This window comes from Mauremys mutica, chromosome 1 (assembly GCF_020497125.1).
Source record: "Mauremys mutica isolate MM-2020 ecotype Southern chromosome 1, ASM2049712v1, whole genome shotgun sequence".
In the NCBI taxonomy this organism is placed as follows: Eukaryota; Metazoa; Chordata; order Testudines; family Geoemydidae; genus Mauremys; species Mauremys mutica.
Window position 1 is genome coordinate 125,423,728 of NC_059072.1, and position 115,322 is coordinate 125,539,049.

Here is a 115,322-nt window from a genome sequence, read left to right on the forward strand (position 1 = left end):
GAAGCAATAGAATAAATTCATGCACCAGGTTAATAATAAAGAATTGTTAAACTTTGATCATTCATTTAAACTGAGCACCTTTGGACCAAGAAATGGCAGCTGCCCAGGCCAAATCAGTTTTTCAAGTCTAAACTCTAGGGTGGTAGTAACTTATTAAGCAATGAATCACCTGGCAAGGGATTTTCACCACCTGATGAGGCTGATAATGGAATCTCCTGATATCAGGTGTTGAAGATTATAAAAGAAAGGGGTTCAACCCTTTCCCCCACATGGGGGGGGGGGAAGGAGGATGGGATGTTTTGGATGAGAAGTCACGTACAGGAAAGTAGGAGAGGAAGGATACCATCCTCTATAGAAGACTCTGCCTATGCCTGAAAAATGCTCCAGAACAGTGAGGAAACTGAGGCAAGGAAATACACATACCCATTTGCTTTGTATTGAACTGTGTCTCTCTCTCATGATATCTAAGTGTTGTAGGAACACCAGGATTCTGTATGCTATGTATAACCTGTATGCCAAAAAGGTCTGTTACATTCCCCCTCTTTTGTCTCCTCTCCCTCTCTGAATACCTGTGGAGTGGCTTCCCCCCCAGAATTCTTGTGGAATGGATGGGCTGCTTGAACAGCTGGAAGATCGGAGGAGCTCCCAGGTAGATAAGGTCTGGGACTCTAATTAGGCAGCACTCACACACCCAATGCATGGACACTGTCCGAGGTGGAGTGTGATCAACCAGATGTGGCCAAGTCACCTCTAGTTGCAGGCCATGAGGAGCAAGTCCTTGAAAGGGAAAGGGGCCATGTGCTCAGGAGGGAACTCACAAGCTTGTACCTCCCGTAAAGGCCCTTTGCCGGGACTGCCTGCCTTGGGAAGACTTACCTTCATCGCACCATCCATCGCTGCGCTGTGGAACACTTACCCTGAAGGATCCTGACATCTCCAATGCTGCCTGTCCTGGGAGCATAAGTATGCGAGTGTGACACCCCCCTGCCCTTCTTTTGATCTTAGTTATCAGTATAATAAATGTGCTGCTTTCTGCCAAACTCTGGTAGGTCATTAGTCCTCCCTAAGCTTACTAGCTGGCCCAATTTGGGGTAACACTAAGTAAAGAGTAACTGTATTTAGAATCCTGTGCAAAGTCTGTCTGTTGGCTTTACCATCCTGTGTCGATGATAGGGGATCTGTGAACTCAGGGGTTGGAACTCTGGGAAAAGCTGTGCTTAAGCTACTAGGCCACTAGGGAGTCTGAGGAGGGGTCAGCATTGGTCCTGGGGGCCAAGGGCAGCTGGGTTGTATGGTGCCTTTATAACAAAGTGGTAACAGAGAGAGAGAGTCTGTACCTAGGAAATATGCCAGACAGGCCTAGGGGAGAAACCGTGTTAGAGCCTACTTAAGCCAAGGGAAACTTAAAACATATTAGTCCAATTTACCTGGTCCCAGCATCACAGCATGGGGCACGTCCAGCAGAGGCTATAATCATAGAATAGAATATCAGGGGTGGAAGGGACCTCAGGAGGTCATCGTATGTGTGTTTATAAGGTTGGGGGTTAGAGGGTGACTGCTATCACAACATGAAGAGCTTGAAATGTCTTTTGGTTTTTTAAATGAGATGGCTTTTCCCCCCTTAAGAATAAACTGGCAAAAGTCTACTGAGAATTCCCAAACTTCTTAAATGTGGATACTGTTGCTCTGAAAAACTCAAGTGGCTCATTTCATTTGTCCAGATAGGGACCTATTTTCCCCACAAACACCATGGGCTATTATACCTTGAATGATTTATCATATATTACTGGACTGAGCCATCAAGATTACACTGTACTCCCCCAGCATCCACTTAAGTAGCTTCCTACAAAATGGCAGTCTTTAAAAGCCATTATCTGAGACCACTTTGTTTGTTAATGTTTTGTTTTTCACTTGGATCAGTAATGTCTACCTTTGCACCTTAGGTCAGCAGATGACTGATCCTTTGCTATGTGGATCTGTATTTCATTTTATTTAACTTAAGTGTGCACTCCTCTAAAGTCCAAAGGGTATATGCCAAAACAAAATGCCCAACAAATTAAGATAAATGTGCAAAAAGGAAACCTATCCACCTGGATTATATTACTCCCTATCAACCCAGACAAAGAACTCACCCAGACAAAAATTTGTTGACTGTAGCCCATGTTTAAAGCCCACGGGAAGCAATGAAGCACTGAAAATGCCCTGCCTCCAGCCCCCTGCCAATTAAACCAGAGGGCTGTAAGTTTGAGCAGTGAGCACCACAAGCCTAATGAACAAAGCACTAAGTGGCTTAAAAGCAACACTTTAAATTGCACCTCAGTACAAATTGGGAGCCAGAGCAGGTCATGGAGCAGAGGTTGAAAATGTGCTTTCTGTGAGATGTTCCTCTGTACAAGCAAGCAGATGCATACTGCATTAGTTGTAGTTTCTGGGTGTGGATCTAGATAGAGTGTATTTCAACCCGTAGGCTCCAAAGGTATTGCATTACTATGTCAAGGTCTGCATCCAGGAGAAACCTTTATTTAGTGAGGTTGTGAAGCTGAGTTAAAACACTCCTAGCTACTGCTGCTCTGTGAGCTCCAGAAGCAGCTGACCTTCTAGATTAGTATTCTCACCTTTTATTACTCAGGTGCTCAGAAGGAGCCACACTCATCTCTGCCATTTCTGCTAGCTGATTGTGGTATATGGAAAATGGTCTTAAAATGGTGTCTTGTTGTTTTAAGTTGTAAGAGGCTTCCTGGTCATGCTTGCAGGCTAGTGGGCTCTGTAAGGAAATATGCAATCTGGGTCTTCAGCAGACAGTTTGTAACACTAGGTAGTGTTGTTGTAGTGTTGGCCCAGGATTTTAGAGAGACAAGGTGGGTGTGGTAATATTTTTTATAGGACCAGCTTCTGTTGGTGAGAGACATCCTTTTGAGCTTACACAGAGCTCTTCTTCAGGTCTGGGAAACTAACTCAAAGTGTCACTGCTAATTACAATATTTGAACAGATTGTTTAGCATAAAGAGGTTGATCCCTTGAAATCTGTTACACAAGATGAAGTGGCTCATTAACACTCCTCCAGTCATAGGGGGAAAGGAAGGTGTGGAGCAGCTGGGGAACATTGTTTGTAATAAGCCATAAATCCAGTGTCTGTATTCAGTTCATGATTTTTAGTGTTTACTAAAGTTATTAATTTAAGCTCCCAGCTCTTCTTTTGAAAGTGCTGTGCAGGTTTGGTTTGAGGATGGGAACTGAGAGGTCAGATGTAGAGTGACTGCTTTGTGAAAAGTGTTCACCCACAGGTAATTTATTTTTTTCATCATTTTCCTGTGTGAGCTCATTTAAGAGTGTTGTGATTGTCTGGTTTCACCCAACTAGTTGTTGGGGCATATAGTGCACTGGATGAGACATCACATGTTGTGAGAGGCATGCATAGGATCCATGATCTTGAAAGGTGTGTTGGCGGGGGTGGGGTGTGTGTCAATTACTGTAGCAGTGGAAATGTATCTGCGAGTTTTGCGTCTAGTTTAGACTTGACACTGCCAAAGGTCTGCTTTAGACTTAACTACTTTGAGGAATTTTGTTTGTCGGCAAACATCACTGTTTACACCCCCTTTCCCAGATCATTCATGAATATATTGAATAGCATAGGTCCTGGTAGAAATTCTTGGGGAGGAGGGGAGGCCTGCTATTTACCTCTCTAGTCTGAAAACTGACCATTTATTCCTACCCTTTGTTTCTTATGTTTTAACCAGTTACTGATGTATGAGATACCTTTTCTTCTTACCTCATAACTGCTTTCTTTGCTTAGGACCCTTTGGTGAGGGACCTTAGTTAGTCTTTCAGAAAGTCCAAGTATACTATATACGCTGGATAACCCTTGTCCATGTGTTTGTTGACCCCCTCAAAGAATTCTAATAGATGGGTGAGACATGCCTCACCACTTACAAAAGCTGTGACTTTTCCCCAACATTGTGTTCATCATTGCCCTCTGCTGGACTTTCTCCAATTTGTCTACAGAATGGACGTGGACAAATTGGAGAGAGTCCAGAGGAGGGCAACAAAAATGATGAGGGGGCTGGGGCACATGACTTATGAGGAGAGGTTGAGGGAACTGGGCTTATTTAGTCTGCAGAAGAGTGAGGGAGGATTTGATAGCAGCCTTCAACTACCTGAAAGGGGGTTCCAAAGAGGATGGAGCTAGGCTGTTCTCAGTGGTGGCAGATGATTAGAACAGTGGCTCTCAAACTTCAGTACTGGTGACCCCTTTCACATAGCAAGCCTCTGAGTGTGACCCCCTCTTATAAATTAAAACTACTTTTTAATATATTTACCATTATAAATACTAGAGGCAAAGTAGGGTTTGGGGTGGAGGTTGACACCTTGCAACCCACCATGTAATAACCTTGCAATCCCCTGAGGGGTCCTGACCCTCAGTTTGAGAACCCCTGTGATAGAACAAGAAGCAATGGTCTCAAGTTGCAGTGGGCGAGGTCTGGGTTGGATATTAGGAAACACTATTTCAGCAGGAGGGTGGTGAAGCACTGGAATGGGTTACTTAGAGAGGTGGTGGAATTTCCATCCTTAGAAGTTTTTAAGGCCCGGGTTGACAAAGCCCTGGCTGGGATGATTTGGTTGGTGTTGGTCCTGCTTTGATCAGGGGATTGGACTAGCTGACCTCCTGTGGTCTCTTTCAACCCTATGATTCTGTATCTGATAATTCTGTTCTTTACTATAGTTGCAACCAATTTGCCTGGTACTGAAGTTAGGCTTACAGGCCTGTAATTGCCAAGATCACCTCTTGAGCCTTTTAAAAAACAAACAAACCAGCACTACATTATCTATCCTCCAGTCATCTCATATACAGGCTAATTTAACCAATTACATATCACAGTTGGTAGTTCTGAAATTTCCTATCTGAGTTCCTTCAGAACCGCTGGGTTAAATACCATCTGGTCCTGATGACTTCTTATTTTATCAATTTGTTCCAAAACCTATTGTCATCTCAATCAGAGACAGTTCCTCATATTTGTCATCTATAAAGAATGACTCAGGTGTGGGATTTTCCCTCACATCCTCTGCAGTGGAGACCAACACAATTCATTTAGCTTCTCTGCAATGGTCTTATTTTCCCTGAGTGCTCCTTTAGCATCTGTCATCCATGGCCCCACTGACTGTTTGGTAGGCTTTGGATGCACATACAGTTTTTTGCTGTTTAGTTTGTTTTTTGCTAGTTGGTCTTCAAATTATTTTTGGCCTGCCTGCCAGCTGTATGGAAACTACTTAAAAACACCATAATAGAGGCTCAAACTAAATGTATACCCCCAAATAAAAAGTCAGCATGGCTAAACATTAAAGTAAAAGGGATGGCTAGAAGCAAAAAGGCATTTCCAGCTCTGCCACTAGCTTGCTGGGTGACCTTTGGTAAGTTACTTAACCTCTTTGTGCCTGTTTCCCTATCTGTAAAATGGGTAGAATGATCCTTAACTCCTTTTGTCAAGTGCTTTATGCAAGACTCTATATAAGAGCTATGGGTTATAATTATTCTCAAATCAAAGGTATTACAGACCAGGTGCTGATTTTCACAATGTTTCCAAGCAGGGACTATCACTACTTTGAGAGGATGGTATCCTTCCCTCTCAACATGAGGTAGATGAGCAGGATCCTGGCTAAGCTCTCACCCCACCCTTTTTGCCTGCTATCCATACCTACCTGTCCTTCCATCTCTGAGTGCAAAGGAGAACAGTCATATAACTCACTATACCAATCCATTCCTTCCCATTTAAATCATTATCTTTACCCTCAAAGCTCTTATATTGCACTTTCCTTTAGAGGATCTCAAAGCACTTCACAAATCATGCACTGCAGGTTTTCCTCTTAGCAGACTTTATAAGAATGTGAAAAACCCAGACCCCTGACTGATGTAGCTACACCCACAAATCCCCTATTGTAGATGCAGCTATGCTGATGGAAGAGAGCTTCTATTGACCTGGCTAACTTTGTTTGGGGAGGTTGTCCTACAGAGAGTAAAAACCCTTTCTGTCAGTGTATGTTGTTGGGGGTTATGCCAGTATAGTCTCCATAGTACAGACATACCATGTCTCCTAGTTTTAGGCTCCACTGCAATTCACAAAACTCCCACTCAGCTGCTGCGCAGCCCTGCAGGCTCTTAAACTCACTTGGCATTTACATTTTAGAACCTAATTTTTTTGCCTCTCTGGGTATATGTCCTGCTGCCTCACTGTAAGCATCTGGATGCTATCTCCTTCCTAAGCCCCAGTGAAATCCAGGTACTGAGAGAAGGTAGGTGGAGGAGCAGCTAGTTTCCCTGTGGTGCCTGATCTAGTAGGCTTACTGGATCAGATCCCATTATAATCTGGCTGCTGGAGGAGGTGGTAGTACCACCCACCTTCTAACTTTTAGCTCAGTGATTAGACCATTCACCCAGGACATGGGACCCAGGTTCAATTCCCCCCACTGCTTATTGGGGAGACATGAGACTGCTGTTAAGATTCTTTTCCAGGAGGGAGCCCTAACCACTGGGCTATGGGATATTCTGATGTGGGGCTCCCTCAGTCTCTCCTCTTGAATCTGTTCCATTGCAGATAAATAATGAAAGAATGATTGATTGGAGCACAGGAACTAGACCCTGGGTATCCCATCTCCCTGCTGAGTGCCCCAATCACTGGACTGTGGAATCATTCTCACCTTTTCTCTGGACCATTCACTTTCATTATGTATCCAAAGTGGAACAGCTTCTTCAGGAGAGACTGAGGGACCCCCTACATCATAATATCCCATAGCTCAGTGGGAACTCTCCGGAGAGGTGGGAGACCCAGTTCAAATCCTTTCTCACCATCAGGCAGATGAGGGAAACTGAACCTGGGTCTCCCATGTCCTGGATGAGTGCACTAAAAGTTATAGGATGGGTAGCCCCTCCCTCCCACTTAGCATGTAAGCCCTCTGACTCCAGGAGAGGGGTTCCCAGCTATGGATCACTGTCAGAGATAGGAACCTCCATGCAGTTCAGAGTTAGGTGCCCAACCCTGAGAGAGAGGTGGGGCTTAGGACACACTTCTCTCATCATCTCCCATTGGCTAGCTTAGACAGATTCCTGCCTAGAGTGCTGGCTTTTATGGATCACATTAAGCTCCCTATACAACGAGAGAGACACCTAATTCATGCTTTGTGGATCCCAGTGTTCTTCCTGTGATTTTTTTTTCTAGATACCTTAAAGTTACATGTTGCAACTCCTATGTCCTTTCATGGATCCAGGCCAAAATCATAGGCCCTGACTCCGTGGGTGCTCCAGGGGAAAAAAGAATAGTGGGTGTTGAGCACCCACTGGCAGCCAGCTCCTCCTTCTGCCCACTGATAGTCCCGCCAATCAGTGCCTCCCTCCCAGGGCCTCCCACTCGCCATGGATCAGCTGTTCTGTGATGTGCAGGAAGCACTGGGGGAGGGGGAGAAGCAATGGTGAGGCGCCCTTGGGAGGGGGCGGAACATGGCAGGAAGAGGTGGAGTGGGGGTGGGAAGAGGCAGGGTGGGTTTTTTTTTGGGGGGGGGGAGGTGGACTAGGGGCAGGAAGAGGCAGAGTGGGGGCAGGGCCTGGGGCAGAATTGGGCGGGTTGAGTACCCCCTGGCACATTAGAAAGTTGGTGCTTCTGGCCAAAATAATGGACAAATAGTATGACTTACTGACTTATGTGGCTGGACTAGTATTGTGTCAATGTTTGTTTGCAAAAGTTTATAGGGATGCACTAAGGTTTGCTAGCATACCAGTGTTTAGGAGTTAGAGCAAGAGACTAGAAGTCAGGATTCTTGGGTCACTGAGTTTTTATTAAATGACTTTGGGCCAGGTTTTCAAAGGTATTTATGTGCTTAAAGATGCAGATATGAATCTAGTGATGAAAATCTGGCCTTTACTCTTTCTATATTTTTCTCCATCTGTCAAATGTGGATAATACATGCCTGAGTGGACATTGTAAAAAGCAAATACTCACCAGCAACCGCACACCATACAACATAAACACTAACCCAGGAACCTATCCTTGCAACAAAGCCTGATGCCAGCTCTGTTCCCATATCTATTCAAGTGACACCATCATAGGACCTAATCACATCAGCCACGCCATCAGGGGCTCGTTCACCTGACAATCTACCAACGTGATATATGCCATCATGTGCCAGCAATGCCCCTCTGCCATGTACGTTGGCCAAACCGGACAGTCTCTACACAAAAGAATAAATGGACACAAATCTGATATCAGGAATCATAACATTCAAAAACCAGTGGGAGAACACTTCAACCTCTCTATAACCACTCAGTGACAGACTTGAAGATGGCAATTTTGCGCAAAAGAAAAAAAAACCCTTCAAAAACAGACTCCAAAGAGAGACTGCTGAACTCGAATTAATATGCAAATTAGATACAATTAACTTAGATTTAAACAGAGACTGGGAATGGTTGGGTCATTACACTAATTGAATCTATTTCCCTATGTTAAGTTCTCCTCACACCTTCTATGGGTCATCTCAATTATCACTTCAAAGGTTTTTTTTTCTCCTGCTGATGATAGCTCATCTCAATTGATTGGATTCTTCCAGTTGGTATGCATACTTCCACCTTTTCATGTTCTCTGTATGTATAAATATCTCCTGTATGTGTGTTCCATTCTATGCATCCGAAGAAGTGAGCTATAGCCCACGAAAGCTTATGCTGAAATAAATTTGTTAGTCTCTAAGGTGCCACAAGTACTCCTGTTCTTTTTTTAAAGATTCTTTGAGATCCTCAAAAGAAAAACACTATAGCAGTGCAAAGTAGTATGAGTTTCTTACTGTAACTTATTAATAAGTTCTTATGTTTTGTACAATGCCTGTTCTTAAAGCAATTCATGCAATACAAATGAATATATAAAGAACCACAATGTGTTCCTCTGAGCATCTAAGAGCCAGGATAATTGCAAAATCTGCACTTTCTTGTTTTCACAGAATGTATTTGTTAATGGGCTCTGCTGTAATATAGCAAGGTTTGTCTTCCATATCCACCTTTTCCTAACAATCTTTAAAAATATCTAAACATTTGCCTCTTTCTTTTGGCTTAACAGTAACAGTGTACAAAATTATCCTACTGTCTTATGTTGCCAAAATGTTAGACCATATCAAATTCTTATTAGATTTACACTTCCCTCCTTATTACTAATTGATACCAAATTTCCATTTATTGATTATATTATCTGTAGGACCATAGTGCTTAGGAGATCCAGTCATGTACCGGGACTCCACTTCCATTCTAAATTTTATCATATGTGGTCTGTGGCTACATGACCTTGGATTATGATCTCCTGAGATATTATAAACAAAACAGATTCAGAACAAGTCAGTAACACCCCAAATGCTGCAGGAAGTTGTGATGAGGGGACAGGCAACACTTTTCCCGCAATCTATAGCAAACCAGGACACTATTCCTACATGTTGCTGGGAGCCTTTGATGAAATGTAGAACTGTGGTTTCCAAGCCCTGACCTCTCTTTTTGGGTCACTAAAACCCATATGATGCTTTTTGTAAAAAGGAGTTAGTTTGGTTTCCTGGATAAAATCCAGTTTGAGTAATTACATTCTGTTCTGTCTACTTGGCAGGATACACTCTGACCACTAAAATACTGCAAAATAATTCAGACTGGAATATTAACATGACAGAAGACAGACTAAAGCTGAGATCTTATGCAACCCTTATGCAGGCAAACTCCCATTGAATTTCATGAGTACAACATAGGTAAGGGTCTCTGGTTTTGACTCAATATAAATAGTACATACTTATTCAGCCGAGACTGTGCATTGATTAGTATCATGAAGTAATTGGATCACAGCTTCATCAGGCTTAAGTTTCCAACTCCTCATAGATAATGAAGATTAGTGATTACTTTAGTCAAAAAGAGTAAGCCTGGATTCAGCCAGGTTCTACCAGAGTCTTAAGACTGTTCATTTTAAGTCTTTGTTACATAAAGGACCTGATTCAGTAATGTTAAAAAATCTTCCTTTTCATATTTCTTGTCTTTAAAATATTTTAATCTGGACCCAAACATATGAAACAATGACTCCCATTGAACTCTTTCTATACTCTGAATGGAAAACATTCAGGCTGGCTGGCTGCTGCAGTTTTGTTTCCACGATGAAGAGTGCACAGTGTCCTGTGTCCTCATTTGACATATGAGCCCAAATTTGCAAAGATGCCCACTTTCATACCCTGGGAAGATGTATTTGGGAAAAGTATGAGATCCCCTGGGATTGACTGAGGTTTGGGGAAATATTTTCTGGGATAACTCTTGTTTTCTGCCTTTGCCTCAATGTTGGAATAATTACTAAATTATACAATGTAAGCATGCAAGTCAAGTATACAGTTCTTGCCTTAACTTACAGTCTAAGGCCCTGTTCCTACAATCCATACTCATGTGATCAATCCCATTGATTTCCCCCCTGTGAATGGGTTGCAGGCCTGATCCCCAAATATACACATGAATGCTGACAACAAAGGAAGGGCATGTGCTTGTGAGACTAGAAGACCAGGATTTACAGTGGTTGATCCATCTCTCACTGGTTCATGTCAAACATATATTTTTGTGAGTTTATAAACTAAAGGCTTCATCTACTTATACCCTACCAAATTCAATTTTGATCAATTTCATGTTCGTGGGATTTTGAAAATAGTAAATTTCATGATTTCAGCTATTTAAATATGAAATTTCATGGTGTGGTAATTTTAGAGGTCCTGATCCAAAAAAGGAGTTGTGGGAGGGTCTCAAGGTTATTTTAGTGGGGGTTGCAGTACAGTTACCTTTTACTTCTGTGCTGCTGCTGGTGGTGGCCCTGCCTTCAGAACTGGACAGCTGGAGAACAGCAGCTGCTGGCTGGGAGCTACCACCAGCAGCAGCAGCGCAGAAGTAAGGATGGTATAGTATTGCCACCGTTACTTCTGTGCTACTGCTGGCAGGGCATTGCCTTCAGAGCTAGGTGCTCAGCTAAGAGCCACTGCTCTCCAGCCGCCCAGATCTGAAGACAGCACAGAAGGGTGACAGTACTCTGATCCTCAACCCTCTTTTGGGTCAGGACTCCCAATTTGAGAAACACTAGTCTCCCCCTCTGAAATCTGTATAGTATAGGGTAAAAGCACACAAAATACCAGATTTCATGGACTGAAATCTAGTCTTCCCCCATGACTTATTTTTCATGGCTGTGAATTTGGTAGGGCCCTACTCATGGTTATAGGAACTATGCTTGGTAGTAACTACCACCCCCCTCAAGCATCATCCAATCCAGAGCTCCTCCTGGGTTGGGGGTGGCACTGTACTCAGGACTATCCTTAGAGGCACAAACTAGCCCTAACCTCTGAGGAAAATGAGCAGGCAGATGGGAAAACTGAAATGATTCTCCTCTAGAGTTTGACCCAAGACCTGTCTAGTCACTTTCTTTCCCTGAAATATAACAAAAAAGACCCCAAGTATTAAACACCCTTTTCTGATATAAATACCATTGATAAACTCTCCATGCATATTGCCTTTTCTCCCTGCCTGTCTGAATTAATTTGTGGTGAAGTCTGTCATTCTTCAGTAATATTTGTAAAAGGTTTTCTTATTGTTTTAGTGATGATATAAAAAGGAATATATCCAGTACAAAGGCATGTACTGGATTCCTAGAGAGACTTCACAAAATATTGTTCACATAAAATTGCTAGAAAACTGCTCTTAAAAACTAGCCATTTGTGCACTTAAAATGGTTGAGCACTAATCTGCACTGTACAAAGGTAGGAATGGTCAGGGCTGAGGGGTCTGTCTGGGTGGAAGGTAGGGAGTTTTCAATGCAGGAGGGCAGCGGTGGGAGGGTGGTCTCAAAAGGAAGAGGGAGATAAGGAGTGAATAAATGGGAGCACTGCTGTGAGCAGGGAGTGAGTGGATGGGAGTGCTGCAGTGGGGTAGGGGTAATAAGTGGCAGGGGGTGGGCTTGGAAAGAGTGAGGGGGAGTTAGGAGGGGGTCCTTGGGGTCAGGGAGCAGATAGACCAGTCTCTGGGTGTGTGGGGATGGGTCAGGGTGAGAGGAAGGCACGGAGTTTGGTAGGGTAACCAGCTGTCCCAATTTTATAGGATATTCAGAGCTTTTTCTTACATAGATGCCTATTAGCCCCCCCCCATCCTGGTTTTTCACATTTTCCATCTGGTCCCCCTAGAGTGAGGGGCTGGGCGGGGGTTGGCGGCGGGGAACAGGTGCAGCGGTAGCTGGGGGTAGAGAGGAGGCGGATGGTCTCTTGAGGTGTGGGGGGAGGGGAGGTCACAGGGGGCGGGTAGCTGCAGCGGGGGCAGGGCGGAAAGAGGGGGGAGCCCCGGCACCAGCAGGGGCAGGCGGCGGCGGGGGGAGCCGGGTGAAGCGGCAGGACAGACGCCTGCGCGAGGCGGGCACGTCGGAACGGGAGCGGAGCGCGCACAGGGTCACCGCGCGGCAGCCACCTCGCCCCGCCCTAGAGCCCGGCCGGGGGCAGCGCAGGACAGCGAGCGCGCGCTCGGGACCTTGCTGTTACCTCCGGAGGGCTGGCCGGGGGAGGGGGGGGGCTGCTATTTGCATATCCCCGCTGATTGGCTGGGGCTCCTGGTGCCATCCCGGCCGCTCCCCGCGGATGTCGCTAGGGCCCTTTAAGTAACCGGCCGGCGAGCGCTGCCGGCTCCAGCGGTTCTGTCGCCTCAGCCGCCGCCAAGCGGCCGCTCATTGTGACCCGGCCGCTGTCGAGTCCGCGCGCCAACCCCCCCCGCCCTTCCTCGCGCGCAGGGATGTTTGACCGCGAGCGCGGCTGGAGCGTCTCCTTCGCCGGCTGCGGCTTCCTGGGCGTCTATCACATCGGGGCGGCCACCTGCCTGCAGGAGCGCGCCCCGCACCTCGTCCGCGACGCCCGCAAGATCTTCGGCGCCTCGGCCGGGGCCCTCGCCGGCGCCGTCCTGGTCGGAGGCGGCTCTCTGGGTGCGTCACCCCCGCCCCTCACCGGCCCGGGATGCGGGGGGGGGGGGCGGATGCATCCGGGACTCGGCGGCGGGGGGGTCCGTGGCACTGTCGGGGTGAGGGTCCCCAGGGAGGTCTGAGCAGAGTCTGTTTGTGTCACTGACAGAACCACCCCATCGTGTCAAAAGCGCGCGGGGGTCGGGGGGGGGCGGGGGATGGAAACTCTTGTGCCCAATTCAGCTGGTCAGCAAATTGTTTCCGAAAAAGTGGCCGGTCTGGACTAGCTCTAGGACCTGTGTAAGGACCTGTCTGCGCCGGGAAAACTCCCCGGCGGCATCCTTCTCCATAGATTTTAAGACTCCGGGAGTGTTGCTCTGAGTTGTCTGTAGCATCGGTTGGAAGGGATGGAAATAGCCACACGAGCTGCTGCTGCTGCTGCTGTTCTTGTTCAGACTGTGGCCAGGCTCGGTCATTGCTGAGGTTCCCGCTCTGTTATTGCTTTTCTCTGCCATTCTGAATTTACGAATGACAGCCCGGGCAGCTACAGCACAGCTTGTATCTGTGTTATGCTGGGAGTCCGAGGCAAATCAGCCAATCACCACCTTTCCTCCACAGCACTTGCATCCAAAAATTTCACAGGTTGTATGCGGGAGACTGCACAGATGATAGATTACTTGATCTATCGGTAATCTACCGGTACAAATAAACTGCCGCCGGTACAAATAAACACAAATCTCCCAGCATAATGCTCCAGAAACAGATCAACAATACAAGACACAGTAACCACAAACACATACACACCCTCACTGCAGCACACATCCCTTATTCACAATCTTCACAAATCTAGGCAGATCTCCCAGTTTAACGCCACCCAGGCGCAATAACCCCCAAATTACATACATTTCAGCTTCAGTGTGAAGCGGTGGAAACAGCTACAGGCATGGTTGAGAGTTGGTTTTGTTTAGAATATCACCATGTTCAATCATCACTGGGGTTTGTGATCTGTCACCGTTCAGTTTTAAAGTTTTCAGACATTTTTGCTTTTTTAAAATTGTTTTATTTATGATGTTACAAATTACACCCTTGTGGGACAGCACTTGTTCTGAAGTAAGAGTGGCATTTTTACAGTTTGTCACTTCGGAAGCAGTGTAAGATAACTAAACTTGGAAAAGACACTCTTATTCCAGAATAAAAGCATCTATATGTTGAGTCATACTAGTATAACTAGATGTATAGTTATATCAGTATAATTATGCTGGTAAAATTTCCCATGTAGTTACCTTCTAAATATGTGTGTGTATGAATATAATACACACATATATATCTCCATTGGGAGACACTTCTAAAAACTTGCTTTAAAATTAATCCTAAAGGAGAGGACTCTCCTTCTTGAATGAATGAGACCTTCAAGGATTTTAAAGTCTTCTAATATTCTTTTTTCTCTTTAGGGGTTAGAGGAATTTAAAAGATTTGAGTCCATATATGGTGCAGAGAGGAAAAAGTCAGCTGAAAAATAGAATATTTGTCAGAACCTCAAAGCCTCAGGGAATGTGCTCATCAGCTACTCTATATACACCATTCTGCAGCTGGTATTTTCAATTGCTAAATATATTGTGACACAATAAGAGGTGCTGTGAGTAGCACCTAAATACTGCAGTGGCTGGTACCAAAAAAAGAGGGGTGTGTGTGAGTGACTTTCATGCATATTTCCTTTCTAAGAGTTACACTCTTGTTTCTCCTTGTGGCTTAATCCTATAGTTGTCATTGGCTTCAATGACAAGACTTTCCTAGGCCTGGTCTACACTACGCGTTTAAACCGAATTTAGCAGCGTTAAACCGATTTAACCCTGCACCCGTCCACACAATGAGGCCCTTTATATCGATATAAAGGGCTCTTTAAACCGGTTCTGTACTCCTCCCCGACGAGAGGAGTAGCGCTGAAATCGGTATTGCCATGTTGGATTAGGGTTAGTGTGGCCGCAAATCGATGGTATTGGCCTCTGGGCGGTATCCCACAGTGCACCACTGTGACCACTCTGGAAAGCAATCTGAACTCGGATGCACTGGCCAGGTAGACAGGAAAAGCCCCGCGAACTTTTGAATTTCATTTCCTGTTTGCCCAGCGTGGAGCTCTGATCAGCACCAGGGCCAGCTTTAGGAAGTCACTGCGGGGCCCAATTCGAACAGTTTCGACGGAGTCCTAGCAGGGATGACTTTAAAAAAAAATGTAAAAAAACACGTGGGGCTTGTACTCACCGGGCGGTGCTCTGAGTCTTCGGCAGCGGGTCCTTCACTCGCTCCAGGTCTTCAGCAGCACTGAAGGACCCGCTGCCGAAGTGCCGCTGAAGACCCAAAGCGCTGCCAGGTGAGTAAAAATTAAAAAGGCGCCTCTAGCCAGGGAAGGGATTCTCACTGGGCGCGGGGCCCTCTTAGGCACGGGGCCCGATTCGGGGGAATTGGTGGAATAGGCCTAAAGCCGGCCCTGATCAGCACAGGTGGCGATGCAGTCCCAAATCCAAAAAGAGCTCCAGCATGGACCGTACGGGAGATACTGGATACTGGATACTAGATCTGATCGCTGTATGGGGAGACAAATCTGTTCTATCAGAGCTCCGTTACAGAAGACGAAATGACAAAGCATTTGAAAAAATCTCCAGGCTATGATAGACAGAGGCCACAGCAGGGATTCAGCACAGTGCTGCGTGAGAAGCATAACGGAAAGCCAAAGAATCAAATGGATGCTCATGGAGGGAGGGATGGGGTACTGAGGACTCCAGCTATCCCACAGTCCCTGCAGTCTCCGAAAAGCATTTGCATTCTTGGCTGGGCTCCAAATGCCTGAAGGGTCAAAAACATTTTCCTGGGTGTTTCAGGGTGTATGTCATCAATTTACACCCTTCCCCCCCCAAAAAGAAAAGGGAAAAAAATCGTTTCTCACCTTTTTTTCAGTGTCACCCTATGTCTACTGCATGCTGCTGATAGATGGGGTATTGCAGCGCTAAACAGCAGCATCCTCTACCCTCCCCGGTGGCAGACAGTATGGTACAAAAGGACTGGTATCCGTCCTCGTCATCATCCTGTGAGTGCTCCTGGCTGGCCTCAGTGAGGTCTGCCGGGGGCGCCTGGGTAAAAATAGGAATGACTCCTGGTCATTCCCAGCAGATGGTGCAGAACGGCTGGTCCTCATCATAGCAACTGGGGGATGAGCTCCATCAGCCCCCCCCCATTATGTCTAAAGAAAAGATTCTGTACTGCCTGGACTATCATAGCAGCGGAAGGCTGGTCTCCTCTCCCCCCCCTTAATGTCCTGCCTGGACTATCATAGCAGCTGGAGGCTTCCTCCCCCTCATTTTATCTCACTAAAAAGTCTGTGTTTCTTATTCCTGCATTCTTTATTACTTCATCACACAAATGGGGGGACACTGCCACGGTAGCCCAGGAGGGTTGGGGGAGGAGGGAAGCAACGGGTGGGGTTGTTGCAGGGGCACCCCCTAGAATGGCATGCAGCTCATCATTTCTGCAGGATCTCTGGGGCTCTGACACGGAGCAGCTGTGCTCTCAGGTTCTCTAGTACACTTGCCCCATATTCTAGGCTGGACTGACTCTATTTTTAGACAAAACATAGGAAGGGAATGACCCGGGGACTCATTCCATTTTTGCCTATGCGCCCCCGGCCGACCTCAGCGAGGCCAGCCAGGAGCACCCATGATAGCAGCAGACAGTACAGAACGACTGATAACCGTCATCTCATTGCCAATTAACAATGGGAGACGGTGCAATATGACTGGTAACCATCTCTGCTATCTTGCAAAGGCAAATGAATGCTGCTGTGTAGCAGTGCAGTACCGCATCTGTCAGCAGCATCCAGTACACATACAGTGACAAAAGGCAAAACGGGCTCCATGATTGCCATGCTATGGCGTCTGCCAGGGCAATCCAGGGAAAAAGGGCGCGAAATGATTGTCTGCTGTTGCTTTCCCGGAGGAAGGATTGAGTGACGACATTTACCCATTATCACCCGCGACACTGTTTTTCCATTGGAATCTCAACCCAGAATTCCAATGGGCAGGGGAAACTGCGTGAACTATGGGATAGCTACGGGATAGCTACCCACAGTGCAACGCTCTGGAAATCGACGCTAGCCTCGGTACATGGACTCACACCACCGAATTAATGTGCTTAGTGTGGCTGCGTGCACTCGACTTTATACAATCTGTTTTACAAAACCAGTTTATGTAAAATCGGAATAATCCCGTAGTGTAGACATACCCCTAGTGACTTCAGGGAGAACATATCTGGGCCAAAGTCTTTTACTCCTTAACCCCAAAATAATAATAATAATAAAAACATAGAAAAACTGAATACTGTAGGAAGAGCAGGAGGTAGCTGAAACTCTAGTTCTGTTCCCTCCACCTTCCTCCTACTCACCTGTCAACCAAAGCAGAAATATTGAGCGTTTGAATTAATTCTCATTTGCTCCTTCTGTCTTAGGTAGAGGTGACTCACTTTTTCTATAATTCTCTTTGACTGACTCTATCTAAGGGTTTCAGTTAGCTTTAATGTGCTTTCTCTAAAGCTTCTCCATTCTTGGGGTAGGGTTTAGAGAGTTAAGGTCAGAGCTTAGGCTAGCTTTAACGTGCTTTTCTGCCTTAGTCAGCTCTCAGTGCTCAAATAGCGTTAGGAGCACGTGATTAGAAATACTTTTTTTTGTTGTTGTTTTTGATGTTTTAGTACACCTCTACCCCAATATAATGCTGTCCTTGGGAGCCAAAAAATCTTACCGTGTTATAGGTGAAACCGCGCTATATTGAACTTGCTTTGATCCACCAGAGTGCGCAGCCCTGCCCCCCCCCCCCCGCACCCTCCTGGAGCACTGTTTTACTGTGTTATATCCGAATTCGTGTTATAGTGGGTCGCGTTATATCGGGGTAGAGGTGTATATGTCCAGTTCTAGGTTGAACATATACTTAAAGCTGGGATGGATAACAATCAATAATTTTCTGAAAAAAATAAAGAATAAATTGATTTTTTAAATTTAAATTAAATACAGATTTGTTTTTAAGAACAAACTTATTTAAAGTTAAATTTGAAATTACAGCCTATGTTAAGGCCTTAACTTAATATAATCTATTTAAATCATTTACTTTAAATAAACAATATTAAGCAATGCATGTTTTCTGAAATTTTTAAGAAAGTCTGGGCACTGCACTGATGGAAGTCACAGTCTAAGTGCATGGAACCAGGGCTTGTTGAATGAAGTGCTAAATCAGCTTTTGGAGATTAGTAGCCTGTTCTGCAGTTGCAGAGAGACATTCTTCATTTCATTTTATTCAACAACTTCAGTTCAGTGATTAGCTCATTCAAAGTTGAGAACCAAATGGGAGTTGAAAAACAGGAATGTTTGTTTTCCTCTTGTGGTCGGTGTATAAAAGCTATGCCTGAGATGAGATCTGTTACTCCTAACAATCTTGAAGGGGACTAGAAACAATCAATCCAATTAACTAATTAATAAATTTAGTTTTATATGCAAAACATACTTTGATAAACTTTTTATACCATTTATGTATCCAGCACATTTAAGATAGTTTTAACTAATAAAAAAATTTAAATGCTGGTTTTGTTCATTTTTAATTGACTTCAAATTTCCATCCAAATATAGCTTGACACAAACCACAAGTGGGGAAAAAAAGAATAAAAAAAAATCTTATAGTGTATAAGAAAGGCATCAGTTGCCATTTTCCAATGTAATAAAATATGTAAAAATTAAGAATTGAATAAATGTAAGTTAAGCTATATAATTATTTAAATAAATATGTTCTCCTGGGTAGCAAAAAGAAGCACTAAATTTAGTGTAAAGACTATATTTAGTTGCAAAGCAGCATTTTAATGGTTACCAACCAATGAGAATCATCCTTTTTTTAGGACAATAACTAAAAGTACAAATGCAAAACAAGATTAAAATTGACTTGAATAATTGTGATTTAAATTGTTTGATTTAAATCAATCCATCCTGCTTAAAGCAGTCTAGGAAAATGGGCTGACTTTAGAAAAGGCTGTTGGTGTAGTTTTATATAAAAAAGAAACTTGTACATTTTTTTACCCCATGTCAAAATTCTGTCTTCCCCTGTGAAATAGAGTGCCAATTTCAGAATCCATTAGCTTTAACATGGTATATGCTATGATCATTTGCTAAAATATTAATTCTTGTATACAAATGCTTTTGGTTATTCTGTTTGAAAAGTATGTTCTATAACTAGAAATGTTACTCATCATGAGTAGGTGACAGATTTTTAGTCCCTTGTAGAACAATTCATAATTACTAGTCATTAAGCTGAGGAGACACTTCTCTTATAAGCCCATATATTCAGGTGTCTCTTACTTTTTTGAAGCAGGAGGAAAACTATATTTCTCTGTGATTCTTCTTATTTTATTTTGCATTGTGTGGCCTTGTAAGAGAAATGGTGTAATAATGGGATATCAGTCTTTTTGAAAAGAGAAAATAAGGGTCTTTAAAAATTGTACAGTTCATGGGCAATACTTGATTTCACACATTTAGTACAGTGAGGTTCTCCAAGTAAGTGCGTGCACAATTGTATATCAGTAGTACCACATAGATGCATTTCACTAAGTGGGGATTTACCTCATTAGTACTTTTTATGCCCACCATTTGGGAACCTTCCCATCTAGTTTCTCCCTTAATGGCAAAATATTTATTTATAGGTTTCCCAATGTTTACTACTTATATTATGTTTAAGTAATGTGAACGTCTTGTATATAAGTTGAGTAAACTTTTATTGATTTAAATTCCTAGGTTAACTTGCATTCTAATGAGTAGTTTAACTTCCTTTATGGAAGTGAAGCCAGGGAGAAGGGCAAATGTCAATCTGATATTGATGAATAGCAGCCCTAATAAACAGTTGGTTTTCAGCCCTGTGAGTGGACAAGAAGGATGAGTTGAGCCTCAGGTGACTTGTGGTATGACTGATTACTTGACACTAGAGATAAGGTTACTGCAGGCCATTGACCTGCTCAAATTTCTGCTCTACAGGGGCAAGGTGGGAGAGGAAACCCAGACCAAAGATGTTTGCAAAATATTTCAGAAGTGTGAGAATTTAAACAAAAAATTGAATGATGCTTTGGATTTAGAATACTCCAGTAAGAGCAGAAATCCAAGTTTATATGTCTGTTTAGAAACTTTTAGTTTGCAAAGAAGTGTTTGTTTTTCAGATGTTGTTTCTCTCACTGAAAGTGGAACTCTTTTGACAGCTATTTTTTGTGTGTGTTGTGGGTTGTTTGTTTTTTGTACAACAGACTACAATGTTTCATTAATACTAAGACTAATATTACTGGCAAACTGGTAATTAATTTGAGTCACTCTACACTTAGGACAAGATTTTCAAAAGTGAGTAATGATTTTGGATCCCAGATTGATATCTTAAATGGGCCAGATTTTCAAAAAGTGCAAAAGACTCAACTTCAGTAAATCAGACTTCAGGAAAACTAAGAGATCTAATATTGATACACACAAATTGAGTTGCTTAAAATCACTAATTGCTTCTGATCATCGTGGCCACAGTGTGAATCTTATAGCTTGTCACTTTAAACAATTTGTGTGGAGTAATGTACATCTGCCCTTGAGTACAAGGCTGAAAGTCTGAAGATTTATGTTCTGCCATTTCTGTTGTGGGTTAGGCAGGGTGGATTTGATCAGGAAGACTCGATTTTAATCATGGATTTCTACATGAGTGCATTCTTGTTGGTTGTTATAACCTTAATACATATTCTTCACAACTCTGAGATAGATGTAGCCCAAACTGGTCTCTTTTACGGCCTGCTACCATTACAGGTTTTTCCCTTCTAGTGAGAGAATGGTATGGTAGATCTCAAATCAATGAAGGCTACACTCAAAGACCTCAAAACTTCTGGAATATGCTGCTCAGTTTCACTTCTGTTTCTACTGCCTGTCCCTCCCTTCTCACATTTATCTCCAGACTTCTCCTTGTCCAGATCTGTTCCACCCCCAACAATTTCTATACATTGAACTTTCTGAAACTTTGCACTTTTAGAGAGAGGTAAGGGACTGACTGTGTGTACACAAATTTGCAGAGGGAAAATAGGGTTGAGGTCTGTTATTTCTCACCTCTATATATTATTCATTTATTTAAAAACATTTTTGCTGTTAACAAGCATGTTATCTCTGGAGACACAAATCCACAGTTTGAGAACTGCAAAACTAAGCATCTCTGACTGAGCACTGAATGCCATTGAGTAGATAGAAAGATTAACCTAAATACTGGTAATCTATACAAAAGCCTCTGGAACCCCATAAGATTGGGTCCCTGATCCATGAACTATTGGAACATTTACAAAACTTTTCTTAAACATTGCATTAATATATTGTCTCATACTATAGAATTTATAATCCGTATTCCATGATGAGATATCTTTGAGCTATAATGTATATCAGGGGTCGGCAACCTTTCGGAAGTGGTGTGCCGAGTCTTCATTTATTCACTCTAATTTAAGGTTTTGCATGCCAGTAATACATTTTAACATTTTTAAAAGGTCTCTTTCTATAAGTCTATAATATATAACTAAACTATTGTTGTATGTAAAGTAAATAAGGCTTTTAAAATGTTTAAGAAGCTTCATTTAAAATTAAATTAAAATGCAGAGCCCCCTGGACTGGCAGCCAGGACCTGGGAAGCATGAGTGCCACTGAAAATCAGTTCGCGTGCTGCCTTCGGCACCCGTGCCATAGGTTGCCTACCCCTGATGTATATAATTAAAACTATCTTTTAGATATGCTTTTTGAGGAAAAAACTTTTTATAAATAAAATCAGATTTTTTTTATTTAAATCTGATTTTATTTATAAAAAGTTTTTTTCCTCAAAAAGCATATCTAAAAGATAGTTTTAATTATTGATTTTTATCACCCTGGGGCTAGGTCACTTAGGACCTAATTTTCAGAGGTAGTGGACACCACAAACTTCACAATAAAAGTTTGATTGCTCAGGACCTGTGGAAAATCAGACCTCAACCTTATTCTGTCTGCTGCCACACTTGCAAAATAGTGTTTGCTTAGGTTGGATCCTGCAACTATATCTCTGTAGTTGGATCCCTGTGCACATAGGAAGCCCTGTTACCTGCAGCACTTCTGAACACACACAATAAGATGTGTGTCCACCTATTCAAGATGAGTAGTCTGCCATCAATGTGTTTTGAATTGACTGTGGTTTTGCTGTCTTTGTGATATGAAACTTCAGTCAAATATTTCATTACATTTTAGTATGAAATCCTCATGTCTTTAATGGACGAAACTGAGATTTATTTTATTGGCCGGGTTGTGAAATTTGTGTGCAGTGTAACAAGGAATATTTTTGTTCAATACATTAGAAAATTTCCTGGCTGCTTATTTGTTTAGAAGCCTGCAGTCTACAATTCTGAAGTAGCACACTATTTGACACATTATATACTTTCCACACTGGATAAAATAATTGTATGCATGCGATATTTTAAAACTAAGCCACTGAGCTATGTAGTTGCAACAAAAAATAGCATATCCTTCCTTAAAGCATGAAAAAGCACTTGGTTTTTTCCTCTTGCTTAGACAACGTCATAATTTTTACCATTTTAAGAATAAATACATAAAGATGGAAGCTCTAACTCTTCTGAAAAAGTGTTTTAAAATGAGTTTCTCTGAAACATAGACTGCTACAGTATTGTGTCTAGCATCACTGACATGCTGTAATGATCAAAAAGGAATAATCTCTGTTTTAGAATTTCTTTATGACTGTGTACATGAGAGAGTATTTGCCTCCATAAGCAGTTCCTGAAACAAATATGGAAGCAAGTGCAGTTGTGCTAAAAATCTTGAGTTTAAAAGACCACTGAACCGTGTAGTTCTAGGCATATCCAAGACTTATGTCTAGAGAGAAGAATAAAACAGGCTTAACTCATGAGTAGAAATTTGATGTTCTTGATTAATCCATCTGTATCTATTGGGTTTCCGGGAAACGGGGCGGGCAGAAGCCCGCCCCATGCTAACGAATTCCCCCCCTCAGCCTAAGGGGAGGAACTACAGGACCTCAGAAACCCACTAATTGCGGGGGACAACTAATAAAAGAACAGGGACAGGAGTGCGGTCAAAGGGTCATAAGACACCGAGCAGAGAACCCCGGACAGCACCCACTGCTCCTCGAAGGCGTCAAGGGAGCCAGCGAGGAATGAGTGTTTCCAAAATGACTTGTTAGTATCAGGGTTGGCTTCACTGAGCCAGGAGTAAGTAAATTTCAAACTGGGGCACATCAGGTGCAAGAAGTGTAAGCAAAAAGCAGTTACTTTAGTAAATCAGCCGAGTCATCTGGGTAGAAGAGTAAATCTTGTTGAAAATTGAGGGCAGTCTGCACACACTCTTTCAGTAGGTCAATCCTTATATATTGTTGTTCCATAACTCACTTCTAAGATAGATAAGTCCTGAAAAACATTTTCAGATAACCTTGCAGCATGTCAATTTGGGGATAATAACCTGTTATTTGTGAACTTGTCAGTCCTTTTTTTTTTTTTTTTAAACCAAACAAATCTGCCTGATAAGCACTGGGAAGCTCTTTAAACCATTTGTAAAGTACAGACAAAAGACTCAGTATAAGAATTTAAATAAATATTTACACTGTTCTCTTATTTTGGTATCTGAATGGGCTGCTATCCTGGGTAACTTCTGACCAGTTTTGAAACTGTTGGGATGGTTTAAGTGTTTGTGAATATAGTTGTGACATTGTGCAGTCTATGCAGTTTTATAAAAATTTAATAAGTGAATATAATGTAACTGAGAGATACTTCATGCAAAAGGTCTCTTGTAAGGTATCATTACAAAGCTTATAATCTGAGTGTGATCATCCTATTTGTATAAATGTAACACTCTTGTATCTGAAACTAGAAATATGAAATATAGCTCTGAGGGCCTATTGTAATTATGTAAAGTGTGGGCCATTAATGGTGGTTTGGAATCTTGATGACTCCCATTAACTAGGACCATTGTCTGCAAATGGCTGTTTTTTACCTGTAAGTCTTCCTGTATACCTGTGTGCTGGCAAGTGGGTAATGAAGTCTTGCAGTGACATGTGATCATGTCACCTGAACTAGAATCCATCTTTAACCTGGTGTCTTTCTGTTGAGAAAGAGGGGGTGGGAACTCAGAGAGGGACAAAAGGATTCCCACCTTATGCAAAAGATATATAAAGGGGTGGAAGAGAACAAAGAGAAAAAGTCATCATGAAGAATCCCCTAGCTATCACCTGAGCTGGAACAAGAGCTGTACCAGGGGAAAGAATTGTGCCCAGGCCTGGAAGGTGTCCAGTCTGAGAAAAAACTTACTGAAACATCCCTGAGGGTGAGATTATCTGTATTCAGTTTGATTAGACAGAAATTTGCGTGTTTTATTTTATTTTGCTTGGTGACTTACTTTGTTCTGTCTGTTACTACTTGGAACCACTTAAATCCTGTATTTAATAAAATCACTTTTTACTTATTAACTAAGAGTATGTTTTAATACCTGGGGGAGCAAACAACTGTGCATATCTTTTTATCAGAGTTATAGAGGGCGAACAATTTATGAGTTTACCCTGCATAAGCTTTATACAGGGTAAAACCCAGCCATGGCGGAGGATGCGGGGACCCCCACAGCTGCCCAGGCGGGGGAGGGGGAGACCTGCCTCCCCATTTTGTCTGGGATATTTTTAGTGAAAGTCAGAGACTGGTCACGGGCTTCTGTGAATTTTTGTTGCTCGTGACCTGTCCATGACTTTTGCTAAAAAAAAAATCTGTGACAAAATCTTAGCCTTAGTTATAAGCAATAAAAACACAAGACTGTAGAGCAGGCAATTTCAAATTACATTCAGAGGATCAGAGTATGATACTCAATATCAGTGTCCAAGTTCTTCTACAAGATGACCTATTTGTGATTTTTGAAGGGTGATTTCTGCAGAGATCCAAGATGTTATCTTGAATCACAGATATTAACACATCCCTCTACTCACTAAATGCAATATTCCAGAACTGGTGTGGGATGCAGCAATATGATTGCTTTGTGGTGGTAATTTCAGGGAGCATGTTGCTCTTGTGTTTTGACTTAGTTAATTGTTTCTGGATATTGTTCAAGATACTGACTTGTTTATAAAACCATATGTGATTTAGGGCTTCTTAAGTAGCTACAAAAGGACCTCCTGTCCCATGTCCTCTGGTTACAGTTGGGATCTTGGGAGCCTGAGCTAATAAACTTCTGGTGGCAGGAATTCCCTCAGTGGTGCAGTCCAGACTCAGGCATTAGCTTCCATCATTGAAGATATGTTGACTAAAATAAATGTTTGCTAACATGCCCTAAAACCATAATGCTAGATAAGGCAAGACGTATTTCAGCAGTATTAGCCGGTGGGTGAACCCTAGGTTTTCTGGTATCTTAATTTATGTTGTGGAATAATCACTTTTAAAATTTGTGTGCCATGTACATTATAAACTTTCATTGTCTTTTCCATAAGTATACTACTATGGAAAACTCTATTGTTGTTTTCCTAGCTGCTACATAAAAGTGCAGACTTGTGGAGCATAAACTCTACAATAGACTTGATAATTAAGCACGTATGCTCTTGATATAAATCACATTTTAAAAATTTTCATCTTGTATTACAATAAGCAACATAAGTAATCTAGTGGCAATGTTCAAAATTACAAGTTTAGCAACTTGAAAGTTTAGACTTAAACTAGATGAGTCATAAATAGTAATATCACTGTACTTTATACAAAGCTTTTGTATTAGTGCTCTGAACAGGCATGAAAAATCTAGAATCTTGAGACTCTGTCACTGGGGAAATAATCTTAACATACCTCTACCCCAATATAACGCGACCCAATATAACACAAATTCGGATATAACGCGGTAAAGCAGTGCTCCAGGAAGGCGGGGCGGTGCACTCTGGTTGATCAAAGCAAGTTCGATATAACGTGGTTTCTCCTATAACGCTATAAGATTTTTTTGGCTCCTGAGGACAGCATTATATCGGGGTAGAGGTGTACTTTTATCCTCTGTAGAAATTGCCTCCAGTCTCAAAGGAAACATATTCTGTTTTTCAGCTGAAGCTTGTGCAGATGTTCTGGGGTTAGCCAAAGAAGCCAGAAAGCGAAGTCTTGGTCCACTTCATCCTTCTTTTAATGTGATTAAGATAATAAGAGATGGACTATTCAAAAACCTTCCAGAAAATACTCACCAGTTGTCAGCAGGCAAGCTGTGTATTTCACTGACCAGAGTGTCAGATGGCAAAAATGTGTTGGTATCCAATTTTAACTCTAAAGAAGAAATTGTTCAGGTATGTGTTACTGATCACCATTATGACAACTTTAAAAGTTGCCACAATTTAGCTTTCTAAGTTTTAAGTCCAAGTGTAGATTGATCCTTGGAATTTCATTTTGCTTAATCTTTGAATAATCATGGAATAACCCCCTCAGTAATGGAATGGTCACCTCAGATTTGTCATGATGTTTGTTCTTGAGGCAATGTTTATTGAGGAAACTAAATGTAAAAAATGATGCCATACGTGTTCTATTATGGAAGATTAATATTGTAGAATGAACATTTGCTTGAAAATTCTGCATATCCAATTAAGTTGCAAAGTGTTTTATTTGTAAAAGCTGAAAGGCAATTATTTGATGAGCAAAAATGACTGAGAACTAAGGCCTTGGCTACACTTGCAAATTTGCAGCGCTGCAGCAGGGTGTGAAAACATACCCTCTCCAGCGCTGCAAATTGCGGCGCTGCAAAGCGCCAGTGTGGTCAAAGTCCCAGCCCTGGGAGCGCGGCTCCCAGCGCTGTACGTTATTCCCCACAGGGAGGTGGAGTACGGACAGCGCTGGGAGAGCTCTCTCCCAGCGCTGGTGCTTTGACTACACTTAGCGCTTCAAAGCGCTGCCGCGGCAGCGCTTTGAAGTGCAAGTGTAGCCAAAGCCTAATATACTGCTGTTGACTGTTTTGAGCTCTTTATCTCATCCATAATGAAAGAGCAAGCATGCAATGACTGTAGTCTTTTGGATTTGTATCTAATACTATACCTATTATACTCAGAGTATCTCTGTGGAGATGGAATGGTTAATTTTTTTGGCTTCTGGTTTGTAAAGACACCTTTAGATAAAACCCTTGTACTTCAATATTTATTAAGAGACCTACATTCATTTTACTTAGAGGAACACTGTAAAAAAAACAAAACACTTCTGTCTGGAAACTTCACCTCCTATTGTTAAATTAGAGAGAGAGAAGAATTATTTTCAATTATTTTCTTTTTTTAGTTTACTTTATGCATTTGACACTTCCTCTGTATAATCAGTCATTTCCTCTGGTGGTGTGGGATTTTCACAGAACAATAGGAGAGAAACCGTTTTTAAAAAAGGAAAATTATTGATTGCAAAACTACAAATTGGCATAGGTACTCTGGAGAGTGGGAAGGGGCAGCCATGTATATTTAAACTAATTCAAAAAGTGAGTTTGTCAACTTTATTTTAAATAGATTTCTGTTCCTTTAATATCATAAACTTTAACATTATTCGAGACATGAGTGTATCATCATTATACAATAGTTTTCAGTATTAGAGAAATTGCTGTTTAATTTACCTATGTAATCTCATTTCTCCATAGGCTTTAATTTGTAGCTCGTTTGTCCCTATTTATTGTGGCCTAATTCCACCATCATTCAGAGGTGTGGTAAGTCTGCATTGTTTCCTGCTAAAGTGCTAAATTTAGCTTGATAACCATGTAGGAAATTCTGAAAGATAATATATGAACATATTTTTGGTTACTCTATGCAAAAGTTAAAGCTATAAAAAGTATAGCTTCAGTACCATGAACTCTGAGTAAAGTACTCATTTTTAATAAAGTAACATTACATATGTAAGAAGATACAAAAGGGAAGATAATGGCCTTGTTTACAGCAGTTTTTTCCCCTTAAATTTCCATCTAAGCAGAGTTAGGTTATGCGCTTGCTAAAAGGCTGGTTTATTTAAATGAGCACTTAGCAACTGTAGGAAAGCTTAAGAAAAATGTGTAGTGTAGGCACAGCCAGCGAGACCATCCATATGAGTAAGGGTGCAGGGCTGGTCTCTTAAACGCTTGTCAGGAAATAAGTATCCTAGTAACAGACCACATTGCACTTCTATATGTTTCACAACAGATCCACTTAATATGCAGTAACATAAATGCAAATAAGCTATTTAGTGCAAATTTAAAGTTGCATTTTTAAACAGGATATAACTTAGTAATTAGGAGTAATGGTTAAAAGGCCTCTTTCTTAAAGCAACATATTTCAAAGTCATCCTTAGAATTTTGAAATCTCCCATTAATGACTGTCTACACCAAATCATTGCAAGGAGCCATTGCTTGGAATGGCTCAGGTTTTCTTGCAACACACATGCAACACCTACTCTCTGCTGTCCCTCCACACCCCTCATTTTTAGTAAAAAAGAGAAAAGTTAAAAGCCAATCAAGTTATTGCAACATTATGATTTAACACAAACAAGTCAGAGATGCATGTGCATTGTGCATTTTAACTCTAAAGAAGAAATTGTTCAGGTATGTGTTACTGATCACCATTATGACAACTTTAAAAGTTGCCACAATTTAGCTTTCTAAGTTTTAAGTCCAAGTGTAGATTGATCCTTGGAATTTCATTTTGCTTAATCTTTGAAGTTAATCTTACTACCTTAACTTTTTTTGTGTTAAACCATAATGTTGCATCAACTTAGTTGTTTTGCTTTCATCAGCCTTTTTTAGTAAAAACAGGGAAGAAGGAAGAGAGTAAAGTGTTTAAAGAAAACTGAAGGCATTCCAAATAATGGTTCATTGCAACATTGCAACAGTCTTTATTGGGATATCTCTCATTTCTAAGAATGGCCTTGAAATATGTTGCCTTACAAACATTGTTCCTTGGGACTTGCTGAAAGATAACCATTAAAACATCACCTCCCCTTCATATTTAAGTAACATCAGAGAGCAACAATGTTCAAGTTGACTCAAAAGTATTTTCAAAAGCTGCCTTATGCATGTTTCTAAAGCTTTTCTATATCCTTACCTCTTTAAGCTGGAGTAAAGTGTTATGAAATAGGACATTGGACTGGATCCAAGGTTTAGGTGGATCCAGGCTAATCTGGCTATTCAGTTCTCCTTGGTTGGACAATAACGTTATCTAAAAGGGCTTAGTTCAAACTGCAAAAACATACAAGTGTTGATTCTCTGAATATCCTCCTTGTATAAAAAGGTGACTGCCTTCTTTTGACCTATCCTGCCCAATAAAGATTCTATAACAGGCTCTTGAATTCTTGTTTGCAGGGAAATGGAAGTGAAAAATTAAATGTGTCTGTGTCAAGGTGGAAACTTTCTTGAGGACTCCAAATGTTTTGGAAATTGACTTTCCCATTCCATACATGGAGAAGAGAAATAGGAGCTCTCTTTCTGCCATGAAGAGGAGACTTAGCTTGCTAATTTATAGAGTCAGAGATTTTATAATTAAGGCATCAATTCTGCAACCACTTATGCACATACCTAAGTGTTTCCCAGTGGGGGGCCTGAGGCTGTAAGACTGTTGCTATTATAAGCCTCATTTAACACACAACACAACCACCTTACTGAAATTCCTCTCTGCTTGAAACTTTATGAAGGTGGTCTCTTGTGGGAAGGTGATTGATAATCAAGCAAGACCTCTTTCAGATGTGAGAATTCTGGATAGATGTGGAGAGACTTTTCACATCTTGAAAAGCTGGATTTTTCTGGTAACATCCTATCAAATATGGGATATTGTAGAAATTCCAAAATTATATATTTTAGGAGTTCATGCATAGAAGTCTTTTGAGAAGGCTTGGTGGTGAAATTTGTAGCCATTTGCCTTGAATATTTTAACCTTGGAGTTGGGTGGTCTTGGTAGAGCTTTTAAACTTAATTCTTGTGGGGCTTAAACACAGCAGGTTGCCAGATCTGTAAAGTCCATAGACTTTGTAGTCTGGCTCAGAAGAATTTAGCAGCATCACATACACCTGACATTCCAAACCAATAAACAGCATCTCTTTAAAAAAAATTCTGAATTTTTGTTTAATATTACAAAACTATTCACTAATCTGCAACATTAGTTATGTTTTCTAAAAATGTACGCCAGGAAATATGAAGTTAAGGTTTTTACAGCAGTGTTAGCTTGAATGTGTTTCATCCTTTGTCAGTAATATTAAACTCTAAGATTAGAAAACATTAGATATGTGGAACGGGGCTAAGTTAGAGGTGCAAGACAGTGATTGGTCAAAATGCCAAAATTGGCTGTTGGACTGGGTGGGATGAGGTGTAGAACCTGAAACTACTTCTAAACTCACATTTTTAAAATGACTAGATCTTAAGATAGTATCATTTTTTAAAGGTTTCAAGAGTGTTAAGGTTTACTTGCAATTTTTTCCTTTCTAGTTGCTTGTGGAGCTTTTTTTATAATAATCTGAAATAGTTTCTTCTGAAAGTCTAACATCATTTATAGTTCTTCTTCGAGTGATTGCTCCTATGCATTCCATGTAGGTGTGCGCGTCGCGCGTGCACGGCTCTTCGGAACATTTTTAGCCTAGTAACACCGGCGGGCCGGCTGGGCACTCCCTGGAGTGGCGCCGCTATAGTGCTAGTTATATACCCCAGCCGGCCCGTCCGCTCCTCAGTTCCTTCTTCCCGCCCGTGACGGCCAGTTGGAACTGTGGAGTGCTTGTCGTCCTCCACTTACCTAGCTCACCTTGGTTCTAGTTTTGTGTTTATTGTATATAGTTAGTTGTTAAAATTAGTTAGTTGAGTAGTTATTAGATAGATTAGGGGGAATTAGGGGGGCTTAGCCCCTCTTTTCCCGTCCGGTGCGGGCGTATGCCCAAGACACCGGGATTCAAGCCCTGTGCGGCTTGCCAGCGGCACATGCCCGTTGGGGACCCTCACGAAGCCTGTCTTCGTTGTCTCGGCGAGGGCCATCGACCAGACAAGTGCCTCATTTGCAGGTCGTTCAAGCCGCGAACGAAAAAGGAGCGGGACATTAGATTACGGCAGCTCCTCATGGAGTCGGCGCTTACCCCTGCGGTGCCGACTCCTCCGGCTCCGCCGTCGTCCTCGGTGCGGAGCGCTCCAGCGGTCCCCGGCCGGTCCGGTACCGAGACTCTTAAGAAGCAGCCGGCACCGAAGCCCCGGCACCGTTCCCATTCACCATCTGGGAAACGGAAGCCGAAGCCCAAGACTGTGGAGGCTGCTACATCGAGAACACTGGTGCAGCAGCCAGTAGCGGCGCCTTCGGCACCGACTCAGACAGCGCACGGACCGTGCGCGGTACCGTCGACTCCGGCACCGGCTGGGCCGTCGAGTCCGGTACCCCTGCGCTCCCCGGTGCAAACCGCGGTCGAGCTGCCTCTCCCGTCCACGCCCGAGACGTTCTCGACGGCGAGGGAGCTCATAGAGCTAACAGAGGCACCGAGCCTCCGGCCCCCGGCACCGCCGGTGCGGGCTGTTCCGTCAGTGGGCAAACCGGCCATGGTACGACCTGCCACCCCTGACGAACGGGATAGAAGGCGATCCAGGTCCCGCTCCCGGTCCCGCTCCCGGAGACGGGCACCTTCCCGCCGTTCAAGGTCACGGCACCGGTCTCCATCCCGGTACCGCTCTCCTTCTCGGCGCCGGTCGCAGTCCCGGTACCGCTCCTCATCGCGGTACCGGTCGTACTCCCGGAGGCATTCCAGGTCTCGGTCCCGCTCTCCGGACCGTCGGCACCGAGGAAGGTCCGGATCCCGGCACCGCTCCCGACGCTGTTCTCGAAGCCGCTCCCGTCGACGACGGTCGAGATCGCGGTCGACCTCCCGCTACTCTCGCGGTCGAAGGTCCCGCTCACGCTCCCAGCACCGAGACATTCGGCACCGGTACCCGGCACCGTCCACGGACAGACTGGTGGCATCGACGGCGCAGTCTCTGAGCGCCTCTGCCCCCCCGTGGCCTTCCCGCCAACCGTCGGACGCTTCACACGACGGCAGCGGTGCAGATTACCGCGCGGACCCACAAGGACAAGACCTGGGTCCTCAGCAATGGGGTTTCTGGACCCCCTGGGCTGGTCACGAGGCTCAGGGCGCCCCCTTCCTCCCGCGACAGGGGCCTTCTGAACATGGGGTGCCGGAAGCCACCGTCAGCAGGCCCCCTCCATCGCCTCCGGTTGAGGTTCCACCGCCGCCGGTGCAGACGGAACATCCCGTGGAGACGGCGGCCTCGCACCCCATGGACGAGCCTCAGCCTATTCCTATTGGTCAGGCCCAGTCCTCTTCTTCCTCGGCCGACGAGGCGGTGGCGGGATCCTCGTCATCCGATCCCCCGCCGATTGACTTACGTGTCCATCAGGACCTCCTTCATCGGGTGGCACAAGCTGTTAAACTCCCGGTAGCGGAGGTCATCGAGGACGAGGACCCGATCACTAATGTGGTCGGAACAGAGGCCCCCATGCGAGTGGCCCTGCCTTTTGTTCGGACGATCCAGAGAAATGCCACCACGCTCTGGCAGTCCCCTGCGTCCATCCCTCCCACTGCCCGCGGAGTGGAGCGGAAGTACTCGGTACCCCCGACTGGGTACGAGTACCTGTACACCCACCCGGCCCCGGACTCCCTAGTGGTACAGTCGGTGAATGACCGGGAACGAAATGGGCAAGCTGCGCCTGCACCTAAGTCCAAAGACGCGCGCAGGATGGACCAGTTGGGCCGGAAGGTGTATTCGGCTGGCGGCCTCCAATTACGCATAGCCAATCAGTTGGTTCTCCTGGCCCGCTATGCCTACGATAATTTCGTGGCCCTCTCTAAATTTACGGAGTTGGTTCCATCATCCTCCAGGCAGGAGTAATCAGCTTTGCTGGAGGAGGGCAAGAAAGCTACCAGGTCCTCTATTCAGGGCTCACTGGACTCTGCAGACTCCGGAGCCAGGACCTTGGCATCGGGAGTGACAATGAGACGGATCTCCTGGCTGCAATCGTCCACCTTGCCGCCAGAGGTTCAGTATACTTTGCAGGACTTGCCCTTCGATGCCAAGGGCTTATTCTCGGAGAAAACGGACTCCAGGATACAGACCCTTAAGGATGGGCGCATTGCCATCCGTACACTGGGCATGCATACGCCTGCGACACAGAGGAGGCCCTTCAGGCAGCAGCCCTTTCGCCCGTTCAATCAGTCCAGGTCACGGCCTGATAATACACGCAGGGGCAGACTGAACCGCCGTAGACCATCGGGCAATCGGCGTACCCAGTCCCAGGCGCCTTCCAAGGCCCCCCAAGGGCCGAAGCAGGCGTTTTGATGGGACGCCCGAGGACGGCCCATCAGTCTCTCCTCTGGATCCTTCCCCGTTATTTTTCAATCGTCTTTCCCACTTCCTCCCGGCGTGGTCCCAAATTACATCGGACAACTGGGTGCTACGCACGGTAGAGTCTGGTTACCATCTTCAGTTTGTTTCGCCCCCACCCTCCCACCCACCCACCCCGTCCCTCTTCAGGGACCCCTCTCACGAGCAAGTCCTCCTACAAGAGGTCGAGTCTCTGCTGAGCTTGGGTGCTATAGAGGAGGTGCCGAGCGATCTGCGAGGCAGGGGATTTTATTCCCGATATTTCTTAATCCCCAAGGCGAAGGGAGGCCTACGACCCATACTCGACCTCCGAGAGCTCAACAAATACCTTGTCAAGCTCAAGTTTCGCATGGTAACCCTGGGGACTATCATTCCCTCCCTGGATCCGGGAGACTGGTTTGCCGCCCTCGATATGAAGGACGCGTATTTTCATGTCGCCATTTACCCTCCTCATCGGCGCTACCTGCGTTTCGTTGTCAACAATACGCACTACCAATTCACAGTGCTGCCCTTCGGCCTCTCTACAGCGCCGAGGGTATTCACCAAGTGCATGGCAGTGGTGGCCGCGGCCATCTGCCGTCGTCGGATACATGTTTACCCCTATCTCGACGACTGGCTGGTCCGAGGACCATCCCGCCAACTGGTGGCGTCCCACATGGCCACAGTCCTAGCCCTGTTTCAGCGTCTAGGGCTTATGATAAATGCCGAGAAGTCGATGTTGACCCCTTCGCAAAGAGTGGAGTTCATCGGTGCGGTCCTGGATTCCAATGTGGCCAGGGCCTGCCTGCCCCAAGCTCGGCATCAGTCTCTGGTCTCTCTAGTTCGAGACCTACAAGCTTTCTCACGGACAACAGTGCGTTCCTGCCTCCGCCTTCTAGGCCACATGGCTTCGTGTACGTTCGTCACTCAGTACGCGAGGTTGCACCTTCGCCCGTTTCAAATTTGGCTCGCGTCAGTGTACCGGCCCCACCGCGACTCCATCGATATGGTGGTCACGCCCACGAAGCCAGCCATCGCTTCGCTCACTTGGTGGCTGGACCCAGCAGTCGTGTGTGCCGGAGTCTCTTTCCGCCCTCCTCAACCATCCGCCACTCTGACCACGGATGCGTCAGAGCTGGGGTGGGGGGCGCACCTAGCCGACCTGCACACCCAAGGCCTCTGGTCGCCCCGAGAGCTCTCCCTCCATATCAGTGTCAGAGAGCTCCGGGCGATTCGCCTCGCCTGTCAAGCCTTTTGCCCCAGTCTCCAAGGGCGTTGTATCGCGGTGTTGACGGACAACACAACGGCGATGTTTTATGTCAACAAGCAGGGTGGAGCCCGATCTTCCCCGCTGTGCACGGAGGCGATGCTACTGTGGGACTTCTGCATAGCCCACTCCATTCACCTGGTGGCGTCCTATCTTCCAGGGGTGCAGAACACGCTGGCCGACCATCTCAGCAGGTCGTTCCTGTCCCACGAGTGGTCCCTCCGCCCAGATGTGGTACACACGATTTTCCGGAGGTGGGGGTTTCCCCGGATAGACCTGTTCGCCTCCAGAGAGAACAGGAAGTGCCACGAGTTCTGCTCGTTCCAGGGTCGCGCCCCGGGCTCCCTGTCGGACGCATTCCTCTACCCCTGGACGGGTCACCTGCTGTATGCCTTCCCTCCGTTCCCGCTCGTACATCGGGTGCTTCTCAAGCTTCGGAGGGACAGAGCCCGCCTCATACTCGTCGCTCCGGCCTGGCCGAGACAGCACTGGTACACTCTGCTGCTCGAGCTATCGGTACGAGATCCCATCCCTCTGCCCTTATGGCCGGACCTGATAACGCAGGACTTCGGAAGGCTCCGCCACCCGGACCTGCAGTCCCTCCATCTGACAGCCTGGTGCCTGAGTGGTTGACCCACGCTGAGCGGGCCTGTTCGGCGGCGGTCCAGCGGGTCCTGCTGGAGAGCAGAAAGCCCTCCACTCGCTTGACCTACCTCTCTAAATGGAAGCGATTCGCCATATGGTGCGACCAGAGAGATCTGAATCCATTCGTCGTACCTATCCCAACGATCCTGGACTACCTCTGGTCACTTAAAGAGCAGAGTCTTGTGGTCTCATCATTGAAGGTGCACCTGGCGGCGATATCTGCCTTCAGGCCACCCGTTGGTCACCGATCCATCTTCTCCGATCCTACGGTTTCCCGCTTCCTCAAGGGTCTTGAGCGTTTGTTCCCGCCAGTGCGGCCTCCGACTCCGCCCTGGGACCTGAATCTGGTCTTGGGCAGGCTCGTGGGAACCCCCTTTGAGCCCTTGGCTACGTGTTCACTACTCCACCTGTCGTGGAAAACAGCCTTTCTCGTCGCCATAACCTCGGCGAGGCGAGTTTCCGAGCTCCAGGCCCTGACGGCCGGTCCTCCGTACACCATCTTTCATGCGGACAAGGTCCAGCTTCGGCCTCACCCGGCCTTCCTACCTAAGGTGGTGTCAGCCTTCCATGTAAATCAGGACATTTTCCTTCCCGTTTTTTTCCCGAAGCCTCATGTCTCGAGTCGGGATCAACAGCTACACACCCTGGATGTCCGCAGGGCGCTTGCTTTCTACATACATCGAACAAAATCATTCCGGCATTCGCCACAACTGTTCATAGCAGTTGCAGAACGTATGAAAGGCAAGCCGGTCTCCTCTCAGAGGATTTCCTCATGGGTCACCGCATGCATCAGAACTTGCTACGAGCTGGCTGGGGTGCCAGCTAACCGTCTTACCGCTCACTCTATGAGAGCGCACGCCTCCTCTGCCGCCTTCCTGGCCCATGTCCCCATTCAGGACATCTGTAGAGCGACCACCTGGTCTTCTGTCCACACCTTCGCCTCCCACTACGCGTTGGTGCAGCAATCCAGAGACGATGCAGCCTTCGGCTCCGCAGTCTTGCACTCTGCCACGTCTCACTCCGACCCCACCGCCTAGGTAAGGCTTGGGAGTCACCTACATGGAATGCATAGGAGCAATCACTCGAAGAAGAAAAGACGGTTACTCACCGTTGTAACTGTTGTTCTTCGAGATGTGTTGCTCCTATCCATTCCAGACCCGTCCTCCTTCCCCATTGTCGGAGTAGCCGGCAAGAAGGAACTGAGGAGCGGACGGGCCGGCTGGGGTATATAACTAGCGCTATAGCGGCGCCACTCCAGGGGGCGCCCAGCCGGCCCGCCGGTGTTGCTAGGCTAAAAATGTTCCGAAGAGCCGTGCACGCGCGGCGCGCACACCTACATGGAATGGATAGGAGCAACACATCTCGAAGAACAACAGTTACAACGGTGAGTAACCGTCTTTTATTAAAGCAGTTACTTTATTGCTAAGGAACTCAACTTTAGCTTCCAATACTTAGAACGTCTTTTAAAGAGTTGATTTCATGTTGTGTTTTTCTTTTGTGGGAGAATGCCGTGGGTAATTCTGGGATTGTGTCCCATTCTGGTGAAGCGGAGGCAGCTCTAACCTTGCCTGTTCTATGCAGAGCAGAATTATGACCCAAAGAGTGAAGCAATTTCTTTTCTATTACAGAACTTCAAGCACATTTATTGAGTGTTCTAGTTTTTCAGAGAATTAGGAAATATGTTGGCTTTAAAACTGCAATAAGGAAACATATTTTTATACAAAATCAAACAAATTGGCCTCTGTATATATGCAGAGACGAACTACTTATTTTAATTTCTATTTTAAAATCTTAGGTGCTATTTAATTAATACAGGGAGCTTGGTTTTATAGAAATTGTTTGGCATTAAACTCTCCCTTTTTTATTATTTTTTACAGCGTTATGTTGATGGTGGAATCAGTGACAACTTACCGCAGTATGAATCTAAGAATACCATCACAATTTCTCCTTTCTCTGGGGAGTGTGATATCTGCCCAAAGGGAAACTCTGCAAACTTCCATGAAATGAATGTTACTAATACCAGCATTCAGTTCAGCTTAGGGAACCTTAACCGTCTAACACAAGCACTCTTTCCACCAGAACCCAAGGTAATACATGTCCTCTTACATGGTTCATAATAGAATGTTTTGCATTTAAAGGCCAAAATTGTTGCAGAAGCAATTTGGGCAGCAAAGATCTTAGTTTAACATCTAGCCAAATAAGCTTTTCTGATGACATCTGGTGTTGCTTCTTTTGTTTCATCACTTCCATGAATACTTAATTCTTGTTATGTTTGTTTTGCTTTTCAAGACTAAAATAAAATATTTTTCTCTTGGGTTCCTATGTTTACATTTCTAGCATTGCAAATTACTCTGTATAAGCAGTAGTGTACACATCTAAAGTAGAGTGTGCAAGGTTATAGCCTGTTCATGTCCAGCCGCCAACCAGCCCAGGCTTTGAAACTGGTACAATTAAAGCTGAAGGTCTTCAAAAATCTGATACGTGCATGATGCAGCCAGAACAGCTCAAAAGTGGTTATTGACCACCACAGAACTTGTACTCTTTCTGAATGGGGACTGCTGAAGGTGTCTGGGGATGGGAGGTACAGTACTAAAGGAAAAAGATAATGGTGTTTTAATAATCAAATACCTGATAACTTTGGATGCTTTAAAATCAATTTGTTTTCTTTCTGGCTAGTTGCAAGCGAACCCTCTTGTAGGCAATGAGTTTATCTATACTTTGTTCTTAAACTTTTCTGCTTACATGAGCTTTAAACATTCTGTGTGTTTTTGTTTGTCTAGGACTTTGAAAATGTGCAATACTGGGTGTCCTGATGGTTCAGCTGGTAACACTGGTTATTGGGGAGATCCAAGTTTGGGATTAATCATGAAATTCAGCCTCCCTGGGAGAATTGCACAGTTGGCTCTCTTTAGTTTTCAGAAGTGGCAAGGGGAGAGAGTTGAGGGGGGTGATCTCTTTATCTGTGTTAAAAAAAAAAGCTACTTAAGGAGATAGTAAGAAAAGAAGTTTTGACAAGCTTAATATGTTAGTTTGATGCTTTGGTACGTGACAATCTTAAGGTCATGGGAATTGTCTTCCTCATATGACTAGGGTAAGTGAATAAAGCAGCCATTCGCTCTGTAAACTGGTGTTTTTCACTTTGAATCTTCCTTCTAATGGCTGACGTGCTGTACCCTGTGTTTGCAGGTACTAGGAGAGATCTGTGAACAAGGATATTCAGATGCACTTAGATTTTTGAAAGAAAATGGTACGTTAAATTTGTTTGTCATTATCAATACTTAATGTGACTCTCAACTTATCTTTTGGGGGGGGGGCAAGTTAAAACAAAGCTCCTTTGAGACAAAGTGAATGTCGTCATGAAAAGATAAGTTTAGTTCAGCCATTCAGTAGGCAATAATCTTTTAGTAGTAATAATTTACTTGAGCAATTTTATTAAGTTGGTGAAATTGCTGTCCTCATGCTGTTGTGTGAGGTCCTACCTTCAGTCTGATTTCCTACAGTCTGGTTCTCTACTGTCTTTCATGCCTGTACAAAGTGGGAATGTAAAATGACACCAGTTAAGAGGGATAGACTGTTATACCCACTTTGCACAGATGTAAATGACTATTCAAAGACACAAATATTGTAGAAGTGGAGCAAAGGAATGGGTGTACTATAGAGGAATATGAGAGCATGAAATTGGGAGGCTTTCATAACCAAGAGACTGATTGTCTTATAATTTCCCACTGAAGTTCAGATCTGTCTGCAAAGTCAGAGAAATAGAGCCTATAGTCCTGTTCACGGAACAAGAAAGCATATAGACTGTAGCATTCTTAAACCTGTTTGTTGGGACTTAAATATTAGTCTCTCTCTGAGAAATGTAACCTGGAAAAAAAAATTGGGTGCTAGATAAAATACTGGGGGTTATGGTTGAACAAAAATAAGATACTTGAAAATGAGATTAGAAAATTTAAGATTTTGAGTGGTACTGGTATCTTAATACAGAGTCAATAAGCTTCTGAAGTTTGTATAATTAATATATTTCCAAATGTAGAGGTTGAGTGTTAAGATATGTTGATACAAGCAACACATTCAAAATCTGACATTCTGTGTTCATAAAAAGATGGAAAATCTAGATTCTGGTAGGAGAGTTACAAGATAAGTGGTGAATGAAGAGTTCTGGTCTGCGATGAGCTTTGACAGCATCGTTTCTGTAATATGTCTGATAAGAGAACTTATTAATTCACACTATTGCTCTTATAACTGTCATCTGTAATGGCAAGTGATTGTCTCCTTTCCTTATGTAAGGCCTTCTCTGGACTAGCAAAATAGATGTGCCAACCACTGTTTGGACACCATTGCTTCCCTGTAACATACCATGCATCCACAAACACAGTAGGTCCCAACAGTGCATAGTCAGTCGTGCTACCACTTGGCTTACACTTGCTCTGAGCAGTTGCAAATCACCACCACATCATCTACCGGCATGTCAGTCTCAGTTGGTGCACTGTTGACGTATATATCAAGTGCTAGTACAGCAACTGTATTTATGTATTCCCAGAATGCTTCTGCACACATACAAAAATAGAAGAAATGTGAAATAGGATGCCTCCTATAGATGCATTGCACTATGGCAACTTGCACCAATACAGCTGTGTAATATAGGCGTAGCCAAATACATTCATTCCCTTACTGTAAGTGCTTTGTTGTATGTAACCGTTCAAATTCCATGAAGAATTTTCTGCTTGTGAACTTGGTGTTTTTTGAAGTAAGTTAATTGGATCTTTAAGAAACAAACAAAAAAGGGTTGGTTAACAATGGTCTGATACCATTAACAATTGATAAAAATAACAATAAGTATATATGGAACCAGAAGTCTTCCCATGAATTATCACAATAACTAGCCCCCCCCCAAAATCATTCCTCAATCATTCTCTTCTTCCTGAAAGTCTGCCTATAGTTGAAATTACTGAATATTATCAAAATTGAATACCTTTTAGTAAACACTTTTCTATATCTTTAGTTTCAACTTCAGCTAAGAATTTGCACAAATCTACATTATGTACTTTTGCTTTTGGTTTTCCAGCAATACCTGTAAGTGCAATATGCATTATACTGTCACCTAATTAAGTTTTGCTGCTCTTGAATGCAGATAGAAATACTACATGAACAGTGGCATACTTTTGCTGCTCTTTTAGAAATTGAGAACTTAAAGAACATCTTTGGATACTTAATTTTGCACTCAATAGCTAGCACTATTTTCAGAAAGAACTTTGCTAGAGGTTTTGGCAGTAAGATATGGAAAGTATGCATCTGTATGCATCTTATGTTGGGCACCCATCAGTTTCTCAGGATAAACAGTTGGGCTCAGTCAATACTTGGATACACCTTGAAGGTGTTGTAGACACAATAGGTGGCACTAGTTCTTTGAGGTAATGTCCCAAAATATAGCGTGCAGTGGCATTGACCTTCAGATGAGATATAAAAGTGCTGGGTCATTTAAAAAACTTAAGCACATTTTGCAAGCGTAGACGGAAATAGGTGCGCAGCAGATACCACCGATTTTGTTGACTTAATGTATCCCCTCTACACACATGCACATCATACATCATTTGAAAGCTTATGTCTACCTTAAAATGAGATATGATATGGAGCTGATGTATACTGTGGTTTCTTTTTTGCATGCTCTTAATTCATGGATTATTTCAGCTTAAGCTTCAAGTTGATGCCCTAGTCTAGCGTTGTCTGTCTTTCTCATTGTTCCATTCAGCATGGAAGAGGGACATAGGCACAGGTCCTAGTGGGTGACCTAAGAACACTTTGCCGTTGATATATCATCTCTGCATCTTGCTAAAGAAAGGCCTCTGTAGAAAACAAGTTTCTGTACTGATAGCTGCTGTGATTGTTCCTACCTTGCCAGACTTAAATTTGGTCTTCTTGGCCATGTCAGCAAATATTTTGATGCCAGATTTCTTGACTGGACTGAGGAAGCTATGTGTCCCATTGGAATCAAGTGCACTTCTTACAAATCTCTCCATTTGTTCTTCACCAAGATCTGCTATTTTTGGTAGAGACTCTTGCACAACTGATGTTATATGCAGTCCAGTAAATATGTTGATGATCACCTGTTGATGTGATTCAGGTCAAATGGATTTGTCATATTGTTGATGACATGGTTGGTAAGAGTTGTAACATGGTCTTCATCCCTATGCACTGCAGAGGCAAGGACTTGTTTGCAGACTTTGTCTCCACTACCTCTTGTTAGCCCACTTCTTTCTCTCCTAGCTTTTGCATAATCATAATATGAAACTGTGTATTGTCACCTCTAACGTGAACACTGACCTGTGCATAAGTGTCACAGAATTAAAAAGCTAGTTTCTAGAATATTTCAAAGGGTAATATTGCATGCATAGACAATTATATATTAAACCTTCTACCAGGCAGACTAATGCTACTTTAGGAATTCACATAAATTTATTATCTACCTACTATGCAGTACAAACAGTGGTCACACAATTGATTGCTACTGCTGCACAACTTTCAGTGTGAGACTGTTCTGGTCAGCAAATTTTACTTAAATATAGAGAAGAGAGATCACTTGTGATACTTTGACAGTTAAGAATATGTGATGTGAAAACACACCACACAATGTTGTATTTGCCATTTTTGCACATGCTAAACAGCTCCATCATTTCTGGGGATAGGGGGGAAACTTACCCAGGCAAAACCAATAAATACCCTTTAATACATTGTTTAGTAGCTTTGACCAATAAACACCACATAAAGGTGAACTGAAACAGTAAAAACTGTAGTCATAATCATGTTGCAGTGTTTCTGGATTGCAAAAAATGGCATTTTCTCATTTTGGGTACCATTGTTTCACCTTGCCTGCAGGCTTATACTTGACAGCTCCACATCACGCCTCATTTAAATGGACATAAAATAAACTTGTGTGTGTGTGTGTGTGTGTGTGTGTGTTGCATAGGTACATTAAACTCCAAAAATAAGGCCCCTTTTCTGCAGAATTGCCACATGCCTAAAGTGGTCCCATGCCCTTGCCAGGTTATGGCTTCAGGGATTGACTAATATATATTCCCTATGTAGATTCAGTTGACAGCTTTCATTTTCCCTTCAGCTCCTATCCTAAAATGATACCTGATCCTGCAAAGGGTCTAAGGGTCTCATGTGAGTAAGGATTTGCAAGATCAGGCCCATGCTTGCTATCTTCTTTTAAAGTCCTGCATTTCACCTCTGGTAGATGAAGTGTTGCCCGTTTGTAAAGCAGTGGTTATCAAACAGAGGTCTGAGGCCCCCTGTTGGGCTGTGAGCGGGTTTCAGGGGGTCTGCCAAAATAAACCAGAGAGCAGGGCTGGCGTTAATCAGTGGGTCCCAGGGAAGAAAGCCAAAGCCTGAGCCCCATTGCCCAGGGCTGAAGTTGAAGCCTGAACCCTGCCGCATGGGGATGAAACCAGCTTAGCTTCACGTAGCTCCCCATGGCATGGGGCCTCAGGCAATTGCCCTGCATGCTATCCCCGAACACTGGCCCTGGCTTTTCATCTACTGGATATGCACGAAAAACTTTTTTGTGGCACATGTGGGCCGTGGAGTCTTTATAGCGTGTTGGGGGTGGGGCTCAGAAAGAAAAAGGTTGAGAACACCTGTTGTAAAGGATTCTGGGATCTTTTGGATGATAGCTGTCATAAATGTGAGTTCTTTCTTTCTTATTTCCCCAGATATTCTTAACGATTCAGTTTATGTCGACTTGTCCTTAAAGAAAAACCCTCAGGAACTCATAGAGGACACTGACTTTACAAACAAGAAAACTATTCCACAGAGGAAGGGCACAGAGGATATATTGAAGACAAAAATGCTTAGTAACCAGCTAAAGCTAAACACATGGCCATTGGATGAAAGAATTTTTGAGCATCTACCTCCTAGACTTCGTAAAGGTATGGACTTGAGAATATCTTCCAATAACTTTGAATGTCAATAATGTTTTTATAAATGACTTGAACTAGTTCTCATCTTGACAATATCTTCTGATAATAGAAAATACAAAACTATCTTGCATAAAATAATGTAAAATCTACTGTAGTTTTTAACTGATTGAAGTAACACAGAGCAATTCTTTAAATACAGTTATAAGGTATGATCACATAAGAAAAATAAAGTTGTATTTGGCTTCAGAAACTGGCAAGATGGAAACTAGTTTCACAAGTCACTTAATTGTAGTTTAGTAGAGCATAACTGAGGTGTAGTGCCATAAACTGGATACTGATTAATTTTGTGGATATATTTATAATAACTAGGGCTGTCAAGTGATTAAAAAAATTAATTGCACAATGAAACAATAATAGAATACCATTTATTTTTTATGTTTTCTACATTTTCAAATATTGATTTCATTTATAACACAGAATATAAAGTGTATAGTGCTCAATTTATTTTTGTTTACAAATATTTGCATGTAAAAAACAAAAGAAATAGTATTTTTCAATTAACCTAACACAAGTACTGTAGTGCAATCTCTTTATCATGAAAGTTGAACTTACAAATGTAGAATTATGTACAAAAAAAATTAAAAATGTAAAACTTTAGAGTCGACAAGTCCAATCGGTCTTACTACTTGTTCAGCCAATCGCTAAAAGTTTGTTTACATTTGCAGGAGATAATGCTGCCTACTTCTTGTTTACAGTGTCACATAAAAGTGAGAACAAGCATTCTGATGGCACTGTTGTAGTCAGCGTCACAAGATATTTACGTGCCAAATGCCCTAAAGATACATATGTTCCCTTCATGCTTCAATGACCATTCCAGAGGACATGCATCCATGCTGACGACAAGTTCAGCTCAATAATGATCCAAAGCAGTGCGGACTGATGCATGTTCATTTTCATCACCATGAGTCAGATGCCACCAGCAGAAGGTTGATTTTCTTTTTTGGTGGTTCAGGTTCTGTAGTTTCCACATTGAAGTGTTGCTCTTTTAAGACTTCTGAAAGCATGCTCCACACCTCATCCCTATCAGCTTTTGGAAGGCACCTCATGTTTTTAAACCTTGGATCAAGTGCTGCTAGCTTTAGAAATCTCACATTGATACCTTCTTTGCATTTTGTCAAACCTGCAGTGAAAGTGTTCTTAAAACAAACAACATGTGCTGGGTCATCATCTGAGACTACTAGAACATGAAATATATGGCGGAATGCAGTTAAAACAGAGCAGGAGACATACAATTCTCCTCCGAGGAGTTCAGTCACAAATTTAATAAACACATTATTTTTTAATGAGCGTCATCAGCATGGAAGCATGTCCTCTGGAATGGTGGCTGAAGCATGAAGGGGCATAGGAATGTTTAGCATATCTGGCATGTAAATATCTTGTAGTGCTGACTACAAAAGTGCCATGCGAACACGCCTGTTCTCACTTTCCAGGTGACATTGTAAATAATAAGCAGGCTGCATTATCTCCTGTAAATGCAAACAAACTTGTTTGTCTTTGCGAGTTGCTGAACAAGTAGTAGGACTGAGTGGACTGGTAGGCGCTAAAGTTTTACATTGTTTTGTTTTAGAGTGCAGTTATGTAACAAAAAAAATCTACATTTGCACTTTCATGATAAAGAGATTGCATTACAGTACTTATATGAGGTGAATTTAAAAATGATAAACAAAAGAAACAGTATTTTGAGTGCAAATATTAGTAATCAAAAATAATATAAAGTGAGCACTGTACAGTTTGTATTTGTATTGTAATTGAAATCAATATATTTGAAAATGTAGAAAAAATCAAAAATATTTAATAAATTTCACTTGGTATTCTGTTGCTTAACAGTGCGATTAAAACTGGTTAATCGCTATTAATTTTTTTAAATTGCAATTAATTATTTTGAATTCATCGTATGAGTTAACTGCAATTAATTGACAGCCCTAATAATAACCACAATAAGACGGTATGAACAATCCTGTGTGAGAAGTATTTCAAATGTCTTACAAATTAAATCTTTAATCACTAATATTTAATTATAATTTATTAACTAAAATTGGATAAATAAGAACTTGAAGTCATCATCAAAACTAATGACTAAATAAATTACTTTTCTTATGGCTAAATAAAACCCCTTATGTTTCAGAGAACAAAACTTAACAGGTATACAATAATACAATTTCTGGGTTACTGTCCCTAAATTTACCTTAGGTTAGGTAGGTGCCTATAGACCGTGACCAGCAATTTAAAGCCTGAAATATGTGACTTACGATTTAGGAAAACAAGTAAATTACATGAAGAAACACGAAGATTGTGAAAGCAGAGTTGTTTGATAGACAAAGCACAAAACTGGAATTTGGGGAAACCTGGGTGCTATTGCCAGCTCTGTTATGAACATTAGGTGACATGTCTGTGTTCACATAACCAATATGCTTGATTTTTATTAGTCAGTAAAATAGGGATGCTGACATTTACCCATCTTTGTAATGTTGTCTGAGGTATATAGCTTAAAAGCAAATGGAAGGTCTAAGTAACATTATAACTTTCCTCTGTAGTATGATGCATTTTAAATAGAAAAAGTTTGTTTTAGCACTAATATTTTGTGACATAGGGCTTAGCAACACGTTAGTTCGCAGTAAGCTAAGGTGTAAATGTATCCCGCACTAGTGTGCCGTGCCGCCCGCTAAATGTCTTTGTAGACCTTGTTGCCATGCACTAAAAGCTCCCTAAAACAGGAGTAGATCAAAGCCCATTAGAAAACTTTTAGTGTGTGGCAGCAAGGTCTACATAGACACTTAGTGCGCAGCATGCAAGTGTGGGGTAGATTTACATCCTAGCTTGCTACAAACTAAGTGCTCATTTATTTAATGTTGCTTGTCAATTGTGCTTCAATATTAATCACCCTTATAGAACACTAAAAGACATCACTACACCTAAAATAATTTATTTGAACAGTACATTTAAAAACAAAAGTGTATTCTAAAGGCTGTTTTAAAAAAATCCTTATTTTCCAGCATTAGAAGAAGCTTGTAAAGAGAAGAGTGGGTTCTATGCCCAGGTCTCTAAACTCTTACCAATGCGAGTGATGTCTTATCTGATATTGCCGTATACCCTGCCAGTGGAGTCTGCCTATTCTGTTGCTTTAAGGTGAGGTTCTATTTAAGAACTATTATAGAACCCATGCTTCTGGGTCCATTTAAGACTTCTTTTATTCTTTTTCATTAATTATTTTTATAGTCATGACTAACAAGCTAGCAGTGTATTAAGTGTTCTGAAATGCACTGATGACTCGACTTACATTCTAGAGACAGTTCTAGAACTCTATGTAAATTGTAGCTTATGTTCCTTTCCCCATATTCAGGGCCGGCTCCAGGCACCAGTGGAGGAAGCACGAAGCACGTGCCTGGGGCAGCACATGCTAAGGGGCGGCATTCCATCCATTCTTGGGGCAGCTCAGTCCGAGCGGCTATTTTTTTTTTTTTTTTTTTTTTTTGGCTTGGGGCGGCGGAAATGGTAGAGCCGGCTCTGCCCATATTGGTTCATCTTGCAGATGTTTTCTGTGCACAACTAAAGCCTTTAATAAAAGCTTGCTAAGTGAAAGATGGATAGAAAAATGGAGAAAAGGGGAGATTTCTAGAATTCCATATGTATTTAGTCTTTTTAATATATGAAGTATCTTTTAATTGACTGATTAAAAAAAATTCTAATATCTAAGCAACATCTAAAAAAAGAGTTCTATATCTAAAGTCTGTTTGAAAAATTAAGGATTTCTTTTGCCCCAAAGTGTCTCTTCAACAAGGGAGAAACTGATTATATACAAAATAGATCAGAAAGGGTCAGGTTCCTTTGTTTGTTTTTGTTTCATTCATTTGCTAACTTTTTTCAGTTATAGTAATCAGCTATAGCAGGTACAATGCCTTCAGACAGATTCCCTTTTAATGTGCTACCCATAGCAAAATATAACAATTTCATTTACACTGCTTCATTCTCTGGTGAGAGTCAATCTGTATCCAGGTCTCGCTTATGTTGTAATCACTTAAAAATCACTTAAAAATCACATCAAAAATCTTTACAGTAATGCAGTCAGAGTTGCACTAAGGGTTTGTTTACATGATGCATGCCAGCTGGGTGTAAATTCTAGTGGGCACACTAGCATGTCATGCTCTAAAAGTTCTCTAGTGCACGTGGACGTAGTCCTGTTTCAAAGAGTATTATGTCAACGCTCGCTAGGGAGCTTTCAGTGTGCACCAGCAGGTTCCTCCTTGACAGTTATTGTGCAACACACTGGTGTGCATTAGAATTTACACCCTGATTGGTGCATACTGTGTGGGCAGCCCTTACATTTCATACAAACTTACTTATTGGGGCAGAATTCTGCCTTTGGAGTCGAAATATGTTCTACAACCCATAGCTTGTGTACCTCTGACATAAGACAAAGAAATTAAGTTGTCCTGAGGTCCTAAACTCTGTACTAGGATGGAGGGCATCCCAGTGCATAAACAGCAGAACCTCATCACAATAACTTTACAGAAAATACTGGAAGGATTAGGAAGAAAATATACAGCCAAAAGTAGTTCTTTGAGTAATGGTCCCTATATGTATTCCACACGTGGGTATGCATGCACACCATGTGCCTGAGTCTGGAAATTCTTCAAAGCAGTCTCCATTGGCCTGCACATGCACAGTAGCTCTCCTAGTCCTCCTGGCTGAGGGTACAGGAGGCAGTGCGAGTAGAGTCTTCCCCAGGTCCTTCTTACTGCTGCATAGCCTGAGCCAGAATTGTGTCCTCCTTCATGTCGTTGCGTTACCTATAAAGAAAACATTTCTAAATAGTTATATTCTTAGATTAATAGTTAGTAGTTAAAAAGTTTATACTATAGAGTAGCTTGTTTTCCTCGTTGGGGAACCCCTCCCCAGCTCCAGGACTATTTCAAGAAACATGTCCCCTGCCCTCAATCCTTCTCTATCAGTGATGAACATCAATGCTGCCTGTACTGTCTAGGTGAGGCACATATCTCTGCAAAGCGTAGCATCTGTCACTCCTTCCCACCCAGAACTCAAGAAGCCCAGGAGTTTTGCCTATGGAAGTACTGGATGGAGAAGGCTGAGGCTGCTTTGTGACCCGGGGCAGGGAGATGCCTATGTGTATCAGCCTCCGCTGCCGACCAGTGCCCCTCCAAGCACATGCCTTGCAGCAGAACCATCAACATGTAAGCCCAAGAACTCCTTTTTCAGGGCTCCCCATGAGTAAAGAGTACTGTCATGACAAAGACAGATCACCATTTAGAACTGTCCATAAGAAACATGTTTTTTCCCTGAGCTGGTCCAGATTAGATGAGACATCGTGAATGGTACCTAAGGAGCCAGCTTCAACGAATGAATTCTGTTCAGTCAATCTAAGGGCTAGTCTACACTTACCAGCCGGGTCGACGCGGTGAGTTCGACTTCTCGGAGTTCGAACTATCGCGTCTAATCTGGACGTGATAGTTCGAACTCCGGAAGCGCCGCGGTCGACTCCGGTACTCCACCACTGCAAACGGCGGTGGCGGAGTCGACCTTGGAGCCGCGGACTTCGATTCCGCGGCGTCTGGACGGGTGAGTAGTTCGAACTAGGGTACTTCGAATTCAGCTACGCTATTCACGTAGCTGAATTTGCGTACCCTAGTTCGACCCCGCTTCTTAGTGTGGACCAGCCCTTAGACTTCTACATTAGGGGTCCGCGGACCATAGGTTGAATTTCCAAAGGGGTCTGCATCTCCATTCAAAAATGTTTAGGGGTCCACAAATGAAACCCCCCCCCGCCTCCTGCTCCCTGAACTCCTCATTTCTGGCCCCATCCCAGAGCCCACACCCCCAGCCAGAGCTCTCACCCCCTCCCACATCCCAACCCCCAATTTTGTGAGCATTCATGGCCTGCCATATAATTTCCATGTCCAGATGTGTCCCTTGGGCCAAAAAGTTTACCCACCCCTAGCCCTCAATGGGAGCTTAACCTTGTCCTGTCCAGACTCTGTAGTCTGCCTTTTGAATCCATGGCAACTTGTACCATGGCCCACTTGTCCAGGAAAGTGGTAGTCTTAGTAGCTATTACCTCAGCTCTGAGCTCCATGACCCTCCTAGCTATGATGGTTGACTCTCCTTGTATGTTGTTTCACAAAGAAAAGGTTTCTCTTTGATTATACCCCAAGTTTCTTCTTCGAGTGATTGCTCCTATGCATTCCAGTTAGGTGTGTGCACGCCGCGTGCACATTCGTCGGAAGATTTTTACCCTAGCAACACTCGGTGGGTCGGCTGGGCACCCCCTGGAGTGGCGCCGCTATGGCGCAGGATATATACCCCAGCCGGCCCATCCACCCCTCAGTTCCTTCTTACTGCCCGTGTCGGTCGTTGGAACAGTGGAGCGCGGCTTAGCTGACCTCCGCTTCCCTAGCTACTCGTAGTTTCTCTCGTTAAGTATATAGTTCAGATGTTTATAGTTGTAGTTAACTTTATTTGTCTGTAGTATAGTATAGTGTATTTATTTCACAGGGGTTCGGGGTTTATCCCCTTCCCCTCACCCGGTGCCGGGTCCGATGCCCGGTCCACAGGGTATTATAATGCTCGGCTGGCCACAAGCCGATGCCGACAAGAGATCCTCTCCTAAGTGCCTCGAGGAATCTCACCTCACAGATAAGTGCCGCATTTGTGAGGCCTTTAATCCGAGAACAAAGGGGAGCGGGACTTTTGTCTCAAACAGCTCCTGAGGGAGGCAGCTCTTGCTCCTCCGCTCTTGGCACCGAGCGCTGGTTAGTCTTCAAGGAGCGCTCCCTCCCTCCCTCCCTGGTTCCCACTCAGGGAATAGACTTAAGAGGCCACCCTGGACTTCAGTATCGCACAGCCTGCTTACCTACGCCTTGATTTCACGCGAGGGTAACCATTGTACAAGGTCTACAGACCTTCCCGGCAACTTTGCGTTGAACTTGCCTAGGTTTCCTGGGCCACATGGCTGCCTGCACGTGCGTAACCGAACATGCCAGGCTTCGCCTCCGTACACTTTAATCGGGACTCACATCGGTGTACCACCCGGCCAGAGACAGCATGGTCATGGTCGCCTCGATCCCCCCGAGTGTCCTAGGCTCCCCCGACTGGGAGTCGACGCCCTCCCTGATGTGTGCAGGGGTGCTGTTCCATCCATCTCACCCTCGGTGTCCCTCATGATGGACGCCCCATCTCTTGGCTGGGGTGCTCACTTGGGTCAGTTTCCCACTCCAGACCTTTGGTTGGCTCAACAGCTGCCCTTGCACATCAATGTCCGGGAGTTGGGAGCAGTCCGCCTTGTATGCCAGGCATTTCAGCAGCACCTACAAGGCTGTTGTGTCTCGGTGTTCACAGACAACACAACGGACACCCGTTGCATAAACAAGCACGAAGGAGCATGGTCCTCCTCTCTTTCCAGGGAGCTATCCAGCTCCGGGACTCCTGCACAGCTCAATCGACGGACCTGGTAGCGTCCTTTCTCCTAGGGGTCCGGAACACTCTGGCGAATCGCCTCAGCAGTTCCTTCCTGTCTCTCAAGTGGTTGATTCCTCCGGATGTTATCCATTACGTTTCCGGAACTTCGCTCTCGCGGGAACAGAACGAGAGAGAAGTTCTGCTCATGCCAAGGCCTCTCCCCGGGCTCGATCTTGGCTGCTTTTCTGATGCCGTGGATGAGCCGTCTGCCGTCCGCTTTCCCACCGCTCCCGCTGGTTCGCAAGGTCCTAACACTCCGCAGGGACAGAGCACATCTGATCATGATCGCTCCAGCGTGGTCCAGGCAGCACTGGTACACCATGTTACTAGACCGGTCGGTAGCCAACCGATTCCCCTGCCTCTTTGCCCAGACCTCATAACGCTGGATCACGGCAAACTTTACCACCTAGACCTGCAATCCCTGCACATTGCCGCATGCCTGCTGCGGGCCTAAACCGAGCCGAGTTACGTTGTTCTGCCTCGGTTCTACAGGATTCTCCTGGGTGGTAGGAAGCCTTCCACTCGGTTAACGTATCTGCCCAACTGGCAGTTTTTTCTTTTGCTGCTACGAAACACAAGGTTTCCCCCACAGATGTTCTGATCCATTTCCTCTTGGACTGCCCATGATCTTCTAACAGCAGCGCCTGGCGCAGTTCATCATTAAGGGTGCACTTGGCAGCCGTCTCTACCTCCCTCCCAAGGGAGAGTGGCCGCTTCATATTCTCACACGCTGTGGTTTCTAGGTTCCTCAAGGGCTTGGGGCATTTATGCCCCCAGGTTCGCCGCCCCACCAACTCCTGGGTCTTCAACCTGGTTATAAGCAGACTTATGCCTGCTCCATTCGAGCCATTGACAACATGCTCGTTGAGATACCTGTCCTGAGGGACAGTTTTTTCCTTGTAGCCTTTGCATCGGCTGGACAAGTCTCCGAGCTTCGGGCTCTCACAGTGGACCCACTGTGCACTATGTTGCGTAAGGACAAGGGGCGGTTGGGACCACGTCCGGCCTTCCTCCCTAAGGTGCTGTTGACCTTTCAGATCATCCGGGATATCTTCCTTCCGGTCTTCTTTCCGAAGCCCCATTCATTCCGACGGGAGCACATTTGCCCTCCCTAGACGTCCGTAGGGAGCTCGCTTTTTATGTCGAGCGGACAAGCCTTTTTGTACACCCCCAACTCTTCGTTGTATTGGCAGACCGAATAAAGGGCCTACCTGTCTCCTACCAAGGCTTTTCATCTTGGATGACGTCATGCATTTGCACCTCCTGTGACTTGGCCCATGTTCCGTCGAGCCACCTTACTGCTCGTTTCACCAGGGCTCAGGCTTCTTCTGCTGCCTTTCCGACTCTCATACCCTTCCAGGGGCTATGTCATGCTACTACCTGGTCCTCGATCCGGACCTTTGCTTCTTTGGTCTACTGTCCAGAGATGATGCAGCCTTTGGCTCAGCAGTTTTGCATTCTGCAACATCTAACTCCGACCCCACCGCCTACGTAAGGCTTGGGAATCACCTAACTGGAATGCATAGGAGCAATCACTCAAAGAAGAAAAGACGGTTACTCACCGTTGTAACTGTTGTTCTTCGAGATGTGTTGCTCCTATCCATTCCAGACCCGCCCTCCTTCCCCACTGTCGGAGTAGCCGGCAAGAAGGAACTGAGGGGTGGATGGGTCGGCAGGGATATATATCCTGCACCATAGCGGCGCCACTCCAGGGGGCGCCCAGCCGACCCACCGAGTGTTGCTAGGGTAAAAATCTTCCGACGAACGTGCACGCGGCGAGCACACACCTAACTGGAATGGATAGGAGCAACACATCTCGAAGAACAACAGTTACAACGGTGAGTAACCGTCTTTTCTCCCCAAGATTGTTTCTGAGTTCCACATCTATGAAATGATAGTTACCTGTATTGTTCCTGAAATCCCACGCTTCCTCTCAAGACAAGAGACTCCAATCTCTGGATGTCTGGCCTGCCCTGGCATTTTACCTGCAAAGAACCAAACCATTTAGGAAATCACTGAGACTCTTGATCTCCATACCAGAGAAGTCACGTGGGCAAGCCATATCCTCCCAGAAGATTTTTAAATAGGTCTCGGGATATATCTTAGAATGCTACAAGATAGTAAACATTCCTCCCCATAGAGGTATCACACTTCACTCAAGCACAGTCTGCCTCCATGGTATCCCTATCATACGTTCCATTGCAGGACATCTGCAGAGCAGGCACCTGGGGTTTGAGCCACATATTCACAACACATTATGCCCTAGTTCATGCTTCGGCAGCAGATGCAGCAGTAGGATCAGCAATATTACATGCATCTTTGCTACCGGTTTTCTTGCACCCACCTCCACACTGAACACTGCTTCCCAATTACCCATATGTGGAATACACATGGGGGCCATCACAGTTACTTACTATAACTGGAGGCTTCTTCAAGATGTGTGGTCCCTATCTGCATTCCTTCATCCCCTCTGCTTCAGATCCTGTTGGATTCGTGGTTAGAAAAGGAAGTGGAAAGGTGTTGACCCCCACTGCCTCTTAATACCTTCGGCTGGGAGCACTAGGAGAGCTACTGTGCATGTGCAGGTCAATGGACACTGCTTTGAAGAATTTCCAGACTCAGGTGCATGGCACGTGTGGAATACAGATAGGGACCACACATCTCTAAGAGTCTCCAGTTACAGTAAGTAACCTCCACATTGGCAGGGTGTATGCATGTGTGTGTTAAAGTTTGCATTCCAAACCTTCTATGGAACTTTCAACATAAATTCAGGTTTGCTGAAACACTTTATTTTTTGATGACTGCAGGTTAGTAGACTGGTTTCCCGATATCCCTGATGATTTTCAATGGATGCAGGGACAACTACGTCGGATTGTTAGTACAGTTTATTCGCGGGCAAGAAATAAGCTACTCAGTACATCCAGGTAAATCATTGTGCTGCTATGTGCAAACTTATGCATCTCTTTTACATTTATTTTGCCAGTCAAAACAAAACTTAGTGCAATTATTAATATTCTGTTGCAAGCATTTAGTAGATTATTTCAAGGATAAGTGGAAACTTGTTTAACTTCTACCAAAACCCTGTTCTCTCTCTTACAGTATGTTAAGGGGTTGTTTTCCTGCTCTCTCTTCATTAGACTTGAAGAGGTTTCTTCAGTAAATGGCTTCATGCTCTTTCCTCAGGACTGATAATAGCTGAGGCAGTTGCAGCAGGGACTTGTAGTGCTTATTTTTCTAGATTCACTACTCTTTCCTGCCTCCAGCACCCTAGCTTCTTTTTTCTCTCAGTCTTTTCTCAGCTTCTGAAGATGGACTCCATCAGAAAAAATTCCTTCAATATCTTGATTTCTCCTGCACTGTGATGAACATCAGAGTGTTGGAAATATCTTGAACTCCTTCATACTGTCTTTAGAGGGGTGGACAGCCCAGCTGGTGTGGCCCTTTTTTCTTTGTCCACCACTGCTGGAGTGGAAATGTCAGACTAAGCAACCTCGTCTGTACGCAGGGATAAGGACTGTTGACTGGGAAGCAGGATGCTTGTGGGGAGGAACAGGAAAATCCTATCCCCAGAGGAACTGGGAGCTATTGAGAGATTCTGATAGCAAGTGGGGAAGTAAGCTGTGTTCTTGTAAAGCAACCCACTACAGACAGCTTCTAGACCTTGGGGGTGGGGAGGTCCACACTCAACTAGGGCTTTCTCAGGATACTTGCTCATGGATAGCTTGCCTGTTGGAACTACCTCTCCAGTTGTGTAGGTTTTTTTGGAGCAGACCACTGGATTTCCCACTCTGATGCACCACACCATCGCCTCATAGTGATCATTAGTCTAATGCATGCAAATTCTTTTTTTAAGCACATTGTAGGAGAGGAATTGGAGGAGGCAGCCAGTGAATTCATCAGATACCATTCTGTTGCTTGAAACTACAATTTCCATTCCATCTTTAAAATAAGTAAAAAGGAAAGACCTGGTCCTGCTCCTTCTTTGCTTTGGCTGACTCTATGTTCCTGTTTGAATTGGTGGATTTTCTGCCTCTCACAATGGTTGACAACATTTCTTCTATAAAGCTCTGCTTTTTTTTATATTTCTCATCTTCCTTCTTAAGACAACAGTTCCTATCTCTCAATTCTCAGTAGGAGTCAGAATTCAGACTTTCATGGGAATTTGTGCTGTTAGGAAACTTAACAAGGTCCCCAAATCTTAACTCGCTGGTTAGTGTTTTCTGGCACATCCAAATTTCAGCTAAGGAAGTAGTTGTCAAAGTAAAGAATCTCCAGGAGAGAGATGGAATTTAGAGGAAGATGGTGCTAAATATCTTTTGGTGGTTGGCTCTCCTTTCCTGTGTCTGAGGAAAGAGGAATAACTTGCTAAATATGAACGACTGTTCTAAAACATAGGAAACGAACCAACAGGTAAGCCTCTTCTGTTTTGTTAAAATTGGTAACATTTTAGGTACTGCCTGAGTAAGGAATAGGAACCATATCTATAACACACACAACATTTTTAATGTGTGTAAATTGAGACTATGTACTGTACATTATTTATAGGAAATCCATTTAAAAATAACTATTCTGTACACTGATTCATACTGGTACTTCTCTTTTTTTTATAATAGAGGTAGGTAAGACTTCACATTTTATCACTGCAGATTCTCCTCAGTTGGCTAATGGGTCACCTACTGATCACCCCTGATTTTGTTCAGTAGCATTGGAGAGGAGTTGTATAAATTTAGCGTTGCTATCTGAGGCTTATCTGATCATCCTACTGACTTTCTTCACACAACCCTTCCACACTTGAGTTGCATCACACTTCAAAACTATGTGGGCACCCCCAGTAAGATGTGCTCCATTGAAGTTCAGACTTTTCATGCCTTATTTTCTATTACCCCATTAAAAATAATATATTTAGAACCCACATTTATTTTCCCTGGGAAATGCTGTAGTGTCATCTAAGTTCCCCTTCCATGTAGAAAGAACCCCTGTTCCATCACCCCTTGAACTGAAATAGAAACTTCATTTAAAATATTGCTAATAGATATTGTTTTTGTTTCTCTTCTCTCCCCCACCCCTCCACAGTAAAGAGAGCTATGCATCACTAAGAAAATGTCAGACTGCTCCACCTAATGTAGAGTCCCATTCTCCCTACTGCCATTCTAAAGTGCCACACTCTGCTGCAGACCTTGAAGGTTGGCTCTGGGATTTTCCATACTGCAGAGACTCTGCAGGGAAGCAAATTTCTGTCGGTATAAAGGGGCTCTCAGACTCTGATTCTCATCATATTTTCTTCATAAATTCTGAAGAATCTGGCTTGGAAACGGATTTTGACTCCTCCTCAGACAAGAGTTTCCAAACTGCCTCAGAAGATTAATTTTGAAAGCTCTGAAATCCGTCTGACAGAGAAGCTTAAACGTTGTGAAGCGAACTCATTCTTCCATCTTGCCAATAAGTATTGGAAGACTGTTTTGTTTACAGCTCAATGTCAAATTGCCTTTGGGGCCTTTACAATGCTAAGGATTATACAAAACAGTTGTCACTGCACTACATAACAGTCACATTCTTGTTAATTTATTAAATCACTGGCTTCATTTCAAAATTACAATAGCACAATATCTGGAAAAAGATTTCACTCTAAGCTACCTGTAATTAAAAAGCTACATAAAATCAAACCCTATAAATTACTTGTTCTAGACTGAAACAAGCATTTATAGAAAAGTTGCATTTTAAAAGGCATGCTTTTAAACAATAAATGTGTATGGTGGTGTTAGATTAATTTTTAGCACTTGCATGAAATCAGGCAACTTGTTCCTTATGTAAATTTCCCTTTATAAAGTACTTTTTGAGGGCCTCCAATATCTGTGTATTTGCCTTTTGTTTAAATGTACTGTTTTGTGGAAAAAAGGCACCAATTTTGATTACATACTGTAACATACAATTAATAATGTAATCCAAGTTCACTATTCCCAACAAGTTTTACAAAGTGCCTCTTTTCCTTAAGTATTGAGAAGGAAAAAAGTCACAAGAACTGGGCCACATTTAGCCATAAGTGTTAAGGGGCACAACTCCATTGACTTCAGTGGAGTTGTGCATCCTTAGCAAGGGCTTAATTTGAACTAATGTTTTTAAAGGTATTTTAAAAAGAAAAATCTCTAGACCAGTGGTCTTTTGAAAAGACAGTATCATTGAGTGGAGCTTTATAGAGCAACAATGAAGTTGTCATAATACAACCATTGCAAAACATCTTTGTGACATTACATTATGACTGAACAGTGTCAGGCTTGTGCTCTGATTTGTGGATTATATACATCTTCTGTAAAATGGAAAAGGAGGCCTTCTTCCTTTTTTATTCCTTGGAAGAGCAGAAAGGGGATCCCAGTGATTCTATTCTGTTTGTTTGGCACTTCTTGTGCTAACTTTTCTCTCAAGCAATGTAGGGAAATTTCCTAACATTTGTGCCCTTCTTGAGATCAGAATGAATAAGCCAAGTTCAAAACAAATGTGTTGATATTGTTATCCTTGTATTATACCGTAAAGAGCTGCATGCAGGTCTAAATCAACTGTTTAAAAATTTTTTAAAAATCCCTGCCCTCTTTCCCAAAACATCAAGTCCTATCCACGTTGAAATTTGTAACTGTCTATAAAAACTATTCTCTATAAAGGTGCCATTGTGGTTTCAAATCTCCGTATAGACAGGCTTAAATTAAGTATTTTATGAGCTCATCTGACAAAACTGATAGTTATGAAGATAATTATTAAACCACTGTTTTAATGATAAAATAAATATATATTTTTAGGAACATGTTTTGGGCTAATGGTGGTTTTGAAAAAATCATAGATGGAAGTAACCTCTTGTGGCTTGCTTGAAAAAGACTTGGAATTTAAGGGCCAAATGTTATTTCTAGTACAGTGGTGTAAATTTGGAGTAAATCAGCTGTACTCCAGGGAGAAGAGAGAACTCTCTCAAGCATTTTTTTGGGAGTGGCCTGTAAAGAAAACTGGCTGGAGATGGGAGGGACAAGAGAAGATAAAATATTTTTTATAATATTATAGTGTAAATTTTGAATATCTCCATATCTCTTTGAGTTGTCAAAACCTTGGCGTTCCCAACTTGGACTAAATGTTAAGCAGTTCTTTAGGTTTTCAAAGTGCTACATCTTAAGAATAAACTCTAATTAAAAATGCTTTAAAAATATTGTTAAAATGTTGTAAAACTATAATGTATTTCCAGGGGCGGCTCTACAAATTTGGCCGCCCCAAGCAGTCATGCCCGGGAGGCGCCCCCGAGCCGCGGGAGCAGCGGACCTCCCGCGGGCATGACTGCGGAGGGTCCACTGGTCGCGCGGCTCGGCTGGACCTCCCGCAGCTGCGGGCGGTTCGCTGGTCCGGCGGCTCCGGTTGAGCTGCCGCAGTCATGCCTGCGGGAGGTCCAGCCGAGCCGCGGGACCAGCGAACCGTCCGCAGTCATGCCTGCAGGAGGTCCAGCCGAGCCGCGGGACCAGCGAACCGTCCGCAGTCATGCCTGCGGGAGGTCCACTGGAGCCGCCGGCCGAGCGTCCCCTCCGCAGTCATGCCTGCGGCAGATCCGCTGCTCCCGGGGCTCCGGTGGACCTCCCGCAGGCATGACTGCGGCAGGTCCGCCGGCCCAGCCTGCCGCCCCCCCGGGAGAGGGCCGCCCCAGGCGGGTGCTTGCCCCGCTGGGCTCTGGAGCCGGCCCTGTGTATTTTCCCCCCATAAAGTAGTGAAGCATTTTTATATTATACATAATGATTTTTATATCTTTGGTGCTATCTCACTTGAAAAAATGGTACTCGATTTTTGTTACTGGACTCTTCTACGTCTTTGATTCTGCACGGTGACCTGTTAAAAGAAAAATATTGGTATAACCACTAATTTTTATTTCAAAAAATAAAACACAAGCTGTGGTTCTATATAGTCTCACTTGTAATGGTAAACTGATGTTATGAAGGGTTTTTTTTTTTTCTTGCCATGTTTTAGAAAATACTGTTTGGGTATTATTTGGGTAAATTTATTTCAGTGTCCTCCTTATGAGGTAATATTTAGGCCACAACTCTACAGACTTACAAACATACCGTACTTTATTTTACACATATAAGCAACCCCATTGCCTTCAATGGGACTAATACACATTCATAAGTCCTTTGCAGGATTGTGGCCTGCATTTCCTGAAAACAGTTCTCTTTCCCTCCACCCCCTGCTGCCATTTAATTTATTTTACAATTTTTCTGTTCAAAATCATAGTGGAATCTTCAAAATAGCAAGGAAATACATGGAAATCTACTGATATTCTTGGAAAGTATGGTTAACTACACAATTGTATCAAGTATTGTAGACAGCTTCATTATTTGCAATCACGATAAGGGAAAGTGGCTAATGAGCAGGCTTGTTTCACACATATTACAGGAAAATGCACTTTACTAGGGTTGATACTATAGGTTTTGTAAGATAATTTTTAAAATCCTTGCTGTTCCTTTGCTATAGTCGTTTTCATTTCTTATAACTCTGTTGTTGAGATCTCTGAAATGCTGTTTCGCTAATCATGTATTGGACTGATTTTCTTATCACTATGTGCACTTTTACACCTCTGTAAGCTTCATCATCCTTTTTAAAAAAAAATCATAAATTGGTTTTTAATTTTTAAGTGAAATTTGTGGTAGTGAAGAATGTTGGAATAACAAAACTTGACTCCATTTTTTTAGCTTTGTAACAGATACAGCAAGGGTATCAACTGTGCAAGCTTCCTACCACTGGCCTCTCAATATGCTTCCTGTCTGAGCTAAAGGATCTATTTGTCTTCAAGGAAATTAGTGCATTAGCCTTGCTTCATACACTCTCTTAGGCTTCTCTGCTGAGACTACTAACTAAAGTGCCACATGTGATGTTTGTAACTTTGCATTTTAATATTTTTAAATTGCCCTAGTGCTTTTCAAACCCTTTGTTGCTATTCTTTCTCCATCCTATTTTTTTTCCTTCCTCTTCCCAGTCTCTCTCCTTTCCTCTGCATTTCCTTTCCTGAAGAAACTTGCAGTTCTCAACCCAGTGTCTATTGCTTCCTCTCTTATTCTCTCCATTAAAATGATTAGTGTTAAATAGATACGGTTGACTCTGAAGAATCCTCATTTCACTCTAGAGCTGGCACCCTGTCAGAGGGGGCAAGGTGTTCACATCTGAGTCTTGGTTCAGACTGCCTTAAGACTTGGACAGATGACATCGAGTCACTCAGTCTGTTCACACTATGTCTGCATCACTGCAGGCTAGAAACCTTTTTTTTCTAATGATACCTTAGCTTCTGAATCAGAACATGTAAGGCAGGCCCCACAAGTACAGCATTGGGGCTATACTTTTGACGCCATTGTAATAGAGGTTCATGAATATGACTGCGTACCTTTCTCCTTTCCAATTGAATGTATTGTTATTTGAGGGACATCTTATCTATCAGTTTACAAGGCTGAGACGCTCCATGTTTTGAATTCACTTTCAAAAAGCACTTAAATATGCCAAGCTAACAAAAGTGATCAATTAATGGATTGGGGTTTTGGGGGGAGGGAGGAGGGAGTGAAATGCTTTCTTACAGTCTTGGCAGGAGAATTGTGTAAGGGTAAGATGGTTACTCTGATACATACAAGAGCACTCAGAATAAGACACACAAGGGGTTGTATATAAACATTGATTCTCTAGGGTATTTATTTATCTCAGGAGAGGAAAACTAGATGAAGAGTACTTTAAGCTAATGTGTTTTTTATTGTGAACTGAAAAGAGAGCTCTGACCCACGGCCTCCAGAGCCAAACACATTGCCTTCCATTAAGAGCAGTGTTGACCCATGCTTTGGGCTATTTTTATACTACAGAGCCTATGCCCGCATAGCCTCCTAGTAGAGATGCAGCCATCCACCAACTTTTTTTTCTTTTTTGCCAGAATAGGAACAAGAGAGAGGAAGTGGGTGAAGTAATATTTTTTTATTAGACCAGCTTCTACTGGTGAGAGACAACGTTTGAGTTTACACACAGCTGTCTTCCATGAACAACATCTCCAGAAACATGCTTCTGATGGCATAGCTGTGTTCTACACGGGTTTTTGACACCACACTGCTGCCATAAATCTTAAGTGTAGAACCATGCCTTATGCTTCCCTCTCCAGTATATCAACTTAGTTGCCTTATATGTGGCCTGTAAACTTTTTGTTACATGTTTGTACAGCGTCTAGCACAGTGATTTTTGAACTTGTATTGGTGACCCCTTTCACATGGCAAGCCTCTAAGTGTGACCTCTCTTATACATTAAAAACTCACAGTGGAGCCTTGGCCTGCAATGGAGGGGAGGGGGTAGGGTCACTAAATGCTGTGGCAATACATAAGGAACATAATTCTGTTTTGCAAATAGCCCCAGTTGTCATAACTTGTCTGAGTAGCCAGGAACTGGGGGGGGGGGCGTGGCCGGGGGGAAGGGGTGTGAAATCTGTCCTCTCATTGCACAGCTTGAGCCCAGTTTGAATCAGGACGGTCCAACCTTTTCAAAGCTGTGGGCTGGATGTTAGTTTTGGGGCACCTCCGTGGGCCATATACAGAGAAATGATCTGATTCTTGGATCTGAAATTATATTTCTAGGATTTAGAAGGATTTAGCCATAAGGCATTAATGGGATTAAGAAATAATAAAAAAAAAAAGAGAGAGAGACTAGCTCACCTCTTAATCAGAACTCTAAGGAAAAGATATTTTGTGCACTAGAATCCCAGTTTCTATCATATTTGCAGTGACAGAGACAGCAGCCCAGTGGTGTTGCTCTCTAGTTTTTGACTTCATGTTTCATTACTGAGAATGTGCTTTTGCAGATGTGCTTTTGAACATTGAACAAAGCTTCAGGACAGAATCTTAAATTTGGAAACTAATCCTTAGGGCAGGCCTGCACAACTTGTAAAGCGGCGAGGGCCACATTCCTCCAAAGAAAACAGCTGAGGGCCGAAACCTCCCAGCCCAAGGAAACACCCCGCCCCAGGGCCGCCCAGCCCTGCGGAAACAAACCCTCCTTCCCCAGCGCCGCCCCACCAAAACAGCTGTGGGCCAAAAAGGAAGGTTGGGGGTGGGGAGGTGATACTTTATTTTAAATCAACCAGGGGCTCCCAGCTAAAGAGGTGGCTGGGAGCCCTCAGCGTCAAATTAAAGGCCCCGGGGCTCCGGCGGCTGGGGGAACCCGGCAGGGCCGGCTCTAGGTTTTTTGCTGCCCCAAGCAAAAAAAAATTTGGCTGTCCCCCTTCCCAGCCCTGGGCTCCCCCCTGTACCCTCCTGCTGCCCCAGTCCTGGGCTCTCCCCCCACCCACACACACCCCCTGCCGCCCCAGCGCTGGACTTCACCCTTTCCTCCACCCTCCTGCCGCCCCAGTCCTGGGTCACTGGTAAACTCGCTCCCAGGGTGGGTCATTCAGCCGGAATTTTGGATGTGCACAGAACACAGACAGGATTGGTTCCCATATGGTTACAGAGCTGCAGTAAAGTGGAACAATTTTCAGCTTGTGTGATTGGAGGATATCTGGATGCATATTATAAGACTGTCCTCCATAAATGAGGAAAAGTTGAGGTGCCTTTATTATTCTTTTGTTCCACTCTTTCTTTCTATGGGGAATTTGCCAATGCAATAATACTGTCTTCCTTTCAAACAAACAAAAAGACAATGGCTGTTGAAAATAGCAATTCCAGTCCTAATAAGCATTTCTTGCTCAATTTTATCCTACTTTTTCTACAGCAAGTTACAGTGGATCAGTATATTTGATTTGGGAGAAATGAAGTAAAATCTGCCCAAACCGAGCTTGAGCACTCCTGAATTTTGAGGTGTTCAAATCTGGAAGGCAGGTGCTGGGGGTGGGAGAGGGCTGTGGGCTCCATGGGGGAGCATGGCAGCAACTGTCTGGAGCTGCATGGAGCCAGACACGCTGGTCTGAGTGGCACAGTAAGCGGTTTGGGGGTTGGAGAAGGGGTAGGGGGTTCCGGGGGGCAGTCAATGGACAGGGAGCAGGGGGGGTTGGATGGGGCAGAGGTTCGGAGGGGCAGTCAGGGGACAGGCAGCAATTGGATAGGCATGGGAGTCCAGGGGGTTTATCAAGGGACAGGTAGGGGGTGGGGTCCTGGGGGAAAGTTGGGGGGGTCTCAAGAGGGGGCAGTTGGGGACAAGGAGAAGGGAGGCTTAGATAGGGGCTGGGGTCCCAAGGGGCAGTTAGGGGCAGGGGTCTCGGGAGGGGGTAATCGGGACAAGGACCAGTGGTGCTTAGATAGGGGGTGGGGGTCCTGGGGGGCAGTTGGGGCAGGGGTCTGGGGAGGGGGCAATCAGCGGCCAGGGGCTGGGATTTAAAGGGCTCTGGGCTCCCTGCCTCTGTGGGCAGCGCAGAGCCCTTTGAATCCCGGCCCCCGCTGGGATTTAAAGGGCTCTGGGTTCCCTGCTCCTGCAGGCAGCCCAGAGCCCTTTGATTCCTGGCCACGGCTGGGATTTAAAGAGCTCTGGGCTCCCCGCAGCTGCAGGCAGCCCAGAGCCCTCTGATTCCCGGCCGCGGCTGGGATTTAAAAGGCTCTGGGATCCCCGCGGTTGCAGGCAGCCCAGAGCCCTCTGACTCCCGGCCGCGGCTGAGATTTAAAGGGTTCTGGGCTCCCTGCTCCTGCAGGCAGCGCAGAGCCCTTTGATTCCCTGCCGCGGCTGGGATTCAAAGGGCTCTGGACTGCCCGCAGAGCGCCGTGGGGGGGGATTTAGAATCCCCCCGCGGGCCGCACAGTGAGGCTCCATGGGCCGCATGTTGTGCAGAACTGCCTTAGGGAGAAGTTTTCATGCAATTTATTCTTAAGAAGAAAATGAATAGAAAAGAAGTTCACACAGTCAAACTGAAGATTTCTGAGAAGCTAGGAAAATCAGCACCCCATATCTCATGTGAGAGTTCCTTACATGATGGAAAATGGGTGATGTTCTTGGGAAGTGACATACTGAATAGTCTAAGGTTGTTGTGGACTGCGTCAGCATGCTCCACTACAGTCGAAACATTCTGATTTTTACCTTGCAGAACCCGTGCCTGTGGATACTGAGATGTGTATGGGTGGAAAGGCACAGAGGAACACTGGTTTTTCCAGTTGCTCTTGAAACTAGACATTGTTGCTTATTTTCTTTCAGAAACGCACGGTTCACCTTTCCAATTTGAAAAATAAATTGTAGAAGGAACATTCCCGCACTCAGCTACCAAACTTGTAAATGGCAATGCAAATCTCCATATTTCTGCATTCAAGTCTTTAAGGAATCTGATAAATTTTCTGTGCCTGTGCGACCGTCCTTGGCTGTGCTGCCAGCTCAGCCCAGCAGACAGTTGCCTCCTAGCAGGTCAGGTGAGTGCAGCCGCGAGGGAGGGCTTGGGGGCACAGGCGCTGACTCCGTGGGTGCTCTGGGGCTGAAGCACCTATGGGGAAAAAGTGGTGGGTGATCTGCACCCACCAGCAGCTCTCTACCCTGCCTCAGCTCCACCTCCTCCCCAGAGCATGCCGCATGCCCACTTCCCCCCACCCTCATCTCCCAGTGCTGGAGAGGGAATGCAGCGTGCTTGGGGAAGAGGCGGGGCCAGGGATTTGGGGAAGTGGTTGGAATGGAGGCGGGGTAGGGCTGGAGTCAGGGCAGGGCCGGGGGGGGGTACAACTACCCACTGGCACCAGGGAAAGCTGGCGCCTGTGCTTGGGGGAGTGGGTCAGGGGGGAGCCTGGGGGAGGGGGAGTCCTGGGCTGTGAAAGGGCAGGGAAGATGTGTGTGTGTTGGGGCACTAGGGAGTGGGGGTTCTCTGGGGCGTGCTGGGCAGTTGTGAGGCTGTGGACAGGGGTGGTGTGCAGGGTGCTGTGCATTTGTGGGTGGGTTGGGGGGGCACTGGGCCTGCAGGGTTTTGGCCACAGGGAGTCAGGGTGGGGGCTGTGTAGCACGGCCCACCCCCAAGGGGAAGGGGCATGCTGGCAGCACAGGGCCAGGCAGGCCACTGTGTCTGGCAACTGCCGGTTTGTAAATAGTGCCCTCGCATTGGGCGGAACAGGACTGCCCCTGCCATGCCCTGCCCCGTTGCCTCTGGCTGGCCCCTTGCTCTGGGGACTGACCTCCCCATGCCATGCTCCATTGCCTCCATGGGGGCCCACAAATGTTTGGGGCCAGGCCCACAAAAGGTTAATCCGGCCCTGCCTAAAAGCTTTTTTACATTTTACCGGCACAAGGTAGCACTTCCATGATGCAGCGAGACTGAATGTGTGCGAGTGAGTGCGGCTGCTGCTTTCGCCAGTATGTTCCTCTGCTAGTCTATTCTTCAGCTCAACTAGTCTCTTAATGTCATCTAGTGTGTTTATTTCTGGTGAAAGTCCACCATGAACACAAAGAAACTGTTGGTTTAAAAGTGCAGCAAGAGAGAGGCAATCAAAAGCTTCCATACAAGCATCATGGACTCTTTCTGAATACTTTATTTTACAGTCTTGCTTAAAGGTAAACTATTCTGTGAGGTGTCCACATTCACGGTTGCCTCTCAAAAGGAATAATGTATTTGGATACAGACTCTTCAAGACCCATAAGTACAACCCACACGCTATATCCTAAAATAACCTCTGTCCTACACAGTCACCAGGGAAGCGGTATCTTGTACTAGCTGGTGATCCTCCAACTTCAAACAGCTTCATGAGCTGGAAGAACTGGCCACGAATAGCCCCACACACTGTCACTGGAGCGTCCGCCTCTAGCAGCGTTTTCTCTCTTCGTCGCGCGCGGCCTGTGCCCGGCCAGGGGGGGGGGTGAGGTGAGCTCAGGCGAGACGCCTCCTTCCCCCCAGCGGTCACGTGCAGACAGACCGCTCCCCGCTCCCCCCCCGGGACTGGCACTTGGCCCATTCTACCGCCTGCCTCCTCCCCCTCCCTTCGTGTGGGCGGGGCTTCCTAGCACCCGCCCCATCCGGGAACCTCACTGCCTGCCCCGCCCCTTTCAGCTCCGCTGGCCAATAAGAGCCGGCGGGGGCGGGGCAGGCCGCCGGGGTGTCATGGCCGCCTCCGTGCCGCGGGCCTGGTGCTGACCGCCGCGCGCTGCCCTCGCTGTGGGACCGCGGCTCTCCCCGCTCGGCGGCGGCGCGGCGGCCATGGGGACGGTGCACGCGCGGGTGAGGGCGCTGGCGCGCGGGGCCCCGGGGCGGAGGACGAGGAGCCGGAGCCGCGCCCGCTGGCGCGACCTTCGGGAGCGGGGCCGGGCCGGGCCTGGCGGGGGCCGCTGAGCGCGGGAGCAGCGCGGGGGAACCTTGGTCCCCGGGGGCCTCCCTGCCCCTTCCCCGCGGGCTGCGGCTTCATCCCGAGCGGGGGGCCCTGCGGGGTGGGGCTGCCCCGCCCCGCCTCCAGCAACGGGCCTGGGGCGGTTCCCTGTGAGCGTGGGCCTGGGGCGGCGGATTCTCCCCCCCACGCGTGTCAGTGACCGGCCGCAGCAGTGGGGCCCCTGCCCCGCGTGGAGTCACTGCCCAATGGCCAATGGCGGATTAATGATTTTCCCGCCCCAGACCCCATATGAACTTGTTTTAGTTTTTTTACAAACTCGTTTGAACTAAAATGAATCTACATATCATTACAATGATTGAACATTTACAAGTGGTGTTATAAATAAAATTACAAGTATGGCAGACCCCTGCTTGAACGCACACCTGTATAGTGCGGTTTTGCTTATAGCGTGGGACCGCGCAGTTCGAGCAGGGGTCCGGTGCAGTTTAGGATTCTTGTGAGTATGTTTACTAAATGGCATCGTGCCGTCATTGGTGGTTTCAATATGCGCTACGATTGGTAGAGTCGCAGCGTCACTGATGCCGCGATTACAAAAATGCTGCTGTTATAAATTTGTCGTCCTAGGCGATAATACGCAGCTACTGGTGGGAGGCAAACTGCACAGCAGGGGAGTTAACCTGAAATATTTCACACACTCCCTGTGTGGGTCTGTAGAGGGGGCGTGTACCCCTGGAGATGTGGGGTAGGGAGGTGTCAGACACACCAGCTCTGGGTGGCAGCCTTTCTTGCAGAACTGCGGACATTTGGCTGCGCCAGGAGGCGGGAGGGACTGATACGGTGAATAGGCACCCCCACCCAGTGTCTGGCTTTGCTCTTCACACCGATTTCCTCAGGAAGGGTTTCTGTCCAGATCCTTTCTTCCTTCTCGAAAGTGCCTCTGATTAGGGTCTGCTGTCGCACACCTTTTGGCTATGGCTGTTACCACCTCTCTTTCTGTGATCTGAAAACGGGAACTGGTGATGTATAATAATAAATCTAAAGGACCGAGATCATAGAAGAATGGGGAGCGGGGGCTGCGGCTTTTATGCAAAGTGGTTTTGTTTGTTTTTTCCACACAGCAGTCTTTCATATATTTCCACTGGTGTTCCCAAAACTATAAAAGTCATTAAAATATTTGGCTTTTCTGAATAGCATTTGGAAGTTTTAGATAATGGCATAGAGAGTACAAGAGTAAAGTTTGCAGATGATACCAAGCTGGGAGGGGTTGCAAGTGCTTTGGAGAATAGGATTAAAATTCAAACTGATCTGGGCAACCTGTAGAAATGGTTTGAAGTAAATAGGATGAAATTCAATGAGGACTAATGCACAGCACTTCATTTAGGAAGGAACAATCAGTTGCACACCTACAAAATGGGAAATGACTACCTAGGAAGTAATACTACGGAAAGGGATCTGGGGGTCATAGTGGACCATAAGCTAAATATGAGTCACCAATGTGACACCACTGCAAAAAAAGGTGAACATGATTTTGGGATCTGTTAGTAGGAGTGTTGTAAGCAAGACATGAGAAATGATTCTTCTGCTCTACTCCATGCTGATTAGGCCTCAACTGGAGTATTGTGTCCCGTTCTGAGTGCCATGTTTCAGGAAAGATGTGGACAAATTGGAGAAAATCCAGAGAAGAGCAACAAAAATGATTAAAGGTTTAGAAAACATAACCTATGGGGGAAGATTTAAAAACTTGGGTTTGTTTAGTTTGGAAAAGAAAAGACTGAGAGGGGACATACGTTTTCAAGTACATAAAAGGTGGTTACAAGGAGGAGGGAGAAAAATGGTGGCTCTTAACCTGTGAGGCTAGGACAAGAGGCAGTGGGCTTAAATTGCAGCAAGAGAGGTTTAGGTTTGACATTAGGAAAAACTTCCTAACTGTCAGGGTGGTTAAGCACTAGAATAAATTGGCTAAGGAGGTTGTGGAATCTCCATCTTTGGAGATTTTTAAGAGCAGGTTAGACAAACACCTGTCAGGGATGGTCTAGATAATACTTAGTCCTGCCATGAGTGCAGTGATCTCTGTAGGCCACCTTCAGTTCTATGATTCTAAGTCAAGAAACTCGGAGTTAAGGTACCACACCTAGATTCAAGTTGCCTAATATGCACAAAAACAGAGCCGTTGGCTAACATATTGGGTAAGTCATAGAATACTATAATTTCAGCATATGTTGCCCTAGCTTGTATTTTTCGTTCTGGTTCCAGAACCCTAACGTAATAATCAGTGAAATGAAAAGATGGTAAATTTTAAATTGATAAAAGCATATATCTTTTCACACAATATGTAATTAGTGGAATTTATTGTTACAGGAAGTTACTGAGACCAAGAACTTAGTAAGATTCTAAAAATGATTGAACATTTGTATGGATATCAAGAATATCCAGAGTTGTCATAATTATCCAAATTTTGAAGGGGATATTAAGCCTCATACTTAAGGGTTTAAGCAAATCTCTGGTAGAGATCAGAATAAGACCTAACATGGGGGTGTATTATCCCACTTCTCCTTACTGCAGTCTTCTGAAACCTCAGACAGGACACTGAAGCTGGACTTTGGGTCTGGTGCAGTATGACATTTCCTATGTTGCAAAAAAATAGCTTCTCCCTGAAGCGATGCAGCGTATACTCTGCTGGTGACCTTGCCAAAGAGATTGTTGCTGAAGTCTGATAGCAGCAGTACTGTAAGAGGGTACTCCATGACTTTGTGAAGTTTTTATTGTTCTTATTTCATAATGCTGTAAGCTATAGCAAACAAACCCATTTTTAGTTGGAAAACTGAATGAACTGACTTACCTTTTAATCTCAAAAGCAGACTCCAACATTGTTGAGTCATGTTCTTAGAATGATGTTCAGAGAACTGGTGATAGGAAGAAAACCTTGTGTTTGCAAATCTAAAAAGATTTAAGCCACACAACAAAGTAACATGCTGAAAAACCTGTTTTCTTTCTGGACATTTGGCACCTAAACCAAATGTTCTGATATCTTTAATTTTGCTTATCACTTCACATAGTGAAAAAATAAGACAACTGACGGAAGCGTATACGCCTATTAAAAATTTGAATTATACAAGTATTTTTGAAGGGCTGGTGAATATTTTGAAATTTTACAAAGGAAAGGAACTTGTTCTTGTGCAAAACTGTGTAGAGATTTAAAGAAACATACTGTACTTTCTGGGCAGACATAACTTACTGTATATTGTTTTCTTTAATAAGATACTCTCAACATGGAAATTATTCAATATATAGGAAAACTTTCAGCAAATATATACTGTACAAATACATAAATGTAATGCCCAGTATTTTCTCTCTTCTATTTATGGAATTGTCATTCCTTATAATATGATGGGCTCAATGTTGAGAATTTTCCTCACAAGGAAAAATCTCTCAGATGTGGTACAAAATACTTAATGTATTAAATAGAAAATACAGATTATTTTGTGTATATATTTTATTCAGAGTCTGGAGCCTCTTCCCGTGAGTGGGTCTGACTTTGGTGCTTTAGGAGATGAACCTGAACTAGTTGAAGTTGAACCTGAAGCCAAGCAGGAAGTCCTTGAAAACAAAGATGTGAGTTCCTAATCAATGGATGTGAATGGTTTGTTCATTTGTTCGTTTGTTCATTTATTTATTTATTTAAATCTTTTATTTGTAGGGAATATCCCAAACCAGTATTTGAGATATAAAAGAAGAAAATGAATCCAGTAATGTCTGGTTTCCTTTGTTATTACCGTGTATACTCAATCATAAGCCAACCACCCCCAAGATGGATAAGTAAAAATGGAAAAATTTTATGACCCATTCATAAGCCGACCCTATAATTCAGGGGTCAACAAACTTTGGTTCCCAGGCCATCATGGTGGGCTGAGATGGTTTGTTTACCTCGAGTGTTTGCAGGCATGGAGGTAAACCTAAGTAAACAAAGTGCCCCGGCATGCCAGCTGCTTACCCTGATGGGCTGGGACAGGAACTGGTGAGGAAATGTTTTTTGGTGGAGGGGAAAAGCTGGGGGTCAGGGGAGTAACCCCTGTGACCACCCCGCACATAACCCTAGCCCAGGACCCCCCACACTCTCCCCATCCCATCCCTTCTCACCTTTTTTGGGGAGGGCCAGGGGAGGATATCTCTGGCCTGGCTGGAGCTGCTCCAGCAGGCTGGGTGGCGTGGCCGCAGCGTGCTCCGGCGGGCCGGGCTGGGTGGCGTGGCCGCAGCGTGCTCCGGCGGGCCGGGCTGGGTGGCGTGGCCGCAGCGTGCTCCGGCGGGCCGGGCTGGGTGGCGTGGCCGCAGCGTGCTCCGGCGGGCCGGGCTGGGTGGCGTGGCCGCAGCGTGCTCCGGCGGGCCGGGCTGGGTGGCGTGGCCGCAGCGTGCTCTGGGGGGAGGGGCTGAGAAGCACAGCTTCAGCCTGCCAGCCTGGGAGCTGTAGCTGCTTGGAAGGTTGCAGGGAGAGCAGTGGCCAGAGAGACTCTGGCCCCGCCTCTTCTCTTCTGGCTCTGCTGCCTCTCCTTGCCCCCTCTGTTGGGGGGGAGGGGCTGTGTCCCACCTCTCCCTCTCTACCCGTTCATAAGCTGACCCCTTTCTCTGGTGCTTCCCTTTTTTACTTAAAAAAAAAAAAAAAAAAAAAAAAAAAAAATTCGGCTTACGAACGAGTATATACACTTACATTGGATTGTTTTAAATCAGTGATTTAAATAGGCAAACAGTGATTAAAGTAATTTAAAGATTTTAATCATGTTTTGCATTTGTACTTTAGTTCTTTTCCTAATAAAAAGTTGATTCTTATTGGTTGATAACTATTAAAACATGCTGAATTGCAACTAAATATAGCTTTCATACTGAATTCGGTGCTGCTTTTTGCTAACCAGGAGGCTGCACTATCTGTACATATTTATTTAAGCAATTACTGTATATAACTTACCTTACATTTATTCAGATTCTTAACTTTTATATTGTTATGTAAAATGGTTAATTTTTTACTTGATTTGTGTCAAGCTCTATTTAGATGGAAATTCAATTAAATGCACAATTTTTTTTAAATAAATTTCTTATGTAACAAGCACTTTTATCAAAGTTTAGCCAAACATGTTTTACATTTAAAACTGATATATTAAACAAAATATTATCTGTAAGGCTAAGATTTTGTCATGGAATTTCCAGTAAAAGTCACGGACAGGTCACAGGCAATAAAGAAAAATTCACAGAAGCCATGACCTGTCCGTGACTTTTATTAAAAATATCTGTGACAAAATGGGGATCTGCAGGTCCCCACACTGCCTACAGCTGGGCAGCTGTGCAGCAGCTCTGGGGGCCCAACTGTTGGTTGGGTGTCAGAGCCCCAGGGTCCCCCACTGCCCATGGCTGGGAGCAGCAGGGGGCTGCAGGGTACCCTTGCCACCTGAAGCTCCAGGGGTCTGCCCACAGGGGCCAGGAGCTGCAGGGTGCCCCTGCAGCTCAGGGATTCCCCTGCGGGGGCCAGGAGCTGTGGGGTGCCCCGGCTGTCCACAGCCCTGGGTTTCCCTGCTGCCCACCACCGCTGGAAGCTATGGGGGTGATTCCCTTGCAGTTTGCACCTTCAGGGCTGCTGTTGCAGCCAGGAGCTCAGGGGTTCCTTGGAACTCTGGGGGCCTCCAGAGGCGGCAGGGGTACCCTTCAGTTCCCTCCCTCTGCGGGCAGCAGGGGACCCTGCAGCTCCTGACCCCTGCAGGCTGAAGTCACAGAGGTCGCTAGAAGTCACGGAATCTGTGACTTCTGTGATCTCTGTGACTAAATCATAGCCTTCATTATCTGTAGTTAGTGAATTGAACTAATTGTTTCTGGCAACCATGTTCTTCAAGATTTTGGAACTAGTAGATTTCATCCTTTCACACCTAGCTTTATTCATAGATTGAATGAGGAAAACAAGCTTTCCTTCTTTTTCAGCTCCCAGTTGGTTTCTTATCTTTGAATGAACTAGTTATTCAACTAGTTCAGTTGAACAAACTGAAACAAAAAAATATATTCTCTGCACATGCAGTAGACTGAGGCTATTGTGGTCAAAAGTTGATTCAGCACATCAATAAACTCTGGTTCCAGGTGCTTAGCCAGTGGCATCCAGCAGTTCAGTGTCTGACTTTCTTTAAAACTTGGCATGCAAATCTACTGTTTAATTTAAGGCGTTAATGAGGTTTGGAGGTGTTAGATTTTTATTGGTAAATGTTGGTGAACATTGATTTCACCATACACACAAACCAACGAGAAATATTTCCATCGATGATAAATGTGCAGTTGGATATAGTAAGAAAAATGCTTCTTGTTCAACATAATAAAGTTTGATTTAAGGATGTTTACTTTGTGTATATATAAATGTGATGTTGACAATTTGTGTTTGAACAATTATAAAACTTTAACTTTTTAGAATCTCAGCATCTACTGTCATTAAATAATTGTCTTGCCCTCCATAATTTCCTGCTACGTAAACATTTAAATTGACAAAAATATTTTAAAAACTTAAAAATAAACAAGATATTATCCACTGAAATTATTTTAAAAAAAAAATCTAATTCTGCCAAGCCTAGCCTTAACATAGCTTGTCAGTTTCATACTTAATTTTAAATAGGTTTATTTAAAAAAAACTGTTCAATTTAAATCAAATCCAATTAAAATAAAAAGATAATCACTTTTTATCAACCTTGTTTTTCCTACAAAAGATGTTGTTAAATACATTTTAATATGTTTAACAACACAGCAAAGAAGAGAATCTCATAATGCCCTCATTTTTAAAGATGTTTCCTTTCCTTGACTTTGTTCATAGTCACTCCCACTGGAAGCTTGGTAATGAAGTCTCTTTCCATAATAATTTTTTTTAATTCCATTACATGTGCACACCAATTTATTATTGTCATGTTGCCAGTGATGGTAGGTTGCAACTATCTTCTATTTTATTAGAAAAAGGAGCATCTAATCATTTTGGGAGATTTTTTGTTTTTGTTTTTGATTTTTGGCAGTGAGTAATAAGTCCCAAAGTTGTGTACTGAAAAGGTTGGAGAAAATGAGGCAGATTTAATCAATAGAGTGCATTAGATAAACTAGCTACAGTACTCTGCTATATAGATAAAAAAAGAATTTGAGTTTTAAAAAAGAAATCAGTTAGTATCTTGTAGTATTGTAGACTTTGCTATGTGTCTTAGTTTATAATGTTCAGATGGTGATGGAATGTTTAATATTTACTCAAGTATTTGAGACTTATTTTTGACTGTATATTTAAACTCTGCTATTAAGTGTAAATGGTGAAGGAAGTACACAGACAACGATATGTTTAGGTCTTGTGTTCAAGATCATATGGTTTTAGCCAATGACTGACTTCTTCATAAACATCTGTCACTAAAATCTTAGTAGCTATGGACTCTTAACGTAGTCTTTTCTTGCAATTAGTTCTTGATCTGGAGTTAGGAAACCTGTTTTTCAACGTAATTCTTGTTAATGGAAATAATTAACTACAAGCCAGGATTGATGATTGTATTGCTCCCTGATATTATAAATTAATACTAATTCACAAGTGAATCCTATATTCTTGTACCTTCAGTCAGACTACAGTATTTGTGTCTAAGTGGTTTTAATTTTGTGTTGTTAATAGTCATCTTATGTTTAGGTGGTGGTCCAGCATGTACACTTTGATGGACTTGGAAGGACTAAAGATGACATTATCATGTATGAAATTGGTGACCTTTTCAAGGCTAAAAACCTCATTGATGTAAGTATTGTAGTGAGTGGCATATGCTCTGCAAAAGACTCCAGACTTGAAAAATTTACCAAGCACTTACAGGTACTAATTAGATGAGTAAACCTACAAGCCAAATGTAGTTTTTTTTTTAAAGAAAATTAGGTGATAAAGTTAGGGGTATCCCATCAGCCCAGCCTCTTGTCACTTGTGCTACTAGTCTGCAGTGTCTTTGCTATCGCTGATGATTCCCAAGAAAGAAAAACCCAGTTTGACTTTCAGATCAGGTTGAATGTGCAGAACTGATTGAAAAATTGTTTTCCTATAAACTGAGATGATACCATACACCAGGGATGGGCAAACTTTTTGGCCCAAGGGCCACATCGGGGAATAGAAATTGTAGGGCGGGCCATGAATGCTCACAAAATTGGGGAGGAGTTCAGGGTGCAGGAGTGGGCTCCGAGCTGGAGCAGCGGAGTGGGGTACAGGGGGAGGGCTCCAGCTGGGGGTGGGCTCTCGGGATGAGGAGTTTGGGGTATAGGAGGGTGCTCTGGGCTGGGACTGAGGGATTTGGAGGGTGGGAGGGGGATCAGGACTGGGGCAGGGGGTTGGCATGTGGGGAGAGGCTCAGGGGTGCAGGCTCCGGGTGGTGCTTACCTCAAGTGGCTCCCAGAAGCAGCGCCATGTCCCTTCTCAGTTGGAGCACCGGAGGGGCCGGAAGGGGTAATGCCGCCGCTTCCAGGAGCCCCGTGGAGCGGCCCCCAACCCTGTTCTCCAGCTGGAGCGGGGCAAACCCCAGAGCCTGCTCCCCAGCGGAACCTCAAGAGTGGGCTTAAAATGGCTGGCGGGCCAGATTTGGCCCGCGGGCAGTAGTTTGCCCACTCCTGCCATACACAGAACACCATGATGTTTCTTCAGTCACTTTTCAGAGTGGAATCACACTTTATTATGTACTTATGTTATGTAGTTGTATTCAGTTCTTTAAAAAGAAAAGACATCAGCTATCAGAGTTAGCACTTTGGTGGCATTGTCAGCTGGGATTGAAGTCTGAATCAGTATGGATATTCTCTCACTCTTGAGTAGATGTCTGTCTAGAACAGGGGTTCTCAAACTGGGGGTCGGGACCCCTCGGGGTCACAAGGTCATTACATGGGGGGTCGCGAGCTGTCAACCTCCACCCCAAACCGCGCTTTGCCTCCAGCATTTATAATGGTGTTAAATATATTAAACAGTGTGTTTAACTTATTAGAGGGGGTCTCACTCAGAGGCTTGCAATGTGAAAGGGGTCACCAGTGTGTGTGTGTGTAAAAAAAAAAAAAAAAAAAAGTTTGAGACCCACTGGTCTAGAATAAGGTTGGCAGGACAATGTGGGGAAGCTTTCATTGCTGCTGCCCACCTTTATATTGCTAGAGTTCTGCTGAGGTAATTTATTTTTTTGCGCCAGCTTCTGTTGGTGAAAGAGGCAAGCTTTCGAGTTTACACAGAGCTCTTCTTCAGGTCCTGTAAGCTCAAAAGCTTATCTCAGTCACCAAGAGAATTAGTCCAATAAAAGATACTGCGTCACCCACCTGGTGTGTCTAATATCCTGGGACCAACACTGCTGCAACATTGTATATAACCAGGGGTCCCCAACGCGCCCGCGGGGGCATCTAAGTGCTCCCGCATCCTGGCCGGCAGTCAAGCATCCGCCGAAATTCGGCAGCATTTTGGCGGCGATGCCTCTGGATGACATCGCTTGCTGCTGACAAGCGACTTCATCGAGAGGCGTCGCTGCCGAAATTCGGCGGCATTTTGGCAGGTACTTGACCGCCGACACGGTCCTTCCAGACGAAAAGGTTGGGGACCACAGTGACTGGTATATAACAGTTCTGCTGATCAGTTTCCTTTTGTAGATAAGTCCTTGTTTGTTCTTTATATCTAGTTCCTTCTCCAAGTACTCAATTCAATAATTAACATTAATGTATAGTCAATTGATAAACATAAGGAATCCAAATGAGACATTAAGATCTTAGCTTGTCAACTCTGATATGCTTCAGAAGGGTTTTTTCCTTTTTAAAAAATGTTTTAAAGAAAATTGATACGCAAGGATGTTTCAGTATTACAAAGTTAACAAAACCAGGAAATTGAGGTGGATGCTCTGTTTAACTTATCTTCTTGCATCTGGGTATTGAAGTAAATCCTGAATAGATTCTGAAGGGCTTCTATACACATTACAACATAAATCGATCAATGATGTATGAATCTCCTTGGGCTATTGAGCCATTGTACCAGTGATTCCTTGGTAAAGTGCAATCCAAATTCCTTCTCTCATTCTATAGGTAATGAGAAAATCACATGAAGCTCGTGAAAAGTTGCTCCGTCTAGGAATTTTTAGGCAGGTGGAAGTTCTGATTGATACATGTCAAGGTAAGAATTGGATTCTATTCCTTTTTCTGCCACAGAGTTCCTGTATGATGCCAGGCAAGTCACTTAAACCAGAATCTTCACAGATGGTCATTAATTATGTGTTCCTCTTTTCTGACTGTCTATTGTGAAATACCTGGGGACAGATTTGCCGAAGTGTTCAGCATTCACAACTGCAACTGAAATGGGTGGAACAGTGATTTAAACATATAAAGGGCTGTACTCTGAAAAATCAGGCCCTAGATTTCTCAAATAGGGCATCCAAAATTAGTGAACACTTGGCAGTTTTGTCCTTTATCTCTGTACCTCAGTTCTCCAGGTGTAAAATGAAGATATTAATTCCACTTAGTGTCATGGACAGATTGTGAAGATGAATCTATTCATGCTTGAAGTATTCTGATATTATAGTGAGACCACCCATAGAAATGCCTATGAGAAAATTAATAATTTTGTATTTAGTGCAGGTTTTGGATGGTGTGCTTGTGTCCACATATTGAATGAGAGTGCTAGTAAGAAATAATGAGCAACTACTTTTTCATTGAATAAGGCAGGGGTTCTCTGGAAAAAAAAAATAGTGTGTGATCATGTAATTAAAGGCTGTATCATAATACATATGCAGAAGGGGGGCTGAATTAAGATTGCACAAGAAATTTCTTAACTGTCGAGTGCTTGATTTTGCAACCTTAACATTCTTTTACCATAGTGTGTGTGGTGGTTTTTTTTGTTGTGTAAATATACATGGTCTGACTGACTTGTCTGATATAGTATCAGTTTTGCATTGTTTTCTCCTTAACATCACTTCAAAATGTCCAGTAAAGAGTTGTATTATGTGACTTTAATATCAACTTTTATTTTGAATTGATCAAATGTATTAAAATGACCATGAAAAAAAGATCTTTAAATTCTTCGAGTGCTTGCTCATATCGATTCCAATTAGGTGTGTGCTCGCCGCGTGCACGTTCGTCGGAAGATTTTTACCCTAGCAACACTCGGTGGGTCGGCTGGGCGCCCCCTGGAGTGGCGCCGCTATGGCACCGGATATATACCCCTGCCGACCCATCCGCCCCTCAGTTCCTTCTTTACCACCCGTGTCGGTCGTTGGAACAGTAGAGCGCGGCTTAGCTGACCTCCACTTCCCTAGCTACTCGTAGTTCTCTCGTTCCTTGTTGTGTATATAGTTAAAAACTTTTTATATGGTTCAACTTAGTTTATCACTTTATAGTATATTTAATATAATATAGTTAAGAGGGGTTTGGGGAATAGCCCCTTCCCCGCACCCGGTGCCGGGGCCCATGCTCAGCTCACTGGGTTTCAAACCGTGCTCGGCCTGCCGCAAGCCGATGCCGACAGGAAACCCGCACGACTTCTGTCTGAAGTGCCTCAGGGAATCACACCTGTCAGCTAAGTGCCACATTTGCAAGGCTTTTAAGCCAAGAACAAAAAAGGAGCGGGACATTAGGCTAAAGCAGCTCCTCATGGAGGCGGCTCTCACCCCTCCGCCTTCGGCACCGAGCGCTGGTCACTCTTCGAGCAGAAGCACCTCCTCGGCACCGGACCGCGCCGGTACGGCCAAGGCTCCTCGGCACCACCCGTCGCTGGCACCGAGGCCGGCTCGACGCCACTCCCTTTCCCCGAGGTCGAGAGTCTAAGACTCCTGCTGCTTCCGTGCCACCTGCACCGCAGCCAGGAAGCTCGTCCAAGTCGGACCGCCCGGCGCCGACACCCGCCGCAGCGCCGACGACGTCGGCACCGTCAATTCCGGTCCCACAAGGGCCATCGAGTCCGGGTGCCTGTCAGCTCCCCGGCTAGACCTGTGGTAGAGCTTACTGTCTCGTCCACGCCAGAGACGTTCTCAACGGCGAGGGATCTGATTTCAATGACAGTCAACGCTGCCTCCGCCCCCGGCACTGCCGGTGCGGGCGATACAGTCTATAGGCAAGCTGGCCTTGATACGGCCACCCTCTGTCGCACAGCAGACCGGCACCGTTCAAGATCACGGTCCTGCAGACGTTCCAGGTCCCGACGGTGCTCCCGTCGCCACTCGCAGTCCCAGCACCGTTCTCCTCTTCGGCATCGGTCGCACTCGCGGCTCCGGTCGGCATCCCGGTCGCCGGCCCGCTATTCTCGGCACTGCTCCAGCTCCCGGCACCGCTCCAGGCACCATGACTCCCGTAGCCGCTCCCTATGCCGAGCCTCAAGATCGCGGTCGACCTCCCGGCACCGTTCTGGTCGCAGGTCCCGATCTCGCTCCCGGTACCGGTCTCCGGTGCCGAGTAGAGCTAGGCTAGCTAGAGACAGGGACTCTGCTCAGGGCCTCTCTGCTCCTCCATGGCCATCCAGACACGCTTCAGGGTCGTCCCGCGCGGACAGCTATTATGCGCAGGACCGCAAGTCCGATGTGCCCACCGAGGCACAGGCACAGGCCCAGTGGTCCTTTTGGACGCCTTGGGCGTACCACCAGGCCCAAGGTGCACCAGTAGTCCCGTCCCGCTCGGCACCATCAGAGCACCGGGTGCCAGAGGCGACGATCAGCCGTGTCAACGTCTTCTGTTTTATAGCTTGTATCTGATCTACAGAACTATACATACAAGTTCATCTCTTTGAAATAAGTGTTTTACTTTCCTCTTTCAAAGCTAACTTTCATTCATAATTCTGATATGGTATCATAAATACAAAAAAGGCTAAATTATGGATCTGTATACACCATCTAGCTCCTTGAAAGTCTGTATGCTAATGACATTTCTAATTTCAAGGACACTATTGTTTTATCCTGTTTCAAACTATGAAACAGTTTAACAAAAACACTTGCCAGTGGGGAGGAGAGAGCTTTCCATGGGTGAGCCTCCCACTTACCAACCCATGTTGTAGTAATTAGGCTTATTTTTTAAAGTTTCCAAGCCTTAGGGTAAACTAAGACAACTTACCAAATATGACAGACGCAGAGGTGCCTGCCTTAGATTGCAGACAGCTTGACATGAGAGAAATGTGAACTGCCGAAGGTCAAAATCCTCGCCTCTATGGTAGGTAGGAATCTCTCTTTTCTACGTTTGTCCCCAAGTTACACTTAAGCAGTAGCTTCCACTGCCACACACGTGTAATGTGCTAAATGAACCCATTTCTATCTGGATCCACATTTCCAAATCTGTTACACAGCAGCATGTTGGGAGCTCACATGGAGCTGAGATCCACCTTGGTGCACAGGTGGAGTGTACGTAGCCTACATGGATGAGATACACACTGGTTCTGCAACAAGAGTTTTGCAAGTACATGGTTATGGATAGGGCCCTACCAAATTCATGGCCATGAAAAACGTGTCACGGACTGTGAAATCTGGTCTCCCGGCCAGCAGCTGCCGCTCTCTGGCTGCCCAGCTCTGACGGCAGCGCTGCCACCAGCAGCAGTGCAGAAGTAAGGATAGCAATATCGCAACACCCCCTCCCCCCCCCACACACACTCTCCTTTTTGGATCAGGACCTCTACAGTTACAACACTGTGTGAAATTTGAGATTTAAAATCTGAAATCGTGAAATTTACGATTTTTAAAATCCTATGACCATGAAATTGACCAAAATGGACTGTGAATTTGGTAGGGCCATAGTTGTAGAGTCAGGGGCAGTATTCATCCTAGAGAGGTGTGAACTACTACCATCAATCACAAAGGGGGTGTTAACTTTGAAACTTCCCTCTGTTACCCCTTCAAAATTGTTTCAGGAATATAACTTCAGGGAAGCTATAGCTATTTGCCCACCCAACACTAACAGCAGGTAGAATAAATCCAATGCCACAATTGTGTCTTTGTATAATCCTTTAAAGCCAGACTTCAGTTTTCAACGTTCAGTTGAAGGGTTTGTGTTTTAATACAGGGTGTTCTCATCCCATACGAAAAAAATAAAGGTAAAATAAAGTTGTTTAAGAATACTGAGTATTTCTATATAGTTTGAAAATGCAATATAAGTATTAGTATTGTCACTAAACTAACTTCTGACCCAAACTGGATAGATTGTACAATGAAAGGTATAGGCCTGGAGGTGAAAGGTTAGGATTATAACCCTCCAATGAGCTATTAGTTATTGCTCTAATAACTAGACTCATACAGTTTGATAGCTGGGTGGCATAAGTGAAATGGTATGGTTGTGATGGTGTCAATGGACAAGTGTCCATATAATAGTTTTTTTTCACATTGTAAGCGGTTGCCCTCAATCTGTAGCAACCCCTGAAATTAGTTTGGGATGTTGAAAGAGTCCCTCACTTCTAGCAACCACAGTTGATCACCATTTTAGTTCTCTTACAGTCAGCATCATGTTCAAGCTCTCCAGCCAGATCACCTTTCAGTACAGTCCCCTTCCAGGGTAACCAAAAGAAAATATTTCCAAATGAAAACCCAAAATCCTAATGGTCACAGAGAGACCTGTAGTCCTTGTCCCTTACCGGAGACTTACACCATCCCTTTTGCAAAGTTGTGATACAAGATGCCAGGCTCACCTTCTCCTCTGGTTCCAGCCCAGGACCCTTGTAATAAGAAGCGAGGGTCTGTTCTTATGATTCTTCCCTGATTTCCTGAGCTATTTCCTACCTTTGCCTGCATACAGGTGTTTGCTATGGAGCTGCACCCTCCAGTCCTTCCTCCTTGGAGTTTCATTTGACTGTGTAGCTTTCACAAGTCTGTAGCTAAGGCATTTTCTCAGGGTGTCACTTAGCTTGTCTGGCAGGTGCCTGAAACCCCGTCAGTCCTGGGGTATCAGTCCCCTACTGCAGCTCTGCTGTCTGTCGTCTTCTGTTGGCTCTGCAATCCTTCCTTTATAAGTGCTGCTCAGCTTGGTTCTCCCTAATTGGGTCTAATCCTTAATTAGTTGTGGTCCCCCAGGTGCCCCAGAATGGGCTAATTGGGCTCTGATTCCCTATTAATCCATTATTTGTCAGTGGGGGGATGTGCCCCGTCATATACATGCTTACCACTTCTCATCCCAGGATCTCAAAATGCTTTACAAAGGTTGGTATTTTACTTAACTGAGAAGGAAACTGAGGCACATAGAAATGAAGTAGTTTGCCTAAGTTTCCGCAGCAAGTCTTTGTGATAGTCTGGCCTCCTGACTCCCATCCTTGGCTCTAACTACTAATTCACACTACTTTTAAATCAAAACAAATCTTGTAGTTTCAACAGAGGGGCTAAAGATTGAATATTTATACAGAATGAACCACCCTTTCACTCTTAGTGGTATCCTCTACAGGTCAGGACTGAGACACGTAGTCAAGGCAGAGTGGAGAAACTTGTGTGCTATACCTGTTCTGTGACTAAATAGAGGAATTCGTTTCCTGGTGCTGTCAGTCGGTATTAGCATGTCTCAGAAGTATAAAAAATCTGTTTTGTCTTTTTTTAGTGTACATTTAGTGAAAAGGTAGAAATAAAAATAATGAATTATTTGAGAATTTTAATACAGTTGTACATTTCATGCTTTTGCTGCAATGTGTTGGTAGGAAGACTCTGAATTTCCTCTTATCACAACAGTGCTTCTGTTGAAATGGCCTACTGTTGTCAAGAGACTGTTTTAATTTGGGAAATATTCTGTTACTGAAAATGAAAGGTCAGTGTAACATGACAGATTGCTCTAAGCAATTAGGCAGTACGCTTTTATGGAACAAAGGCAGATGCCCTCTACAATCATATTTTAGAACAGTTGAGTTAAAAGACAACTGGGCCAGAAATTATTTTATTTTTTGAGAGGAAAAAAATGCTCCCATTGCATGGTACTTACCCATGGAGATTGGGAACACTATATTTTCAGTGACTATTTGATAGAGCTACCTCCTTCTAAAATAAAATCTGTGTAAATCTGTATTTTCATAGGGTAGGTTGCCAAAGATGTTAAACTAGTTCATAACTAAAGGACTGATGCTGAAGAAGCCAAATGTATGACAGAATCAAACTCCTATATGCAAATACTCAGATTCTAATTAGGACTTCTAATTTTGTGAGATTATTTTTCTGTATAATTTAGCCATTTGTGAAGATTTGAGCCAACCGATTTTTGATTTTATAAAAGAATGTTTTACAAAAGTTAAGTTGCCTTCTATACAGATATAAAGCAATATTGAACCGATTACTTTTAAGAAATGTATTAAATGTACATTGTTCACTAATAAATGTATGTGTTTATTTAGGAGATGATGCCCTTCCAAATGGTTTAGATGTAACATTTGAAGTAACAGAACTGAGAAGACTAACTGGAAGCTATAACACTATGGTTGGCAATAATGAAGGCAGTATGGTATGGCTGGTTTTTAAATGTTGCAAATTTCATTTGTTGTGGCATAACTTATTTAATTTTTTTAAATTTGAGAATGAATTTCATGCTCAGGTGAAGACCTGATCCTCACAAACTTCCTTCCACAATATAGCTCTGCCAAAAGACCTTCATCCTGACTGACAGATATCCCCATTGTTTTCATTCTGCGATTGTATTTGACACATCTGACAGGTTTTCCTCTGAGTGTATTTTTGTTGTGCCCAAATGGGTACTAGGCTGAGATCATAACTCACTTTCACTTGTAATTTATACCTGTAGCTAGATTTTCAGAAGTCCATCTAGGATGCTAAGGCCCTAATTCAGGAAAACACTTAAACATGTGCTTAAGGTGCTGTGTTTTGAACTTGGGCCTAATACACAGTGTTCCTAGCCCAATAATTTGGTTTTTTTATAATTTACAAATTAGTCACAAATATATAATGTAAATATAAAATTCACAAATGTGTTGAATGTTATTTGAGATATTTTATGTGCTTAATGTTGAAAAGCATATGAGTAACTTGTTCTCTGGCTGATCAGTTCATACTAGGCTTTTCTTGAAGTAGTATGAGGTGTTTGGCCACCAAATCACATTTATTTCATTCTTCTAGTTTTGAAAACCAATCCCGACTGTTCTGGGCTGAAATTTATAGGACTTTTCAGGGCATCAAATATTATAGAACATATTTGCATTACATTCACCTTTTATAGTTAAGTATGATTAAAGATATATATCAATTTAAATTATAATCTTATCTGAAAACGATTTACCTACTGGTGTTATAAGTCACGCAGTTATAACTGAAGGGAATGACGTGAAAAAATCTGTTTCAGTTCTAGTGCATTTGACAAAACTCCATTTTCCCTCTTATAGTCAGCTTCCCTTCTGTTTGTTCGCATTTCATACAAAGCGGTGGAGGAGAGGAACATATTAAATAGTGGGAAAATGTGACATGTAAACAGAGTTCTGTGCGGATACAAATTTATATCCGCGGATATAAATCGGTGTCTGCGGAACTGCAGCGGTGAAAGGAACAGAACAAGGGGCCGCCACTCCCAGGAGGCAGCGCGTTGTGACAGCAGCTCTTCCGACACGGCTGTACCACCACCAGTCATGCCCCAGTCCCTTCCACGCAGCTGTCTGTATCTCCTGTCTGGGGGTGTGTGTGCTGCTTGAACACGAGTGTGACCAAGGACAGTTGCCAGTGAGCCTGGTGCCTGTCACATTGAGTGGGGCTGGGGTGGTACAGCTGCACCAGAGGAGCTGCTGGTCCAGGGTGCTTTCTCTTGGGAGCAGAGGCCCCACGTTCTGCTCCTTTCACCGCTGCAGTTCCCGGGAGAGCCCTGCAGTTCCGCGGATACCAATTTATATCTGCATCCATGGATATAAATTTATATCTGCGCAGGCCTCTACTTGTAAACACGCAAATGGGCTGTGGGACTAAAATCACTCTTAAGTAGTCTTAAGAATTAACTAGATTTCAGGTTGATTCTTTCCTCTTAAATGTGTTTGAAATATATAGAACTAGAAATTTGTCCTGATATCCTTTTATATTAGTATTTTATAGTTACTTGGAAAATCCTCTAGGTAGTCATCTTAATCACAAAAATAAACTGCCAGTCCGGTAGGGTTGCCAACTTCCTAATCGCACAAAACCGAACACCCCTGCCCCCTGCTCACTCCATTCTCTCCCCCCCCCATCACTCACTCTGGGGAGGGGGGGAGGGCTCCAGCTGGAGGTGTGGGCCCTGGGGTGAGGGTTCAGAAGGGGGCTCAGGGCTGGGACAGGGGGTTGGGATGTGGGCTCTGGGAGGGGGTTTGGGTGCAGGTTCTGGCTGGGCAGCGCTTACCTCAGGCGACTCCCGGGCAGTAGTGCAGCGGAGCTAGGCAAGCTCCCTGCCTGCCCTGGCTCCACGCAGCTCCCAGAAGCAGCCGACATGTCCGGCTCCTAGGCAGAGGGGTCAGGGGGCTCTGTGCATGCCAGCAGGCACCACCCCTGCAGCTCCCATTGGCTGTAGTTCCCGGCTAATGGGAGCTACGGAGTCGGCGCTAGGGGCAGGGGCAATGTGCAGAGCCTCCATGGCTGCTTCTGCGCCTAGGAGCTGGACATGCCAGCCGCTTCCTGGAGCGGTGTGGAGCTAGGCAGGCAGGGAGCCTGCCTTAGCCCTGCTGCACTGCTGAGCCACCAGAGTCCCTTTTTGACTATGCTTTCCGGTCAAAAACTAGATACCTGGCAACCCTAAAGTGTGGTGGCTCTCATCTTCACACTTTCCCAACAGCTGTGAGACCAAGGCAAGCTGGATCTGGTACACTGGATCTGTGGATCTCTAGATCATGCCTTTCAGCAGCTTTGTACTCCTTTTAAAAAAAAATAAAAAAGGCGGGGGAGGGGGAACCCTCCTAAGCACACCTCAGTGAAACATAAGTGATGATAGCTCTGGCTGAAAAAGACCTACTTCATTTTCCCAGCCAAAGGAGTGGCACTATCATGAAAAGGATGCAGCTAGCATACAAGAAGGCAGGTGACGTTAACTGTAATACTTGAAATGTAGCAAAATATTGTACTTTAACTTTGTGACAGAGGAGGGTATTGGTGTAATGCTTTAGTGATGACAATTTAACTTTTAAAATGATTTTATTATGAGAAATACCTAAATCTTTCATGTTGCTACATTGCCAGTTTGTATAGGCTGTAAACTTTATGGACTTTTTAAACAGAACAAAGGACATTATCAACTCAAATTAGACATGCAATTTACATGTTATAAAAGCAAATAATATAGTGATGGTTAAAAATTCCAATAAAAACAAATATTTTTAAACAGTCAAAAATGAAAAGCATATATTACAGTACTAAGAACCAGAGAGTGATACTGGCTATAAACAAAAGTAAAATTGAGGGAGGTAATTTTCATTGTGAGTGCTGTGAGAAATGCAAAAAAATATGAAGAGCATAAATAGTGATGAATAAATTAGCTTTTTTAAATGCTTCCATGTCTAACCCGGACATTATTAGTACCATAAATACATTTTTCTACAACATATAATTGTTTGCCAGTATCTTTTTAATTATTCTAGCAAAATCAATAGTAGCAAATTGTTTTTTTTTTTCCCATTTCTCCTAGGTTCTTGGGCTCAAACTCCCTAATCTCTTTGGACGTGCAGAGAAGGTGACCTTCCAGTTTTCCTATGGAACAAAGGAAACTTCATATGGCCTATCATTCTTCAAACCACAGCCTGGAAACTTTGAAAGAAAGTAGGAAACAGACACAATTTCTGTATACGCTAATATTTCTTCATAATAGAAATATTTTAAAGTGCGGTTATTCTCTGAAAAATAACAAAAATGGCGTAATGGGTGCCCACATTTTATTTTTCAATAGCCCAAGTTCACTCTGTGAAAGTGATATGAGTTGTTTGAAGTTAATGAAGTAATGTTTGCTTATGCCAAGGTGAATTGGGCTCATTGTATTAAGAAAAATGTCTTTACACATGGAAATTAAGACAAGTACTGTGAAGTCCATTTGGGATCTGAAGCAGAGTTCTTTATGGCTAATGCTTAATTACCAGCTTCACATCTTAATCTTTTGCTTCCCATGCTTGTGATGTGACTAGCTGTGAGAGACATGGCAAATTAACTTAAGTAATACAATGGTGGTAAACATTAGTTTTGTAATGTTTGCCAGTACATATATCCAAAATATGATATCATTAGTAAAATCTCCAAGGGGTAAATTTTTCACTGTCATGCATGGAAAACTAATAGAATGCAATTCACAATCTTACTTACTCTGATATATTGAGCAGTGAAAATTGACCACCTCCTTCAAGTGATTGCTCATGTGTATTCCACAATAGGTGTGTGCGCTTGCCATGAGCACCGGTTCTGGAAGTTTTTCCCCTAGCAGTACCCGTAGGGGAGCGCCCCTAGCAACCCCTGGAGTGGTGCCTCGAAGGCCTGGTATAAGGGGTGTTGTGCGCTCCCCACCCTCAGTTCCTTCTTGCCACCAGTGAAGGTGCATTGGAACTGTTCTGCTCCAACTTGTCTGCAGCTTTCCTTTTGAACTCTTGTTCATTCATAGTAGTACTACCTGTAGTTGAAGTAGTTTAGATGGTAGTAGTTAGAGGTTCAACAAGGACAAGTGCAGAGTCCTGCACTTAGGACGGAAGAATCCCATGCACTGCTACAGACTAGGGACCGAATGGCTGGGCAGCAGTTCTGCAGAAAAAGACCTAGGGGTTATGGTGGACGAAAAGCTGAATGAGTCAACAGTGTGCCCTTGTTGCCAAGAAGGCTAATGGCATTTTGGATTGTATGAGTAGGGGCATTTCCAGCAGATCGAGGGATGTGATCATTCCCCTCTACTCAGCACTGGTGAGGCCTCATCTGGAGTACTGTGTCCAGTTTTGGGCCCCACACTACAAGAAGGATGTGGATAAATTGGAGAGAGTCCAGCGGAGGGCAACAAAAATGATTAGGGGGCTGGAGCACATGACTTATGAGGAGAGGCTGAGGGAACTGGGATTGTTTAGTCTGCAGAAGAGAAGAATGAGGGGGGATTTGATAGCTGCTTTCAACTACCTGAAAGGGGGTTCCAAAGAGGATGGATCTAGACTGTTCTCAGTGGTAGCAGATGACAGAACAAGGAGTAATGGTCTCAAGTTGCAGAGGGGGAGGTTTAGGTTGGATATTAGGAAAAACTTTTTCACTAGTAGGGTGGTGAAGAACTGGAATGGGTTACCTAGGGAGGTAGTGGAATCTCCTTCCTTAGAGGTTTTTAAGGTCAGGCTTGACAAAGCCCTGGCTGGGATGATTTAGTTGGGTTTGGTCCTGCTTTGAGCAGGGGGTTGGACTAGATGACCTCCTGAGGTCCCTTCCAACCCTGAGATTCTATGATTCTATGAGATTAGTGTTAGTTTAATTTAGTGCGCTCGGGTCAGAGCATGCCCCCTGCCCTGGGCTTTAAGTTGTGTGACACTTGCAGGCGGTCGATGCCAGTGAGTGACCCGCATGCAGACTGTTTTCGCTGTCTGGGGGAAACCCATCTCAGCAATGGCTGCAAGATTTGCAGATCTTTCAAGCCTCGGATTAAGAAAGAAAGAGACATTCTGATGGAGTCAGCATTGACCCCAACTCCGGTGTGCTGCTCCGAGTTGGCACCAAGTACTGCAGTGTCTGTGTGGCGACCCTTCGGTGCCTTCCACCAATCGGCACCACTCCTCATCTGCTGGGCACGCCAAGAAGGCTAAGAAGAGGTCTTCTCTACCGAGGCACCAGGGGAGAGACTAGACCCACCTTGGGCAGTTCTCGGTCCCCATCGGCCTCCAGGCCTCCGACTCAGGTTGAGTGGAGTAGCCCGGCCCATTCGGCGCAGGCTTCCCCAGATGTCCGGGTGCCCTCCACGCCAGAGGCCCTTCAAACAGCCCGTGACGTTATGTCTCTGCCAGGACCAGGGGCACTGCCACTGTTGGCGACCCGGTCCAGAGGCAAGCCGCCACTTGGATCTCCGCAGTCGCTGCCTGGTCGGTACCGTTCATGGTCGAGGGCATGCTTAGTGACTGTCCCATGCATAGTCCACGCCAGTCCCCATCAACCCCTACGAGATTGTCTGGCTGGGTTCTGAGTGACAGGGGTTCCAGGCACCACTCGACCTTGAGGGACCGTAGACAGATGGCACTGGAGGTCCTCGTCTCTGAGAGGCTATCATAGCCCATCGCGATATGGGCGTTGATGCCATTCCCGTTTATCATCTTGCTCTAGGACTCAGCCGGGGCACTGCTCCCACAGTCCTGGATGTTGATCGCTGGCACCTCGTCCGCCGGAGCCAATCGTGGAGCAGCTGCTACCTGTGGTACCACTCCTCCACTTCGGGATCACTGTCTTGTGGTCGGCACTGTTCCCTCCCGGCCCAGGGACAGCAGCAAGTTGTACGCCAGCCTGGCCTCCCTTCGTATTCGTCATTCGATGGGACAGGCTAGTCAGGCTGAACAGCCTGCTTCGCCGGTGCCAGAGCAAGTGCAGTGGCGCCGGCACCGTGGTACCAATGGGCCCCAAGGCCCCTGACACAGCCCCTGGTGGGGTCTCGCTCAGTGGCCGGAGCCTTGGAACAACCGTCAGCCTCCCTTTCCCAGCTTCCCAGAAAGGAGTCAATGGAGCGTGCATCTTTGTCTCTGTGCCCAGAGGGCGACCAAGTGGTGGGACCTCCGGTACCAGTGTGTATGCAGAGTACCGCACCCGCATCCTCATCCTCCCCTGATGAGGTGATTACAGCCTCTCCTTCCTCTGTTCAGCAGAAGGACACTCAAACCCACCAGGAACTATTGAAAAGAGTGGCATTGAGCCTCAACCTTCAGGCCGAGGAGGTGGAGGAACCATAGGACTCCCTCTTCAACGTCCTATTGGTCTCGATACCAGGCAGGGTGGCCCTCCCACTCCACGAAGGGGTAGCAAAAATTTCAAATGCCTTGTGGCAAACCCTGGGTTCTTTGTCCCCCATCTCTAAGAGGACAGAATGGAAGTACTTTGTGCCTGCCAAGGGGCATGAATACCTGTACACCCACCCTGCCCCCAACTCCCTGGTGGTCGAGCCGGTGAGCTACAGGGAGAGGCAGGGCCAACCAGCCCCTACTCCGAAAAATAAAGACTCAAGGAGGCTGGACTTATTTGAGGAAGAGGTTTATTCGTCCCTGAGTTTCCAGTTAAGGGTGACGAACCATTGAGCTCTCCTGGGTCTCTACCCAAATTGGAGGACTCCCTCCAGGAGCGTGACAAGAAGGAGTTCAAAGCTCTGGTGTGGAGGAGGGTACAGAGACTGCCAGGGCAACCCTGCAGGCAGCATCAGACGCTGCAGATACGGCTGCAAGGTCCATGGCCTCTGCCGAGTCCATGAGAAGAGCGTCGAGGCTCCTGCTCTCTGGGCTGCCAGTGAGGCGCAGAACTCCTTGTAGGGCCTCCCGTTCGATGGCAAGGCCCTGTTTGCGGAACAGACGGATGTGAAGTTGCACAGCCTGAAAGATTCTCATATTACGCTTAAGACACTTGGCCTCTATGATCCATCTCCAGCCAGGCTCAAGTTTAAGCCTCAGCAGGCTCCCACCCAGGCCACCCCCTCTAAATGCAAGCCCCCTTACAAAAAAGTCACAAGACTATAAGAAGTGCCCAGAGAGGCAGTCCCAGTCTGCCCCCGAGCCTGGGTTCTCCAAGAGCAAAGAGGCAGTTTTGACGGGACGCCCGGGGGCAACCTACCAGTTCACACCAGGGATCCACCCGCAATAAAATTTCCTTCTCCAACCGGTTGTGTGCTTTTCTTCTGGAGTGAGATCACCGTCTCGCAGGGCTACACCCTCCAGTTTACCTCTACCCCACCCAACCAGTCTCTGCCCCTGTCCCCCATGGGGGACCCCTCTTACGAGGCCCTGCTAGAGCAGAGGTGGGGTGGCTTCTTGGCTTAGGAGCGGTGGAAGTGGTGCCAGCGGAGTTCAAACGTAAGGGGTACTACTCTCACTAGTTCCTTATCTTGAAGGCCAAAGGGGGGCTCAGGCCCATCCTGGACCTGCGATGCCTGAACCAATACATGGTAAAGCTCAAGTTTCGCATGGTCTCTCTGGCCTCCATCATCCCCTCCCTGGATCCCAGGGACTGGTACGCTGCCCTCGATCTGCAGGACGCATACTTCCACATTCATGTATTCGAGGGGCACAGGCGCTTCCTCCGTTTCATGGTTGGGCAGGAGCACTACCAATTCACGGTCCTCCTGTTTGGCCTGGCCTCTGCTCCCAGGGTATTCACAAAGTGCATGTCTCTGGTGGCGGCCTACCTCAGACGTCGTGGGGTCCAGATCTTCCCCTATCTGGATGACTGGCTGGTCAAGGGCAGCTCCCTGTCGCAGGTGCGGGATCACATGGCACTCCTCCTGTCCATGTGCGCCACCCTGGGCCTGTTGGTGAATGACACCAAGTCCACGTTAAACTCTATGTGCTGTACCAGGACTATCGGGGCAGTCCTGGACACAACATCAGCCAGGGCCTCCCTCCCACCAGACAGATTCGAGACCCTGAAAGGGCTCGTCAACAGTCACAAGGTTCCCCGTGATGACAGCCAGAGCATGTCTCCAGCTCCTGGGTGACATGTCAGCATGCACATATGTGGTTCGCCATGCCAGACTCAGGATGAGGCCCCTCCGGGTCTGGTCGGCCTCAGTGTTCTCCCAGGCCAGATACAGGCTGGACAAGGTCCTCACTGTGCCCGAGCCGGTGATCACCTCCCTACAATGGTGCTCCACGGGGTCTCATTCGGGGGCAGGCCCCTGTTGGTGGAGCTGGTATCCGACTCATCGGATCTGGGGTGGGGAGTACATGTGGGGGACGTTCAGACCCAAGGTCTGTGGTCCGCACAGGACCTTGCCCTGCATATAAACGTCAGGACGCTCAGGGTGGTCCAGCTGGTGTGTGCAGCCTTCCACTCCCACCTGGAGGGCAGAGTGGTCAGGGTTCTCATGGACAACATGGCCTCGATGTTTTACATCAACCGGCATGGTGGGGCCTGCTCCTCTGCCAGGAAGCCCTCAGGCTGTGGGACTTCTGTATAGCCCATGACATTTGCCTACAGGCCTACCACCTACTGGGTGCCCGGTCACGGGCACATCGCCTGAGCCGAGACTTCTCCTTGGTCTCTACACCAAGAAGTGGTGCTCAGACTTTTCCAAGAGTGGGGAACTCCCCAGCCAGACCTGTTCACAACCTGGTAGAACCACCGGTGTCCCCAGTTCTGCTTTAGGGGGGGGAATGGGCGTGGGTGCTATCTCCGATGCCTTTCTCCTAACCTGGTCAGGCTAGCTTCTCGGTGCCTTCCCCCGATCCCTCTGATTGGAAAAGATCAAGACGGAGAAGGGCCCGGGTCCTTCTGATTGCCCCAGCGTGGCCCAGGCAACATTGGTACGGGACCCTCACGAGCCTGGCAGTCACCCCACTGTGGCTGTTGCCTTCCCGCCAAGACCTGCTCTCCCAAGACCAGGGCCGCCGCCTCCACCCCAACCTAGCAGCACGGTGTGGCTGCTCAGTGGTTAGGCTGGGAGGAAAGGGCATCCTTGGAAGGGCATCAGCGCGTCCTCTTGGAAAGCAAGCAACCCTCCACGTGTTAGGCCTACTTGGCAAAGTGGTCTCGGTTTTCACGGTGGGCAGCTGAGTGGGGCGTTTTCCCCCTGTGGCTGCCCTGATTCAGCTCATTTTGTACTACCTCCTTCACTTTAGAGCCCAGGGCCTGGCGTCCTTGTCCGTCAAGGTGCACTTGGCAGCCATATCGGCCTTTCACCCGCCAGAGCAGGGGCACATGGTATTCTCCCATGCTATGACTTGCCAGTTCCTTAAGGAGTTGGATCGTCTCTTCCTGTACGTTAAGCCCCAGTCCCACAGTGGGACCTGAACTTGGTGCTGGCCCAGTTGATGGGTCCCCCCTTTGAGCCGCTAGCTTCATGCTCCTGGTTGCACCTCTCATGGAAGGTAGCCTTCCTGGTGGTGGTCACGTCAGCTAGATGGGTCTCGGAACTCAGGGCCCTGACCTCCGAGCCCCCATACGTGGTGTTCCATAAGGCTAAGGTTCAGCTCTGCCCACCTTCTTCGTTCCTACCAAAGGTGTTCTCCGCCTACCACATGGGTCAGGACATTTTCCTGCCAGTCCTCTGCTCCAAGCCCCATGCGTCCAGTGAGGAGCACCACTTGGCCTTTTTACCTGGAATGGACTAAGCCGTTCAGAAAGTCTTCGCAGCTGTTCATCGCCTCGGCTGAACACATGAGGGGTCAGCCGATCTCAGCGACTCTCCAACCGGATCACCTTGTGCATCCGTACCTGTTACGATTTGGTGGGAATCTCCCTGCCGTCAATTGTGAGAGCACACTCGACTAGGGTGCAGGCCTCGTCGGCTGCCTTTTTAGCCCATGTCACCATTCAGGACATTTGCAGGGCTGCCCCATGGTCTTCCGTTCACATGCTCGCCTCGCGTTATGCAGTAGTCTCCCAGACGAGGGAAGACACCGGGTTTGGCAGAGCTGTTCTCTGTCCCGAGAGTTTGTGAACTCCTACCCACCTCCAACAGATATAGCTTGGAATCACCTACTGTGGAATACACATGAGCAGTCACTTGAAGAAGAAAAGACAGTTACCTTTTCCGTAACTGGTGTTCTTTGAGATGTGTTGCTCATGCCCATACCCCTCCCTCCTTCCCCTCTGTCTAAGTTGTCTGGCAAGAAGGAACTGAGAGTGGGGGGAGGGCACAGTGCCCCTTATACTGCACCATAGAGGCACCACTCCAGGGGTCGCTAGGTGTGCTCCCCTACGGGTACTGTTAGGGGGGGAAACTTCTGGCACTGCCGCACTTGGCGAGCACACATGCCTATTGTGGAATAGACATGAGCAATACATCTCGAAGAACACCAGTTACGGCAAAGGTAACTGTCTTTTTTTCTGTTTTAGAAGCTCTCAACCAGGGGTACACGTACCCTTGAGAGTACGCAGAGGTCTTCCGGGGGGTATCAACTCATCTTGATATTTGTCTAGTTTTACAGTAGGCTACATAAAAATCACTAGCGGAGTCCATACAAACTAACATTTCATTTAGACAATGACTTGTTTATACTGCTATATATATTATACACTGAAATGTAAGTACAATATTTATATTCCAATTGATTTATTTTATAATTATATGGTAAAAATGAGGACATACACTATTTTTCTGAAATAGTGTGCTGTGACACTTTTGTATTTTATGTCTGATTTTTGTAAGCAAGTAGTTTTTAAGTGAGGTGAAACTTGGGGTATGCAAGACAAATCAGACTCCTGAAAGGGGTACAGTAGTTTGGAAAGTTTATAAGCCACTGTACTATTTCATGTGTCTGTAACAGTGCAACAGCTTCCACCAGTCTCCTGCAAACAGGAGGACCTCTCACTTGAAAGGACAACTTGTTCTAAATGAATGTTAGTCACTTGTTTTGTTTCTAACAAATAAGATTATAAACTGAGCCACAATTCTATACTCAACTCAGATTTCTTTGATATAGACAGCTTCCTGCCAAAGCCTTAAGGGAAGGTGGGGATGTGAAATTACTAAGAGTTGGCTTGAGAGTTAGAGTAACTGACTCAGTTTCTTTCACCTTTGATAAGTAAATAAAACAGTTAATATCTCTTACAGTACAGATTGACTATTTAAATCTGTGCTTTTACGATTTGTGCCAATATCGAGGGCCACCTACTGCTCTGTTACGTTAACATCACATAGATGGTTCCCAAAACACATCTTTAGTTTTAAACTTTTACACATTCTAACAATTTTGACTTCAAATCACCATGTACTTTTTTTATTTTAGTTTTTCAGTTAACCTGTATAAAGTAACTGGACAGTTCCCTTGGAGCTCTCTTCGTGAGACTGACAGAGGCGTATCGACAGAATTTAATGTAAGCACAATAGCACCTACCTTTGCCTGTTTCACTGCAAGAACTTATGGAGTTGAAACATCATTTTAGATTTACTCAGTTCAAGGCATATTTGTATAGCTTTTTATTTTTTTCTGTAGATTTCTAAAATACATATGACAATGATCGTTTTGCCTTAACATGAATGATGACAATACTTTTTAATCCTTTTGATAGATTGTATTACTTGGAATTGAATCTCGCTTCACCTGTAGCAAAAACAAATTAAGTTTTTCATCTTACAAAACTGTTAGCTCTAAAGATGTCCTCATATCAGAGAAGTGTCTACCTGCTTTCCTGCGGCACTGGATCCACATAATTCAAAATGTGTTTCATTTGGGAGATGATTCATTAATGTTTGTCCATTCATAAAGAGATGAATTCTCTTGGTTTGTAGAATTACATTACTCTGATGGGGAAGAATGACTTGCTTTCCCACATCCAGTACAGCAGCTTGGAAAGGGTACACATACCCATCTCCGCACAGAAATGAGGCATTAGAAATGAAAATTTGTGAGGAAAATGTATTATATTTGTACCTTGTAACACTTCCTGTGTTCCTGTATTGTTCAAATGTCTTTATTTGTAGTTTCCCTTATGGAAGACCAATCACACGCTGAAGTGGGAAGGTGTTTGGAGAGAGCTTGGCTCTCTTGCAAGAACAGCCTCCTTTTCTGTTCGAGAAGAAAGTGGACACTCTCTTAAATCTTCTCTCTCTGTAAGGCTTTTTCATATCGTAAATGGTATATGCATGCTTTTGAATGCTATAGGAATTGTGAATGTTGCCTAAAGAGCGCTCTCTGCTAGTGATGCCCAAAACATTAATAATCATTACAGGCCATGTGTTCGGTGCTCAGATACCTACTGCGTAGTGTGACTCCTCTCAACAGATCACCCAGCAGGTCACTAAACAAAGTACTTTATCCTCAGTGGCCACTGGTTTTTGCATGGCTGGAGGGAAGGTTGGCTCCCTCCTCCTCCTCCTGCAGAGCTCCATGGGGGAGATTCCTTTCTCTTCTTCCCCCATCTTTTTCTGAAAAGCTGTTGAACACAGTAGAAGAGAGGGTTCCTTCTTCCTTCCTACAGAGCTCCCCACCTAGTGAGGCAGAGCTCCTGTGTTGCTTGTAAGCATTGTATCACCACAGCAATTTGCAGTCTTTGGTTTTTAACTCACAAAATGCAGGACCATGAGTGAATTTGAAAAGGGTTGCCATATGACCAAGTAATTTCTGCTGGGGTATTGTAGCCATATTTCTGGGGCCTACCACAGCCAACAGAGCAGATGCGTCTTTGATGAAGCCTGTTAAGACAGAATTGGGTTATTCTATAGGCACATGGTCCTCGCTTGGCTCTCCAATCCGTGTAGATGATTTAGCCGTAACCTGAGAGTGCTACTTGTCTCCCAGCATGTGCCCAGTTTCCGTTGGCAAATAACTCATCCTTTGCTTAAAATATATCTAGCTTCTTGTACCAGTTAAATAACTCTGTCTCTTTTTAGCACACCATGGTAATCGATTCTCGAAACTCTTCAATCCTGCCTAGACGAGGTGCTTTGCTGAAAATTAATCAGGTAGTGTTGACTCCAGTAATAAGTGTGTGCAGCAGGTGTTGGTTTTTCTGGTTGATATTGCTCATTTCTGAGTTTATATATTTTTAAGCAAGAATAAATTGAATATAAGAAAATCCATTCAAAATAGTTTTGTGTTCACTTTTTGGCACCAGTGTTTATTTTTAAATCACTAATTCTCTTTATAGAGGCAGATATAAATACGAAAATAAACAATATCATTGCAAAACAATCTTCAACTATTGGCATTAAATTCTTTGGTTAAAAAATACTATCACATTCCAAAACTGTATCGGGGAAAATAGACATTGAGACAGTATTTTGTACCATCGTGTCCTAATGTTGCTAGACTGTGTAGCTATTCATGAGTTTTAAAGTTCATTGTACTAAGTTATTTTTATAAAAATAACTTTCAGGGTATATGCATGTTTAGAAAATGGTTTCCACTATCCAGTTGCCTTTCAGATCTTTTAAAACAATTAGCTTCCTAGATATATGCGTTAACAATTAGATCATACGGTGGATTGAAATGTCATCCTCCCTTCCGGCAAAGTCTGGAAGTGCTACAACAGCAACTTGGCTCAAATAAGAGCAAGACTGAACAACTTCTTGTTTATTCCTCCAAAGCAAAGATGGTGGCTGTGATTTGGGTCCTTAATAGGGAAAGGAGTGGAGGGTGTACAGTGGGGGAAATGGGGATTCTTTCAAGGATACATATGTGATAAAGAGCACATTGTGAACGAGATTACTAAACTATTGATTATTGCCAAATGTTTGTTAGATGTTCAAAACAAAATATCCTGTTTTGCTGCTTGTATTCTATACTTTTATCCATATTTACTATAATGCAACTCAACTTTTATAGTCTTCACTTATATTTTACTAACTGAAATGTTAGCATCTCATGGAAGAAGCTTCAGCTGTTTGATATTAGATGTCAAACACTATTGCCCCATTCCACCAAGCTCTTGTTGACAACAAGTGGTGTAGAAAGGGTTAGTCATATTTAACATCTGTGGTAAGAAAGTGTGGTTGACCTTTCATTTCTCTGGGGCTCAGCTGTGCTTTTTCACAGGTGTTGAATTTGGTTGCCCCACCACGCCAATGTGGAAACTGCTGTTGCCTACATAGAGAATACTGCTGATGGTGACACAGCCTTAGATGAATTATGTTAGGAAGGGAGGGGGGTCTCTAAAATATGCATGTTTGTGGTGTCTTGAAAGTTTTGTTTTTTTCCAGGAGCTAGCTGGCTACTCAGGTGGAGATGTGGCCTTTCTAAAAGAGGACTTTGAGCTTCAGCTGAATAAGCAACTTTTATGGGATTCAGTAAGTATTTAAACATTTTCAGTTCACTTGCTAACGTAACAAATAGAGTGATTTGAATGTTTCTCATGATCCTTTTTCATCATGCCTTCAGAAAGGTTTTATTGATTAAAGCTAGATGCGTAGATACTTTGATTTGCCTTAGAATTAATATACAGTATATTATTTTCTCATTGGATGAATCTCCTCTTTTTATGTGACACTTCTGCATCTGTCATAGAAATTTGGAAGGTGGACTTTCTGAAGAGAAGGGATAACTCAAACAATTAGGTGTGAGAAATGTTTTCCCTTAAAGGAATTCAGCTTGATGTATCTATATTATGTGGATCTTCTGTCCATTGATCCTGGCTGGTTGCTGTTACTAGCTTTCTCATTGATGGTTGGACCCCTTAGCTCATATTTCTTCTTCCCTTGATTATAAATCTTCTTGTCTGCCTAGATTTTAGTTATACACTGTTTTTTGTTTGATTATAATAGTACTATGATTATGTACCTGTTATCACCATTATTATCTTCATGTTTTTGTTATCTTCTATATAAAACTACTGATGGTGAACTGGAAAGCTAACATCAAAATTGTGCTAACAACATTATATGTTGAAGCCCCCACATACCAAGCTGTGGAGAGCATTAAGCACACAAATACATATGAATTTATCAGTTTAACAACCTCTCTTTAGGATTTCTCGTTCTGTTCTCTTGAGTTCACTGCAGATGTCCCAGAATGATGGATAGATACCAGAAGTTTCATGCATACGCTGATTCTTCTTACATCCAACACCTTGGAATTTATCATTGTGTGGTATCTTTAGTGGATACATTTGAATGTAGTTGTCCACAGCCCCTTATTTTTAATAACTTTAGCACAATATTTTGCTCTAAGGCTTTTTTCATACTTTCACTCGTATGATAGAAATGAAGAATTTTAATGTGAAACACTAAACACTTTACTATCTGAGGGCAATGGTAGCAGAAAGGTAGTACGCTTTCAGCCTATGAGTAGAGGACAGCTCATTGCATCATTCTCCACTGACCCACTGGTTGTCTTAAGTGGAGCAATGTTATTGGTTTCGGAAGAGGTCCCTCTTTGGTTAAAAGAAATCTCTGTGGTCAGGCATGTTAGGGTGGGAAGGAAATAATATACCATGAAAAACAAATGAAGGCATCTTCTATCCTTCAAATGTGAGTCAGTACAAGAGGAGGCCCTTGCTTTGGGGAAGCAAGATGAACTTTTTGAGAACACAAGTTTCAACCAAAAAAGCTTTCAGGAAACCATTAATGTGCTATCAGATGATGATTTTTAGGAGGTTCAATTAAATCCCATGCTGTTTTGATTGTGATAGAGCGCTATTGGAGTTACTTTAGTAGTGCTGCTGTATAATCAGCTTGCTTGTCTGTATCAAGGTGTGACTGAAAACAGATGGGCAGTGGAGGGCAAATGGTACTGTTTGCGGGCTTTCAAGGCAGTGTGTTCAGATTTTAACCCTGTATCTCCCATTAAATAAGAAATTAAAAGGCAATGTATAACAAATGGAAAAAGGAGAAATAGAGAGCAATTAGAATACATTAGAAGTTGTGAACTGCAGAAAACGGATAAGGAAAGCTTAACAAATCAGGAAAAAGTCAATGGGTGGCAGGGCTCAGGACAATAAAGGAAGAGGTTCTAAGTATATTAGGAACAGAAGAAACCTAGCAATGGTGAAGGCTCACTACTAGATGGAGATGGTAGAATTGTTGTTAATAGTGAAGATAAGGCAGAAGTGCTCAGTAAATATTTTTTTCTGTACTTGGAAAGAATGAGGATGATGTACTTGTGTCATATGAGAATGAAGTACTTTCCAGTTCATTAGTAATTAAAGAGGAAGTTAAATATAATCTAATAGTGATAAATATTTTTAAATTAGCTGGCCTGGATAACTTGCATCCAGTAGTCCTAAAAGAATTGGCTGAGCAGATCTCTGAACCACTCACGTTAATATTTAATAAATCTTGAATACCAGAGGCATTTCAGATGGCGGGAACAATGCTAATGTTGTGCCAATATTTAAAAAAAAAATAAATAAAAAAAAAATAAAAAGCAAGCAGGATGACCCAGGTAACTATAGGCCAATTAACCTTAAATCAGTCCTAGGCAAAATAATGGAATAACTGATTGTGGAATTAACTGATAAAGAATTAAAGGATAGAATATAATTAATGCTAGTCAGCATGGCTTTATGGAAAAAAGATCAGACAAACCTGATTTATTTCTTTGTTGAGATGACAAGTTTCGCTGATAAAAGTAACTGCATAGATGTAATAGACTGTTGTAATATGTTTGATTTAGTACCACATGATATTATGGTTTAAAAAATTTAGCATTATGTAGTATGATTAAAAAATTAACATTACACTGTATCCGTAGACCCCTTGTTAAATGGATTCAAAACTGGCTGGCTCACATTTCAAACAGTTGTTGTCAAAGGGGAATCATAACTGAATAGGGGTGTTTCTACTAGAGGTGGTCCTCAGAGATCAGTACTAAGCCTGACAGTATTCAACCCTTTCATCAGTGATCTGGAAGTGTAAATTTGAAATCACTGCTGATATAATTTATGGATGACACAGATTAACACACTGGTAAATAATGATGGGAGCAGTGCAATCATACAGAGCATCTGGATTGCTTGGTAAACTGGGCCAATTCAAAGAAAATGCATTTCAGTATGGCTAAGTGCAAAGTTATACATCTAGAAATTAGGAATGCAGTCCATACTTACAGAATGGGAGACTATGTCCTGAAAAGGAGTAACTCTGAAAAGGATTTATGGGTCATAGTGGACATGTTCCCAGTGCAATGTTGTGGCAAAAAGGGCAAATGTGATCATTGGATATCTAAACAGGAGAGTAATGAATAGGAATAGAAAGATGATTTTATCTCTGTAAATGGTATTGGTGAAATCAATACTAGAATACTGCACACAGTGCTGGTATCCACTTTAAAAAACATGTTGAAAAATTGGAGAAGGTGCAAAAAAAGAACCACAAGAATTATTAGAGGGCTGGAGAAAATAACTTGGAGTGAGAGACATAAAGAGCTCAATTTCTTTAGCTTATCAAAAAGAAGAGTGAGTGGTAACTTGATTATATAGTATAAGTACTTTATGGATGAAATACCAGGTTACTGAAGGGCTCTTTAATCTAGCAGAGAAAGACAACAAGAACCAGTGGCTGGAAGTGGAAACCAAACAAATTCAAATTAGAAATAAGGCATAGATTTTTAACATTTGGTGTGAACAGCCACTGGGAGAAACGACCAAGGGAAATGGTGGATTCTTTATTTCTTGATGTCTTCAAATCAAAACTGAATGCCTTTCTGGAAGATATGCTTTAGTCATACAGAAGTTGTAGAGATTTAACACTGCTTCTTTGTTGTTGCTTGCTACATTCTACTAGTCCATTGACTTACAGGAAGTTAAACTTTTGAGTAGGTTTAACATAAAATGCATTTCAGCAGTGCGCACGTGGCTCTGAATTGCTGTCTCCATTAATAATTCTGGGCCATATTCTATCACTCATACTCATTCAGAACAGAAATTCACAAATAGTGCCACTGTAGAACTGGTTAAAGTGTTATTCAGTGTAAGAATTTGGCCTTCTGTGTTTAGGTTGTGTGTACTGAGAGTCTGTATCTGCAGTTAAAACTATAGCTTTTTTTTTTAAGTCGACTATCTATAGATTTTTATAGTCTTTTGGGACACCCAGCTGCCCAACAGCATTTTCCTTCTATTTTGTACGCACAGTGCAGGCTACTAGTACAGTTTATTATTGTGATTTGATTACCAGTAAATTTACCCAATATGTTATGCTATGTAGATTAGTAGATGGGTTTTGTTTTTTTAAATTACAGGGGCCTTATAGCTTCCATTTTTAATAGGTGTTCTCTAGGGATAAAGTGTGTTCTTACGTTGAAATCACAGGGAGCAACTGATGTCAAAATGGTTTATTTTATTTTGGGGGGAAAACATAAGAGTCAGGATATGAAAACGGCTGAGAGAGTGGGAGCCAGACTTTCGACCTTTCAAATTGAAAAATAGCATGATACTTCAACAATTGTTTTGATGATGTAACACTACATGCTTTAGAAAGAGGGCAGCAGTGGCCAACAGTTCTTCTGAAAATACATTTGTTAGAGATTAGATACTACATACAAGCATATTTTGATCTTGCATAGCTCCTTGTAAAGCCAGTGGGAGCTCTGCATGTGTCTTGAATGGCAGAATTTGACCAATACTGTTATACAGTGTCTGAATAATACACAACTTTAAAAAACAAATTTGCTTTTTTCCTAAGGTTTTTTCCACAACTCTCTGGGGTGGAATGTTGGTTCCTATGGGAGATAAGCCCTCCAGCATTGCTGATAGGCAAGTAATGCATTTAATTCTCATTGTCCTGTTTGACTCTCTTCATTGTTTTCTGTAAACTCAGACAATATGCTATGAAAACTCCATAGTTGCTGTTTCTTTTGCATTAAGAAGGGGAGGGAGGTTTATTTATTTAGTTAGTTTCAGTTATGGGTACTAAACCAGACAAGATCCCATTTAATTTGAGCACCACATTAACATTTCAAGCAACCCTCATATTTATTATTTCCATAATAAAAGTTATATAAACTTGCAGTGGTTGCCATTAAATAGCAAATATGTGTCACCTTCAGTAGTTAAATTTACCACATTTGCAAAATTACCCATTGTAAATTTAGGAAATATTGCAGAGAAGGTAAATACCATCAAGTGGTAAGCCCTTCTTGTAATGGTGGTGTATTCTAGCTTGGGCTTTAAAATACAAACACTTGTTAAAGATCTGTAACAGTAAATATTTAGACTGATATTTCTAAATAATATTCCTCTGAACTGCTTTAACTGTAAACAGTGTTTAGATGTTGTGTTATAGGTACGGGTAGAAAATATTAAGACAGTTGGAACTTACTGAGAACTGAGTTCAGGATTCTGCATTTCTCTTCCAATGGGGTGGGTACCACCAGCACCTAACCCTGTAAAGGAACTGCATTTCTTACACTGATTGTGACATCAGATATAGCAAAGGAAATGCAGACCCCTGTATTTTGGGCTTGGTAGGTAAAGATTTTTTTTAATAATTTTAAAATGCTATTTTTTTAAAATTTAAATAAGCCTAAATATATTGTCCTATTGATTTGAGTTGTTTACAGCTCTTGTAATTTTTTTAAAGCATTTCACTTGTAAAAAGGTTTCCTGTAATTCTGAATATAAATTTCAAAGAATTGTTAAGTGTATATTTTACAATTTAACTAGAACACTTTTACTAAGGATTATTTATTCGATTAAAAATGACTTTGTTCATTAGGTTTTACCTTGGTGGACCAACGAGTGTGCGTGGATTCAGTATGTACAGCATTGGACCCCAAAGCGAAGGTCTGAGACTCTTAAATCCCAGTCTGATATCAACACAATATTAATCGTTTTTAAGGCTAGGGTTTGTATCTTTGTTACACTTATTAAGATCTAAAATAACTGGAAACTGCTCTGCCTCTGGCATTCTCTCAGAACGGGTGGGTATAATCCCACGGGTCTGAGAAGTTTTAGGTGTCTTTGATTTCCTGTTATGTTACTGGTTCACCGTGGAACAAAGACAGTAGCTCTGTTATATTTTTAAACTAGTTTATACTTCTTCTTAACTGACTCTGCATGTAGGCTTGTTTAGGCTATTGTATCTTTACTCCTTACACATTCTTCTCTAAGCTTTCTCATTTTTAAAGGGATATTTAAAACTTGCCAATATCCGTCAAAGGGTATTAAGATAGTGTGTCTCTACCGCTAGTACTAAAACTAGTTCCGGCTGAGGCAGAGTTAATACTGCTTCAGCAGCCCTGCTTCTTTCTTAAGATATCATTGCAAGAGACAGGGCTAACAAAATGTCTTTGACCTTCAAGAGCCTCATCTGAATTGACTGATCTTTGAAATCTAGGTCACTTCTGTAAACAGTCTCCAGTGAGTCACCTTGGTCTTTTGCAAACTACCTTCTAAGATTTAAAAAACAAAATGTGGTTATAGTAGTGATCATACTGAATCTATATTTGAAACAGCATATGCTCATGTAGTTTATATATAAAACAATGGGGTTTGTATAGGGGAGAGAGAGTATAAACTGGGAGAGGGATTTGGGAGCCAGGAGCTTTGAGTTCTAATCCTTGCTCTATTACTGACTTCATGTGACTGTAAGTTAGTCACTCAATCATATCATTTCCCTTTCTTTAAAACAGGGATACCTGTTTCAGAGGTGTACAGTAGGTAGACTATGCTGAACACCTAATGGGTCCCTGCTTCCAAGAGCTAGTCTGAAGGAAGAGCACTGAGGAGAATTAAAGAGTGTTAGTTAAGTGTTTAGTTTATCCTTGTTGGAGGTGGGGACGGGGAGAGTTGGAAACCTCTGCTAAGTGGGATGTAGCTATATAAAGCAATTTAGGAAGTTCCTCCTGTATCGTGTGTAGAAAAGTTTCCTTTTGGTGTATTCCATGTTTAATGCTGTCTTTGTGATGTTTTCCTCGTGTAGGTGATTACCTTGGAGGAGAAGCCTATTGGGCTGGGGGCATGCACTTGTACACACCTCTCCCTTTTCGGCCAGGTCGGGGGGGATTTGGAGACCTCTTTAGAACACACTTCTTCCTCAATGCCGGAAACCTCTGCAATCTTAACTACGGTAAGACACACGATACTTATAAACCATTGCAACCTGATCCTCCTAGTCCAAAGAGCATAATAAAATTGTTAGATATTTGTTTACTCAAAGCTATTATTTATTGGCCCACTAAATTATATGCTGTAAAAGGCAATTTTTGGTAGCCCGCATATTTGACAGATCGTCAGGTAGAATGGTAACTTTAGTAAACCTCTGTCTACAGCACTTGGTTTTAAAGCCTGTTGGGCCAGGAACTTTTCAATTTGCAGAAGCGGTGGGTGGAAGTTGACTTGTGGTATTTCCATATGTTTGTTTGTTCACCTTCTGGTGTACTTGCTTAGGTATGGTCTGCACTATGCAGTTAGGTCGACATAAGGCAGCTTAAGTCAACCTAATTATGTCAGTGTCTACACGATGGCGTTCATCCTGCCAATATAAGTGCCCTACTACACCGACATAGTAACTCCATGTCCATGAGAAGTGTAGAGCTTATGTCAGTGTAGTTAGGGCAACAGTGTCTGTGTAGACACTGCTTTACTTAGATCGGTGTTGGCTGTCTTGTCAGTTTCTGGGCAGGTGCCATGGATCTGACAAGGCTGCCCAGCTCCCGGCAGGGATTGAAGCCCAGGTGGCTTCCCCCTACTCCTGGAGGAACTAGGAGCAGAGTGGGGTTGGCACCCGAGCTGAAAGACTGGACTCTCCGCTCCTCACACTGCGCCTCTTAGGTCGGTGGAAGCACTCCTGGTGAGGATACAGGGGGAGGGATAGCTCAGTGGTTTGAGCATTGGCCTGCTAAACCCAGGGTTGTGAATTCAATCCTTGAGGAGGCCACTAAGGGATCTGGGGCAAAAATCAGTACTTGGTCCTGCTAGTGAAGGCAGGGGGCTGGACTCGATGACCTTTCAAGGTCCCTGCCAGTTCTAGGAGATTGGTATATCTCTTATTATTATTATTATTATTATTATTAGATGTGCACCACCAATCCAGGGAGGGTAGTGTGGGCACACGCCAATGCAGTAATAATTGCAGTAGCTGTAATAGGTCAACTTACCTTTCTAGTGAAAATATACCCTTAGTGCCCGTTATCCCAGGCAGACTACTCTGAAGAGGGTTTGCAGGCAAACAGAAGAATCAAACTTGAATTCTATGCTCAGATTAATTAAAGTAGTAGTACAATAGCATGTCCAAGGGTGCAATAACTAATTACATTATCCCCTTTTCCCCCGCTTTACTCAGTCAGCTTCCTTTTTTTCCAAAGTGTCTCCCACTATTTTGCTGGAGATAGTGGGTGAGCACTAATATTATAGTGATATGTGTTACCTCTGTAGCTTGAAGGAAGAGGTGAATTAACTCATGCAGTGAAGGTTCATTTTATATACAGCTGAGCAGCATAGGAATCTGATTTCAATAAGTTTCTACTAATTTTAAGATGCTAATGCTCTCTCTAATACTGGGTACCATAACCAGGGAAATTAGAAAGTGACTCTTAAACATCAGAAAGGAAGTGCACAGAGTAGTGATTCCTGAATCTGAGATGGATCTGAGATGCTGAGGATCCATGGGAATTGTAGACACTTTGTATGTAGCGGGGTTAGATTGTTTTGTAGTGTATGTTCCAAAGTGCTAGTTATACTGGCCCTGAAAATGTAGGTGGCCCTTGAACTTCTTGATGGTGTGGTTTGATTTCCAATTTCCAAATGTTTCTTTTGCTTCTCAGGTGAAGGTCCCAAAGCTCATTTCCGGAAGCTGGCTGAGTTCATCCGATGGTCTTACGGTGCTGGAATAGTGCTCAGACTTGGAAACATTGCTAGATTAGAACTTAACTACTGTATCCCTATGGGAGTACAGAGTGGCGACAGGTTTGTGCTTTTATAGTTTATTTTATAATATTTAACTTTTAAGAGTACCTAGAATCTTATTAGTCTGCTTCAGTGAGAATTTTAGTCTTTTGTTTGTTCTTTATCTATTTATTCCTTGGAGATTTCTCAGCACTGGAGCACATTTCTTTTAGCCAATTTTTTCCACATTGGTTTCAGAAGTGCTTCTCAATTTAGAACCATTTATATCTCAGGTTTCAAAGTTCACTGAACTTTGAGTTCAACTGTTGAAATTGTATGAATAAAAGTGTGTCAGGTTCTATTTCTTTCCAATAAGGAAATATAGACTCAAACAGCTGTTGTTGTTTTTCCTTACCCATCCAAAAAATGTTAAAAGGTTACCAAATATAGAATTTCACACCTGGAAAAAGTGAGCTTTTTAGAAAGTTAGGCATTGATAATGGGAGGGCGGGGTTACGTTGCATTTTTCAGCCTGCTATGACTTTATCTACCAAGTGAATGGTATAATACACACTTGGAAAGCTTAACTGGAAATACAGTTTCAGAGTTTGCAAATAGACTTTTGCTGAGCGCAGGTTTTATTTTCTGAGTTGTTGCCATAGTTAAGATGGATCCTTAAAGTTTTATAGTGCCAAATTCTGTTACTTCATTGGGGCTAGAGGTGGTGTGAGAGAGTGTGGAATTTGGCCTGTAATCTTCTGTTACCAATAGGCCGAAAAGCATGGAAAATTTTTAGCGGAGCTTTTTTTTTTCTCAAAATATATTTGAATTGTAATTTTCCAAGGATTAAAAATAGTGAAAATCTGAGGGGGAAGGAACTGTCCAAAGAGAAACGAATACCTTCTGTATCACGCTAATACAAATGTATTGCCTTTTTCTTTCAGGATATGTGATGGTGTCCAGTTTGGAGCTGGAATAAGATTCCTATAATATTACAGAAAAACTTCACGCTTCTGTCAAAGAGAGCACTTGAATAAAATATGGCTCACAGTGATTCCAGGTTTTTTCTTCTTGAAGTATAAATATGCCTTTGAGTGATTAACCTCTCAGACTTCACAGGAAACTACATTAAAGAATTATGCTGGAAAGGTGCACTGTACCTCTGCTTTTTATCAAAGGCAAGTGGACTCTTTCATGGGATTTTAAAACTATTTTAACTTTTACTGAGGCTGTTGATACTTAAAATAAAAAAAAGGTATATTGGAAACCAGTGCTGGGGTAACTCCACAGCATAATAATTGTCAGTGGACCTCTTGTCTCATAAAGCCCTAACCCTTTCAAGTGCAAGCCTAACAGATGTTTAGGATGGCCCTACTATATACATATACCATTTAAATGTTAATACAGTGGGATATTCTTTCTGCACTTACATTATGCCAAGGTGGATGAATAGAGAGGATGCTGTGAAAAATTCCAGTATCAAGCACTTTTCAATGTGTAACAAGCATAATGGTTATACCTGCAGGAAATTACTCGGCTAAAAATACTGTTTTTGAAAGTTGTAGAATGAGCTGTACTGAAAATTGAACCCTAAAAACTTTGCCTGCCCTGTTCAAATTTTTGAACCCAACTGTCCTGAATGAATGAATAGTAAAATTCAAAAAATAGTTAGTAGACATCCTTGATTCAGAAACAGCTGATTTGTCAGACTCTCAGTGAAGCAGGCAGTTAAAATACTTTGTCATATTGTACTGTAGACAAGTCTTGCAGTAACAGGTTTAAAAGCTGCATTTTGTATTTTAATACTTTCTGCAGCAGTTGCCAAAAAAAAAAAAGTTGTCAACTTCTGTATTTGAGATCTGATACCTCTATGACATTACTTGGTTGTATATTAAAGGCCAGTTTTGACGTTAATATCTATTTCACTTTTAAATTGCACTCTGCTATAATGGCTAAGCATATTTGAGTTTTAAAAGCATTCTTATAAGATGCTAGTGTAAATCACTTCCCCTGTTCTAATGACTGCATTCAAGACACTTCAATAGATTTATTCCATATAAATTTAACACAGGTTTGTTAAATTGTCATTGAAATGTACCAGCACAGGCATAAAATCTGCTTGCCTTGCATCAAAATCTACTCGTTTGTTGTTGTAGAAATTAAAAATAAGTAATAAAATGACTCGTCCTGGAGAAGTAGTCTTGCATGTCAATTAATACAGCTTAACTATCTTACTTTGTTCAGTTGGTTTTCCTGGTGTCTTAAGTCCTTTTGAGCCATTGTCCAGTACTGATCCTCGACTAGAAAATAGTCAAGGGACTACTTGATCATTGGGCATGAACACATTCTCTTGACTCGCTTTGTCCTGCTGAATGCTCAGGTTTACCACACTTGCAAAATACTGTGACTTCAGTGGCTAAAGCTATAAAACCCAGCAGTGAAATCTTGGTCCTACTGAACTTAATGGCAAAACTCCCATTAACTTTAATGAGGCCAAGATTTCACCCTCAGATGTTTTGGTGTTGGTGAAAGTTGCTGCTCCACTCATAGTGATAACCCACTTAAAAATGGTATTGATTTGTATGGTTGTGTGAAGTTCTACTTTCCCAAACATCTGTCTGTTTTAAAACACTGCATCAACAGGATAGTGAACTTGAAATGAAGTGTATAGATTGTTAATAACAGGATAGCTTTAAAAAAGCTTTCTGATTGAATCATTAGCAGTGTATTGAAAAGCAAATGCAATTTAGTTCTTGAAATAAAAATTGACCACAAATTAATATTTAACAAAACAGTTATGAGAGAACTTTTTTACTGTTAAGCCTTATTATATTAAGGAGCTCAGCAAATGAGTGTTTTCTTGTAGTGTTGTTTATGCATTGACATAAAACCTTTTTTAGTAAGAGTGGGAATATTTACATAATAAAGGGTAACATAAGCATTCTTTCATAGAGTCAGAGTATCAGGGTTGGAAGGGACCTCAGGAGGTCATCTAGTCCAGCCCCCTGCTAAGCAGGACCAATCCCCAGACTGATTTTTGTCCCAGATCCCTAAATGGCCCCCTCAAGGATTGAACTCACAACCCTGGGTTTAGCAGGCCAATGCTCAAAGCACTGAGCTATCCCCCCCCTCCCCCATAATTCATGGCAATTAAAAGTATAATTTGTTCAAGCTTCTAAATTAGATGAATTTTACTAGCTTTATCACTCTCTCCGGAGATCTGAAAAGTTCCTTATGTACACGAGGCTTGTTGCCAGATGGAAAAACAGGTCAATTAAAATCTTGTACTTTCCAGGGCTAGAGAATACCAAGGCCACAACCATCAGTCATTTTAAAAGGCAAGGTTACATGCCTGAATTGAATCCTAAACAATCTATAAAAATTGCTTCAGTTTTCACACTAAGAAATTACAGTTAATCCCAACCTTAATTTCCAGAAATCTGATCTGATATTGAACTGTTGAGGGATAATGAAAGACAGAGTTGTTTTTTGGCATATATTGCCTTTATACGAGTTAATGTGGTAAGTGTATAAGTATTTCCCTGAAGCAATCATATAAAACACTATTACTTCCAGGGATCACTCCAGGCTAGCATAGTTGTAGTTGACATACCTCCAATTGAAACTTATTGCTGCGGCCTCTGTGGATATGTCTACACTGCAATATGAGTTGAGAATTAATGGGACTTGTCATCTGACCCTCTGTTAGAGAACCCAGGGCTTGAGTGTCTACAATGATTGTCAACCATAGGTTGTTAATTTTCTAACCTAGATTTGAACCCAGAACTCCTGTATCCGCACTGCAGCACACAGACCAGAGTCAACCATATCCTTGAATCCCTATCACCCTCCCAAAATGTGGCCACTCTAGCTCTTCGGCTTGTGGTGCATTGTGAGAAAACTTGACTGTGCACCCTGCACAGTACTGGAAGTTTGAACCAATCACAACACATCCTCGTGAGCAGTCATATTGGTCTGTGTGCTCCACAGCAGCTGAAGTGAGCAACATGGAGGAGGCGCCTTTTGAAGAACTACATTTGCTTGCACTTTCACTCCTGTGTCAGAAATGGGCAGAGCTTCCATAAGACACTGGTGGACATTTCAGCTGCATTGTCTGATCTGCTGAAGGGCACCTGATAGAGTTATGAGGAGGGGACACAGGCATGGCAGAGTCAAACTGGCTGATTCTGCTCATGACAATCAGGACAGCTGCTAATGCCCCCAGACTTAGACTGACATTTCTGGAGCAGAGTGGTCAGACCACGTTGTCATGCAGACATGAGGTGATCTGCAGTTGGTCCAGAACTTTGTGAGCAGCTTGTCCGAACCTTTCAGCATGAAGGCCCACCTAAGGGCAGCCATGCTAGTCCAGAATCAGGTCACTATAAATATCTGGAAGATGGCCACCCCAGATTGCTACAGGTTTGTTGCCAGCATAGGCACAGACTCCATGGGTGCTGTGGGGCTGGAGCACCCATAGGGAAAATTAGCGGGTGCTCCACACCCACTGGCAGCCAAGCTTTCCCCCCCCCCACCCTCCCCAAAACATGCTGCATCCCTGCTCCCCCTCCCTCCGAGCACTCCCTGCCCCCTCTGCCACCTAATAGCTGTTTGACGACACTTAGGACTTCCTGGGAGGGAGGGACGGGGAGGAGCGGGGACGTGGCATGCTATGGGGAGGAGGCAGAGAAAAGGCAAGGCAGGGGTGGGGACATGGGGAAAGGGGTGGAATGGGGGTGGGAAAAGGCAGGGCGGGGGGGTTGAGCACCCACTGAGCAGAGGGGAAGTCAGGGCCTATAGTTGCCAGCCAGTTTGGTGTTGCAAATTCAATTGTGGGTAAGGTGGCAGCAAAGGTTCTGAGGCAATCAGGCATGTAGTTTACCCCAAAGTGGTGTTCATAAAAAGTATACCTGAGGTATTTGCTGGCTTTGAGGCAATGGAGTTTCCAAATTTTATTGGGGCCATTGATGAGACTCATGCCCATAGTTTGCCCTCCTCAATTTTTACATAAATTGCATAAATTTACATAAATTGCAAAATTATGCAGGTCCTTGAGAACTACAGAGGTCATTCTATGAATAGCAATGTGGGTCACAGTGGGAAAAGTTCATGATTTGTTTTGTTTTAAATCAAGCATCTACATTCATGGACAGGCTGGGACACTGTTCCCACCAAATGGCATTGTCACAAACAGTTATTGTTACTCTGAGGGACCCTGCATACCTCTTGCCTTCGCTTATGAAACCATAACCTGATATCAGAGGTCCTGGCAAAAGACAACAGTTTAATTACACTCAGCAGGTGTAGAATGGTGGTTGAATGAGCATTTGGCAAATTGAAATCCTGTTTGACAGGGCTTGGCTACACTTACAAATTTGCAGCGCTGCAGCAGGGTGTGAAAACACACCCTCTCCAGCGCTGCAAATTGCGGCGCTGCAAAGCACCAGTGTGGTCAAAGCCCCAGCGCTGGCTCCCAGCGCGGCTCCCAGCGCTGTCCGTTATTCCCCACAGGGAGGTGGAGTACGGACAGCGCTGGGAGAGCTCTCTTCCAGCGCTAGCGCTTTGACTACACTTAGCGCTTTGAAGTGTAAGTGTAGCCAAAGCCGGAGATGGGTTTCGACTGCTTGCAAACAAGCAGAACTCCATGGCCATCCTAACACCATCTCCCTCCCCAGCATGTTTCTGGGCAAAATTCAAACCACTCTTATTTTGGGGCAAATGACTCATTTGTGGACTATATTTAACTAAAACTTACTCAATTTGTAAATGGAACACAGTTCCACCTCTCCTCGCCCCTCCCCCAGTTCATTGCTTTCAGATAGTCTGTTAGACCATTGAGTGGTCACAGAGCAGTGTACTTACAACAGTGGCCAGGTAAGGTTATTTTTAACAAACAGGAATGCCCTAGCAAAGAAACTAACAGTAAAAACTGAAACCAAATTTTTACTTGAAAAGGTACTTTTCAAGTAAACACTGTTAGTTTCCTGACTGCCGATTTGAACCCCATGTGCTGGAGATAAGAGGTGGGGGTGAGCAAAGGCATGGGCATACAATCTGCCATTAGTGGATACATTTTTGCATTTGGTTCATAGAACATAAGAGTGGCCCTACTGGGTTAGATCAAAGATCCGTCAGCCCAGTATCCTGTCTTCCGACAGTGGTAAATGCTTGGTGCTTCAGAGGGAATGAAGAGAACAGGTAATCATCAAGTGATCCATCCCCTGTTGCTCATTCCTAGCTTCTGGCAAACAGGCTAGGGCCACCATCCTTCCTGTTGATGAATAAATTCATGGAGGATAGGTTCTTTTTTGAACCCTGTTATAGTCTTAGCCTTCAAACATCTTCTGGCAAAGAGCTCCACAGGTTGATTGTGCATTGTATGAAGAAATACTTCCTTTTGTTTGTTTTAAACCTGCTGCCTATTAATTTCATTTGGTGACCCCTAGTTCTTGTGCTATGAGAGAGTAAACAACACTTCCTTATTTACTTTCTCCACACCAGTCATGATTTTATAGACACCTATCATATCCCTGCCTTAATTGTCTCTCCAAGCTGAAAAGTCCCAGTTTTATTAATCTCTCCTCACTAATCTCCCATTCCCCAGTAATAAACATTAAAACAGAGACAAACTGTACAGGCCTTGGAGTGGCTTCTGCCTGTTCCCTGTCTTCTGCAGGCTCCATAGTGGCTGTTCTCTGGTGGGGGGCATCAAAAAGCTGCTTTGAGTAAATACCCAGGATGTGCAGCTGCTGCAGCAATGCCGTCTCTGGAACCGGTTTCAGTAACAGCCATTCTTCGAGTGTTTGCTCATGTAGATTCTGTTCTAGGTATGCATGCGCCCATGGGCGTGTTTGGAGATTTTTGCCTTAGTGGTACCTGTGGCGCCTTCTAGAGTGCAATGCTCATGCCACAGTATATCAGGCGCCACTGGCCCCTATGCCCTCTCAGTTCATTCTTAGCGCCTGTGGTGGTCAGTTGGAGCATCTTTCTCGCTTAGCAAGCGCTAGCGGTTTCTCCTCTTTGAACTTTGTGCCTTAAGGCCTTTCTACATAGTTTGCCTTTAATAGTGTTAAGTAATTGGAAGGTCTCCTTGGTGGCTATAACTTTGGCCAGTAGGGTGTCAGATCAGGATGCTCACATTGGAGCTACCTTATATGGTCTTCTATAAGGATAAGGTCCAGCTGCGTCCACACCTGGCTTTTCTGCCCAAGGTCCTCTCCTAGTTTTGTACTGGTCAAGACATATACTTGCCAGTCTTTGGTCAAAGCCTCATGTGATAGATGAGGAATGCAGGCTTCATACCCTGGATGTCAGGCAGGCACTAGCCTTCTACATAGATAGAACCAAGCCGTTCTGTAAGTCACGGTTTGTTGCTGTGGCAGACAGGATGAAGGGTTGCCCAGTGTCTGCCCAGAGAATCTCATCTTGGATCACTGCCTGCATCTGCTACTGTTGTGAGATGGCAAAGGTGCCCCTGCTGGCGATCATGACGGCTCACTCAACTAGAGCACAGACATCATCGGCAGCCTTCCTGGCGCAGGTGCTGATCCAAGAAATATCTGGCTACCACCTGGTCATCCATCCACACATTCACATCTCATTACATACTTACCCAGCAAGCTTGAGATGACGCTGCCTTTGGCAGAGCAGTGCTGCAAGACTGAACTCCAAGCCCACCTCCAAGGATCCTGCTTGAGTAACCTAGAATGGAATCGACATGAGCAAGCACTCGAAGAAGAAAAACTTACCTACCTTTTTGTAACTGTTCAAGATGTGTTGCTCATGTCCATTTCATTATCTGCCCTCCTGCCCTCTGTTGGAGTTTGACAACTCAGAGGGCGTGGGACCGGCAGCGCCTGATATATCGCAGCATGAGCGTGGCATTCTAGAGGGTGCCACAGCCGACCCTACAGCTACCACTAAGGCAAAAATCTGACTCTGCACACACCTAGAATGGAATGGACGTGAGCACCACATCTCAAAGAACAATAGTTACGAAAATGTAGGTAACTGGTTTTGTTTTGGTTTTTTTGCTGGCCTCTCTCAGAACCAGCTGCTGGGTCCATCAATCCTCATGCTGGATTCTGGAGCCAGCTGAGTACCATCCTGGCTGACCAGATCAGCGTACACCACCATTGGCTTCATGCTCAGTGCAGTACCCAGCATCCAGTCAAACTCCTCATAAAATGGCTATGATGTCTGCAAGTTGCCGAAAGTACAGTTCTGGTCCCTGGTTTTCTGGTACTCTGTCTTCAGCTGCTTAATCTGCTCCCTGCACTGGTGACGGGTCCAGTAAATTTGCAATGCTGCCAGTTTTTTGGCTATTTGCTAATTATGCCTGGTCATTCCTGGTACGCTTGCTAAAGTGCTGTTGTGCCGACCTCACACCAGAGATTCCCCAAACTCTGACTGTGCTCCTGCAACCATGAAGCAAACAACTTCTTCTGTTTCCAATGGAGATTGACCAGAACATTCTCTGAAAGGGTTTGCTCAGTGGTCAGAAAACAATGGAAGGGTTAATGCTCACTCACTGAACAATGAGGAAGCATTTTTGTAGCCCTTAAACTGGTGACTTACACATCTCTTCAGCTAGAGGTAGGTTGAGATGCTTTTACTTTTTAACCCTGCCCAAGAATTTATGACAAATTGGAAAAACATTTAATTACTCAACTTTCAATAGGACCAGGATACTTTTTTTGTGAAAATCCCTTGGGCTCATTATTAGCTGTAGGTGATCAGGATCCATATTGCCTATATTATCTGAAAGATGGTATCCTCAGCTGCATTGTCCCCTCCCATCATGGTAAGGCAGTAGTATGGGTGGTCAACGGTAATGCAGGAGGAATAATATCACCTTATGAACTGCCACCCCTGCTTCCTCTAGCAGTGAGATCTCTCTTTAAACTGTTCCATCCATGTGAAAAGCTACTCCCCTGCTTTTACACTCGTGACAGCTGACAGGATCATAGCACAATATTTGACAAAAGAATAAACTGCCAGTGTGATTTGATTCTTCTATAAAAAAATTTATTTCACAGCTTGGAAGCAGGATTACTATGACATTAGTAAAGGTAATTGCTTTGCAGTTTAAAAAAATCCCCACATTTTAAAATTAGATGCTTCTAAACAGGAGAACATTATTGGGGCAAATGAGTTAAGAAAAACCACTACATTTTAAGCATTACCCAGGCTTCTGCTTAATGTCAATGGAAGTACATAGAGGGGAAGAAGCTAATATTCTGGCACTTTATTACTATATGTGAGACAATGCCTGACAAGTGATCAGCAATAATTTGTTCTGAAACATTGATGAGATAATGCCCATGGGATAGGCAATGTTTGATGAAGGGGATGTTATGACAGCACCAACCATGAGCTTATAGAATCAAAACCGTCTTAGGTGTAATAAAACTGGCAGGGTACAAACATGGACTATGTGTTAGATTATGCCACCTTGGCTCACAGGTAGTTGCTCACCCAACCAGTTCCATTGACTTCAATGAAACTCCTCATGCAAACAATTGCTTGCCATTCTGAATAAGGAAGTCACACTTGGGCCCCATCTAAATTGTAATTAAGGAAAATAGTAATACCAGGCGCTTATAATGCTTTCCATCCACCGATCTCAAGGGTGGGGTTCACAAAGGTACATTGGCATCAAAATCCTGTGTTTAGGTCCTATTGGGATCTGCAAGACTCCTGCTGCGCTGCTGCCTAACCCTGAAGGAGTCTAAATTTGTGCAGTAAAACTTCCCTAAGTGCTTATATTTCTGCCTTTGAGCATGTGCCCTGCTGCCTCACACAGTGTAGGGATGCCTGTCTCCTACTTAAGCCCTATAGCAGGGTTTCTCAACCTGTGGGTCAGGACCCACAACTGGGTTACTAGAATGTTTCAAAGGGTTTGTAGCAGCTCCTGTCCCATGGGGCTGGCTGGACTTGCTTTTCCTTTCTGCACCAGGCACTACAACCTCTGGGGTACCAGCACCACTCATGTTTAAAGCCAAGCTGTTATGATAATGGGAGTCCAGGTAGGCCAAATGTGAGTGAGGTGGCACTGCAACCCATGAGCCAAGTCACAATTCCACTCTCACAAATTTGACCCCAGGGAGGG

General features: G+C 44.0%; 2 protein-coding genes and 1 long non-coding RNA gene across 6 annotated transcripts; 2 read left to right on the top strand and 1 right to left on the bottom strand.

Moving 5' to 3' along the window:
• The first annotated feature begins 288 nt into the window (after positions 1–288).
• LOC123360610 (patatin-like phospholipase domain-containing protein 2) lies at positions 289–57,976 on the top strand. Of its 4 annotated transcripts, none has more exons than XM_045001254.1 (10): positions 289–405; positions 9,621–9,756; positions 26,088–26,320; positions 27,640–27,705; positions 37,132–37,341; positions 38,441–38,501; positions 42,967–43,182; positions 46,227–46,359; positions 53,511–53,627; positions 55,777–57,976. In XM_045001254.1, exons 2-10 carry the CDS (start codon positions 9,705–9,707, stop codon positions 56,066–56,068), a joined length of 1,380 nt encoding a protein of 459 aa, XP_044857189.1. In that variant the 5' UTR covers positions 289–405; positions 9,621–9,704; the 3' UTR covers positions 56,069–57,976. The 4 variants fall into 4 exon arrangements, with proteins under 4 accessions (XP_044857189.1, XP_044857188.1, XP_044857190.1 ...); XM_045001253.1 differs by having other exon boundaries at positions 290–963; XM_045001255.1 differs by lacking the exon at positions 289–405 and adding an exon at positions 3,170–3,284.
• Positions 47,954–58,544, bottom strand: LOC123360656. The gene is made up of 3 exons (XR_006576049.1): positions 58,491–58,544; positions 52,606–52,688; positions 47,954–48,020 (listed from the first exon to the last, which is right to left on the bottom strand). It is a non-coding gene; the product is annotated as an uncharacterized LOC123360656 (long non-coding RNA).
• Positions 58,545–65,701: 7,157 nt separating this feature from the next.
• SAMM50 (SAMM50 sorting and assembly machinery component) lies at positions 65,702–107,406 on the top strand. The gene is made up of 15 exons (XM_044994731.1): positions 65,702–65,851; positions 69,459–69,569; positions 73,624–73,725; positions 76,011–76,098; positions 82,255–82,361; positions 85,506–85,636; positions 93,742–93,829; positions 94,437–94,565; positions 95,346–95,417; positions 96,654–96,740; positions 101,070–101,140; positions 102,102–102,169; positions 103,308–103,454; positions 105,151–105,292; positions 106,156–107,406. The coding sequence occupies exons 1-15, from the start codon at positions 65,831–65,833 to the stop codon at positions 106,199–106,201; spliced, it is 1,410 nt and encodes a 469-aa protein (XP_044850666.1). The 5' UTR covers positions 65,702–65,830; the 3' UTR covers positions 106,202–107,406.
• Positions 107,407–115,322: the final 7,916 nt, after the last annotated feature.

Coding starts and splice junctions, on each gene's coding strand:
- LOC123360610 (XM_045001252.1), top strand. CDS start 12,797: ATGTTTGACCGCGAGCGCGGCTGGAGCGTCTCCTTCGCCGGCTGCGGC. Junction 27,706..37,131: donor CACCATCATTCAGAGGTGTG/GTAAGTCTGCAT, acceptor TATTTTTTACAG/CGTTATGTTGATGGTGGAAT. Junction 53,628..55,776: donor AAGCTACTCAGTACATCCAG/GTAAATCATTGT, acceptor ACCCCTCCACAG/TAAAGAGAGCTATGCATCAC.
- SAMM50 (XM_044994731.1), top strand. CDS start 65,831: ATGGGGACGGTGCACGCGCGG. Junction 93,830..94,436: donor GCGTATCGACAGAATTTAAT/GTAAGCACAATA, acceptor CTTTATTTGTAG/TTTCCCTTATGGAAGACCAA. Junction 94,566..95,345: donor CTCTTAAATCTTCTCTCTCT/GTAAGGCTTTTT, acceptor GTCTCTTTTTAG/CACACCATGGTAATCGATTC.